General features: G+C 42.0%; 1 pseudogene across 1 annotated transcript; it reads left to right on the top strand.

Moving 5' to 3' along the window:
* Nucleotides 1-18,628: 18,628 nt before the first annotated feature.
* Nucleotides 18,629-109,511, top strand: LOC147685061 (GTPase IMAP family member 4 pseudogene; annotated as a pseudogene). The gene is made up of 3 exons (XR_015300673.1): nucleotides 18,629-18,685; nucleotides 94,256-94,295; nucleotides 107,654-109,511. The product of XR_015300673.1 is annotated as a GTPase IMAP family member 4 pseudogene (transcript).
* The last annotated feature ends 30,791 nt before the right edge of the window (nucleotides 109,512-140,302 follow it).

Here is a 140,302-nt window from a genome sequence, read left to right as displayed (position 1 = left end):
GCGCCACAGTGCCACCTCCACAATGCAGGCAGAGGACACGCAATCATTTACAAGGATATCATCAAATGCTCGACATTCATGTACAGCAACACCCCCTTTATGGAACACATGCACTTCAGACTGCAAATTGATGACTGCTTCAATCTGAAAGGCACCCTTGCATATCAACTACCAGGACCATGAACAAACTTCAGCAACCTCATCACATACTTCATCGCACCCTTCTCCATCACCTCCAAGGACTTTGTGCTACTCAGGAACTACATTTTGCACTTTGAGGACCCAACTGATCCCACCAGCTTCACAGCCTGAAAAGCATCAGGCTCACCCAGTTTGTCACAGATCCAACACTCATAGAGGATATTCTCTTTATCCTATGCGTGCCACCAGCAACAGGATCATATACCACTCTGCCTCATTCCTCATATGGACCGACCCCTCCGTCATACACTTTCAAATCACTGCACCACAAGTCTACATGCCCACCAGTACCAACCTACTCAGCCAGAACTGAAGCGAAGTTACAGAGGCAGACTGGCTCAATTCCCTCAAAACAGACCAACTCAACACTACCAATAAACTCTACAAGCACAACATCAACTTCAATGAATAGATTTATAGGTAGACATACTTCCTTGCATCCATCACGACGAACAGACAAAGAAGAACCAGCAAACAAGCCATCTGGTATACAGACAATCTCCATGAATCTCAATGCTACAGCAAGTGTAGGCGTGCAACCCTGTATATCTTTCGCTTGTCAAATTCAAATTCAAAAAAAGTTCTTTTTCGATATATACTGTAATATCATAAAAGCATACATTTGTTAAAAAAACATATATGGTAAAAAACAAACATAAGTCACAAGAAGCCAGTACATTGCCAATTTAAAAAAGACAGGGCGAATATAGGAAAATCACTTATACATATATATACAAACAGAGTAAAAAAAAATTATCCTTAAAATCTTGTACATTTTAAAAATTTCTAAAATTCATATAAACAGTTAATATATTACATCGAGTTCCTAAATGTTACCAAAAGTTTCAGAAATTTAGCTAGAGTGTAGATCACTTCCAAAGTTTCCATCCATTGTAGTCTAAAAAAAGCATTTCTACATGATCGGAGACCCCACTCCTTAAGAATTGGTTTAAGTAGGATCTTTCTTGGAACCTGATAAAACTTACAGAATAAAGTGCAATGCAGATTGGATTGAGGGGCAAGATCATCACAGGGACATGGCGACATTTCTCTTGGCCAATCATTACAATTTGGAAAAGTAATTAGACGAAAAAAATAACCCAATCTGAACCTTGAGAGGAGCATTCTGGCATAGCAATTAGTGTCACTAACAAGGTACAATTGCAGGCCCTGTTCCGTTGTAATTTGTTGATAGGCTAGCACTGATTTTTTCACTTTTTCAGTGGACCATCTTTTGTTCGCTAGATGGTCCATAGCCAATTTACGTACCACTTTCCTTGATATTGTTTCCATGCTAGATGGATTGTTATAGAACTCAGGGTGGCCAATATCGGTCAACATTTTTTCAACAGCACACAACCATTTGATTCGCTTTACACCATCGAGTTGTAGGCAGTCAGATATAACATTACGATTAAAGACTGTCTCTGTGATAAGCCATAACTTATGCCATAACAGAATAGGCTCCGTCATTATGATATCAGAGATATAGGGGAGACCCAGTTCTATGTGTATAAAATAGCTGGATATTGATTTAGGGACCCCCAGGAGATATCTGAGGAAGCAATTTTCAGTTTGTTGAATGGAAATTGCAGAATCAATCCCCCAGATACCAGAGCCATATGTGGCCATGGCAACACATTTTGCCTTATATATAACGATCAACTCCTTAACGGGTCTACCCCCAATTTTAATCGCAAAGTTCTACAGCGCTCCAATTGCTTTGAAAAATGCTAATCTTCTGGCTTTAATTGCAGTGTGGCAGGAGCATTTCCTGTAAAAAGAGATCCCAAAAGAAGGAAATTGATCTATAGTCTCTATCTTTCTGCCTTCTATAAAAATGGGACAGGGTATTTTCTTTGTTCCTTGTCGACAAGACATGGAAAAGGTTTTTGAAATATTAACCTTAAGTCCCTTTTCCCTCATAAAAAGTGTAAACTTTGAGACAGCCCTTTGTAGGCCCAGGCTGGTTTGGGACATAATCACGGCATCGTCCGCATATAATAGGATGGGGACGGGGTGGCCCTGGACTAAGGGGTAATCATATTGAAAACTCTTGAGGTGGTCGCCAATCGCATTTATATAGAGGGAGAAGAGTAGGGGGGCTAAGAGGCACCCCTGTCTCACCCCCCTCTTGATGGAAAATCTTGACAAGCACTCCCCTCGTTGTCCAAAGCGCATCCTAGCTCCTGCATCCTTATATATTTCCTTGATGAAATTAAGGATTGAAAGATCCAGGCCAAGGTTCTCTAACGTGGACCATAACTGATTGTGATCAACACAATCAAAAGCTGAACTCAAGTCAATAAAAGTTATAAGAAGGTTCCCTTTTTTGGCTTCGATGTATTTAGAAATTAAAAAATATAAATTTAGACTCTGCTCAACCGTCCCCATGCCTTGTCGGAATCCATATTGAAAGATCGATAGAATGTTGGCCTCCTCGATCCATTGTTGTAGACGTTTTAAAATAATACGGCCAGCTACCTTCATTAAGGCATCGATAAGAGAAATTGGACGGTAGCAGGATGGATCGTACCTGTCCCCCTTTTTAAATATGGGGACTACTATCGCCTCTGACCACGTTGGTATTAGTCCATGGATATTAGCACAATTCAACACAATGGTTAGTAAAGGGGCCCAGAGATCAATTTCAGCTTTGAAAACTTCAATTTGTATTGCATCCAGGCCCAGTGCCTTGCCAGATGGACTCTCTCTTATGGCCAGGCTAACCTCCTCGCAAGTAAAAACGATATCCAATGAGAGGTTTCCCAAAGAAGATCCAGTGTTATTGAAAGGTATAATATTACCCGGGGGAGATGAATTAGAGGGGTCAGAGTTACCATACAGATTTTGAAAATGGGCCACCCAGGTATCCTCGTTTATTGCTATATCTAACATCTCGTGTTGTTTTTCTCGTGCAAAAGGTGCGTTTACAGTCTTCCAAAAAGCAGTTGGGTCTTTATTTTTAGAAGAAAAAATTAAGGCTTGCCAAGCCTCGTGTTTCAAAATGTTCTCCCTGCTCTTAATCGCACCGCGATATTGGTGTCTAGCCTGGCGAATCTCCTTTGGGGATCTAGGGATGGCATGTAAGGCCTTTTTTAGGGCTTTTAGTGCAGAAGTACAATTCTTATCAAACCAGCCTCTGGGTTTATTAGGTCCTGGTTTAAACTGATGAGAAAGTAAAACTTTTAATGACTCTTGTATCTTTGAAAAAGAATCCAAGATTTTTAAAGGATCTTCTAGGGGAGATAGACTAATGTCAATCTCTGCCTTTCTTGTGGAAAATAAAGTGTCAAATAAAACCTCAGGAACCACCTTATCCCATTTGAGAGTGTAACCGTTGGTACATCCAACGGCGATAGGTTGTTGATAGATGATACTTTTTTCCTTAGTTGCCTGCTTCACTAAATGCTTATATATATTAAATGCTATTGCATAATGATCACCATAAATATCATCCAACATTTTCCATGAAGAGAGTAGGTAAGCATGTGATTTAGAAAACAAGGTGAAATCAATCACGGTGTTAGAACCTCTTCCATGGAAAGTTGGGTGGAAAGGCAGGGATGGTGACCATAAGTCGTTTACATAATCCAAGTTAAAATAAAAAAGGAAATTATTTAAAATATCCCCTGTTTTGGAATGGGTAAAGTGGTTCAGGGTGTCATCCATGGAAAATTCAAAACCACAAATTCCCTTTGGACCATACTGGCAAATATTACAATTGAAGTCGCCCAGCCAGGCGAGCATACACTCCCTGCCTATAGATTCTTTTAGTGTGACAATTGTGTGACTTAATTCGTTTAAAATTTGTTTCAAAGTTTCCAACGCCAGATTGCTGTAAAAATTAACTAAGATGAGGTTAAGAGAACTGCCCCACCCAATCACAACAATCTGATAAAATTCCATAGGAATGTGTTTCAACACAGTTAATCCACTAGCAATACTAATGTAGATGCATAAGCCACCCCTGTTTCTTCCCTGGTTACTTGCTAAAGCTGGTGCATGGACAGTCTGATACCCTAGGAGGTGAACTGGATTTAATGCCCATGTTTCCTGGAAGCATAGAATGGAATAACTGTTCACCAAGTCCAACCATGATTGGGAACCAATTTTTGTTGCAAGACCTGCCTCATTCCAATTAAGAACCAAATTAGGGGAATGAACAGGTGTAAGTGTGGGATATTTAGACACATCCCCTTTTTCCACCCAATGTTTAGTAGAACATGATTTAGGAGATAATGCCATATCATAAATATAAATATCATGGATCCCAACGTTTCCCCCCAAATTGACCTCCCGTTGTTTGTCAGGCGGGCTAGTAAATGTTCCGGGGTTAAGGTTAGCAATACTATTATGTGTCTGATTACCCCCAGAAATACAATCATTCTTCTCCTCTTGAGGAGATAAACAAAACATCCTGTCTTGCAATATCCTTGGATTCAAGAACGGAGTACCAGTCCCTAGACTCACGTTCAGATCTAGTTTTGATACACAGTGATCCCCCCTCATGTCTTGTAGAGGCTCAGACGGTCTACTCGTAGGAATAGGAGTAACAATAAAGAATTAATTTGGTGTATTACAATTGTTTGTGCACTCTCGGGTGCTTCCTACGTGAGAAACAGGTGAAATGAGTCATTCATTTACATCTAAGCCAGAGAGGGGTTCAAATAGATTATGTAGTGGGATATTCCAGTACTCATTTGGGTTTATGGGATGATGACTGTTACCAAACGAAAGGAAGAACCTATTTGGGTGTTGAGGTGGAAAAAAAGGGGGAAGATTGTTTGAATACTGTCTTGGGGCAGTAGAGTGCGACTTACGATAGGGAAAATGTTGAGAATCAAAGCTACGCAATGTTGGTGGGCAATTAGTAGGCCTGGGCGAAGCACTACACTACGCTCGCGGAGTTTGCGAAGTTTGCGCAACTTCGCACTACGCGAGCTGCACGTAGCACAGTGCGACCACGCGTAGTGCAGCGTAGCGTAGTGCAGGGCTCATTTTTTGCTTGTTCGCGGTCCTGAACTTCATGTTCGCGACCGCGAGCAAGCAAAATGACATCCCGGCGAGATTCTCAACGTGGGGAGGTAAGGTTTCTCATTGTGAGTGGTTGCGCATGCTCGCGACCGCTCTCAATGAGAAACTACCAGTTCGCGTTGAGAAAGCTGCAGCTCGAGTAATAATCTACTCGAGCAGCAGAAAACTACAGCTCGCACTGTGCAAGATACAGTTTTCAACGATTGCACAGTGCCGGATGCTTGTCCGCACTGTGCAATCATTGAAAACACATCTTGCACAGTGCGAACATGCTCGACGCAGCTCGCGTAGTGCTACGTGAAGTTCGCGTAGTGCGAAGTGCACTTCGCGTAGCTTCGCGTAGCGCTACTTCGCGAACTACGCCCACCCTTAGTAATTAGGGGGCATCATCAGAGCTTCAGGTTAAAAATAGCTCAGATTGCGAGATGATACGCTACCCTCACTTCTCCCTGGGAACCAATCACTGATGTACATGACTACTCTATGGTCCCTAAAATTTACTATCACCACATTCCCCTCAATATCTTTAGGGCAAAGACCCACCCAATTGCACCGTCTTACATATACTATATCTCCATTTAGGTGTAATGGGAGAGCTCTGTTGTTTCGCAGCCAGTAAATAACTTTATTTTTAAGACTTGTATTGGATTCTATGTTTCCTACTGGCACGACCAGGACTCCAGTCAGAATGATAACGTAGTTAGATGATTCTGGTGGTAAATCGACGTTATTTCTGAAGTTAGATTTTACTATGTTCATTTTAGTTTTAGTTGCCTTCAATAAAAGATCAGTTCTGGTAGGAAGGGCTTTCGGGGGACCTGGTTTAACCTTCTCTTTGCGTGAATCTTGCGGGGCCACCGATTTAGAAGGGTTAGTGTGAAGAGGCGTATTTTTAGATATGAGGTTGTCCACTTGTGGCCTAGATGTTTTCTGTATTGAATGTTTAATTACTGAACAGGTTTCCCTTGGGATGATTTGTTTTGGAGCTTCACTTAAATTGGAGGCTGCCAAAATACAATCCATTTTTTCCCCCAACCTTTTGACTCTCTCTATGAGTGGCAGTAGGAAAGATTTTAGAAGGCATTCAATAGCCTCCATTGTCCCTTTAGCTGACAAGGCTTCTGGAAACGAAGTTGTTTTTGTTTGGGGCCCTATTAATGCATCCTTCCCTAGCTCCTTAGGTAACTTATTTATTGAATCCACTGATGGTAAAGATATATTTGAATTTTTTTCCCCTTTTCTAACCCCTCCCTTTCTCCTTCTGTTTTTTAGGTGGAGAACGATGTACTCTCTGGGGCCTATTAGTTTGTGTCTTTTCTTTAGATACACTAACTGCTATCGGCGGTTGTGTCTCAGTAGATACTACAGCCTCTACTGGTAAATTAGATACAGGAGATGAGGCATTTATGTTAGACTGAGAGACTGCGTCTAAGACTATAGAGGAGTTTAAGTCTATTAAAGAGTTAGATGTAGTAGGTGGCCCATTTAAAGTAATGTCGTTAATTGTTTCAATGATAGGTAATGGTGATGACCTATCTTGAAAAATTAATGGTATATTTTCAGTGCTAAATAGCTCTGCGTCTACATCTACTGGCATATTATTGTATAATTGTGTAGGAGGTATATCCTTCTTCTGGGCCAAAATTGGGGGCTTATTTTTTAAAAGTTCGAAAGTTCGATGGAAAAACGGTTGTCCAATGCCCACCAAAGGCTGAGACCAGGAGCAATGTAGTCGCTAACGGAATTTGGTGCTCCCCAATGGATTAATCTCTAATTCGAAACTTCTGTACATTAACATTAAGCAGCAATCATTATTGATACGAATGACAGTCAAGGGCTAAAACTTGAAAATTTACTTAGCTGGACCATCAATCAGGTTGGCATATAAGCATATAAATCATAGTACAAAGAACTCAGTAAAATTCCATGATAAATACAGCAAAGAATTGACTGCTAAGAAAAGGAAAATGGGCCACAAAAACAGAGAAAAAGCATACCCTTTTATGGGATTTTAGAAAAAGGATTTCACACATTCAATACATATGAACGGGGTTCCAAGGATATGTACCGATGGAGAACAAGCAAGAAGAATCAATTTACTATCAAATATATTGGTAGATTCTCTCTTAATACTATAACATTAGATTCCAATGTTCTCAGAATCTATTCAGGGACATGAGTTGATAAATAGTATATAACACAGCCTGGGATAGCCAGATTGTCCTTGATTGGGTACATTACAATTAGTGAGACTGGGACAGTCTCAATATTTCACTGCAAAGCTCACAATTATTTATTTCAGCAGGGAAAACAACAGTGACAGTAATCATGGGGTAATCACAGGATCAATTCAAGATGGAAGACAGCATGATGTTGCTTATGTGAGCATAAGCTCGATTTTTAATACATTGCCCACTGCAAAAAGGAGAAAAACAGGTTCTACACAAACAGCTAGAAAGAAAATGGAGAACCAGTCACAATTCCAATGCCAGTACCACATACAAGACTGCACTGAGACGCTACCAACTTCTAAAAGAGACACCAAATAAAAAGCACTGACCAAACGCATAGAGGAGAGCTCCAGCAGCTGCAAGGAGATCTTATCAATCATCATGAATTCACCAGCTGCAACCAACATCATCCCCTATCACAGGAACTCTGCGACAAAATATCAAACTTCTTCTACAGCAAAATAGCCAGGATCTTTAGCAACTTCGAACAACATCCAGACTCTAAAGATCTCATCACCATCCTGAACATTCACTGAAGGAGACACTGCATCAATCATGCAAATGGGTAAAACCCTGGGCCTAATGGAGCAATGCCCCCACCACATCCACAACATAGGAGAACCATCAATCAGCAACACCCTCACCCACTACACCCATATCATCAACACCTCCTTTAAATACACCCCTTCCCAGAAGGCTGGAAGCACAGAGCAGTCAACTCCCTTCTCAAAAATCCATCGCCAGACCCAAGCAAGCTGAGTAACATCCGACCCATCTCCCTGCTCACATACGAAGTCAAAGTGATGGAGAAAGCCATCAAAGAGCAACTCACCAGACACCCCAAACTCTACAAACTTCTGGACCACACCCAAACAGGATTTCGGAGCAACCACATCACTAAAACAGAAATCATCACAGCCATAGACCACATCTACACCATAGTGGATTGCAAAGAAACCACAGCACTCATCACACTCAACCTCTCTACAGACTGCAATATAGTCTCCCATTGCTCCCTTGTCAGAACACAGCACGATATCGGCCTCCAAGCACTGGCCCATAACAGGATAGGCTCATTCCTCACAGTGAGAGCACAGTGAGATATGGGGAGCCCATAAAGGTTTATCTCTCAGTGTAACCCTGCTCAACACCTACGTGATTCAGCTAGTCAACATCATCAGATCCCAAGGCATCACCATCATATCCTACACTGATGAAACCCAGCTCATTCTATCTCTGGCCAACAAGTCTACCACCACCAGAACCCACCTCTCCAACTGCATGATCAATGTGGCAAACTGGATGAGAGCACACTGCCTGAAACTCAACTCCAAAACGAAGGACGTGCCGATCTTTGAGAAAAAGAATGGTTCATGTGTCTCCACATGGTGGCCATCAGGGCTTGGTCCTACACCCACACCAACTGACCTTGCCAGAAACCTAAAACAATTCTGAACTACAAGCTCAACATGACAGCACAGGTCAACCTGGTCAGCTCATCTTGCTTTCACACTTTTCACATTTACTGCAAGATATACTATGGTTACCCCAGAACACCAGATGTACTGTCATGCAAGCCCTCTTCACAAGTAGGGGTGGGCAAATTTTTCATTTTGCTGGTAGAAATGGAGGAACTTACTACTTCCGAATTACTCTTGAAACACAGAATTACTAATAGATTCCACAGCACTGTCTGTGGAATTAAATAATCAGCACTAATGATTCAACCAGAATACTCTTGAGCAAACATTTATCGCTCAGCCAGAACACTCACATGTACTGATTCCAGGGGGGTCGGTACCCAAGAGGAGGGCCCAAAGCCCCAATTACATCACAGGTTGGGCCAAATAGAACCCTCATAAGGACCTCATTTCCGCCTGATCGAAATATTGAGTTGCCAACTCCCAATACGGTATTATACTCGAATATCCAACATCATGGTGGGACGCAAGTTGCCTGCTTTACGGATAGGGTTCCTTTATGGATCCCATGGAGAGATGCCCCAAAGAATATTAGTGGGGCACTGCCCGGTTTATCTCCCCTGGTGGATTTCACCTGGCTATTTGATACTGAATCTACCCCGGTAAATAGAGGTTTCATTCTCAATTTATTTTCGGAATTAGAGTTACTAAAGCTGATAGCTAGCAAGGATATCTTAAATGTGATGATTCATGTGCATGACACTGTTCCATACTCTAGGGCAGAGGTATTCGAACTTTTCCAGGTTGAGCCCCCCCAGCTGAATTCCCCCAGATGTTGGGCCCCCCCACCACCTGACCGAAACCTCGGGAATCCGGCACACCACATGATTGACTGCAACGCGCACACCACGGGCCATATCCGGCAAACAATGCTCAACACAACAAGAGTGCCTAGCAAACTGCAGGCCTGTGAGTGGGTGTGGCGAAACGACAGAGGCATACCACACAGCTCAAAACACAATCCTCCAAGGCAAAGGAAGTCATCACAACCCTCCCCATCCATCATGTACACCTTGTCATCCACCAACTCCCCCACCATTAATTCCTTCCCTCCATCTATGCTCCATCCACATCCAAACCCCTTGAACCACTTGCAAACCCATCCACCATCCATCCCTCCATCCATCATCTCACCCATCCATCCCCTCACCCATCCATCCATCCATCCCTTCACCCAATCCATCCCCTCACCAATCCATCCACTCTTTCACCCATCCATCCACCCACTCATCCATCCAACCACTCACCCCTTCACCCAAGCTATCCTCCCACTCATCCATCCACTTCTCCATTCATCCATCCACTCCTCCATTCATCCATCCACTCTTCCACCCATCCATCAACTCCTCCACTCATCCATCCACTCCTCCTCCCATTCATCCACTCACTCATCCTTCCAACCACCCACCCTCTCACCCATCCAGCCATCCCCCCACCCACTCATCCATCCACCCAGTCACTCATCCATCCACCCACTCAACCCCTCACTCATCCATCCACCCACCCATCCATCCCTCCCGCTCTCCACCCTCCCCCCACTCATGCATGCACTCTCTCACCCATCCATCTCCATGCTCCTCTCCTCACCCATCTATGCACACACCTGCCCATCCACTCTGCCAATCATTCATCCATGTCCTCACTCATCCATCCATCCATCCTCCCCCTCTCTCTCCATTCCCCCCTCACCCAGCCACCCATCCCTCCATCCACCCTTCGCCCATCCACCCACTCATCCATCCACTCATCCATCCACTCATGAATCCATCCATTGACCTCTCACCCACCCCTTCACTCCTCCATCCATCCCCCGTCCATCCACCCTCCTCAATCATCCATCCATCCCCACATCCACCCCTTCACTCATCCATCCGTTTATTCATTCATTCACCCCTTCACCCATCAATACATCAATCCATCCATCCATCCATCACCTCTCTCATCCATCCACCCACCGACTCGTCCAGCATCCACCCCCCATCGATCCATCCACCATTTCACTGATCCATCCATCCCTCCACCCATCCATCTACCCTTCCAACCATACACACATCCATCCACTCCCATCCATCCATCCCTCCACTCATGCATCCATTCTCTCTCCCACCATCCATCCACCCCTTCACCCATCCATCCATCCCCTCACTCATCCATCCACCCCCCCACCCATCCATCCACCCTCCCACCCATACATCCACCATGTCACCCACACATCCACCATTCCACCCATCACTCCACCCATACATGCACCACTCCACCCATACATCTATTCACCCACATGGCAACATAACGGACGTCTGGTGGCCGGCTCCACCCGACATTCCTCACACATTTGAGGATTCAAATTCGAATCTGCAGACCAACATCCCTAAACACAGACACTTCGGTGCCCCACACAAAGATCCTCATGAGTTGATGACTGCAGACCAGAGCCCACCTTCCCGATTCATGGCCCAAACCCGGATTGCAACCTCTCCCTCCCTTCCCAAAATAACTGAAGGACTCCCGCCCCCACCCCCCTTGAAAGGCTGGGGCCCTGGGCTAGAGCCCACCCCGCCCGTGTTTAAAACCCTCTAGGGCAGTGGTTCCCAAACTTTTTCAACCAGCGGCTCCCTTGACATATGGCCCTTTGGCTGCGGCTCCCCACTATGTTGCGGGTGCAGTGATACATATGGAGTACTTTCATTTTTCTCTGTGAAAATTATTGGGATGAAGGTATTATAATCATAGATGTTATCCCCGGTATACTATGTCAGTAAAACCGAATGACCCACAGTGCAAAGAGATGTCAAAAAGTCACTGCTGTTAAATATGACAGAGATCTTCCGGATCAAGGAAAGGAAATTGATTTTACTTTAAATACCACTAGAATATATTAAAAGCAGCTGTCTTGCAATCAACAGGGTTTCAAAACATGCTGTGCTTTTGCATAAAGATGGCATGGAAAAACAGGCTAAATGTAGAGAAAGATGTGGTAGATAGATTTTGTAAATACAGTGCATAATGAGACAAAGAGAGACTAATTCAAAGTTAGTAAAAAAGTAGTTGATGAAAAAGGTGGGACAGGATGTGCAAAAAAATGAAGAATGCGAGGGTGGATTGTTTAAAATGATTGGGTGAATTTAAAGTCAGGATGAGTAGGGGTAGGATTATCCTAGTTCAAGGTCCTTATAAAATAGTAGGGATGAGACAATTACTTGGAATTGGAAATGCGCAGAAGGAAAATGGGAATGAGGGTGCAGTTATGAAAATGAAAGAAGATAATTGTATTAAGGTCGCATAGCTGAAGGACTATGATTGCAAGGGAGGTGTAAGGGAGGCACCAGGGTCGAACATTGTGTTGGAGATTATGGAGCAGAGAATGCTGAAGCAGTGTTCAGTGGTATGTAGAGAGTTACACCAAATGGGTGCAGCCTGACACTATGTGCTTGCTTCTCAAAGCTTTTTTTTCAGAAAAGGAACAAAGTGCTTACTATAAAATTGAGTGAAAGGGCCTGACTTTCAACGGACTTCTTGAGGAAAGCCCCTCTGCTCCTCTCGCCACATACTTTTTGCCTAAATCTCTCAATATTGTTTCAATAGTTACTAGGTAACTTAAGCCACAGAAGCTAGCACCGTCACCTCTCTGAGTGCCAGAGGTAGAGGAGTCTCAGAGCAGGTCTGCGCTCACCTCTGCAGGTAGAGAGGTAAGCCCGCTCTCGTTTTTTACCTGCATATTCAGAGAGAGTTTATTGGCGCCTCTGTCCCCGCTCTATCTGTTCTCCTCTCAAGTTCTCTGTATAGCACACTCTGCTGATCCTCACGGGACAGACACTTCAATTACATCAAAGCAGCCTGGTGTTCTTTTCACGTCTCCTGCTCCACGTGTCATCAGGGTGCCGTCTCGTGCCCCCCATCACTTCTAAATACGGTATGCCTTTATCTACAAGTCTTTTGTACACACTTTAGCCTAATTGTAGCACTATAAATTACAATACATGCTTCTGTTCTTTTACCGAAAACTATCTTGGTGTGCAACTGTTCACGGCGCCCCTGGCTTGCATTCACGGCGCACAGATTGGGAATCGCTGCTCTAGGGAAACCTTCTCTCCCTTCTGGGAAGAGCTAACTCTCCCAGGAGGGGGCCAATTCACAGCTTCAGCTGCAGTGGGAGGCAAGGGGTATCCTCTGCTAAAGCTGAAAGCGTGTCTGTTTGTTTGCTTTCGTTTTTAGCATAGGAGACTCCTTGCCTGCTCTGCAGCCGAAGCTTTCGACTCCATGAATTGGCCCCCTCCTGGGAGAATCACCCAGACAAAGGAACGGCACAAAGGGAAGATCGGAGTGGAGCGCGCGCCCCCCCTGGGATGGTGCCACGCCCCCCCAGGGGGGCGCGCCCCACAGTTTGAAGAACCCTGCTCTAGGGTTACTTTTTGTTCCCTGATAGTGGCCAACCCGGTTTTGAACAACTGTGAGTTTTTTTTAACGAGGGCTTGATGTAACACCTGCTAATGAATATGAGGAACATCAAATTGCGGGCCCTAAAAGCCAAAACCTGAAAGTTTCTAAGGCTACAAATTCAGTGGCACTAGACACATTGGGCCCCGAAATAGAGTATTCTGTGGTCAATCCTAAAGGTATAGTGGTTTCCGTGAACTGGAGGGGGCGTTTAATAAATGTTGTACCCAACGTAGCAGTTGCCCCTCAGACTCCAGACATAGAAGATGAATTCGCCCAATGAAGTTGGGTTGCAAGAGCCCTGAATAACACCCAAGTGGATGCAGTAAAGAGTGCTCCATTGAGGTAGCCTGGGTGGGCTACTCCTGTCCTGGAATATGGCTGGTCTGGGACCCAATGAAATAACATTAAATTCCTTAAAACCACAAGAAACGTGGTCTTGCAAAGAGTTTGAATGTGATGGCTATTTTGTATACTCGTGCTATGCGAAGTGATCGGAAAGGAGACATGCTAAAGGGGGGATATCTATCTTTGTTAAAAACTCCATCAATTGGAATCAGAAGGTTTCCCCCCACCCCTCAAACCTCTGTATATGCTTGAAGTTAGCATGCTTGGGAGATTCTCACACGTCCACCTCCTTTCTTTTGGCAAACTTCTATATCCCCCCTGGGAAAAAATGTGATCATCTTTTGCCTATATTTTTTCTTTTTTTCAGAATATAGCTACTAGGGAAGATTGCTCCCTATTGAAATTAGCGGGGGACTTAAATGCAAACATTTAAATTTCTGCCTCAGAGATTTATCCCAATACTGACAAAGAGGAAATTTGGCACAGTCCCAAGATTTTATTACCAAATAAAGTAAAAACAGATAAGCGGGGGTTCCTTTTGATTGATAGCGTTAGAACTCTAGATCTTGTTATCTTAAACAGGAGAGTGCCCGCCAATAAAACAGCCTATTTTACCTTTCATTCTCAACATACTCAGAGCCTTTTAGATTATGTGATTGTTTCCTACCAAATGTTTGGTGCTTGTGATAATTTTTTTGTTAGCCTGTCGATATGGAGCGACCATAGCGTAGTGGGTATAACAGTGGCCTTTGATCTACCCACACTGGACTCAGGGAATGCCAGTCCGGGCTCTGCCACTTTTAACAAAGGAAATGCTCGGTCCTTTTGGATGCAAAAAAACATTGCTGAAGTAGGGTCCATTGTGAAGATGGGGTATGTAGAAAAGCAAGGTATTACTCATTCCAACATTATATCCTTCTTTGAGGCTCAAATGAAGAAGATTTGTAATTTAAGCTCCACATCTTCTGAACCTCAAACTTATAAACAAGATATATCCCATATGATATTCTTAAAACAGGCAATTAACCATCTTGTTCGAAAACAGCACATACATTTCCTCCTTGGTCGACAGAAGGAAATCAATCGCCTCAAGCGAGTGAGAAGACACCTCATGCTCAGGGAAAAAAGATGGGAGCTTGATGCGAAGTGGATAGGGCTGAGGGAAGCTGCAAGGGCCAAGTATTTGAGAAAATACTGGCACTTGATCGCTGAATATTGCGATTCAAGGCACGGAGCTACACCAATACCGATTCCCGAAAAGGAATAGGTGGATTACATCTCTCTATTATATGGAAATAATAGTCCAGTATCTCCCATGTTGACTGATGGGGTTAAACTCGCATCTGCTGAATTTATTGAATTTGGCCCACGCCAGGAAAGGAATTGGTAAAGTATGTAAAGATTGCTAGAACCTACCCCGCACAAGGGCCGGATGGTATTCCAATTGCATTAATTAAAAAGGAGCCAGAAGTATGGGGTGATTTTCTAGAGCCACTATTTAAATATTGTTTCTTTATGAATAAAATCCCCCCTTCTTGGAAGGGGAGCATTATAGTAACCCAGTATAAAAAAGGACCAAAAACAGTGCCAACTAATTTTAGACAGATTGTCCTCCTGGATGCCTCAGGCAAATTATTTACAAAAAGCATACTATGCCATTTACAACAATGGGTTCATGATCAGGATATCCTTCCACCGGAACAAGCCGGCTTTAGAAAGAACCATGGCACCCTAGATAATATAGGGGTTGTTCAGACAATTGTGGAGAAATAGGTTTTCACCCGAGGGATGCCAGTTTATACAGCCTTTATTGATTACTACAAAGCGTTTGACAAGGTGGACTGCCAGACCCTGTGGAGAAAACTTGTCTCCCTTGGCATTCCAAATCATCTCCTGGGTCTGATTATGGAATTGCATACTGACACCTGGTGCAAGTTCTGATGGGAGGTTCGCGGGGGTTAACATGTAAAATTAGAACGTATAATGGGCTTCAGCAGGGTTGTCTATTAGCACCACTTTTATTTTCTTTGTATATCGTTGATCTCCCTGGGGCTCTGAACTCCGTGAGAGGGGATGCCCCCAAAACTGGTCGAATGTCCATTGGGTCTCTGTTGTACGCATACGATGTTGCAATATTTGATTTAACACCTATTGGCCTGCAACGCCATCTGGACATTTTAAACAAATATGCAGAGGCTCACTTTTTGAAAATAAATATTGCAAAAAGCAAGATTTTGGTTTTCTGTAAGAAGGGGCTCAGAATAAAGACATGCTTAAGATGGATGCTTGGTTTTGAAAAACTGAAACTGGTAGACGCGCATGTATATTTAGGGAAAGTTTTTCTAAAACAGGTCGAGACTTGAAGCATACTAAACATTGTGTTAGTAAAGCTGTCTCCCAGGCAAGTGCATTAAACAGATTCTATAAAACTTGCGGGAGACGCCATTTTAGCCATGTCTTATCTGTTTTCAAGGTCAAAATCCCACCCTTGTTAATATATTCTGCCGAGGTGTTGGACATGAATCATTGGCTTTCGTTTGATAAGGCAGAAGGACGGATTATGCGCCAAATTTGCAATTTAAATTCTCTGGCGGCCCCACATGTTCTGCGCCTTTAATTTGGATTAATCTCATCCTTCATTTTAGCCCAGGCATCAGTCCTTAGGTGGGGTAACTTTCTCTTCTTGAGGGAAGAGGGTACTTCTAGGGCAGCCCTGAGAACAGAAATCGTTTGCACTCTAAAAGAACAATCAACAGTTTTTAGGTCTTTTTGATGTGCAAATGATAGTTTCAGTCTTAGTTTAACTCCCGCTTCGCCAATGCCTAAATCTGGTTTGAAACAGTTATTAAAAAAATGTATATCCCCTATCAGTTTGGAGAGAGACGCTGCTTTAAGTAAATCCAGGCCAAGTAACGTGGCAGTCAGTGGGAGCGCTTTGGGGAATAAACCACAGCCTTATTTAACTTGGAATATCCCTCACAGGATTAGAAGGCTGATACTCCTACTGAGATTCAATCTGCTGCCTTTAAGAGATGTTACTGGCATCGGGGATAAAACACCTAGAGAGAAGAGAATTTGTGAATTGTGCCAGTTGCAAATCCAAGATCTAAATCATGTCCTATTTGTATGTTCAAAGCTGCAAAGTGCCAGTATTTATTAGATTTAATATTCACTCCGCTCAGGTCGCACGTTCTTTGATCTTGTCCCCTCCGAATAAAATGGTTTGTTTTAAGATATACCAATTTTTTAGAACATTATTGCCTATTTATTAGAACTTTGTCCAACAGTAGTACTCTTGTTACGATTTAATATCAATTGGTTGGCTATCTAATGGTTTCATGTATTCATAGCATCATTTGCACATTTCTTAGTGTGTTTGATATAAGAATTTGTATAGGTCGGTTATGTGAATGTTTTATGCATTATAGCATTATTTGTAATTTCAGTATGTCTGATATAATTTTATGGTAATGTATAAGGAAGGAATTTTGATTTGTATGTAATGTTTGTCTTTTTAAATTGTTGGTGTGTTTTTGAGGACCTCCGTAGGAGTTCGAAAACAAAATAAATAAATAAATTATTTGAATTAAAAAACATGTACTGTGCAGTATATGCAGGATGCACATTGCACAGGGGAACTAAAGGGGAAGCTCTACAGGATACATTTAATAAATTTCAAAGAGAAGCAAACATCATTTTTGGCCTCGTTGGGACTGAAATCATCCTTTAAAAATAGATTCTATATATTAAAATGCAAAATACAATTGTAATGAGAGTTATTGCTGTGCTACAATCACAAAAGGCAGTGATACCAAACTCGCATTCACATATCCATGTTTACTTGTTCAATATTGCTTACATCTTTTACAAAAACTTTTCAAAAGTAATACTATTATACATTAAATGCAAAACATTTTGATGAAAAACATATTGAAGAAAACATTAAAATGCAGGTGAGCATTGGGACCAAGATGACAGACAATAGACTATTATTGAAAGGCAACAAAGAATTGCCATCTCTAGGTAAAAACACCAAATAATAATAAACTAGCTCAATAGTGCACAAATCAATTGCATACAACTATAACTCTAGTGCTCATCTACAACCAAATTTCGAATTCTCTGTTGTTTCATCTTACTTGGTGGAGATCTGAGAAGGTGCGCTTCATTTTGTTCCGTGGTACAAAAAGATTTTGTCCCAGTGGAAATCAAATGAATCAGAAAAATCGATAAAGAATATTAATCAATAAAATCTAATCAAAGTCAAACACCACCATTAATTCCTTCCAAGCAATGGGTCTACTTTAATTGAATCATAATATTTGAATAAATAAATACATACAATAGAAAACACATCCTAAATGGATATATTCTTTAAAAACAGGTGTACAGAGCAGTGAAGTGATAGGTGTATAGGAAGGATTGTGAAAAAGGACAGTGGTGCATACATATATAAATCAATCAGATAATTGTAAACGATCCCAACAGTGTTACTGTCCAATCATTAGATGTCAAGTCATAACATATTTACAGATAAACATTCTCTGTCATATATGTTTGACATAAAAATGCAGAAGTGTCAATGTTTCTACCCCTAAACGGAACAGCCAATTTCACGCATTGTGGCGGGATCTTCATCAGGACAAAGGTGAGGGTGGGGAGGGGTTTTGCCACCAGTAGAGACAGCTCTAGTGCTTCAGACTGTATTTGAGAAAGGCTGGGCTCGTAGGCTCTCAGACTTCTTAAAGATGATCAGGGTATTCAAAAAGTAAGGGCCCAGGTTGATGAGTAACTTGTGCCTCCCGGCTGCTGGCAAGAACGATGATCAGCTAACACTCTGCAGGGCTGTGATTGGCTTTGGGAAGGGGAGGGAGGCTGCCTGCTTCCTGTTCCTGCAGAGGCAGGAATGCAGGAACCAGAGCTGGAGCTGAGAAAGTGCACAACCCGAGAAAGGTAAGTTTTAATTATTATTATTTTTTTATTAATATTTTACCCCCACCCTCACCACGTGACCCCCCTTCCCTCGCGACCGTTTGCCCGTCCCTTACCCCACCCCGTGCAAATCCCACGCCCGCCCACCCTTCTGTGAGTCATGCTGGCCGGGACTGGATGTGAGGTGCAGCAGACAGCTTAACCTCTCTCCACCAGATGCCAGTCAGTCCCCTGCTCCCTGCTGGCTATGCCCTTTCCAGTGCTCAGTTTGAATAAGCTGGTGGAGAGGCTCTATTTGTCCTCGCAAGAAGACAGCGTGCATTTAGTTGAAACATGAAAACCAAATTCCTAATGCTGCTACTGCCTGCTCTCATCCTCAGCAACAACTTGACTTGTGTCTTCATTAATAATGCACAGTTCTTTCCAGAGCGGCTTTCATATTAATATTCAGTCCCTGAGAGGCACCCAGAACACAGTATCTCACCCTGAGATCTTTGCATTTGGCTGCGCTTATCTTTTCTACAGCAGCAACTTCCTTGCTTGTTCATTGCTCAGCGCTACTCAAGAATAAACATCTTGCAGGATTTTCTGTTCATTGTAAAAATGATATCTTGTATTAGCCTTTATTGCATGCATGTCCTTGGCCTAACGTTATAGTCTACCTTGCATTGATCTGGCATCTGCTGCTTTACTGCAGAAAGCTAACATTGGGCGATCGGTTTTGCTCTGCTACACATATACAGTTTTTCCCACTTCAGTTCTTTCAAAGACTGGGTCATGATTGGTTAAACAAGCACAAGAACATTTTTCGTTTGACATCTTACATTAATAGTTGACGACAAGGGAATATGCCGTTAAGGATCGTCACTTTGCGTTCACAGAACTCAGCGAAATCTTGCAGAGTTTTTCAGTAGCTCCATCGAATTCCGCAGAGTGGAACTCCGCGAGCTCCACCCAGGCCTACTTAAGAGTGTCAATTTAAGTCGAAGTCTGGTCTTTTATTTTCATTTATTGTTTCACTTTGCACAGCACCGGGTGTATAAGCCTCCTTTTTCTTTTTGTGCACGGGGCCAATTCCTGACCCTGTTTTATTAGCAGAACCTTGCCGCCTGCTTGGTTGCACAACTTAAAAGGTAACGCCATAGTCCAAGTACTTCACTATAGATAGCATCATGGTGCCTCTTTTTTTAATTCTTTTTGATTAATAAACGTGGTGCTTGAAGCATTAACATGCGCATTAATTCTTCCTTCATTTTACGCTAGTAGAGGTGAATGCAATTATTTACACAGCTGCAATGAGTGTTTGGGGTCTGCGTTTAGTATTCCATACCCATTTCACGTTCACATTTTACTTATCTGCATAATGTGGGAAGTTCCACACACCCGGCCACCCTCTTCTAAATCTCTTTTTTAATATATGTATAAAAACATTTTTTATCACTAAACATTTGCTGTGACTGTCAGACTATTTTTTGTTTTAGTTAGGGATACCTTCCAGGATTAACACCAAGGAAAAAGAAACAACAGAGAATTCAAAATGTTGTTGTAGACCTGCACTAGAGTTAAAATTTTGCACAATTGATTTGTGCACTATTTGAGCTGGTCTAATATTATTTGGCGTTCTTACCTAGAGACAGCAATTCTTTGTGGTCTTTCAATAATGGTGTATTGTCCATCATTCTGGTTCTAGTGCTCACCTGCATTTAAATGTTTTTCTTTTATATGATTTCTTTAACATTTTTTGCCTTTGGTTTATAATAGTAATACATTTGAAAAGTCATTGTAAAATGTGCAAGCAATATTGAACAAGTAAACATGAATATGTGAACTTGAGTTTGGTGTCATTGCCTTTCCTGATTGTAGTACAACAATGCCTCTCATTATGATTGTATTTTGCAATTGAATATATAGGATCCATTCTTAAAAGGTGATATCAGTCCCAACTAGGCCACAAAGTATAAGTTTGACTCTCTTTGAAATTTAGTATATTTATCCTGCTAGAGCTTCTCCCTTTTGTTCTCTTATTTAGTTGTGTAGCCCAGGCTCTTGAGCACTGTAATGGCTCCCCACCTACTTTCTGTTTCTCATTGCACATTATACAGGGAGTGGCTGTAATGATGACGTAACCGCAGATCATATGACATTCAAAACAGCCTCCTCCCGCGAGCCCCTAGTTTGAAAGATCATGACAGAAGGAAAGGAAGCTCCAAGCTCTGGCTGCTCTGTGGTAGGTAGGTGCTTGTCCCGTACCAGATTGAATGGGGTGGAGGCCGAGGTGGCAGCAGGGCAGCCCTCGACATCCCCTTCGTCAAAGGGTGGGGAGGATCGTACACTGGCCAGCTGCCGGAACCTGTCCAGCAGCCTTAGCATCTCAGCTTCCAAAGAGACTCTGAGCGGAATCGCCTCCAAATCTGTGTGCTAGTTATTCTCAAAGGGAGCATCATAGGAATGACCATGGAGGACGATGGTAAGGAGCTGCATTACATTTGAGGTATCTCCCTGGGTAATTTTTTCCAAGTAGCATCATAATTAACATTACCACAAAACATTCTAAATTGAAGCATGCTTAGTTTTCTAAAAATGCCCAGAATTCTTCTCCCCAGGAACAGAGGCAGAACTGGAAAGCGTAACCAGCATTGTTAACTTATAATGCAGGTCCGGCCAGGGGGGCAGATACAGAGTGTCTTTGGATAAGTACTAAGCTCACAATCAAGCCTCTCGCTGATGCTAAGTTTCCTTGGGTGCAGCTGTAAAAAATTGTATAAATATATATAAATAGTGTGGGGTCATGGACAAATGTTGTCAGACTACTTGTGCTGGTGACCCTGTAAAAAAAAAGTGGGGGACAAAGACAATACAGACACACATGAAACATAAAACACACTCTCTAGAGGATTTGACCTGTAGTGCCCCTAGGACATAACTTCTAGTGTGGAATATCAAAAATAATACGGAGGGTAAAAAAAGCATACTTTCTTATTCTTGGTTCAATGCCTCATGAGCCTCTAAGCGTCTTTTACTCGCGCATGCGCAGGAAGGATTGTGCTTCGCGCATGTGCTCCCGGGTTTTTGGTAGCACAGAGTATCGACGTGTATCAACAGAACAAGTGTAACGCCCTAGTGGGGACAATGCCTAACAGGTGCTTGTTGGTTGTTGAAGCACATTAATACACCAAGTACATTCGAAACAAGTTTGCAAACAATATACATAAGACTTGGTTGTTGCTGGGTGAGAACCATAATAATAATCATGGGGGAATAAACATATGTGGAAATAAACATATGTGAGGGGGCAATGGTCATGAAAATCAGAACAGGAGAGAATATGCTTATTCGTTTTGGGACCAAGAGGTGATGTGCATAATATCACATAATCACCTCAACCTGCACCCTTTTAACAGTACCTGCCCGGGGCCTCATTAAAATGTATTTGACTTACCCCACGAGCCAGGCACTTTTTAACCATTCACTCACTTAAATTGCTCCACCACATACTCACACAACCCTCACATGCACCACACATAGTTTTTGTGATCAGTGCTCCCGCGTAGTCGTAGGTCGCAGCACGCCGCAACCCGTAGAGGGGTGTGAGGACCCCAATGATGAAGCATGACACCAAGGGTCCTTTTGGTGTGTGAGGGGTATTTTAAAAACACTATGTGCTTCCTACCATGGTAGGGAACACATCACCCTAACAAGTGGATTCTTGTTGTTTATTTAAAGTGTCAGGGAGAACGAATCCACTCTTTTTCTCTCTCTCCACCCTTTGTTATTTACCGTACAAATCGCACCTGACATCCTTTTTGAGGGTTTTTCAGCCTAAGTAGTCATGGGCCGAACTCCACAGAAGCTTGCAAAATTTATATGTAACTCTACAGAATTCCAAGGAGTAAAACTCTGCGATTTCTACCCACCCCTTATCATCACAAGCAGACTAGAATACAGCAATGCACTTTATGACAGGATCTCAAAACATTCTCCTACACTGACTGGAAACTATCTAGAACGCCGCAGAGACTCATCCTCAGCCTTCCATGGCATACCTACATCTCACGACACCTTAGAGAGCTCCACTGGCTCCCAATCAAAAAACATAGCCAATTTAAACTCTGTATGCTTGCATATTAGGCACTGTACACCATCGGGCTAACATACCTGAATAACCGCCTACACTCCCATCAACCCTCAAGACAGCTATGCACAGCCCCACCCTCACTTTCACATACCTCCCACAGTCACAAACGCAGATGGGGAGGTCCAGCATGCTTCAATTCATCAGGTCCTCCTCCTCATTTCTTGAATTCTGTAAGAAGGTGAAGACCTGGCTCCTTGAATTATTCTGTGAGTACTGACTCCCAACATCCTCTGCCTTGCAAATAACATAACATAACATAACATAAAGGAACATAACTGTGAGGATTCTGGTGCATTATATGGTCTGGTTGTGTTACCTCACCATGTAATACACTTACAAAAACTGTCTTGGGTGCAGATATCCTGGATAATTGTATTAAGTGTTTTGAGCTGCATTGGGGTGTGGATGCCTAGAGGTTCTGGCATGTTTGAGCTGGTCATCAAGAGCAACATTGAACTCACCTCCCTAGATTAGTGCTTGGGGCTAGAGCTTGAACTCAGTTTCCACATCCTAGAAAAAACTCTGCATCAACTGTGTTTGGGCCATAAATGACTGTGAAGGTTACTGGTTGCTGGTATAATAACCCAGCTAGAATGACATATTGCCCTTTTCTATCAATGAGGGATTGTGTATGCTGCCAAGGGTGCCCCTTGCGAAGCAGGACAACAATGTCTCTGGCTTAGTTAGAGTAGGATGAAGTGTACATTTCCCGGCACCATTGGGATCGCAGTCCTGAGCCTGTCAAGCTTGCTAAATGGGTCCCCCACAGGAAACATATGTCAACTCTGTGCCTGATTAGGTAAGCATGGACCAATTCAATTTCAATTTATTTTATTATGTTTTGGCTCTCAAAAGAGGGCCACATAAAATACATAATACAAATTGCAGACATAGGATAAGATACAATAAAATATCAAAAGACAGTTTACGAAAATTAACAACAGACAAGAATAATCAACAACAGACACCTCCATATCTCATTAATAAATAGCTAAAAAACCTTTAAAAAAGTTAAAAATACAGAAGCAAAACATTTCATTTGAGGGGAAATACAAGGCCTGCAAGAAAATATTTACATCAGAAATGCCGAGTTGAAGACATATTGGCTTTAACCATTTCAACCGTAATGGGCGCAGTACGGGACATAAATACAACACATGAGTTCGATCCTGAACACTCATATTACATAGGTTACATATCGGAGAAGATCCATACCATTTGGATAAAAGGAGATTTAAAGGTAATAAATCATATCTTAGGAGAAAACATAGTCTTCGAGCTCCATGTGGAATATTCCATGTGACATATGGTTGGGCAAGCTTCATAGAATAAGAATTAAGAAGGAGATCACAACCCCTCTTTTCTTGTAGTACATTCTTATCAAATTTAAAGCAGAGTTCCCACGAAGCCTGTTTCAGCAAGGTTTTTAGCTGAGTCGGGGAATGTATAAATAGAGTACTTTCATCCAACTCTAAGAGTGTCACAGCTTTTCTAAAATTCCCAACTATTTGAGAGAACTCTTTAAAGCTGCCCAACAATTCTCCTTTAAGAAGAGCTCTCAACGATCCCGGTTCTCCTCGGGCCAAACATGCCACCCATCTTACCAAAGCGCATAATCCCTGAATCCAACTACTCCTAAGGCCGAAATCAAGCCTACATGCGGCCACCGAGCAAGCTGTGTTAAGGGTAGATAAGGATCTTAATAGTTTTCCTTCAACTGTGTGGCAGAAACCCCAATGTTTCAGCTCTACAAGTTCTATTCCATATAAAAGCGTAGCAGGAATTTTTGCCCTAAACACCTCAAGTAAACAAGCAAAATGTCTTTTCCCTGTGGCTAGGTAAAGGGAACTCAGACCTTTGCCATGTGCAAGGGCTTTACGCGAGCTATGATCAATATGGGGCTTCTCGCTCAGATTGGCCGAAATTATTTTACCTAAAAAAGTATAGGATCTAACTACCTCTAATTTCTGGCCACCTATAGACCATCCAAAATTTTCTGATCTGCATTTCTTTTTTCCTGAAATGCACATAATTTTACTTTTGGGTGTATTTATCTTCATAAAATGGGACTCAGCAAATGAATGTAGAGCCTGCAGACGATTTGCCAAACCTTTAGGTGTTAAGTCTAAGATGAGGATGTCGTCTGCATTCAGCAAACTGGAAATAGGAAACCCCCCCACAACCGGGGCAATGCCCGCACAAGCAGACAGGGAAGCAGGGAGATCTGCAATGTACAGGGAGAACAATAATGCGGCCAGAAGGCAACCCTGTTTAAGTCCATTCAAAGATGGAATTAATTGAGAAATACCCCTTTCCCCACCTTGGAGCACACGACACCAGGTATCCGTATAAAGAGCACGTACGAGATCCAGTAAGTGGGATGGCAAACCCAGTGCTGCTAATTTTCTCCACAGCGTACGACGATCTACTTTGTCGAACGCTGTGGAGAAATCGATAAAAGCAGCAAACACCACCCCCCCTCGAACGTGTATGTATTTGTCCGAAATCACCTGGAAGGCGGTGAGATTATCTAATGTACCGTGCCCCCTATGGAAGCCAGTTTGTTCCAATGGTAAGATATTATTTTCTTCAACCCATTCATTAAGTAATGTTAAGATACACTTTGCAAAAACTTTTCCGATTGAGTCAAGGAGAGCTATCAAACGGTAATTCATAGGGTTGTCCCTAACTCCCATCTTAAATAGTGGGACCAGTATGCTTCCCCTCCAAGAAGCAGGCACCCTTTTAGAGACGAAACAGGATCTGAACAATGGAAACAGTATCTTACTCCATAAGGACGGATCCTGCTTCAAAACCGATATGGGTAACTCATCAGGTCCCATTGCTCCCGAGGAGCACATGTTCTTAATGGCCATTTCTATAGTTTTCTCTGAAGGGAAGTCAATAGGACCCTCAACTGCTTGGACAGACCCACTATCCTCAACCAATGTGTCATTCCCAGCATATAGCTTCGAAATAAAAGAGGTCCATACCTCTTCAGAGATGGGAATGGGAAGAGGGGTAGTTCTAACTCCACATCCCTTGCCAACTATAGACCAAAATTCTCTAGCCTTACCATGCACAACGGCTTCCCTTAAGCTTATCCATAAAGAGTCTTCTTTCTCTTTTTTAAGTTTCATTCTCAATCTGCTTCTCCTTCTTTTTAGCATCGATATTTTATTTTCTAAATCACGAGATCTACGTAGAAATTGCTCCCGTACTAATTTATTTATTTCCTTATTTAGGGGGAGCATTACACTAGGATATAAAAACTTTTTCCTAGGAAAACTAGTCTTTTTTGCACCAAGGTAATCTTCCTCATACATTTTTCAAAGTGCATGATTTCGGAACCCAGCCAATCACTTAATTTTAATATAGTTTCACAAAGAATATCCTGCACACCCTTCATGGCACTTGGATTCCAAAAACATCTACCCGAGGATTTATGGAAATTAACACCTTTGTTATTAAATGACCAGGTATCAGAGGGAGGAGGTTGTAAAGAGATACTTAAAATGATCATATTATGGTCGCTCAAAGCTGTTGGGGATACCATTAGATCCTGTACAAGCGGGAAAATACTATAATCAGAAATCACATAGTCTAGTATTGAGTTGCTAGAAGAGAACCTATGAGTAAATTTCGCGGAGTGTCAGAGGGGAATCTCCCATTTAAAATAAGCCCCTCGACTGCAGACAGTTCTTCCAACAACATCTTCCCTCTTTTGTTAGTTTTTATTTTATCTGGGAAGAGAGATTGTGGGATGAGATAAGCCTCTTATTTAGATTTATTTCTAAATAAATTTAAACTAGAATTAGAAATTTTACAGTTCAAATCCCCGACAAGTATTACTTCAGGTGGGGGATATACCTCTTTAATCTGTTTAATATAAAGAAACACTTGCTTCAATAAAGTATTAAAACATTCTTCGGGAGGAATATAAGCATTAATAATTACAACAGAAAATGTATTGCCGGTGCTAGAGAGACTAACTATTGTTATTGCTTGGAAGAGATTACTTGAATCAATATAATGTGAAAATCTCCACTGCAATTTATTAGACAAAAGACAAGCAATTCCCCCTTCAGCGTGTCCTTTCTTAGAGGGGGAGGCCGCAGCCTCAAGCACATAGTAGTCTTTCCCTGCACATATGTTATTAACGCACCATGTTTCTTGAATGCAGATCACGTTAGCCTCCAGAGAAAATAAGAACTCTAGTTTCTCTGGGCTATTATGTATCCCGGCTCCATTCCAGGAAATGATTTTCAATTTATTGTTAAAGATGTTGAAACAATTTGGGATTGTCTATGATTTTATTAGACAAGGCACTAGGAAGCCAATTCCACTGTTGATTATCCTCTAAAGGAAAAGAATTCTGAATTAGCGGGGGAGGCAATACCTGGGAAACCGAACGTTTTCCTTTTGAAACCTTTTGTAAGCATGGACCAGACGTGCCTTTCTGTGATCATTAAGGCCCCGTGTATTCCATGTGACACACGTGGTAGTGGTCATGGTTATCTCTGGGGTGCGGAGCTGAGGCTGTATTGGCCCCATGACCTATTAGGTAAGCTGTCAAGAAATGTGTGATCAGTGATCTGTGGCTGAGTACCTGGAATTAAAACAAAACAAAATACAAGCAAATATGTAAATTAAACACCTCACCCCCAGCTCACTCTAACCCACGAACTTGGTTGAGAATCCCCATCTCTCTAATTTCCCCTTCAATTTAATAACATGAATGGAAATCATCCCTCTAAGCAGAGGGTAACCAGGTGAACACCCCTGCCGTGCACAGTTGTGTGGCTGAGCGTACAATATCACAGGGCTCTATTGTATATGTTGCTAACAATTGGTTCCCATTGAGCATAGGATATTGAACAAGCATTTATAAAGGTGAGACAAAAACCTGGGCACACATATTAATATCAACAGTTGATAAAAAATTCTTTGGTAGTAAATGTTGTCGACACCAGTGGTTTTCTTAAAGATTTTTTTATGTGAAGATGTTCATAGGAAAAACAACACCAGCCGACACGTGTTTCGTCAACAGGTCAGTGCCTCTGACTCCAGGGCTTGGGAGGCGTGGAGGAGGGATCGATGGTCCGGTGATAATTCCAACCCGGAGTGTGGGTAAAATTGTAACAGCGGTATCGTCGGGTATGGAATAGTCTGGCGGGCGGGTACGTCTGTGAAACTAAGGGAGCCTGAAAAAGCAGAACTCCCCACGTGCTCGTCTCATCGGAAGGAAGGAATTATAAAGGTGCATCTCGACATGGCCGCAAGATGGGTAGTAGGACATTGAAACAGTAAAGTAGAACCAGCAAAAAGTGAAGACCAATATAAGCAAATCACAATCTATCAGGTTATTAGTCATTATCAGTCATTGTATTCTAGAAGACTGCATGTGGTGAGTACCAGAGCAAGCACAGACCTCTGGTTGCATGCTCAGTGAACTTCAGGACAGATTGAGCATCGGTGAAAAAAAATGCTGTTTGACCTGCCAATTAATTCACAATTTGGCTCGGTAGATTAAGGAATATGTAATTTCCACTTTCTGAAGAATCCATTTGACAGGCAAGAAAACAGGTCAGGCAGTCTGCACCGACACTGTAAAATCAGGAGAGAAGGATAGGTTGTTTGCTTGATAATAAATGGAACCCCGTACTTGAGCGAATCACAGGACCACGTCATCATCCCAGTAGTTCAGAAGGCGTGAGAGTATGGAACAAGCAGGTGCTCACAGAAGTGGCCGTAGTCCCGGTGAACGGTGGGCACATTAAAAAATTAAGACCATGGACAGTCCATCCTCAAGCAGTTCATGCAACATAGTTTCCACTTAATCTTAAGTTTTGGAGAAAGCTGTGAACTCCTGGACCCCTGTGATCTGAAGATCATTGCACCGGGAGACGGGTTCAAGGTCATTGTTTTTTGCCTTTATGAGTTTGAGTACCTTATCTATTCTCAAAAGTTGCTTTTTGGAGCCCGCCTGTGCTTCATCTGCGTCAAATACCCGATTCATCTAGATGGTCTAGTCAAGAGTCAGGCTTGTCTATGCTCTGTTTAACTTGGTCGTAACAGCGAGTGAGGATATCTAGTTTTGCATCTGCAGTCTTCAGGCTTATCTTTACATCCACCAGGAGATTTTTTATGTTACTGCCTTGTCGACTGTCCTCAGCTCGCTCTGGATAGGCCTCGGACCGCTATTTATGGTCTACCTGTCAATGTGGGTGCCTACTCTCAAACTGGTGCTTTAATTGCTTGGTGTTGTGTTTCCCCATTACTTAGGACTGCAGCATTAGTGACCGGTGTGCTATCCTGGCAACGTGAAATGGTAGTCCTGATACACCTCAACATCAATCAGGGTAGGCAGGGTGGTCCTGTACCCAAATGTCCACTGTAGTGTTTCTGGCACCCGCCACACCCTGGCATGCTCTTCCAACTGGGGGCACCAGCAGACTCCGATTCCAGGCCCGGCGACAAGATCCACATGAACCAGAGGGCCCTCAGCAGCATCAAATTTGCCTTTTCTATGGATATTCAAAACCTTGTTCTATTTGTGCAGTTGACACTGCCCTGGCAAAGCTGAGGGTGCAAGTAGCAGGGGGTGTCAAACAGTCAATTTAGGTGCCCCTGGGGGCAGCCCAGGAACCCGCACATCAGTCGGGTCAATGAATGTTCTTAGCGCCCAATAGCCGCCATCACCAATGTGAGTTTTACAGCGGGGTTCCTAAACAACATGCCCTGCCAATCAGTGCATGACAACAAACCCCGATCTCCTGCACCATATAGAGACGTTGCAGTCACAGGCAGAAAGGGGGACGAGTAGCAATGTAGGCTGGCAGCTGGATGACCCATTGGTTACAACAGCATCATCTGCTCCGTATATAGTGACTCATGCTTGGCACCTGTGGTGACATAGGGGCTAATATAGTGTCACTGTCTCCAGCCCTACAGATCCACGGTCTGTAGGTCAACTGCGGCCCAATCGGCCAAACCTACCTCCAGGAGGAAAGATAGAATTTGCCCTCCCAGGCATGGGTACAGTCAGTTGTCTACTTTCGCCAGCCAGGGCTGCATGCCCATCTTCTCCAGCTTTAAGTATCTTCTTCCTCTTCACCTCAGATGTGCCACTCCTCTGTCCCATCTGGGCCTCACACTGCGGCCTGCCAGCAGAAGTCACAGCCCCAGGGAACCGGATACATTTCCAGGTCCCTTCAGGATATAAAGTCCACCAGCCAATGGCAAGTAGAGTGTGTTGCAGCCTCAGTGGGCTCAATCAGGGGCACAAAACCTCCAACCTGGTGGTGATGCAAGGTCGTAGCTTAACCCTGCAGCACAGGCCATGCCATGATGTCAGCAGGTCTCCATCAGCTCCTGTTCAAAGCATCTCAAAGGGGCCAGTAGCAGCTGTCAAATTGTACCACAGGATGTGCCACAACTGGGGGTCTCTGTTATGGGCAGTCAGTCGAGTAGGCAGCCTGTTGATTATCAGATTATGGGCTCGGCCGGCGGAGCCTCTCTAGATAGCAGCCATCTTGCAGCCTGGTTAAACTCCACCCCCTCTTTTGATAGATTTGTTACCTTGAAGTACTAGTTTCATTAGTCCGATTCAGAAGTTAACAGGGCTAGAATGCCAGTCTCTAACTCTGAATTTTACCAGTCAAGGGGCTACTCACTTTTCCACAGTAAAACAGCAATTTGGAGGTTTTGCTGTTAGGACATATACAAGTCAAGTCCCACTTTATAAATTACTGCTCCCAGCCTTAGGACTCAGTAGGACTTCCTTAGGGGAGACTATATTTATATATTCATAAGGAAGTCCTATTGAGCCCTAAGAATCTCTGATAAGAATTCGCTGGTAATTGGCATCAAAGTGGTGGCTTCACAATAATGTTGTATCACACAGTTACTCTTACAGGCCATATGTATGCAGCAGTGCAGCATCTTGCGGTGCTCATCTGCCTCACACTTGCTCTTTTCTCACTTTGGAAGGGCTGGACATGCACACCACAGCGGTGACACATTTACAATACATTTCCTTCTAGTTCAGCCTAGGGCTGCTGGGTTCAAACGTCTCACATTCCATCTCCCAGAAAGTCAGTGCGTGCATCCTACCCTTTGCGTTATGTGAGCAGACATCTAATAGACTGAGATATATATTGTCAAGAGGGAGTGAGGTTTAAATGGCAATTTCGAATTAGCAGTTTTAAACTGCCCTTCCAGGCTGCAGTGGCAGACTGGAAGCCATTTTGTAATCTGTCACGCTCAGGTCAGCACAAGCAGTGCTGTAGCCCTGGGTGGACACTCCAACCTATAAGCCTTCCGTATCTTTGGTACCCTGTACTAGGGACCTGGAAATAAGTCAGCGTATGCCAAATGGGGGTAGCCTATTTAGCACACACTTTGTAAAGGTTTCGACCTGTGGCACTAAGGTCTGGTTTTCAGGCCACAGTGCATTCACAGACTTGAAAAACCAGCAGCATCAGTCCAAAACATTGGGAATGATCATGCAAAAAGAGCATTTCCTTACACGGCCCCCTTTTAGAGGAAAGTTGATGAGCAACTAAACATTTCCTGGTAGTGCTCATCATCTAAGTGGCAGAACCTTAAAAGACCATCTGCATTGGAATGGTGAGTCCCACATCTGTGTTCCAATATGAAGTCCATACCCTGCTGGGAAATGTACCCCCTCAACAATTTGGGGTTCTCGCCTCTGATCAACATTAGTCATCTGAGATGTCTGTGGTCAGTTTGAACTCAGAAGTAAGCCCCAAACAGGTACGGTCTCAGCTTCTTTAGGGACCAAGCCACATCAAGGGCTTACCTTTCAATTGAACTGCATTGCTATTCTCTTGGGAGAAAATGCCTACTAATATTTGTTTTTATTGATTTATTTCGGTATGCAAATACCATAAAAGCAATAAAAACATACAGTTTATGAAAAATATTATACACTCTATTAGTACATAGTGCCATGAACCAGATACAATAGTTAATTTGTAGGTTAAAGCAAGGATTACATTGAAACACAATAGTTAATTTGACAAGTTAAAACAAGGATTAAATTGAGACAGAAAGCCTTCTGTTACGAATCAACCAAGCCCATTTCAAAAATTTTGACACAGCACATACAATCACGGGGGATGTGTCAGTCATTAAAATGCGCATTGCAACTATACATTGGCGTATGCCCAGCAATCTACAAAGTGGTTTAACCCCTTCCATGCGGCCGCAATTCCCCTGGTGTGCTGTAAACAACACGAACAGGGGCGGGCTGTGACGAATCCCAGCCGTCATCAGCACACGAGCACCGTAGTGCATGACGGCTGGGGTTCGTCATCAGCATGGAAGGGGTTAAGCCAACGGATTTGCGGGGCACGATAATCCGGGCATTCAAAGAAAATATGAACAACTGATTCTACACAAGTTGGGCATGATGCACAAAAAGGTGAAAATTGCTGAGGCCCCTTCCAACAGGCTACTACCTCCCCTACTGGTAAGGTCCCCACACGGAACTTAAAATACAGAGTGCGATCAAACGGGATGGTAATAATGTCTAGATAGGGTTTGTATGCCACCACATCCTTAATTCTCACAAAGGCTGCTGCTGAGTTTGGATGGCATGAGTCTTGGTGTAATTTCGCAGTGACCCAATTCCAATACAACTTTTTAATGGTGGCCTTAGGTGGGACAGATTTTGTAGACCAAGCGCCAGGTAACCCTATCTCTGTTAATAATATTTTGACATCCCTCAACCACTTGATCCTAGACCACCCTGCGGTATCCATGACCTCCGACAGAGCTCCCGCGTAGGTGGCCAATTCTCGCACCCTCCACAACCTTGTCCAAAGAAGCAATGGGCGAAGTTTGGCTTGGTCCCCAATAGGTCTACAGCCTAGATCCAATAGCACTGGCACAGTTGGAGTGCTTTGTGGCAAAGCCATGAGATCTTTCAAAAACTTGTTCTCTGATCTGACTATTGGATCCAAGTTGCAGGTACCCCACAACTCTGCCCCATATAAGGCGGCACTGACCCCTCTCGCTTTATATATGTCCACTCCTGGGGCGATGGGTTTACAAGTTGAGGAGCGTTGTTTCTTTAAAAGTGCTCCTCCTACCCTTTTGTGTCCCAATAGCATTTTAGAAATTTGAGTTTTCCAGGATAGAGAGTCGTTAAGGCGAATACCCAAATAGTCAAACTCAGACACTCTCCCTAGTGGCTCTGAGTTTAGGGTCGGGGGTCTACCAAGTTTTCTGGGGGGGTTCATAACCAGGAATTTAGTTTTGTCGGTATTAATTACCAACCCTCTCGATAAGCAGAACTCCTGGAAGCTATTTAAAAGATTTTGAAGACCCATAGGGGACTTTGAGATGAGGAGAGTGTCGTCCGCAAAAAGCAGGGTGGGGATCCGTTTACCCGCCAAGGAGGGAGCGTCAGAGGAAGTGCCAAGCAGATGTTCAACCACTCCGTTTACATAAAGTGAAAACAGAGTGGGCGCCACCTGTTTGAGGTGAGCTTATCTGACGTCTGACACTAGCAGGGAGAGTGGGCCAGGTGTTTCAGATTGGCCAGCAGAGATTCCTGGGAGATGGAGTCCCCGCGCTTGCTCGCAGCCCTGCACTGCCCCTGGACACCCCGGTAGAGTTTACCAGTTCCGGCAAAGTCCTTCTCCTCGATGCGGGACCCGCGAAGCGGGTACCGCGAGTTGCAGTGTTCAAGGTCCAAAATCACGGGATATAGCTCCAAGGGACACAGAGCAGCCCAGCAGGAAGGTTCGCATCTCAACGAGAGAACAAGGGATCCCTTACATTTGTTACTGTGCTAACAAATGTAAGTGAAGGAAGAATCACAAGAGAGCATGAGCGACATGAGCCTGCATAGTCTGTGGAGTGAGGAACAGTAGGGAGGTGACTAGCAGCCAGTTGCAGGAGACACAGGAGGAAGCTGGTGGTAGGTAGTAGGCAGCGGCAGTGCAATGGCAGCTGGTTTGTAAGAGTTTTAGAGTGCACACTCCTCATGTTGCACAGAGGTGGCTGGTGTTAAGCTAGTTTGGCTCGACATTTAGAAGACCCTGCACACCCACTTGCTCACCTGGTTGTCTGGTTTTCCCTCCTGCTTGCCTTTGCTTATCCATTCACCTGATAAAAGTAACTCCTGCAGCCCCTTCACAATACCTCCATGCAACCATGCCCTCCCAGCCTACCTTGCATTGCCCACATAGGTTTATCTCAGTTGGAGAGGAGAGGATTAAACAAAAGGGGGAGCTCATGTCCTCAGTATGGTTTTACTGACAGCTTTGATTTGGCAAACCCATTCAGCAACACTCTCACAGCCATGCAAGGAACCCTGACTGAGTAAGCTGCCTGGTCAGTCTCTCAGATGCTAAATCCCCATGACAAATAACTAAGTAAAAATGGTGCTAAAGCTGTTAGTACCCAAGAAAGGCAGCTCCCTCCCCTCCCTTCTCCTTCTTCAACCTCCCCATGTGTCGCCATTCTCAGCAGCGCAATCTCATACCAGGTCGAATATACACATCAAACCCCCTCTGAACTAAAGTCCCAAAGAACGGACAATGAGGAACACTAAACAAAGAGCAAAACTAAGAGCCCAGTTCGCCCAGCCTATCCAGATAGACTCAATAAAATGTAAAAGGTGCTGGGGTCCTCTCAATTTACATCATCTACTCTATTATCTTCCTGCAGATACACTGCAACTGCATACACCTGAGGTTAAACCTAAGTTAGGAAGGAGCATTCTGAAGAAAGCAGCCACCACTAAAATTACTGTTTTACAGCTGCTATACAACCCTCAATTTGCACACAGTCCAGGATTGAACCTTCCTTCTTGCCAACACCTACTTCTCCCTCGCAACCTAAGGTTGCATATGAAGACTGCTCTTTTCTTAGCATTTTCGATAGGCCTCGGAGGCGCCAGAAAGTTGCCCTAGATCAAGATGTGCCCCTGCCTTAGCTACAGCTCCAACCTAAAATAGAATTACATACTATCTTCACAAAAAAGCCTTGCCCATATGGCTAAATGGCGTAAAGCCTTGAAAGTTGGCCAGTAAGAGCATTAATAGGCCATAAAGGACACTTAGTTCAAATACTTCTGATTCAGACAATTAATACAACCTCTTCTTCCATTTGTCGAATCCAGGGTTTAGGGAGATTTCTAAGAAACCTGAAAATGATCTTAAGCAGCTTAGCACTATTCTGTAGCCTTCTATGTCAGTTTCAGTATCAGAGTGGATCCTGGAGTCAAACTTAGAAAATCCCTGAGCGGTAGCAGCCAAGGTCCTAATCAACAGCAACACATTATCTCTAATCCTTTGCCAGAAACATTGCCCACTCTTCACTTTTACTATTACTGCCATAGCTGTAGTACATAGGAATCAATATCCTGAGGACTCCCATGTTCCTTTTAGTCATACATTCTACTCTTCAGTATCTATGGATGTAAAAAATCACCAATCTAATGTATCTGGAACGGATGCACCTAGCTTACCTCTTGACCTCCTCCAAAAAGATGCAACTAATTGTTCCTTTGAATTTGATTTATTGGAACCTGTAGACCTCTGCAGTTCACAGGGAATATTTTCTTGATTGCACCCAGCTTGAAGGGTACAGAAAACATCTTGGTCCCGTGGTCTGCATCTGATGAATGTCAACCATCTTTTCAAGGGCAGAATAACTCCTGTTTGAACATCTCAGAAGCACTACCTGCCAACCCATTGTCGCCATTATGAGAACTATGCGCCTCACTTTAAACATCCTGGCAGGGGCCCTGAAAACCCAGTCTTCCAAAATGGAAACACAAATTTAAATTATGTTGGGAATAGCAACCAATGTTGCAGCAGTTGATGTAAGAATGTGCTATGGAACTCGCGGAGTTGGATTCTCTTAGGAAAAGAAAAACCACCACAATAACCCTGCAATTGCTCAGCAATACTAGATAAATTAGGAGAATCCCCAGCAATAATGGATTCAAGTATCATGGATTGTAAGAAGCCACTTCATGTGGAGTCCAGGATCTCTCTAGACCAACAATATAGTCTGCCCCGTCTAGCTCTTTTCCTGCCCAGGACTCAGGGAGCACATCTGACTTTCAATGAAGAAGCTATGACTACTAACAAGGTTTGAGGAGCCAGAGGCAAAAACTGCTCAAAATCCAAGAGAGAAAAATTGTGCTTAAGCCCACCTATATTCTATAAAAAAAAACATGTTTAAAATACTCCAAAAAACCATGAGGTGCAAAACATATTGAGCAGCTGCGGAACAGCACTCATCTCAGGCAGCTTGTGAGATCCTGTAACAGAAACTGAAATCAAATCTGAACCTAATATAGACGAGCAAAATTATCAATCCACGCAGGCTCCTGACTCCAATAACAGATACAGCAGGAATCCCACCCAGCAGCTCCAATGCAATCCTGACTGCATAAGTATACCCACATCTGGGACTTCCTGAAAGGCCCAAGAGGATTGCCTCCACAGCCTATTCTCCCTTTTAATTTAGTAAACTTTACAGGCTCAACGACTCAAGAGAAGACTTAGGCTAAGCTTAGGGACCCTAAAATAATCACTACAACCCAAGCCAACCCACTGGCAGCTATTCCATATGTCACCTTGAGCTTGAGCCTATTCCTGACCCTTCAACCACCTGAAGTGTATCAGAGCAAAATGTAGAAGGAGATAAACACTTAGTAGGACCCGGCTGGTATTAGGCTACACTCCAAAGCAAGTGGCCTTAATTACATATTAAGCCAAGCAGATGATGTAAATGAATTAAATGTGTTGCACCAGCAGCCTTCCTTAGTGGCTCTGAGCCTCCCAGAATCTTACAGTGCCTACCACAAGTACCACAATTATTGTTATGGGTAGACTATACCTCCAGCTGAGCCATCCACTCCTCAAGGCACGATGGATAGGCAAAATTCCAATCTGGAGTTCACATTTTCTTGTACTCAATTGTATACGAGCAGAAACAATATACTTCAGTGTACTCCAATCTATTGTTCAAGAGACCCTCATGATCCTAAAAAGAGGAAACTATTTTAAGAATGAGCCAGGCATGGCATGGTCTAGATAAAGTATAATTTCATTACATACTTCATGTAAGGTTCATCACTGGAACAATGCAGGATGCCCCAGAGCAGCAACTATATCCTGTTGGGCAAACAGGGCCACTGCGGATGCAATCCTAGCAAAAGAAGCATGACTGTCACAATGGGTAATCCTTAATTCCAAAGGTATGGCTGAGCAGTCCCCAAGCTTCTTAGAATCTCTGCCAGATAATTGTATGATAGTGGAAAGAATGACAACTAGAAAGACTCCTCAGGACCGCTTTTGACCCATATAATCTGGATCTAAGGAACTAAATAAAGAATGATGCCAGGCAGCAGCCAGGTATGCAGTTTGTTAATACAGTTCTTTCTAACATGACTTAAGTTTTGCCTGATCCCCCAGGTGATCATATAACCTGATACCAGCAGCAGCTGGCATATGTGCAAGGAATAGCACAGGTTAACACAAATATTCTCTTATAGGATATGTTTACAGTTCCCTGCTCGCAAAGCTCACAGGGGAGCCTTTTCAGTGAAAACTTTGTAGGCCTGCCTTTGTAGGCCTATGACTCACTCTCTACTACTCTCTACTACTCACTCAACTACTCACTCTCTGCTACTCAGTCTCTACTACTCACTCTCTACTACTCTCTCTACTACTCACTCTCTACTACTCACTCTCTACTGCTCTCTATTACTCACTTTCTACTTCTCACTCTCTACTACTCTACTACTCTCTACTACTTTCTCTACTACTCACCCTCTACTTCACTCTACTACTCTCTACCACTCACTCGCTACTACTCTACTATTCACTTTCTACTACTCTCTACTACTCTCTCTCTACTACTCAATCCACTACTCTCTACTATTCACTCTCTACTACTCTCTCTACTCTTCTCTCTACTACTCACTCTCTGCTACTCTCTATTACTCACTCTCTACTACTCACTCTCCACTACTCACTCTCTACTACTCACTCACTACTACTCACTCTACTACTCACTCTCTACTACTCTACTACTCTTTACTACTCTCTCTACTACTCACTCTCTACTACTCTGTCCACTTTTCACTCTCTACTACTCTCTACTACTCACTCTCTACTACACACTCTCTACTACTTGCTCTCTACTAGTCACTCTCTACTACTCTCTACTACTCACAGTACTACTCACTCTCCACTACTCACTCAACTACTCACTCTCAACTACTCACTCTCTACTACACCACTACTCTCTACTACTCTCTATACTATTCACTGTCTACTATTTTCTACTACTTACCCTCTACTACTCTCTACTGCTCACTCTCTACTACTCACTCTACTACTCACTCTATTACTCACTCACTACTACTCACTCTCTACTACTCTCTACTACTCACTCTCTACTACTTTCTCTCTACTTCTCTCTACTACTCACTCTAATACTCACTCTCTACTGCTCTCTCTCTGCTACTCTCTCTCTACTACTCACTCTCTACTACTCTCTAGTACTCACTCTTTACTACTCACTCTCCACTACTCACTCAACTACTCACTCTCAACTACTCACTCTCTACTACACCACTACTCTCTACTACTCTCTATACTATTCACTGTCTACTATTTTCTACTACTTACCCTCTACTACTCTCTACTGCTCACTCTCTACTACTCACTCTACTACTCACTCTATTACTCACTCACTACTACTCACTCTCTACTACTCTCTACTACTCACTCTCTACTACTTTCTCTCTACTTCTCTCTACTACTCACTCTAATACTCACTCTCTACTGCTCTCTCTCTGCTACTCTCTCTCTACTACTCACTCTCTACTACTCTCTAGTACTCACTCTTTACTACTCACTCTCTACTATTCACTCTCTACCACTCATTCTACTACTCACTCTCTACTACTCTCTACAACTCACTCTCTTCTGCTCACTCTCTACTACTCTTTACTACTCACTCTCTACTACTCACTCTCAAAGACTCATGCTACTACTCTCTACTACTATCTACCACTCACTCTCTACTACTCTACTACTCACTCTCTACCACTCTTTCTCTACTACTCACTCTCTACTACTCACTCTACTACTCACTCTACTACTCACTCTCTACTACTCACTCTCTACTACTCTTTACTACTCACTCTACTACTCTCTCGTTGCTACTCACTCTCTACTTCTCACTCTCTACTACTCACTCTCTACTACTACCCTCTGCTACTCACTCTCTACTATTCTCTACTACTGTCTCTCTGCTACTCACTCTACTACGCACTCTCTACTACTCTACTACTCACTCTCTACTACTCTCTATTACTAATTCTACTACTCACTCTCTACTACTTTCTACTACTCTCTATTACTCACTCTCTACTCTCTGTTACTCACTCTCTACTCTCTACCTTTCTACCTCTCTCTTCCTCTCTCTCTCTACTACTCTCTACCTCTCTACCTATACCTCTCTACCTCTAACTCTCTACCTCTGCACCTCTACCTCCACATCTCTAGCCTCTCTACATCTCTCTACACGCACACATATGCACACATATATGCATTTGTATATATATATATATATATATATATATATATATATATATATATATATATAGTCACTGAAAAAACCATAGGTTTCACACCAGTTATAGTTAGCTGGAAATTTTACTGACATAAAACCAATGAAATTCCACGTTATAGTTAGTTGGACTCACTATAACTTGCGCGTGTAATGCACTGCTGATGACATCACATATTACAATACTCATGACATGGTCAGTGACATCACTCATGACATCGCTGATGACACCATCCAGTGAATGTGTGTCTGTCTGAAAAATAAATATGTTTTATATATGTATATGTAAAAGTCGATGGAAGAATAAATGTTTAAATTATTGTCTTAATAATGTTTTTTTTTTTTAAAATGATTGGTTAACTGGCTTATTAAGTGTATCTTAGTGAATACATATATTAGCGAGTAATGTTTAAATATTTAAATATATGTATCAGTGTTTCACTTTGTGTATAAGTGGCTGCATGGGTTGGTGAGTAGCTACATGTGTGTGTATATGGGTTATTATATGTTTTTTGGTAACAGTATGAGCGTCTGTATGGTTTGGTGAGGGTGTTACTTAGCACATAGATGCATCAAGGACTGACTCACTGTATGTTTTTTGAAAACAGCATAGGTGCAGGACTGTATGAGTGGATGAATGTGTATATGTGTGTATTAGTGATTGAATGCCTGTCTCACTAGTGTCTTTATCAGTAACAAGATATATTTTAATCTAGTATATGTAAGTATTGATGTATATAAGTCAGTATATGTGTGAGTGAGAAATTCTAAGAGTTCCTGTTTAAATAAGTCTGTGTTTCTATAAGTGATTGTTTAAGAGAGTAAATATGTGTAAGTTTCCTTAGAAGTAAGGTGGTAGTGTGTGTATATCTCTATATGCAAATAAATGGATGTTTATTAGTTTATTTGCATGTGTGAGTATGTGTGTGAGTAACTTTTTGATGACTGTCGGTGTGTAACAGGATGTATAGGGGTATCACTATATATGATGAGTGAGTATATGTATGAGTGACTATATAAAACTGTTGGTGAATGTGTGAATGTGTACATAGATGGTGGAATTACTGAATTGGTTGTTGTAACTGGTATGGGTATATCCACTTTTTTGAAAATGTTAGTTTCTATTTTTGAATATGTGTTTCAAGGGTTACTTTACAGTGAAAGGAGGTCTGTCACTCTGTCACAAGGATGGTGTCATCAGTGATGTCATGAGTGATGTCACTGACCATGTCATGAGTGATGTAATATGTGATGTCATCAGCAGTGCATTACACGCGCAAGTTATAGTGAGTCCAACTAACTATAACGGGGAATTTCATTAGTTTTATGTCAGTAAAATTTCCAGCTAACTATAACTTGTGTGAAACCTATGGTTTTATCAGTGAATTTCTTAGGTTTTTTAAATGCTAATTCCTAACTATAACTGGTGTGAAACCTCTGTTTTCTTCAGTGAATTTCATAGTTTTTTTTATGCTAATTCCTAAATATAACTGGTGTGAAACCTTTGTTTTTTTCTGTGAATTTCATAGGTTTTTTAACTGCTAATTTTTTACTTTTTATAGGGCTTCATACCTATGTACTTTTTAGTGAATTTCTAAGGTTATTTTTTCGCAAATGTCTTTAGCTGAGAAAGGTATGTTTTTCTAAAAATGAACCCTATATTGTATATTAAGATAATATTTTTGTTTAAAAATAGTATTTTTTTTTCATATTTGACCCTGGTGCGCTCCCGGTGCGTGTACCGGGCGCTTACCCGCGGAAAATTCAAAATTCTTTTTTTTTTTAGCCTTTATGAGCCTCCTAAGCCCCCCTCAGAAAACCTAGAGGGTCAGGAAGTGTCTACCGTGCCACCGTCTACCTATATTACCTACTGGCGGTCGCCAGTGGGTAGTTATAGTTAGGATTTTTTTTAATGTTAAATCTCAAAATTCTATTTGGAATAACTTTGGCACCGGTTGACGAATCTGCCTGAAAATTTCCTGAAAATGGCCTCGTCGAGCTCCGGTTCTTCCTTGAAAGTTTGGGGGGATACGTCAAGCGGGGGCCGAGATAAAAGGGGGGTCCCAAAACGCGTTTTCCCCATGTTAATTTCCATAGGGCGGTCGATTTCACTTTTAGCTCGAAAGGCTGAATGGATTTCCATCAAACTTGGCAAAATTGTAGGGACTGGTAGCCCGATGTGCCTTTGCTATGTCTCAAGAAATGTGCTCCAGTGGATTTTGAGTAATTTAGATTCAAAAAAATATATATATCTATAGGCGCTCTCCGGTGCGCGCACCGGAGAGCGCTCCTGGTGCGACACGCGACTTGCGCTCAGAAAGCTGATTGGCTCTTGGGTGTCTGTAAACATTCTAAACAGTCTGGAGCGGCCGCCATCTTGTGTCTCGGTAAAATCGAGACACAAGGGGTTTGAAAAAAAAAGGGGCAAATGACCATAAGGGGGAAGAGTAGACCCCCTCTGACCCCCTAGGTTTGATGTGGGGGCTAAAATAGGGTCCTGCGGGGCAGTACATTTTTTTTTTTTTCGTTTTGCGCGGGGGAAGCGCATGGTACGCGCACCGGGGAGCGAAGCACGGGGAAAATCCAGGACCATATTTATGAAGGCCTTGCGCTGCCAGTTTTGCGCCGCCTGTGCGTCAATTTTTGTGACGCACCAGCGGTGTAAAAAAATGCGCATTGTTACGCTATATTTAAAAAGTGACGCATCTATCTAGATGCGTCACTTTTTAAATATAGTGCAACGAGGCACATTTTTTTACACTGCTGGTGCGATGCGTCACTTTTCTGTGCGCACTCCTTATGACATTCCAGATGTGTCATATTTAATGTATGACGAATCATGTTGCAAGGAGTTACAGATACGTCAGTATTTCTGACATATCTGTAAACATAAAAGTGACGCGAGGCAGGTGCAAGATTTTGACGCAACAGCATCCTAAAAGTGATGCAGAGAAATCTCATAGATTTCAGTACGTCGTTATTACCAAGCTTTTTGCGGGGGAATGCCCCCTCTGCATGCATTATACCTGACGCAGATATAATGTGGCGCAGAGTTTTAAAAAGTGACCCATGTACCTAGATGCGTCACTTTTTAAAAATAGGGTCAGGTATAATGCATGCAGAGGGGGTGTTCCCCTGCAAAAAGCTTGGTAATAACGACGCAGTGAAATCTTTGAGATTTCACTGCGTCACTTTTAGGATGCTGTTGCGTCAAAATCTTGCGCCTGCTTCACAGCAGACCTTTCACATGGTGCTTTTTCCATGTGAAAGGACACATTACTGGAGTTGCGTCACTTTTCTGACGCACTCCAGCAATGCGTTACTTGGAATGTCATAAGGAGTGCGCACAGAAAAGTGACGCATCGCACAAGTGGTGTAAAAAAATGCGCCTTGTTGCGCTATATTTAAAAAGTGACGCATCTAGGAAGATGGGTCACTTTTTAAAATCCTGCGCCACATTATATCTGCGTCAGGTATAATGCATGCAGAGGGGGTGTTCCCCCGCAAAAAGCTTTGTAATAGCGACGCAGTGAAATTTTTGAGATTTCACTGCGTCACTTTTAGGATGCTGTTGCGTCAAAATCTTGCGCCTGCTTCACAGCAGACCTTTCACATGGTGCTTTTTCCATGTGAAAGGACACATTACTGGAGTTGCGTCACTTTTGTGACGCACTCCAGCAATGCGTTACTTTTGTGTTTACAGATACGTCAGAAATACTGACATATCTGTAACTCCTTGCGACATGATTCCTCATACATTAAATATGACATATCTGGAATGTCATAAGGAGTGCGCACAGAAAAGTGACGCATTGTACCAGTGGTGTAAAAAAATGCGCCTCGTTGCGCTATATTTAAAAAGTGACGCATCTAGGTAGATGGGTCACTTTTTAAAATCCTGCGCCACATTATATCTGCGTCAGGTATAATGCATGCAGAGGGGGTGTTCCCCCGCAAAAAGCTTTGTAATAGCGATGCAGTGAAATCTTTGAGATTTCACTGCGTCACTTTTAGGATGCTGTTGCGTCAAAATCTTGCGCCTGCTTCACAGCAGACCTTTCACATGGTGCTTTTTCCATGTGAAAGGACACATTACTGGAGTTGCGTCACTTTTGTGACGCACTCCAGCAATGCGTTACTTTTGTGTTTACAGATACGTCAGAGATACTGACATATCTGTAACTCCTTGCGAATTGATAAGTCATAAATTAAATATGACATATCTGGAATGTCATAAGGAGTGCGCACAGAAAAGTGACGCATCGTACCAGTGGTGTAAAAAAATGCGCCTCGTTGCGCTATATTTAAAAAGTGACGCATCTAGGTAGATGGGTCACTTTTTAAAATCCTGCGCCACATTATATCTGCGTCAGGTATAATGCATGCAGAGGGGGTGTTCCCCCGCAAAAAGCTTTGTAATAGCGACGCAGTGAAATCTTTGAGATTTCACTGCGTCACTTTTAGGATGCTGTTGCGTCAAAATCTTGCGCCTGCTTCACATCAGACCTTTCACATGGTGCTTTTTCCATGTGAAAGGACACATTACTGGAGTTGCGTCACTTTTGTGACGCACTCCAGCAATGCGTTACTTTTGTGTTTACAGATACGTCAGAAATACTGACATATCTGTAACTCCTTGCGAATTGATTAGTCATATATTAAATATGACATATCTGGAATGTCATAAGGAGTGCGTCCAGAAAAGTGACGCATCGCTGTTTTCACGTAGCGATGCGTCACTTTTCAGAAATGAGGCCTCCAGTTTATTCACTGTGTCACCTCTACGACCCTTTATTGCGTCAATACGTCCCTTTTGCATACATTACACCTGACGTAGGAATAATGTGGCACAGGGGTTTACAAAGTGATGTATTTACCAAGGAACACCACTTTGTAAATATGAATAAATAAGGTGCATTTTTTATTGGAATGTTGTGTCACAAAAAGTGATGCTTTGGTGGCGTTAAAGTGACGCTTGGCTTCATAAATGAGGCCTTCTACTTTCAACTCCAGCAATGCATCTTTTCTTACCCTTCCACACCCCTCCTTTTCAACATTTTCTTTGAATATCAACATTCCCCATATTCATTCTTCTTCTCATAACTTTCTTTTCTAACACTCACCTTCTTTCAGTCCTCCTACTTCACTTCTTTTTTCCTCTCATACCTTTCTGTTTTTTCTTACTCATTCTCCTTTCAATTATCAATGCACTATATTTCACTTACTCTTCATTTTTTTAAGAATATAGCTCTTTGATGAGAATTGGAGGTAGTTCTGAAAAGAACTTTTGGTTTTCTTCTTTTAACTAAAGAGGAACAAAAACAGGGAATGGAAACTGCTCAACAGGAGCAAAAAGAACAAAAGAAATTAGGGGTGGAAAGGGCAGCGATGATTTTCTAAAGCTCGAACCATGAGCTGGACACTTTGTTCTCCAAAGGTAAGTAGTTGATTGCAGTATCTGCATCTGAGGACACCATGGTTAAAAGCAGGTTGTATGTTTGGCACCTGCTCCTGCGATTGCCCTCTCCCAGAAGAAGTTGCTCCTCCGGTTGATATAGAGGCCCCATCTCTGGGAACCTCTTGTGCCAGAGCCCTGACACTTTCCCGGGCAAAATTCTGGGGTTGCCTCCTCTCCACATGTCGGATCATTGTAAAGTTCCCAAAAGAGTACTTTTTTTGGGGGTCACCCCGTGAAAGGACCTGTTTGCAGATCCTGCACTCCACTTTTGGTGCATTCACCTTCTTCTGGTCAGCTGGAATCTTAAAAAATTTCCATATGAAATGTTCCTTCACCTTTGGGGTAGGAGGCTCTTCATTGATGAACTCAGGTTCATCCTCACTGCTGGATTCTCTGGCAGCCATGGTAAATCACGAAAGATCCAGGTGCAAAAAACAGGTCTTTCAGTCACAAAAGTGAAAGAAGAAGTGAAGAAAATGGGTGGGGATTTCATTCATTGTAAAAAAAACTGTTAGCAACCAATGAAAAGTGTTATTTTAGAGTCACATGACCCGACGCGTTTACGCTGCGCGCTCTGGAGCACTTCCGGGTGCGTTTACGCAGCGCGATCGTAGGCGCTTCCGGGGCGCAAACGTGGCGCGATCGTAGGCGCTTCTGGGTGCTTTTACGCGGCGCAAACGTAGGCGCTTCCGAGGGCACTTACGTTGCGCGCCGAAGTGACGTCATCAAACTTTTACAGAAATGCATAATCATTTTCCTTATAAAAAAAAACTGATTTTATTTGTATGGTACGAAATGTTTTGCATTATTATTAACTTTCCATTCATATTTTTTTTCACGAACGACAGTAGCGCTCAGGGTGCGCTTTCAGGTGAGCTCACCGGAAAGCTTACCGGAGAGCTTAGCTGAAAGCTTCCCTGAGCGCGCACCCACAGCGCAAAAAAAAAAATTATATAAAAAAAAAATGAATACTTACAAAAAAACAGCAAATTGTAAAAACAAAAAAAAGGTTAGAAACTCGATATAGAAAGGAATTAGCATTTAAAAAACCTATGAAATTCACTGAAAAAACCATAGGTTTCACACCAGTTATAGTTAGGAATTAGCATTTAAAAAACCTATTAAATTCACTGAAAAAACCATAGGTTTCACACCAGTTATAGTTAGCTGGAAATTGTACTGATATAAAACCATTGAAATTCCCACGTTATAGTTAGTCGGACTCACTATAACTTGCGCGTGCAATGCACTGCTGATGACATCACATATTACATCACTCATGACATGGTCAGTGACATCACTCATGACATCACTGATGACACCATCCTTGTGACACAGTGACAGACCTCCTTTCACTGTAAAGTAACCTTTGAAACACATATTCAAAAATAGAAACTAACATTAACAAAAAAGTGGATATACCCATACCAGTTACAACAACCAATACAGTAATTTCACCATCTATATACAAATTCACACATTCACCAACAGTTTTATGTATTCACTCATACATATACTCACTCATCATATGTAGTCATACCCCTATTCATCCTGTTACACACCGACAGTCATCAAAAAGTTGCTCACACATATACTCACACATGCAAATAAACTAATAAACATCCATTTATTTGCATATACACACACATGTAGCTACTCACCAACCCATGCAGCCACTTATACACAAAGTAAAACACTGATACATATATTTAAATATTTAAACATTACTCGCTAATATATGTATTCACTAAGATACACTTAATAAGTCAGTTAACCAACCAAATTCTTTTAAAAAACATCCATTTAGACACTTATTTAAACATTTATTCTTCCATCGACCTTAACATATACATATATAAAATATATTTATTTTTCAGAAAGACACACATTCACTGGACGATGTCATCAGTGATGTCATGAGTCATGTCACTGACCATGTCATGAGTGATGTAATATGTGATGTCATCAGCAGTGCATTGCACGCGCAAGTTATAGTGAGTCCGACTAACTATAACGTGGGAATTTCAATGGTTTTATATCAGTAACATTTCCAGCTAACTATAACTGGTGTGAAACCTATGGTTTTTTCAGTGAATTTAATTGGTTTTTTAAATGCTAAATCCTAACTATAACTGGTGTGAAACCTATGGTTTTTTCAGTGAATATATATATATATATATATATATATATGTGTGTGTGTGTGTATATGTATATACATACATATATAAACATATATATAATCTGCATATCTATATAAATACAAATATAAATGCATGCATACATATACATATATGCATACATATGCATGTTATGTACATGACAGTTTGAAAAACACTAATAAAAGCATAGCTAAAAAGCCACCTAATTACAAACAGAATTGCTTTAACTTAAACGAGGGCGAGACCTATTGCATTTTCAATGCTTATTTACTTTGGCTCCATCAAGAGGGCATTCAGATGTGTCACATATTTGCCATAAATTCTGAACGTTAGCACTCTAGTTGCTCATTAGATCACTGTAGTAAAGCTACTGCTCACCAGGAAAGTCTGCTGCTGGTATGCAAAGTGCATGTTTCAGTCTGCATGTTAGAATTTTTTTAATCCATTCAGTGCTGCGCGAATTCTGCTGCAGTGCTGAAGGTTCTAAAGAACCTATGGACTCATGACGGAACGGTTCCGTCATGAGCACAGGCCAACCGACGCTCATGATGGAACCGTTCCGTCATGAGCACCGAAGGGGTTAATGAAATAGATGAGGATTTGAGAAGTCCAAATGTGCCCTAATTTTTCTTTCTGCAGCACTAATCATAATTTCTATGGCACAATGAACACCCTCATTTTGTTCCTTTGTAAATTAAATGTTGTAAGTGTTATCACTTTATTCCAATCAAGATGGCTTCAGGTATTCCATACTTTTGTCATAAATAAGACTGTTTGCGCTCTAGTTGTTCTTTAGAGCACTCTGGGACATTTTGTCATTGGGCTATACTTGGGCTACATCTGGGCGATATTTGTGCTACATTTAGACTCTTTTGTCTCTGGCAGCCATCTTGGGAGACTTATTTGTTATGAAGTTTCCTAATTTCCTCATTTACTACAGTTTCCTCAGTAGGAAATACTTTCAGTGTTTTACTTTGGATCCATCAAGAAGTCATTCAGATGTGTCACACATTTGCCATAAATTCTGAATGTTAGCACTCTAGTTGTTCATTAGATCACTGTAGTAAAGCTACTGCTCACCAGGGAAGTATGCTGCTGGCATTGAAAGTACATGTTTCAGTCTGCATGTCAGAATTTTTTTGATGAAATAGAAGAGGATTTGAGAAGTCAGTTAACATGTGCCCTTATTCTTTCTGCAGCACTAATCATACTTTCTATGGCAAAATGAACCCCCTCATTTTGTTCAATTCAATTCAATTCAAAGAATCTTTATTCAGTGATTAAAAAACACCATAAAAGCACACACATATTTACATGAAATAAAAAAGTCATTAAACATTTTCAAGATCCTTCTACAAAATGATACTATTAACATAAAACACAGGCAGGGAAAAAATTGTGACACTATTAAGATTATAAAATCAGAGACATTTCATTCCTCTCCCCTAGTTAGTCTTAACCGTACCGCTACCTTAATAAAATTCAATATACAGCACAAAGTTAAGGGGTCCGATGCTTTTTGTAAAAAGACTAATGCCTCCCTGGCGTGTTCCTGTTTGGCTTTTTTTAAAATATTTACAAGAAATCTGCGCCTGGGCATTGTAAAATATGGACAGAGTAAGACAAAGTGAAGGGAATCCTGCGGAAACCTGTTGTCGCAGCCGCAGGGTCCCTTCTGCTCAATTTGTGATGTGAAACCTGCTGGTTATGCCAACATAAATGGGAGTAAATTCAGTCTGAAATGGCACATCAGGAATCTATCCTGCGCGTTATGCAAAAGGTACAGATAGGGCTCCATACCCTCCATGCTCTTCACCAGATTATGGGCCCTCACTGTCTTTTTAACCCCTTCGGCCTCAGCTCTGCAAAGGCTTTTCCGCTCTAGGAAAATTTTCCCTACTTGTGTCTTGTGCTGGGCTACAATTGTTGCGGGGTTAGTGAAGAGATTCCCAAAGCCTAGTTCCTCTAGAGTGTTCTTTACGTAATTGAGCCAGGGAATGTGCATACATTTGTCCCTCTCTAAACAGTCCGATAGAATTTCTCTGCTGAGAGACGCGTCAGGATTAACCCAGATTTTTAGCCAGGCCACAATTGGCCTGAGTTTTACCAAATCATCTAGGTATGGCCTCCCTAATTCCCTGTGTGCTACAAATCCCGCAGTGCTTGGGGGTGTCCTCAGAATGGATTTCAGATATTTATTTTCTTCCCGTTGAATTCTTGTAGTGTTAGCAAAGCCCCATACTTCTGCCCCGTAGATTACTTTGGAGCCTGATACAGAGCTGTACAAGTTCATCACCTGTTCCGGGCTCCATCTGCCTAGCCTCCTGCCATAGCTAGCTATTGCCCCATTAGAGGCAATCATTTTATTACAACGTTCCTCCACCAAAGAGTTAAACTGTAAGGTGCCATCAAAGGTTACGCCAAGGTAAGGAAACGTTTTGACCTCTTCTACTACGTGACTTTCTATTGTATAAGTAAATTTAGGGGAAGTTTTTTTACCCGCCAGAAGCACGTACGATTTACCCAGGTTAACAGAGAGATCTAGGGCGCTCATGAACTTAACGAATCCGTCGATCAAGATTTGTAAGCTCCTGGGTGTACGCCCAATCAGGACCGCGTCATCTGCATAAAGCAGAACAGGAATGTGACGCGACCCCACCCTTGGGCAATCTGCCTTTAAACCTAACAAAAACTGTTCCAAATTATTAATATAAAGGGAGAACAAAAAAGGGGCGAGAATGCATCCTTGCCGGACTCCACTCTTACAAGGAAAAGAGTCAGTCAGTCCCCCCTCCCTGTTAAATCGAACCTTAGCCGTGGTGTCACTATGCTAATTCCCTCAGTATATTAATTAAGCCGCACTCGATCCCCATGCTTGACATCATGTCCCACAGTTTCTCCCTATTAACGTGATCAAATGCCGCTGCCAAATCCATGAATCCCAAGTAGATCGATTCATCGCTGGCCAGGGTATATTTGGCAGTCAGCATATAAAGGTTCAGGCATTGATCACTAGTGGACCTTCCTGTCCTAAATCCGTATTGAGTGTCCGAGAAGGTGTTATTTTCTTCGGTCCACTCGGACAGTCTGTTAAGGATCGCCCTACCCAAGAGTTTGGCCGATACATCGATCAGGGAGATAGGGCGATAGCACTTGGGATCGTCCCTATTGCCCTTCTTAAAGATCGGCACAATGATCGCTTTAGACCAGGACGGTGGGAGACCACAAATAATTGCAGTATTTATAACCCTGGTCATTAAAGGGGCCCATAGTTCTGTGCTACTCAGGAACAGATCAGGGGGAATTCCGTCAGGGCCCGGGGCTTTGTTTTTAGTCAGGCCCTCTATCCCAGCAGTGATCTCCTTGATAGTAAATATCACCGATGACGCCTGAGTTAAGGTTGCGGGTGGCTCTGCAGGAGTGCCAGGCTCATGGTTATACAAACCCCTGTAATGGGTAACCCACTGTTCAGGGAGGATGTTAGACCCTAACTCCGGAGTATCGTTTTCCTGGAAGGTTGGTTTGTTAATAATTCTCCAGAAACCCGCAAGATCCTTTCTTTCCCCTGCTTCTCTTAATTCTGCCCACGCTTCTGCCTGCAGGGCGAGTTTCCTCCTCTTAGTCTCTTTTTTATATGTTTCCCTACACAGCTTAATTTTTTGGGGCTCCCTTGGTTTGGATTTAAGGCAGCTTTTCAGCTCCCTCAGTGCTTTGGAGCAGTCTTTATCAAACCATCGAGGGTTATCATGGTTCCTTATGGGCACACTAGTTTTAAGCAGGCCATCGATCAGATTAACAATCTGATCGAATGCTTCCAATAACCTTGTTCCTTGGACTTCTGTATCTAAACAGTCATTAATGGCAGATTTGCCAGCGTCCACCAAGGCCTTATAAAACTTTTCCCCATCTATTTTGGACCACTTCAGCCTCCTACCTTGATCTGTTACCCTCTCCGTGATTGTGCGATGGTCTCTAGTTCTTGAACCCGCCCTATACATCAGCTCCAAAACAAGGGGGTTATGGTCGCTAAAACTGCTCCATTCTATCCCTACACTAATTATCTTGTTTAGCAGGGATCTTGAGGCCAGGATGTAATCTATGACGGATGAGCACCCTCTACCCTTGAATGTAGGTGGGAGTGTGCCATCCTTCTGTGTGCCTATTATGTTAATAGTATGCTCAAGATCATACTTGAGCCGGAGCATACTAAAGGCTGACCCTGTCGGCGTGTGGGAAAAATGCGGCCCCTTCTCCATGGGGCATTGGGACCAGTCTGTGTTTATTTGGACCAGTGCCAGACAAAGGTGGCAATTAAAGTCTCCCATGACCAGCAACGCATTTGACTGCCCCTTTTTATGGATTGTTATTTCTTGGCCCAACCTATGATCCAATTCAGCCACTAGTGAGGTATGGTTTCCCGCTGCCTCATTATTATAGATGTTAAAGACTGTAAATCTTAACCCCTTCCCGGAGAACCGAACTGCCTGAATCCCATGGGAGTTCCAATCTGGGGAGGACCAGCTACCTGGAAGATCTAAATCTATGTAAATGGATAATCCACCCATGGCTCTCCCTGATCTAGATTTTTGAGCAGGTACAAAAAAACACTTATACCCCTGTAAGTGATAATTGTTCTCCGGGACCCATGTCTCCTGCACACAGATTACATGAAATTTCCTAATGTAATCAAGCCACTCTTTATTATCAAATTTGCCTGCCAATCCTGCTGTATTCCAAGAGATCAATCTCAGTGCCTCACCGCTCCGCCCTAGTCCCCCATAAGACCTCATTTGTGTCCCTCGCTCAGGATCTTTTGTAACCAGGCCATGACCCCCTCCTATGCGTTCTGTATCTATAGCCCCACGTCCATCTAGCAAAGACCTCCTGTCACGACTCGGAGGTATTTGCTGAGCCAGGGGACATTGCACCTCCATCTCCTCAGACAAAGCTCCCTTTTCCTCGTCTCCCAGTTGGACATTATCCATTTGTCAATCCACCCCCTCAAGACCATTCAAGCAGTTAAACCGGTTGAAAGTATGAAAGGGTTGGTCTGGGCGACTGGGTAGTGGCCTGGGGTTAAGTTCCTGATGTCTCCCCCTCCGACCAACCCTCTCCCAGTTATCATAGTTTTGGAACGGGTGTATAGGAGCATGGATGGGGGGAAAGAAGAAAGACACCTGAAGGGTTTGAATGGTAGATTCCCGAGATCTATTCTTTCCTTGGCATATGTGCGAGACAGTTCCAACGTCCCTGAAGCTCACCAGTATACAATCCCCTATTATGGATTTATATGTTCTTCCAACCCATGGCACCCTTCTGACCATTATTATTTCATTGTTTAGATGTACCGGGAGGGGTCTATTTATATTTAGCCACTTGATGACCCTGCTTTTTAGGGAACAAAAATCCTCGATTTCACCTACTTCAAGTGGAGGGACACCCGCCATAAATACAGTGAAGTCATTTGCCTCTGGTGGTAAATTAGGCCTGCGTGGCCTGGGGGGAAGATCCATTAGGGGAGTCGGTGCAGCGCTGAGCAGGAATTCCAGGTTACCTAGCGGGACAACAGAAAGGGGGACATTAGCTATATTATTTCCTGTATCTATTGTCTGGACAGGGGCCAAGCCATCTTGTGCAGTAGGTTTGGAGTGTAATCCATCTGCAAGGCTCACAGACGATGTGGGTGGTTTTAATGACCTCCCAAAATCAGAATGAGGGAGTTTGGGTTTATTTTTGCCCTGGGCACCCTTCGACTTTCTCCTGCGTTTGTTTGGGGGGGGCCCATGTACTCCTTGTGCAGTGGCTGGCTTAGGCTTAGCTTTCCTCGCTTTCGGGGCTGGGGGAGGTTGCGAGATTAGGTCGATGATCATCCTACTCGGGCTTGAACTGATGGCTGGGGGTGGACTCATGGATGAAGCTGAGGGGGTGTTCGTGCATTCCCTCAACAGGAGTGGGACGTCCTCTATTGGGGTCAGCTCTTCGCTAGGCGTTGTGGGATTTTCTCCAAGGGGTCTATTTTTTAGGTTATCTATAGAGCGTCTCCGCTCTGCCCTTAGCCGGCTTAAAGTGCTCTCCTTGTCCCCATCCCCCACTGCCCGGGGAAAGTAGTTCTCTAAAGTCCTATTCTTGGCTCCTCCCTGCTTCATAGGGGTGCCCTCCCTTGCCGGAGACGGCATAACAGCGAATGTTTGATGGTAATCGATCAGTGGCTGTATCGACGAATTAGACCAGAGTTCAGATAACCAAAGCAAGAGGGCAGGCCCAGCCCGGCCTCCTTTGGCCCCGGACGGCCACAGACGGTCCCGCCCTTGTCCCGGGCTTCTCCCGGCGCCCTCCCGCGCGCTCCCGCGCAGCGGGTAAAGCTACTCCTAATGAAGGAAGGAGGTGTTCAGGGGGCGGGGCAAGCAGGGAGAGCGTCCAGGTGCAGGAGATGATGTCAGCGCAGGGACTCCTGGGCAATGGAGTCCCTGATCCTCACCTGGCGCTCGCAGCCCTGCTCTCCGCAGTTCAAGGAGTTCCCAGTCCCAGCAAGCAAGCAACACGATGCGCCCAAGCCCACGGGCGAAGCGGGACCCGCGAGGTATGGCAGTGGAAAAAGCAGCCCCAGCAGAAAGGACCTCGCACAGTCAGAGCTCACGCTCGGCAGTCAGCAAATGTCTCCCTCATTTTGTTACTTTTTAAATTAAATGTTTAAAGTGTTACCAGTATATTCCAATCATGTGCCATACTTTTGTCATAAGTAAGGCTGTTAAAGCTCTAGTCGTTCTTTAGAACACTCTGGGAAGCTGCATGAGAATACAAAGGAATCAACTGACAGTCACTGCCTTTGTTGGATGTACATGTTTTGCTGAGAATGTCAGACTTCATTCTCACATTACTGAGAAAGATAATGTGAATTTACAGAAAATATGCTCTCAGTTTAACTTATAGATCACCTTCCAAACCTCTGTGGGATAAGCATGAGAAAATAGTTTTCTCTCAAACATGAATCATTATATCCCAGCAGAAGGATTTTTCAAACGGTAAAATCACCTTAGAACACACCACAATTCCTAAAATGAGTATGGTACCATCAACAAATGATTTATAATGTAACTAATGTCATAAAACCTTCTATTAACTGTAATGCTTTTTAATGAAGTGCTATCATGTATATTGGTCCCAAGATGGCTGCCAACATTTCTTGGATGAAGTGCTGACAGCCAATCTGATATCAGAATTAGATGTGTCGTTAGGCTCCACCCAGATATATATGTATTTTTTCCCTTATATCTGAAAAAATACTGAAAAGATTTACACCATTTAACAAAAAGGCACGAGTCTGAACCAAGGACTACCTCTTTGCCAAATTTGGTGTAATTACGTTCAGCAGTTCGGGCTGTAGCTGTGACTAAATGTTCCTATGGGAAGTTGCATGTTCAAAACACGTTTTGGGACCCGCCTTTTTTCTCAGCCCCCGAGACTTTCAGGATAGGAGCGCCCCACCAGTTTTGAAACGTTCGCAAAGATTTGTCGACCGGCCTCAAAGTTATTCCAAATAGAATGTTGCGGATTTCCTATGGAAAATAGGGCCAAATTATAAATACCTACTGGTGAGCGTCAGTAGGTAATATGTATATATATATGTATGTATGTATCAGGTTCAGGTTTCCACAGTAAGAATAGGGTTGGAATGGCCCATGCTTATTACACCACGATGTGGTCAGCTATGCATGTAAAATTGATGCATTAACCCCTTCCATGCTCATGCATGAATGGTTCCTTCATGAGCACAAGTTCTAGTGTGATAATGACGGAACCAGTCCGTCATGAACATATGCTCAGGAAATCCCTCTGCTGCAGACAGCAGAGTTATTTCCCTTTTTTTGCCTGGGGAGGTGGGGAAGAGCTTTCTAATCCTCCCCAGTCCTATTTTTGATTTTCATTGCAATGACGATCGCGCATGGCGTGCTATCGCCATTGCAACGAAAACAAAACTGAAACTTAGTTTCAGTTTCTCAGTTTCGGTGCTTGTGGGGCTATCTCAGCCCCCGAGCAGTGAAAAAGATGAGAGAGGTATTGTTTTAAAGGGGTGAATCTCCCCTTTCCAATAGTACCCATCCCTAGTGGATACCTGTTTGGGGATCACACCAGAAGGGTGATCCCTTAGCAGGGATCTACCCACTAGCACCAGGGAGGGGGGAGCGGCCCCTTGGGCAAGGGCCTTTGCTCCCCCTAATTGTTTGTTGACAACAGTAGTCCCATCTGCCCCCGGGGATTTATTTTGTTTTATTGATGTTGGGGTGGGGGCTGCCCACAAAGGGCATGGCAATGTCCCCACCAGTGAAATGTCAGTCTTTCTGCCCCCCCTGGGGGCAGTTGGAGGCAGTAGGCCCCAATCTGCCCCGTGGGGGCAGAAAGGCCACTAGAAACCAGGGATTATTTTTTTACTGATGGTGGGGCGGGGGCTACCCAAAAAGGGCATGGCAATGCCCCCCAGAGAAATGTAAGTCTTTTCTTCCTTCCTGGGGGAAGATGTGGGTAGCAGCCCCATCTGCCCCCCAGGGGGGCGGAAAGCCCACTATAAACCAGGAATTATTTTTTTTGTATTGACGTTGGGGTGGGGGCTACCCAAAAAGGGCATGGCAATGCCCCCTCAGAAAAAAATTATGTTTTTTCTTCCTCCCTGGTGGGCAGATGCGGGCAGCAGCCCAATCTGCCCCCCGAGGGGGGGCAGAAAGCCCATTAGGAACCAGAGATTTTTTTTATTGATCTTGGGGGGGGGGGCTGCCCACAAAGGGCATGGCAATGCCCCCCCAGTGAAATGTCAGTCTTTCAGCCCCCCTGGGGCAGGTGGAGACAGTAGGCCCCAATCTGCCCCCCGGTGCGGAAAGCCCACTAGACACCAGAGATTATTTTTTTTATTGGGGTTGGGGCTACCAAACAAGGGCATGGAAATGCCCCTCCAGAGAAATGTAAGTCTTTCCTCCCTCCCTTGGGGGCAGATGGGGCCCCCATCCAGGGGGGCAGAAAGCCCACTAGGAACCACTAGAATGCCCCTCCAGAGAAATGTAAGTATTTTCTCCCTCCCTTTGCAGGGGATTCTGGTTAAGAAAAAGTTGGGGGATCCACGCAAGCATATAATCCCCCGGCAGTCTAGCCTACAGAAATGTGTGGGTTGGTAGGTTTCCCTAGCTGGCCGCCGAGCACTGGGCCAAAAACCAAGGTGACCCCCCTTGCAAAACCAGGTCGTTTTGTGATAGACAATTTTGATGTCGCCTCAATACGTTTTGGGCCCTTGCCTGTTGCAGGGTACTTGGGCCTCCCACATGAGTGAGGCACCATTGTTATCGAGAGACCTGGGGGAATGCTGAGTGGTAGGAAATTTGTGTCAGCCCGGTGATGCCACAACTTTCCCATAAAAACATGTGTGGAAAACGTCATGTGATGTTTTCAGCTAAATTTGAGGTTTGCAGTGGATTCTGGGTAAGAAAATATTGGGGGATCCATGCAAGCCATACCTCCCTGGGATCCTCCGGTTGTTTAGTTTTCAGAAATGTATGTGTTTGGTAGGTTTCCCTAGCTGGCCGCCGAGCACGGGGGAAAAAAATCTAGGTAACCCCCCTTGCAAAACCATGTCGTTTTGTGATAGGCAATTTTGATGTTTCCTCAATACATTTTGGGCCCTTGCCTGTTGCGGGTAGTTGGGCCTCCCACATGAGTGAGGCAGCATTTTTATCGAGAGACCTGGGGGAATTCTGGGTATTAGGAAATTTGTGTCAGCCCGGTGATGCCACAACTTTACCCCACAAAAATGTGTGGAAAAAGTCATGTTTTCAGCAGAATTTGAGGTTTGCAGGGTATCATGGGTAAGAAAAAATTGGGGTATCCATGCAAGCCATACCTCCCTATAATGCCCTGGGTGTCTAGTTTTCATAAAAGTGTGGGTTTGGTAGGTTTACCTTGTTGGCTGCCAGGCACAGGACCAAAAACCCAGGTGACCCCACTTGCAAAACCAGGTTGTTTTGTGATAAAATTGGGGGATCCACGCAAGTCATACCTCCCTATTATCCCCCGGGTGTCTAGTTTTAGGAAATGTATAGGTTTTCTAGGTTTCCCTAGGTGCGGAAGAGCTAGGGTTCAATCACCATGCACTGAAGCACTTTAGTCAATATTGATGTGTATCAATTATGTTTGATAGTTATTTGACCTATTTACAATATTTGAAGAAAACATGCACTTGAAGTTGTAAAACTTTATAACATCATGATAATAAGATGTATGTGTATTGGTATGTTGACTGACAATTCTCTGTGTTTTATACCATTTGCATCATAAAATTGAATTGTAATAAGTAATATGGTAGTACTAAACTGAATTGACAAATTGAAAGGTAAATACATCTGACTTACACAAGTGGTGTGTCATCATGGCTGGCGAATTGAGTACCAAATGTATGCTTACTGCAGTCTATTTGTTCATATTGTATCATTTTCTTCAAGACTCTTGAAACTTCACAACAAGCTTCTCCAGATAGCTTGTGGTATTCCAATTTGTTTTCATGCTCTACTAGTAGCATTAGTAAATTATGTAAAGTAATTCCTTTAATGTTGTGTGCTGCCAACCCAGTTGGAGCAGTGACAACACAAGACAAATTCAACTAAGTTGTTTTCTGTAGATAACTTGTAATTACTTTAATAAAAAAAAAACTTCCTGTTCCAGCTTGTCCACTCACGTACATTCGGATAGGTTGAAATGACGTGCATGAGCACTCTTTCTTTTCATGAAGGAATCCATGGTCAATCTGTTGTCTCACTTGCTCATATATTTGTTTTTGCTCAACATTTACTTGTTGTTCCAAGTTTGCTAAGTTTGTTACATCTTCTTGAGCTTGATACATTGCTGTTATCACCTCATTCATGGCGATTGATGCTTTTTTTTCAACAATTAGTTGTCCTAGCAGATCTTGACTCCGTGCAGCAGAACTTTGACTGTCTTGAGAACTGTCTCTAGCAATCTCAGCTACAATTGTAGCTTCTTGATCAATTTCATTGTTCAACATTTTCAAATAATTTGCAAAAAGCACTGCATTGTTTGCTATCTTTACAAGCATTAAAGAAAACTTCATAGCTCTGGAAATCTCCAAGTAATTCCATTTCTGAACGCCATGGTTTGAACAGTTGCAAAAGGGCTAAATAGTAAAATTCCCTTTTATCAGCAGTGTCGCAACTCAGCTTCCTGTGATTAATTAAATTTCTTTTCATTTGTTTCACCAAACATCCTTTGGAACCAATGACTCCATATTTTCCATCATTGATGTTCTCTGTAGTATTTCGTTTAAAAGTGTAGTTTTGCAGCACTTCATAGAGGCACATGTTTTCAAGATGTTGACTTCTGTTTGGGTAATATGTGCCCAACACATTCATTTTCAAAATATCTGTACTTTCTGGTTCTTTTGCTGCTAAATATTCAATTTCTTGTACAGATTTCAGTACTCGATTTTGCATTGCTGCAAGGCCTAGACTTACATAAAGGATTCTTCTGGATTTGGAGTATAAACTTGCTGATGATATCCGACCTGAGCATTCATATGCTCCAATTTCTCGATGCAATAACATCTTCAAACTGAAACTGTATAATTTCTTACTGAGAGTCTTCACGTGAGAAATCTCTTCCCACATTTCTTTCATCTCTGTCTTTTCTGATTTTGTAATATAAGATGTTGCATATCAAGCAACAGCAATTGAATTGTCCGCAACATATTGAATATCCATGTTAGCATTCCACATGGACAAAATAACTGGGTTGTAGTCATTTATGTATTTTGACTCTTCATTTCTTCTTAAGTTGTAGGTATTTTTTGGGGACTTTCTTGTGATAGTATATCGCAAAGATGACATAAAACTGTTCACTCTTCCTTTTGTTATTATAGGCCGTGGAAATCCAAAACGACATTTGGTGTAGAACTTCTCCTTAGATTTGTACTTTCGTCAACAGTATTTTCCACATCAGTGGCTTTGGAATCGTAACACTTGTGCTCTTAAGTTGTTTTCTTCTGTGCTTTTGGGTACACCAAATGTTGGATATTGTTCAGTGAAACTCAAAGCAGTATCATCCTCATCTCTTCCAAATTTGGGAGCGTCCTTAATCCATAACAGCATATGTATATGAGGAGCACCTCTTGCTTGATACTCCTATCTCCAAAAGAGATCCACAACTTCTCCAAGAGGAGGATTTTTTTATTGCAGATAAAAGACATCATAGTCTCAAATATATGATTGAAATACCTGCAGACATTGACAGGATCTAAAGAGCACAATTTGCCAGGTGTTTTGTGTTGAATGTTTTTTATATTTGAATTTGCCTCTTGAGGAAATTCTAGTAAATCATCCCAAGTGTACTCAGCACAGCTCAGGGTAAGGAACCATGTTGGAGTCCCTAAGTTCCGTAGCATACATTTCAGTTCTCCATGACGATGGTACCAATATTCATTAGTCCCATGCTGACATGCCATCAAGTGAATGAGCTGAGATTCTAGATGATCATCTCTCTGGTGCACTTTATCCATAAAATCTTTTGCGGATACATTCCACTTTTTAGAATATGATTCACTGCATATGAAAGTTCAGACAAGTCACTTTCAAACAAAAGATGAAATATATAAGTGATACATTGTCGAAATCTTGGATCTTCTTCATATAATCTTGTTGTCCGATATTCAGATGCAGGAATCTGCACAGGACGTTCATTGTATCGTCCCCCTTTTACAGTTGGGAACAACTGTGGAAAACAATGAGCTTCCAAGCTCTCTTCCCATAGTGTTTCCCATCACCTATTTTGAATGAAGTGGATGCACACTGTATTTTCATAGATTTCTTCACATCTTAACATATCCACTTTTTCAATTTGTCCACTTGACCTTTCACAATCCTCTGCTAAAATTATTTCTTCTTCTCCTATATAAACATTCTTATAGTATGTATTGTTTTTTATCAAATACAATGTTGCCTTTTGCACTTTCCTAACATCCACTGACTCCTGCCAGATTTTTTTATTCTTAGTCGGCACACCATTAACAAGAATAACTTGTGGTTCACTTTCTACACTTTCTACACCAATAGTTTCAATATTTTTCTTTAAATCTAACGGTAAAAACACAAGTTACTTTTAATCCTCTTTGTAAATCTGTAGGAGGTAATTTACCTGTTTTAGGCTCCATACGAACAATAGCCGGAAACTGGTGTACACATTGAATGAGAATAGACTCATAGGTATTGAGATCTGTCAGTTCGGGAGGAATAGCAACAAACTCTAAATTATTATGCACAGCTCTAGCAGGCATTCCATTCTCATCTAATTTGTTTTAACAATATTTTCAAATACGCTGATCAGAACTCAAATCAAAATAATTCTCTACCACCAAACAAGTTGCAAATTCCTTCCACGTATCATTATTTTCTTTTTCACTTTTAAAATACAGATTAACACTCCTAGTCTGATTTTTGTAGTGAGTTCAGCGACAACAAATACAAGAAAAATTTGGCCTTTCACCTGAAATCACCTTAAATTTTGTAATTTCATTTTCAATTTTTTTTGTACAACTATGTTCAACATTCTCTGCAACATTTTCTTCTATTAATGTCTGAGTTTCTTCACTCTCTTCTTTCGGACCAAAGTAACAAAACTCAATATCATCACAAAACTTTTTCACATCTGATACTGACCCACGTAAAAGAACACTATTCAACTCATTTAACTTATGTGCTGGACTTTTAGCATAATACAACCTTCTCACTAACTTCCGCATTTGAGTATGATGTACTGCCAACATCCTGAAATGGTGAAAAACACTTTGACATACTTTCCTAGAAAGACAAGCCAGAGAATGACATTGCAAACCTGTGTGTTTTCTCACTCTGCAAGGGTCTAGTCCTTGCAACACCTCCATCTTTTGTTTCACACTTTTTTTACAATATGCTTGTAAGAAATTGCGTAATTTATCAATAGATTCTTGTTGTATAGTACAAATACTACTACAATCCCAAGTGTACACTGGGGCCTTAAAACATCTGCCGAGAACTTCATCAGCTATCACTTCTTCTGAATTTCTAGAAACAATTTTCTCTTTCTCAATTGGACAACCATGTTTTACCTCATAAGCTCGACCACTGGTGTCAAGTGCATGCAACAAATTATTTCTCTGTAAGTAACTCTCTTCATTAAAAAAAGGCTGTGAACTTCAACTCTGTTTTCATTGCCCTACCAAAATATCACAAAAATTACTTCTGTTAATTACTCTTTTCCTCTTACTTTTGGACCTCATTAAATGGATTGGTTTATCTAGTGATCGAACTCTCTTCAATACTAAAATGAAAAGTTTCCTCTTTACTTCAAAAGCCTTTTCAACAATGGATTCAATATGCTTCTTCTTTTTATAAAATTGTGTTCTCTTTCTATATTTCTTTGTGTCTTTCAGTAAATTATGGACAACTCTTTTGTAAAATAATTTTTGGCGGATTTCTTCATATTGATTTTCTCTTCTTTTACTATAAGTTGTATCCTTTGTTTTTACATTGCCTTTTTTGACTGTCCTATTCTTTGCACAGTTTTTTGTGCTTGGAACATTTTCACTACTTTGCACATTTGCATTATTTTTCTCAATCTGGTAATACTTTTTATAAAATTCTTTGTGGTCTTACCAGAAATGTTTCTTTTTTAGCCACATTATGTTGATCTTCCAATACTTGTGGTTGAGTTTTTTCAAGTAAATATCGTTTTTCTGATTCTTTCTTCTTCTTTCTTTCTGCGGCATGTTAACTTTATTGTAACGATGATAAACAGTATCTGTTAAAAATACACATAAATAAGTATTTATTAATAACTTTAAAAAATTATAAATTTTTATTACTATTCAAACACATTTCATAAAAATTCTGACTAAAAAACTGTAGGCCTGAAGCACAACTGTGAAGGTGATAAGAGCACTACATACATAATGCATAGCAGTTTGAAGCACTCCATAACACTAGAACTTGAAGCACTGTTTGAAGACATACATATTTATTAAAAGATCACAATACTATAACGAAAGACACTGAGTGAATTCATAATTGGTTCACTTTTACTTTAGTAAATAGATTACTACATGGTACATGAACAGTCACTATGGTTTTGCAACAGTACAGATTTAGAATTTACAGTAGTGCAGTGTTGTTTCTCTAGTGTAGGGAGACGTGCTGAGGTAATGTTGTAGGATAGTGCAGTGGTATTTTAGTAGTGTAGGATGTCGTGCTGGCATAGATTTAAGGTTCAGGGTACAATAACAGTGTTTCATTAGTGTAGGGGTCGTGCTAGAGTTTAGGGTACTACAGTGGTGATTCAGTAGTGTAGGTGGTTGTACTGTGGGTAGATTTAGGGTTTAGGGTAGTACAGTGGTCTTTCTGTAGTGTAGGGGGTCCTGCTGGGACAGTGTTCTAGAATAGTTCTGTGGTGTTTATATAGTGTATGGGGTCATGCTAGGGATGGTGTTTTAGGATTTAAGATAGTGCAGTGGTGTTTGTGTAGTGTAGGGGGTCATGCTGGGGTAGTGCAATGGTGTTTGAGTAGTGTAGGTGGTCGTGCTGGGGTACTGTTCTAGGGTAGTGCAGTGGTGTTTATGTAGTGTATGGGGTCATAATAGGGATAGTGTTTTAGAATAGTGCAGGCGTGTTTGGGTAGTGTAGGAGGTTGTGGTGGGATAGATCTAATGTTTAGGGTAGTGTAATGGTGTTTGAGTAGTGTACAGGGTCATCCTGGGTAGTGTTTTAGTGTTTGGGGTAGTACAGCAGTGTTTATATAGTGTAGGGGGTCATACTAGGGGTAGATTTAGAGTTTAGAGTAGTGCACTGGTCTTTCTGTAGTATAGAGGGCCATGCTGTGGTAGTGTTTTAGGGTAGTGCACAAGTGTTTCAGTAGTGTAGGGGGTCATGCTGGTATAGATTTAATGTTTAGAGTAGTGCAATGGTGTTTGGAGAGTGTAGTGGGTCGTGCTGTTATAGTGTTTTAGAGTTTAGGATAGTGGATTGATAAATGAGTAGTATAGGAGATCAAGCTAGGGTAGTGTTCTAGGGTACTGCAGTGGTGTTTATGTAGTGTACAGGGTCATAGTAGGGATTGCGTTTTAGGCTTTAAAGTAGTGCAGTGGGGTTTATGTAGTTTAGGGGGTCATGGTAGGGTAGTGTTCTAGGAAATAAGGTGGTGTTTGGGTAGTGTAGGAGGTTGTGCTGGAGTAGATTTTAGGTTTAGGGTAGTAAAATGGTGAATGGATTGTGTAGGTGGAGCTAGATTAAGGGATTACAGTAGTGCAGTGATGCTTGGGTAGTGTAGGAAATCATACTGGGGGAGTGTCACTGCAAGAGTGCATGTACTTGTTTGTCTGCAAAAACATCAAGCATGCATATATTTCAGAACTGCATTTTACTATTAATACTAAACTCATTTTGGAAATACATAACCAGTGACTATTTTCTAATTGTACCAAAATGTGAGAACCCAATACGTTTTTAACCAATTACATGTCAGAAAACATATGAACTACCAAAATGTTTCTCTCAGAGTGATTCCTAAATGCACAGACTCACTGTGTGATTCTAGACAAATAACAATGGTTCTTATAAATACAGTAGTGTGATACTATAGTGGTGTTTGGATAGTGTAAGGGGTCCTGTTGTGATAGATTTAAGCTTTAGAGTAGTACAATGATAATTGGGTAGTATAGGGAGTCATACTGGGGCACTGTTCTAGCATAGTGCAGTGGTGTTTATGTACCACAGGAGATCATGCTAGGGCTTGCATTTTAGGCTTTAAGGTAGTGCAGTGGTATTTCTGTAGTGTAGGGGGTTGTGGTAGGGTAGTGTTCTAGGAAATAAAATGGTGTTCGGGTAGCATAGGAGGTTGTACTGAGGTATATTTAAGGTTAAGGGTAGTAAAGTGGTGAATATGTAGTATAGGTGGTCAGGCTGCAGGTAGATTAAGGGTTTACAGTAGTGCAGTGGTGTTTGGGTAGTGTAGGAAATCATACTGGGGGTAGTGTCACTTCAAGACTACATGTACATGTACCAATGACTATTTTCTAATTCTACCAAAATGTGAGAACACAATACGTTTTTAACCAATTACATGCCGGGAAACACATGAACTACCAGAATGCTTCTCTCAGAGAGATTCCTAAATACACAGGAGACTCACTTTGCGATTCTAGACAAACAACACTATCCCTTCTATTTTACCATAACACATTTTATAGTGTACAATAAGTACTGCATTTTAACGTAGAAACTTCACTCATTTTACAAATACATAAAAAATAACTGGTTTCTAATTCTACCAAAACATTAGAACAGCATAGTTACCTGTGTGCAAACACATAAAAGAAACAATGCTATCTCGGAATGCGTTCTAAATGCACACACACTCACAAGAAAATAATAGAGAAAAAAAAGTATTCCCTACACATTACTCTAATTAAAATCAAAATGCCCCACATACATTCCCTCACAAATTAATAACTCACCATTCCAATGGTTTTGTAGAATAAAAAGTATGTCAGTCACACAGCAGTTTTTCTTATTCAGAATTTCTGTTTTCAACACCTCTCACCAGAACCATAGAATGGCAGAGTTTCCCTCTCATTTTCAACACATATAGACCTTCACATCAAATTACATTGCTTCCCACATTAATTCTAAACCAAACACACATTTTATTGGTTAGACATTTCAATCCTTTTCAAATGATATAAATGTAAACCCTACTGTCAATCTGCCTTCTGCTTGTTACCATAGAAACAGTTCATGGAACACTTAACTGAGCACACAGGTGAAAAGTTCATCACACAATGTTGCTAATCAAAACAGCAAGTGTGCTTGACGTTTCAATATACCAGCTTATCAGTTTTTGTTAACCAACAAGAATCAAGCTTTTAAAAAACAGAAACATGCACCCTAGTTTTCTGTGTAGAATGTTGTCAAACAACCAATCATTTCTTTTTTTTTTCAACACTGCATCTTATTCACCATTTTAGAAAAATGTTAGTTTTCAAACTGCCATTTCATTTACAGAGACCATCTAAGTGCATCCAGACCTCCTTTCAAGATGCTTAGACTGTGGATTGTGGGACACAGCTATATTTTCTGGAGCCAAAGGTATGCAGAACACAAAGGAAATTACAACGACCTAGGTTTACCAAATGTAGACATTAAATGGATTGGACAGAGAGGGTTAAAGTGGCACCAATTGTTGCCATTGGTGAAATCCTTTTTGCATCTCCAACACCCTGACCTCATAATTGCGAACTGTGGTGGCAATGACCTAGGCACTTTGACTGGGGTAGGTCTGTAAATGCTTATGAAGGACACCTTTGGAGAATTTATGTCACTTTTCCCCTAAACTGCCTTTGTCTATTCTAACATGTGCCAAAGGCAGAAATGGAACTGGTCCAATCAATTTTGTCCACAGATTGAGAAAACTAGGAAACATGTGAATAAATCTGTTTCTGCTTTTCTCCAAGACTATAGAATAGGGTCCTTATACCACAACAATCTGCGTTTCAATATGCAAGGCATCTATAGGAGAGATGGTGTACATTTTACAGATGAAGGGAACAGAGTCTTCCTCTTGAACCTTAGACTCTCCATCGGTACTTACTTGTAGGTACTAAAATCTCTCAATAAACACAAGGTCTCTTTGTAGAGCCATCTAACAACTAAACACATTAGCTTGATGAATACCTAAAAAATGTATACCTTAAAAAATATTTTTAATTGGAGTTGTGCACCCTACAAGTTATAAGTCGTGCTTCCAACGTGTGCACACCAGGGGCCGGACTAAGCGCCGTGCTGGGTGCGCGACTCCAAATTTTACCTTTAAAAAAATTTGCCCCTATCAGGAATTTTCATTATCTCAGGGGGACCCCATCTCCCAGGGGCTTATATAATACATTGGAGACCGTGGGGGGAGCCTCAATGCCCCAATGGTTCCAGCCGGCTCCCCGCATCCTTCGGGAGCCAGCATTACTTTTCCCTAATGGAGAGCAGCTAACATGCTGCTCCCCTTGAGGAAAAGCAATCTGCTTTGGGCACCACGGGACCCTGCAGGAGCCGCCCTGGGGGGTGGCGGTCCTCAGGGCCATCTTGGTCTACAGGAGGGGGGCCGTGTGGCCCCCCCTCCCACACATTAAAAAAGCCCCGGAGGGTGGTGTTCCCCGGGCCAGGGGTGCCTCATAGCCCCCTCAATTAATGTTTTGAAGCCCCGGGTCTGGCGATCCACAGAACTGGGGGGTCTTAAGACCCCTCCATCCTTTTTAACAAGCCCCAGGGATAAGGGGTCCTCTGGGCTGTGGGGGGGGGCCCGTGAGCCCCCCAAATATATTAACTTAGAGCCCGGGGTGACGTTCCCCGGGCAGTGTGCGGGGGATTGAGACCCCCACACAATTTTTTTTAAATGCCCCCGGGATTTGGCCTCCCGGAGGGTGATAACCTTTAAACCACAGGAACCCGCGCTTCGTTTTTTTTTTCGGCAGCGAAATGCGCAGATCCTACATGTATCCAGCGATAGTTTTAAAAAATATATATATATTTTTTGCCCTAGATGTCCTTGTGCGACCCATTGAGCTGGCCTAGGGGGTCAGGGTGTGTCCACCATGCCCCCTTTTCACGGTTTGCACACACATTTCACAGACTTCTTCCCCCTCGCTTCTACCGAGGCACAAAATGGCTGCCAACAGTTCCTGGTTTTGAATGTTTACAACAGCTTGACAGCCAATTAGCATTGAGCACGTGATCGGGACTGTGCGCTTATCCTACGATGCCAATCCTCGCACAATCTGCGGAACCACCACGCCCATAGATATATAAATGAATATAACCGTAATTTTCTCAGGAACTACTGAACGGATTGCCACCAAATAAGCAAAAGGCACAAGTCAGAACTGAGGACTACCCCTCTGCCAAATTTGATGTAATTCCATTAGGCCTTTCAAGCTGTAGCCGTGGCTAAAGATCCTTTGGGAAATTGCATGACGAAAACACGCTTTGGGACCCCCCTTTTTTCTCGGCCTCTGCTTCACCAATCACCCCTAAACTTTCAGGGATGGAGAGGAACTGAGCTGGCCAAAAGTTTGGGAAATTTCAAGAACATTCATCAATCGACGGCAAAGTTATTTCCAATCGAATGTTGCAGTTTTCCTATGCATAATAGGTCCTAACTATAACTATCTACTGGCGACCTATTATCGATAGGAAAACCACTACATTCTATTGCCAATAACTTTGGCGGCGATTGATGAATGTTCTCAAAATTTTCTAAACTTTTGGCCTGCTCAGTTCCACTCCTTTCTTGAAAGTTTGGGGGTGAATGGTCAATTGGGGGTCGAGAAAAAAGTGGGGTCCCAAAATGTGATTTCCCCATGCAATTTCCCATAGGACCTTTAGACATGGTACATCCCGAACGGCTGAATGGAATTACACCAAATTTGGCAGAGAGGTAGTCATCAGTTCCGACTTGTACCTTTTGCTTATCTGGTGTCAATCTGTACAGTAGGTTCTGAGAAAATTAGGGTTAAAGTCATTTATATATCTATGGGCGCGATGGATTCGCAGATTGTACGAGTATTGTCATTGTAGCATAAGGGCACCATCCCGATCACCTGCTCAGTTATAATTGGCTGTCAAATGGTTGTACACATTCGAAACCAGGAACTGTTGGCAGCCATTTTGTGCCCCAGTAGAAGCGAGGGTGAAGAAGTCTGTGAAATATGTGTTAAAAACGTGAACAGGGGCAGGGTAGACACTCCCTGACCCCCTAGGCCTGCTCAGGGGGTCTCATAAGGACCCTTAGGGAAAAAAGGACACATTTTTTTTACAAACAAAATTGCTGGATGCGCGTAGGATCCGTGCATTTTGCTGCTGAAAAAAATGAAGCATGTATTTTTAAGATATATATCAAGCCTCTGTGTATAGATGTTTGGTGGCTCTAACAAGAGCCCTTGTGTTTATTGAGAGATTTTAAAACTTACAAGTAAGTACCGATGCAGAGTCTAAAGTTCATAAGGAAGACTCTGTTCCCTTCATCTTTAAAATGTACACTTTCTCTTCTAAAGATGCCATGCATATTGAAACTCTAGATTGTTGTGGTATATAGACCCCATTCTATAGCCTTGGAGAAAAGCAGAAACATATGTATTTACATGTTTCCTAGCTTTCTCAATCTGTGGACACAATTGATTGGACTAGTTGCAATTCTGCCTTTGGCATATGTTAGAATAGTTAAAGGCAGTTTTGGGGAAAAGTGAAATTAAAACAGAAAATAAATAATTGGTTGTTTGACAACATTCTACACAGAATACCACGGTGCATGTTTCTGTTTTTTGAAAGCATGATTCTTATTGGATATCAGAACGTGATTGAAAATAACATTACGCAGGATAAGGTTGTATAATGAGAAGTCGAGCACACCTGCTGTTTTATTTATCAACTTTGTGTGATGAACTTTTGCGTTCTTTGGGAGACAGAATTGCTTTTTTGCATGGGTAGATGTCAATTTGTATGTGGAAATGCAATCTGCTTTGGATTTTGAAAGTGAGAATAGATTTCACTGTTCTGTCTTTCAAAATGCAAACTAAGTATGCTATGGGAGGGCGGGAGTCGTGAGAGTCCAGCACTGTCAAAGCAAACAGCTGTATACCGGGGTAGGCGACCAGGTACACTGCAGGAACCGGTTGTGGTAGTTCCTAGGGCCGTCAAGGGGTCAAGGCGGAGGGCCATGTAGTCTGCCTCTCGTAATACACAAATTCCCTGGGGTGGTGATTTCCGGAGCTTGAGGGGGGTCATTGAGGCCCACATATTTGTAATTTTGTAGGGGGGGTTGTAAATCTGGTACACAGTGTATTGTTTTACTTTGCTTTCCTTTCTGTCATGTAGAGGATCCTGGGTAAATACAACGGTTTTTGTGCAGCCAGTAACTTTTAACCCTACCCCCAAACGGCTTTCTACCTGTTATCATAGTAACAGTTCATGGAACACTTACGTGAGCACAGAGGTTAGAAGTTCACCACACTATGTTGCCAATGGTGTTGTAGTTTTAAAACTTTTGAATTATAACCATTAGTTGTAGCTATAGAATCTGGTAAAGATCTGGTAAAGAGTTAGCCTCAGAATTATACTTCAAATTATAAATATAATTTCTATTGAGGACTGCTACCCCCACAAAAAAAAGACGTATGTAAATTGTTTAATTAACTTTTATTAAAACAATAAATAACTGGAAATATAACTAAATGATAAAAATACAATTAATAACTATAACCATAACTTTAACAAAACAATATAATAAACAACATATATTATGAACTCCAATAGAAGTACTGTAGTTAATCTGCAAAACAAAAAAGAAAATTATTGTTTAAAATTATATCGATCTGACTAAATGAGGTCAAACATTACAAGTCAAAGTAACACTTGATGATATTTACTGGTTTTGTAATGTGTGCAGTGTGACTGATAGATTTCACTTATCTTATAGGCTTGTACTCAAATGGTGTCTGTATAGAAGTGCCTACTGCGTCATATTTATATTACAGATGAACAGGCCTTTAAAATGATTCACAGAAGAGACAGAATTAGGTGAGAGATCAAGTCATTATGCAGTACAATATTTTTTAGGGCTTATTTGCAAAACTCTTGTGCCAATTTTGTGTTACTTTTCTTATGCTGAAAGTGACGCAAAAGTGACGCAAGAGGTTTGTAAATAAGCTATTGTATTTCTAATGCATTTAATCGGAGGTATTGTATATCTAGGCTGCAATTCTTACTTTGTGTAAACACTGTGAATAGTAGAGTTCACAAATTCAACTCAGCTTTGGTTCTACACGTCAGAGTAGACAGCAGCATCCATAACTTTAAAAAAGAAAGAGAAATTATGTGAGAGAGAGAAAGATAGAGAAAACAACATTAAAACTGTGAGAGCGAGAAAGTTATAGATGGAGCAGATTTACAAACCCAGCCTCCACCACCGATGGACCTTCCTGCCCATTGTTACCACTTCGTTTGCTATGCCTTATCAACGAAATCTCTTCACTTGACCTTGGATGTACTCGCTCTCAAAACACTTCCACTGGCCATTGTACATGGAGACTTTGGTACACCCTTTTTATCCATTTTTGCACTTTGAGATATAGCGTCCTACCTCTGTTCTTCATCTCCTACTTTCTCCTTTCAAATTCTCTTGTAAAGAGCTTATCAAGCCTTGAAGAGAAAATGTAAGAAGGCTGGGAAACTACTTTATATGTGAGTTATGTATGGCATCCTAATACACAATCATGTAATTTCATTCTTACTACCTTTGTGTAATGCACTTCAGTTGCAGTGTTCATTCTTATCTGGCTGTGTGCGTTACGACAATTAAAGGGAGCATTTTTCTGCATATGTTTAATAAAGCATTTGGCACAATGCTTAGTGACACCATATTTATTGAATGTTTTGAAATTAATTTCCACAAGTCTTAAAAAAGGTGAATGCAAGAAAAGTTACTTGCCGCATATGCAAGACTGCTTTCAAGAGGAGACCCCAATAAAAAGTACTGGTGTGGAACTGCAAGTATGCGAAAGCACTTGCAGACTAAAAATCCTGTCAACTTTGCAAGGGAAGAGTTAAGGAGATTGAGAGAGGCTCCTCCTGCTTCATGAGAAGGCCCAAGTACCAGTGGAGCACCACCGTCAACCTCTACTGCACAGCCTAATATTCGTCCCCAATTTGGAACCCTTTAAGAGAAAAAGTAAGAAGGTTGGGAGCTCTGTATGCCAACCTAATAACTAATTATCCATTAGTTATACAGAGATGAACCCTGTATCAGGCCCATCCGTACAAGTGTGAATTGGAGATTATCTGCCACCAAAAACCCCTCAAGTACTTATATCCGTTACTTTTTAACTTCGTCGACTAGTCATATTTAGAGTATTTACCTTAACGTTATCCGTTAAAAATGTGTGAATCTTTCAGGCTTCACACAACTAGTTCATGCCATATTTGAGACATCGGTGTTATGAGCTGGAACAGGAGAATACACTTTCTTCAATCTCTGCAATTTGCTGCTGACTTATGTAACATTCTGCAAACTGAAAAAAAGAGTTAAAAATGTATCTGTTGTACATTTGTCCAAGGATGATTTTAATGTACATAAAAACAATTGTTTTCAATAGGATTGGGGATGAAAAGCAATCATCAGGGGTTTTATTTGGCCAGAAAAATAGGAAATAGCATTGCATTATACAAATATTAGGCCGAGATTGGTCACTCACTTCATTCACAAACTCCTGGCCTTGATCTGATAGAACCCTTTTTGGACTTCCATGATCTAGAAATTGAGAAATAAACATAAAGAAAAATTGTAAGACACATTTTCAAATAAAGAAATTCAAAACAACATTTTCACTTTGTATCTGAAGTGCAGGTTGAAAACGTGTAACCAATATTTAAATGAGAAACATATGGGTTTCAGAAATAAACGTCTATAAGACCATCACAATGGAGATTTATAGTTTATAAAAATATTTATAGAAGCAAGAAAAATTATAACTCATACATTGTTCAATTTCAAATGACATATTTGGCCAATAAAATCAGGACTTGCTTTTTTTTCTTTTTGTCGATATCAGAATACCCAATAATTCAACCAAAATATGAGAACAGAACAGTTATCTGTCTGCACACATGAAATTCACACATTTTTATCTCAGAATGATTTTCTATCATGAAATGTTGAAGTCAAACCTGATAATTAGATTAGGTCCATTGCAATTTTCGGCTGATAACACATGGAGAGCAGTCAGTGGATCTGGTGTGTCGAGTTGTTCATCAACACGTGGTATAGTGCATGGGCGGGAATAAAGAGCTTGTGGCGACCAGAGCGTCCCATGGTTCAGACATCTGTATAATAGGATAGAACAGGGGACAAATCAAGTTTAAGGTTATTAAAAAACTTGTAGAGCTACTAAAATACAATATTGACCAATCGATTACATGTGCATTTCATGGGGAGGAAGCAGCACGTGGCGCACTACTTAAAAAAATTAAAGGCGGCAGGATTAAGCGATTTGCCCAGAAACAGCAGCCACCAAGGTAAGTTAATCGACATACAAGAGCTGAAAACCTTGTTAAACTACACTATTGCCGAAAACATTACTTTTGAAATGCATGGGGCACGTGACGCACTACTTACATGAGAAAAACAACATCGCATTAACTTGAACATCACGTAGCACACTGCTGCAGGTGCGGCAACGTAGCGCTTGGCAAATTAAAGAAATATGGCAGAAACAAAGTGATTTGCACAGAACAAAGGATATAAAATCGAGTTTAACGTTATTAAAAAACATGGAGAGCATGCTAAAATACAACATTGACCAATCGATTACATGTGCAGTGCATGGGGAGGAAGCAAAACGTTGCGCACCACTTAAAAAATGAAAGGTGGCAGGATTAACTGATTTGCCAAGAAATATCGCCTACCAAGGCAAGATATTTGAGGTATAAGAGCTGGAAACCGTGCTAAAATACACTATTGCCGAGAACATTACTTTTGCAATGCATGGGGCACGTGACGCAGTACTTACACTAGAAAAACGACATTGCATTAAGTTGAACATTACGTGGCACACTGCTGCAGGAACGGCCACGTGGTGCTTGGCAAATTAAAGAAACGCAGCAGGATTAAGGGCCAGATGTAGGTAGGCATTTACCGGTCGGTAACGGCCGAATTCGGCCGTTACAGACCGGTAAATGCAATTTGAGATGTAGGGCCCTGTATTTTACAGAATCGGTAAATTTACCGATCGGTAAATTTACCGATTCTGTAAAATACCGAATCGGTATTTTTTCCGATTCGGTAAAATTGATATGTAGGTGGGACTCTTCTGAGTCCCACAAGCATTACAGAATCGGTATTTTACCATCAAATACTATTTGATGGTAAAATACCGATTCTGGTGTGCATGCACATGTGTGCATGCACACCTGTGCCATATGACAGGCAGACCTGCCCTTAGGGCAGGTATGCCTGCCACATGGCCCCCGAACCTTTTTTGGGGGTGCTAGAGGGTGTCAAAGTGACACCCCCTGCACCCTTGTCAGAATCGGTATTTACCGATTCGGTAAAAGGAACATCTGGATGTTCCTACATATCCTCCCCTCAGATTTACCGATTTTTAATTACCAAATCGGTAAAATTCGGTAATTAAAAATCGGTAAATCTCATTTACCTACATCTGGCCCTAAGTGATTTGCACATAACAAAGGATAAGAAATCAAGTTTAACGTTATTAAAAACATGGAGAGCGTGCTAAAATACAACATTGACCAATCGATTACATGTGCAGTGCATTGGGAGGAAGCAGCACGTGGCGCACTACTTAAAAAAATATATGCAGCAGGATTAAGTGATTTGCCCAGAAACATCGCCTACAAAGGCAAGATATTTGAGGTATAAGAGCTGGAAAGCATGCTAAAAGACACTATTGCCGAAAACATTACTTTTGCAATACATGGGGCACATGATGCAGTACTTACACAAGAAAAATTACATTGCATTAACTTGAACGTGAACAGCACGTAGCACACTGCTGCGGGAATGGCCTTGTGACGCTTGGAAAATTAAAGAAACGCAGCAGGATTAAGTGATTTGCACAGAACAAAATATAAGAAATCAAGTTTAACTTTCTTAAAAAACATGGAGAGCGTGCTAAAATACAACATTGACCAATGGTTTACATGTGTAGTGCATAGAGAGGAAGCAGCACGTGGCGCACTACTTAAAAAACTTATATGCAGCAGGATTAAGTGATTTGGCCAGAAACATCGCCTACCAAGGCAAGATATTTGAGGTATAAGAGGTGGAAACCGTGCTAAAATACACTATTGCTGAAAACATTCCTTTTGCAATGCATGGAGCACGTGATGTACTACTTACATGAGAAAAATGACATTGCATTCACTTGAACAGCACATAGCACACTGCTGCGGGAACGACCACATGGCGCTTGGCAAATTAAACAAACGCACCAGGATTAAGTGATTTGCACAGAAACAAAGGATAGCAAATCAAAAGTAACGTTATTAAAAAACATGAAGACGTGCTAAAATACAACATTGGTCAAATGATTATATGTGCAGTGCATGGGGAGGAAGCAGCACTACTTAAAAAATTATATGCGGCAGGATTAAGTGATTTGCCCAGAAACATCCCCTACCAAGGCATGATATTTAAGGTATAAGAGCTGGAAACCGTGCAAAAATACACTATTGCCAAAAACATTACTTTTGCCATGCATGGGGCACTTGACGCACTACTTACAAGAGAAAAACTACATCGCATTAACTTTAACAGTACTTTAAATTAATTTAATTACTCTTTAAAAAGTGCTCACTTATGAAGAAGTGGATACGAACACTATCAATGGCTGTGACTGCGGAATAGGAATAGTTCAAGAAGGTTGACAGGTTATAAATGCTTTGCAGAAGGATGATTGGTTGAGAATGATGTCATTGGGTGTGAGAGCTGTGATTGGGCATGTTGTAATTGAGCATGCACAAATAAAATGAAATACGTTAGGAGTACATAGCCAGACAGTGGGACGTATTGTGCGCATGCGTAACATTAACACGCATGTGCTACCACAAACATGCATGTGCAATGTGAAGGCAACTCCTAGGAGGTACATACATAGTTGGAGTTCGGATGTCGATAGAACACCGGCTTTCGCAGGAGGCGGGGCGCCGGTGGGACAGTGGGGGAATTGGAGACCCTCCTACGGTCCTCAATGGTGACGGCCAAAATAAATAAAAGAAAAATGCCGTCTCCAGGGAATGGGGTCCACGGGGCCTTAAAGTGGCTTCAGGAGGGGGGCTATGCAGCTCTCCTCCAAAAATAATAATATATAATTAGCCATGCCCCAGGGGCCGGAATTGTCACAGGAGTGGGGCCACGCGGCCCCTTTCCCATAACAAAATTGAATATGTATACTCCGTAAATTATCATCGTATCATAAGCGCACCCTTCTGATCACACGCTGAAGGCTAATTGGCTGTCAAGTGGTTGTCATCATTCGAAACTAGAAACTGTTGGCAGCCATTTTATGTCTTGGTACAAGGGACGCTGAAGAAGCGTGTGAAATATGTGTTTAAAAAGTGAAAAAGGGGAAGGTAGACACACTCTGATCCTCTAGGTCTGCTCAGCGGGCCCCACAAGGACCCACAGGGCCTCTAATTCTTTTGGGGGGGTAAAATCCTGGGGTGCGCGTATGATCCGCGCATTCTAGCGATATTAAAAAAAAGAAAAAGACGTGGGCTTCTGCGCGTCTTTGGTAATTTGCATTCTTTCAACTGTTTAGAGGAGATTCAGCAGGGCTGGATCCAGGATCCACCACTGAGTAAGAAAAGGTAACGATAACACTATTTACCTGCTAAGTGAATTTTCTTTCATAGGCTAACATTGACTGGTTTCACTTGCAAATTCTTCTAAGTGTGGAGTTTTGGAACATTAAAATATTCACCTATATTCATCCGAACAACGAATTCCAATTTACTCACCTGTTATCCGGAGAGAATCCAGTGCTGCATCACAATGTAATGCAATTTAAAAAATAAAATAACAACAAATAAAGAGTTTAAAAAAATTAGTAAATCAGTATAAAAAAAATAAGAATAAATATATTCAAAAAATGTTATTTACAAAGCCTTTAAAACTCACTGAAAAAATCATAGGTTTCAGACATGTTATAGTTTGGAATTAGCATTTAAAAAACCTCAGAAAATCACTGAAAAAAACACAGATTTCAGGGGTGTTTTTCCCGGCCGAGGAGGTGCTGTGGGGCGTAAGAAAATGCCGCCTAAAACACTTACGAAGATATCTACACATAGCGTCAAAGCCGGGAATCAACCTGCTGTGGCGGAAGCGCTGGAGAACGCCGGTGGGGGTGAAAGTAATGCAGCCGGTGGAGGTGAGAGTACCCAGTCTACTTCCCTTATCAGTGTACAGAAAGGTGCTGTCTCGTCAGTTAAAAGTGTTGCAGCCCCGCGTTTGCCACAGCAAGGCACACAAAATTTGTTGACAATGTTTGAGCACCAGACCTCGAAAAATATGGGAGTCCAACCAGCTTAATCAGAAGTAGCAACATCAATTACATCAACTACATCAGTTATAGCAGCTTCGGACTATATCGTGCCGGATGGTAGTGGTGTCCCGGTAGCTGTACCCAGCGAACTTGTTGTTCCTAGCTCATTAGGCACCCCTACAGGTATAGACTCTCAGGCTAGGTCTGACCAGGATAATGCTATGCTCTTAGAAGTAATGGAAAATCAGTCTAGCCTGAATTCAAGCTTGAGGCGTGATGAGAACTGTATTATGGGGGATGGAGTTTGTCACAGAATTGCTGGTATAACTAAACAGAGCTTGATTTGCAGTAAGGACAATTTGACAATTGATACAGAGACCGATTTGGCCGTTTTTTCCGAAGGTGCGCAGAGTACAAGGCCAACACACGAGACTGGTGAAAAATTCTATTCTATGTCAGATCCATCCTCTGATGAGAGTGCAAATGTTAGTCGAGATTGGGTGGATGATAGCGAAGATAGTACCTCAACGGAGAATTTAAGATTAGGTGTAGCTTCACCAAGTCCCAGCATTGCAATTGTCAATAAACGAAGAAGAGAGCTTTGCAGTTACAGGGCATCAAAGTTGATGGGGCAACAGAATTGGATAAGGATGGGGTCACACCCGGTACGGATAAAGTGGCTTTGGACAAGGAAAAATCTACTCCCCAGGAGATCACTTTGGCCACTATCTATGACACAATGATGAGTCATAGAGCAGAGAGTAAAGCAGAGAATTTACGCACTCAAGCTACCTGCTGTAATGTCAAGAATGCTCTTCGACGGGCAATTAAAACATGTGCGGAAAAAGCTGATAGAGTTACGGAAACTGAGGCCAGAATTTCGGTACTGGAAGATGAGGCTGTTGCTCAGAAGTCAGAGTTAGAGCTCGTCAAAGCCCATCGGGATGATCTCAGTCACAAATTAACAGAGTTAGAAAATCATAGCCGAAGAAATAATCTACTTTTTTGGGGGTACCCGAACACAAGGAGGGTTCTGAGATATGGAAGTTTGTAGCTGAACTATTGCAAGAAGCTTTTCCTGAGCTGACAACATGGGATTGGTCAAGGGAAATTCAAAGGGCGCACCGTTTCCCTTTTAAAAAGAAATAACCACGTTTAGGAGAAGAGGACCTTCCAAGGGCAATTCTAGTCTGCTTTAATAATTTTCTAGCGCGGGAAGATATTTTTTTGCGAGCACGACCTGACAAGAAAGCTCTCGCTAAGGACTGCAGTTTCTTTGTTAGACCAGACTTTTGTCAGGCTACTATGTCTAAACGATGGCATCTGCGCCAATTGATATCCGAATTTCAACGAAAGGGGGCAGTGGTGTATTTGCAGAACCAGGCTAAACTCAAAGTCATGTTTAAGGGGCAAACAAAATTCTTTCTGTCTGAAGTTAAGGCCAAAGAATATCTTGAGGGTATAAAATAGAGCAAGGGGTGGGGAAATTGTTGAAATAGTTTATTTCCGGGTTTGTGTTTCTCTTTCTGTTGGTTCTTTTTCCACCCTTTATGGTATTTAAACTTATCTTCATATTTCTCTTTTTAGAGAGACCCGGAGGGGGGGGGACACGGCATTCCATATTCTACAGGGACTGAAGGACTCTGGGCCTCATGTGTTGGGTAGGGTGCTAGAGGGGGAGGGTGGGAGTGGGGGGGATGGCTCGTGTTTGAGGGGTAGGTGGTGGGTGGGTGAAAAGTCAGCAGCAGAACAAAAGCATGTGGTTGTAAATGATGCAAGGAGGAGTAATGTCCGCCCTGAGAGTTCCGTAGTCTAATTGGCGGAGGTAGCCGTATGTGAGTTGGTTAAGTTGTTTTTTGATGATAATGGATAGGAAAATTAAAATTTGTACGCTGAACATATGTGGTCTCAACAATTTTTTTTTTAAACGGCAGGTATTGGTGAAAATTGTGCAAATATTACATATTGACAAGATGTTTACAAGAGACCCATGTTGCCTGGGCTAATAGGGGATATTTGAAGAATTTGGGTATGGAGTTGGCATTATGTTCTAAACAAACAGGGGTGAAAAGAGGGGTAGGTATGTTGATAAAACGAGGAGTAGGCAACTGTATTAAGGCAGCAGCAGACAGATGGTGTCGCTGGGCTATTGGAGAGTTTAAGATCGGGCAACATACATTTACTTTCTGCAATATCTATGGTCCTAATTTGGATGATGCCGAATTATTGGATTTTATTAATGTTGAAATAGACCAATGGCCACAACCTGTGGTAATGTGCGGTGATTTCAATATAAATATTGGTGCTGGTTTCAATGTCCGATCAACCCGTGTTTATACAGGCAGAAAGAAGTTAATGTATTCTGCATTACGGGGCTTAATGATAGAACATGGCCTGCATGATGTCTGGAACGTATTGCTCCCTGAGAATCCCAGTTTTACCTTTTTTTCTGGTCCACATTCCAAATTTGTTTGATTAGACTATTTCTTTATTGCTGCAGCTCTGTTATCTAAAGTTAATATCTCGATTCAGCCCAAATTGGTCTCTGACCATAATCCAGTGGTTTTAGAGCAGGTTCTGGACTCATGGTTTCAATTAGGCCCACGACCCTGGACTTTTGAAAGGAAATTATTACCTGATGAGGAGTATTGTCAATTCATGTGTAAGATTATTCAGGAATTCTTTATTACCAATAAAGGTACGGCCTCACAGGAGATTGTGTGGGACACGTTCAAATCAGTTGTTAGAGGAGAAACCCTTAGCTTCTCCAAATTTAAACGTAGGAAGTACTTGAGTAAGCATCAACAAGATTTTGTAAGGGTCACTATTGCTGAACGCAATTTAGCTGATTCAATACGCCTTGGTTTGGAGTCAGCTCTAGTTTAAAAGGCTTAACAGGATCTTACTATCGCTAGATCGTCTGCATATGCCAATATTTCTGATCAGATTGCCGAAAAATGTACAAAGCACAAAGAAGAGGCATATGAATTTGGTGAAAATACCGGTAGAATATTGGCAAAGAGGCTAAGAGAGAGGGTAGTTTATAATGACAAAACCCCAAAAAATTATGGATTTACAAAGGGCTATGTAGGAAACCAAGGCGGGTGTTCTTGAGGCGTTTCAAGGATTTTACCAAACATTAAATAGTAATCCGGGGCTTGGAACGGTGCTTGGAATGGGTGCTGAGGATGAGCAGGAGTATCTCTGTGAGCTGGCTTCTGAGACACTGCCAGATCACTGTAAAACAATATTATCTATCCCTCTGGATTGCACTGAGGTAGAATCAGCACTTCTAGGTTTGGCACAGGGTAAGGCTATGGGCCCCGATAGCATCCCTTTAGAATTTTATTGCACGTTTTGGAACGTATTAAAGATTGAATTGGTGGAAGTATGTCAACAGGCTTTTCTAGGCAAGGCACCAGATTCATGGTCTAAAGCAACGATTGTAGTTTCACAAAAAGAAAGAGAAAAAAGAAACAGAAATGGGTTCATATAGGCCAATTTTGATACTGAATACAGTCAGTAGAATTTATTCTAAAACTCTGGCTAACAGGATGAGTGACCTGATTCCAGGGGTAAGTCTCAGTAAGGCATCATGGGTTTATTCAGCGCAGAGACACCACTGACCATATTAAAAGGATTGTCTCCATACTGGACTGGTCACAGAGTAGTAAATCTCCTGTTGGCGTGGCCCTGTTGGATGCCGAAAAGGCATTCAACAGGGTCTCGTGGCGGTTCCTGTGGGCAGTCTTTGCCTGGAAGGGATTTCCATCAGAGTTTACTACAGCTATACAATCTTTGAATTCTCATCCATCAGCCGTAATTCGTGTAAGTGGGGATGTTTCTGGTGAGGTTGTGATAGCAAGGAGGACGAGACAAGGTTGTCCCTGTTCCCCCTTGCTGTTCGCTTTATATATTAATCCCTTTATAGCTACCTTAGAGAGAGATAGACTAATAAAACCCGTACAGATAAACACCGGATCCTTCAAAGTATTTGCATACGCAGATGATATCGCTATGGTAATGTTAAATATTGATGATGCTTTACCCCGTATAATCGAGGATGCAGGAGTTTTCGGGAAGTTTTCTGCTTACAAACTAAACGTTACTAAAACTCAATTGATTCACTCACAGACAGGGACCCCTGAAAATATGACCTTCGAGACCGAGGCAATTTATCTCGGTATTAAGATCACATCGAAGGTCGAGGATATTATCTCTATAAATCTTGATCCCATTATTGTCTCATCTAATAAAACATTAGAAAGGATTAACAACCTACATCTTTCACTTTTCGGCCTAAAAATGCTTATTTTCCCTACATTTTTGTATGTGTTCCGTGCCATCCCATTCTTAATACCTACAGTTTTTTTTTCTCGAATTGAGAGAATGTGCTCAAGGTTTCTCTGGGGCAATCACCGTGCCAGACGAGCGTTGAAAAGGTGAATTTTACCTAGAGAGAGAGGAGGGTGGGCGGTCCCTGATTTCCAACTATACCATTGGATTGCTATATTGCAACATATGGGGGTGCTAATTCTGCCTGGAGATCCAACACCAGATTTTGCTGCCCCCTCAATTTATGAAATGCTTTTGGTATCAGAAGAAAAGCAGTGCTTAAATCGAACAATTGAGCCAAGCTATTATAAAAAAACTAAATGTAAGGCTGTTACTGCTGCGTATGTAATATGGAGGAAAACAAAGAAGAAATTAGGTATAGGCCCGAATTTGAGTGCCTATACCCCCCTTCAAAATTGTTCTTTGCTACCTGAGAATTTTGGTGATCATGTAATGGCAAGATGGCATAATCTGTGTATTCGTCACCTTGGGGATTTATTTCAGGGGACTCATTTTGTTTCATTTGAATTTCTACAGAAGAATCATAATTTAGCTCAAAGGGATTTTTTTAAATATCTTCAGGTCTGCAGTTTTTGCAAACAGAAATTAAATAAGAAGGCGATTATACTAAATAAAATTGAGATTATTGAAGCACTTAGACTAAGGTTTAAAATGGGTTTCCTTTATCAATTATTCATGGCTAAAATGGAGGATGATCTAGAAGCTTGTGAGCTAAAATGGATTAATAAAGGGATGGAGGGGGTTAACCTTACAAGAAGTATTGAGCTTGCGACTAATGTTTTTTTTTACGGACCCTTAAAGAGTCAGCATTTTATGTCAATTTTTGGATTATATTATAGACCTGGAAAATTGGCCAAATGGAATTCTGGTAGGGGGACTAGTTGTAATCGGTGTGGTTTGTATGCGGCCGATGCCCCTCACATGTTTTACTCCTGTCTTAAGCTTTCTAAATTTATTAAGGACGTTGAGCTTTTTATTACAGTTAGTCAGGGCATCCCAATACAGGTATCACCAACGTTGGTGATGTTCAGGTGTCAAGAAAATGTATCGAATGATTGGTAGCCCGCTGAGCAGGGATTTGTATTTATCGGTATGGCCATCTTTCGTTTATGTATCACCTCTCAATGGCTGGATGGTGCATCGCCAACCTTTATTAACTGGCAAACTAGACTGCTTTCCACATATCATCTTGAGATGGCATTATACAGAACCAAGAGTATTAGAAGGAAAGTACTGGGGAGTAAATTGTGGCATCTCATTGCAATGTGGATAGGCTCGCAATCTGAAGTAAACTATCAATATAAATTAATGTACTTTATGATCTTTCCTCCTATAGGAACAAAATGCTATGTATTAATGTAATAGCGATGAATGCTTTTTAGCTGCATTTATTTTGTACAATTGTTTTGTAACCTAACTACATCTTGAAGATCTTTTCTGTTTTTATGATTGATTTATCATGTGCCTGTCTGCTGACATAAATTTCATTAAAAAAAAGCATTTAAAAAACCTTTGAAATTCACAGAAAAAGACATATGTTTCAGACATGTTATAGCTAGGAATTAGCATTTAAAAAACCTCAGAAATTCACTGAAAAAAACACAGGTTTCAGGGGTGTTATAGTTAGTTGGACATTTCACTCGTACTAGTGAATGATAAAATGTATCAGATTGTCACATGGATGATGTCATCAGTGATGTCATCAGTGACGTCACTGACCATGTCATGAATGATATAGTATGTGACATCATCAGCAGTGGATTGCGGGCGCGTGAGAAATAGTTAGTACAACTAACTATAACGGGGGAATTTCAATTGTTTTGTATGAGTGAAATGTCCAACAAACTATAACACCCCTGTATATATATATTCAAATTACCTACTGGCGGTCACCAGTAGGTAGCTATGGTTAGGACCTAGTTTCCATAGGAAAAGCATTTTCTGACTTGAGTTTAACTTTGGGGTAGTTTGATCAATCTTCCAAAAATTGTCAAGGTAGGTACTGTGTGTCATGGAAAGTTTAGGGGTGATCTGTGTCATGGGGTCCACAAAATTGGGGCACGAAATAAGGGTGCATTCATAATGTTAAGTCAGTTTCAGTTTTTTAACGTCTTTATTGCGAATTGTTATTCATAAAAGACACACATACAAAACAAACAGTACAAAATAATTTAACAGAATCGTAAAATATCAAAGCAATACTAACAAGCAAATAAAGAATAACAATAATTAGTTAGTTAAAAATTCCCAATTAAACATACGTTTATAGACGTCAAGAAGGAAAAATTACTAGAAATATAAAAAGAAAAACTTACAAATATACATTTGTATATGAAAGAAAACTGGACATCAATTCTGGACAGACCCTAGTATAATGCAAAAGCATACTATTCAAAATTATTCAAGACGATAAATTTCGAACTGACTTGCTCCTGATTAGCCAAGCCCATCCAAGAAATTTAGCCATTCCAATGGATAGCCATTCAGCAGTATTTGTTCTCAGAATGTACAAAGCTTCGCTACTCACTCGGGTATTAAGTCTGGAGCATACTGGTTTCAACCATTTACATCGTGGGTCACTGTAAGCAGTACATACAAATAAAAAGTGACCTAATGTTTCTCTGCAAACGGTACAACAGGGGCAAAGGGATGATTCTGTCTTCTGCCAACCATTAGTAAAAGCCCTCAATGGAAGTGTTCCTACACGAAACTGATGGTATAATTTTCTATCTAATGTTTTAGGAATAACATCCCAATAGTTCTCTATGTGAGGGACTATTTTATGAAGCAGAAACTGACCTGTCAAGTTCTGTTTCTCCGTTAGAACAACATGTTCTACTTTTACCGTTGACCAGAAAAGTAGCTTGAAGTCTTTTTTTGTAGGGAAAGTATTAGAACCTGGCTCAGACCAGAGCAAAGGAAGACCCATTTTGATCAGAGCGGTCTTAATTTGCTTAAACCACGGTATATCACCGGCCCCCTGCTGCATTCTCACATCCTGTATTTCTCGGGCAAACATGGCAAGTTCTGGAGTAGACCATATGCGCCTCCATAGAGCTACCATCCTGTAGAGGGCTTGAAGTTTGATGGAATACAAGCCCATATCCATTAATAATGGTAGGACTGGTGTTGAAGGGGGCAGGCTGACAAGGTTACGAAGGAATTTGCTCTGAATCCTATCTAAGACAGACAGGTCCACATAGCCCCAAATATCGGCCCCATATAAAATAGCTGAACTAATTTTGGCACTATAGATTTTAAGAGCCGGTAAAACTCTTTTAGTGAGAGAGCATCGCTGCTCCTTCACTAAACAACCGGACAAGCGAGCAAATTTCAAACTGAGCGCAGCCACTTGTTCTTTCCATCTTAATCTATAGTCTATTGAAACACCAAGGTATGTCATAGCTTCAACCTGCTCCAAACTAGACCCATTCATGGTAACATACCCCCTCTTCGGTTTATTTTTTGTCAAGACCATGAACTTAGTTTTATTGATGTTAATTTCCAGGTCATTCTCATTACAGAAGTCCACAAATTTATTTATAGCCACTTGCAGACCCTTCTGTGTTTTAGCCAGTATAGGTGTGTCGTCATCAAATATTAAAAGAGGGAATTTAGTCCCACCCAAAGAAGGGGCATCAGTCGGAGTGTCTGTGAGAAATTTCACCACCTGGTTAATAAAGAGTATAAACAGGGTAGGAGCCAGGACACAGCCCTGCCTCACTCCACGTGTCACGGGGAAGGTGTCTGTGACCTGACCCTGCCGCCCCCATCTAACTCTGGCAAAATTTCCCTCATGCATCCTGATTGTGAGATCAAGGAGTGCGGCAGGCACACCCATCCTTCTCAGGGCTGACCACATCTTTGCTCTTGGGACCAAATCAAATGCTGATTTGAGGTCCACAAATGCAGCATATATCGTGCCACCTCTCAGGAATACGGTTTTCCAGAAAATCATGACAAATCTTAATATCTGGTCAACTGTGCTAGTGTATTCCCTAAAACCCGCCTGCATAGGAGACAGAATGTCAACTTCAGACATCCATGAGTGAATTTTTCCTAACAACATTCGAGCTACAACCTTTTGAAGGGCATCAATAAGACTGATGGGTCTATAGTTCCCTGCATCAGTTCTGTCCCCTTTTTTATACACGGGCAGAATCTCTGCCCCTTTCCATGAGATGGGAATCTCAGTCCCTCTAGCTATTGCATTTGCCAAAAGCGTTATATACGGGACCCAATGCAATTGATCATACTTAAAAAGGTCCGCAGGGATACAGTCCATACCTGGGGCTTTACCGTTCTGCACTTGATTTAGGGCGGTGATCGCTTCTGATTTAGTAAAGACAATGTGATCATGAGATGGCACAGGAAACTGTACGCTGGCATCTTCCCTATTGTTAAGGGAGATCCGTTCCGCGACACTAAACTGTGCCTCAAAATGCTTGACCCATTGCTCAACTGGAACATAATTAACAGGAACATGCATATTACCCGTCCCACCCCATTTAACAACCTCCCAGAATTTTTGTTGGTTGGATGAGGTGCTTGCCTGGTATAAATCCAACCAACGCTGGTCATCCCATCTGGTTTTTGCCTCTTTAAGTACTTTCCTGTAGTTTGCCCTGGCCAACCTTATATCCCTGGCTATTTTTGATTTAATAGCAGATAACAAAGAGCTATGGGCGGCACGACAAGACTTGTCGTACCACTTAGACTTAGATTGCACTATTATCCTTCCTTTAACTGGTTCAATAAAAAAAGATTTAATTTTATTAAAAAGAGACTCGTGAATCATCCCAATTTGATCAGGTGAGATTCCTTCATCAAATAAGGGTACTATCAGGTTTGTTGCAGTTATGACCTCATCGGCAACTTTATTGATAATAGAGGGGTTATCTAGTAGCCTGGCCCATCTTACCCTTCTGCAATCATTCGTAAGACCAGCATCTGCAGTATAGATGCTGGTTGCAGGATCCAAAAACAAACCCTCCTGCAATAATAGTTTTACGGCCAGGGGATTGTGATCGCTTTCAGATCTCGTGACCACCGCCATATCCTCCAATAATTTCCAGTATTCTAATCTTAACAAGAAATAGTCAATGCGACTCGAGTGCAGGGAATTATCAAATGTAACCATTCCCATTGTGTCTGATTTGGTCCTGCCATTTGCTGCACGCAAATTCCAATCAAGGCACAGACCTAACCACTGCATAGCAGCCTCAGTAACTTTTTTAACTGGTGGAATAGTTAAATGAGGGATATTCCATAACTGGTCAATCTCCCCATAACCCCCATCAACAAGGCTAGGAAAAGGTTCAAAAGAACAATTAAAATCACCTGCCACCATAACACATTTATCTCTACTAATACTATTCAATACAGAATCCAGTTCAGCTATCACACTCGCGGGCTTCCCTCCTGGTAGCCCTCTTGCATAAATATTAATAAGGAAAAAAACCTGTTTATTTACACCACATAATTTCAGGGCTAGAACATCATTACTCACAGTGGGGAGGTCTGTAATCGTAAAGGCTAAAGATTGTTTTATCCAGATGACCAGGCCACCCGACGGACGTCCCTTCAGTCCTTTGCAGGCTGGTTTATAATAGTTAAGATAGCCAACTCGATAGATAGGCTCTGTTGACCAACTTTCCTGCAGAACAATTATATCGTGTAAATCTATAAAGGAACACCATTCAGCCTCTGACATTTTCCCCCTCAATCCCGCTACATTCCATGATAAAACTGTCAGAATATGAGGTGGTTTCTCTCCCATAGATACCATTGGACTCATAGTTTCTACTATATTCAAAGGGCTAGGTGTACAGTTAGGGTGTATATCCCTTTCTACCTCCCTCTGTATTACATTGATGGACCCTAAAGCAATCTCCAATTCAGGGGTTTTCAAATTAATTAGGGGCTGGGTTACTACAACTTCAGGTACCCCAATATCTAAAGATTCAGCATCTTGTCAATCTACACCTTCTAGCCCTGACAATGGTGCAAACCGATTTACAAGGCGAGGATAAAACATTGGGTAGATCGGAGTTTCAGGTTGAAATCTGCCTCTAAACCTATCCCTTCTTTTGTGGTGAATTGGAGATTGGGGTCTAGTAGCGTATAAGGTAGGATAAAAATAATGCAGTGATAGTGTTTGCACATCTCCAACCCTTCCAAATCTTGCTTCCCTACTGATAAATTCAGTTACCCATGGTTCTCTAAAACTAATAACCACACAGTCACCCTCAAGGTCTTTTTTCTCAAAGCCTACCCAGTCCACCCTCCTTACATTAAGGATTTCAGGTTTTAAATCGGGGGGAAGCGGACGGTTTTTATTAAGCCAAAATATGACCTTATTGTAAAGATCCTTGTGTGTTTCTCTCGTGCCACTACTAAGGGGAGCCACACCAGTTAAAATAATAGTATACGGCACTGATTCCGGGGGGAGATTCACACACTGCTTCCTTGGGATAAATTTGGGGTGATGACTTAAAGCCTTATTCTGTGTAGAAGTTGGGTTTCTCTGATTCTGCGGGTTTACAGCAGACTTTGGCCCAGTTGAGTTCTCCATGGTTACTTTTTTGGGAACTGGTACTGTTTTATTTTGTGCTGATTTGGAAATAGATAACCCCGCTTTGGAGGTATTTTTGCTGTTATTACCATGATTATTATTGGTCCCTATATTATTATTGGCCATAGTAATAGGCAAATTAGTGGGAGGGGCGAGGGGATTCGATCCTTTTGGTACTAAGCCAGCAAGGATTTTATTCGATGACACTATATTATCTTTAACCAATTTGTCTAAGGCATCCATTTTATCGTTTAACAATCTAGTCCTTTCGAAAAGTGGTAAAAGAAGTGATTTGAGTAGTAACTCAGTCCTGGCCAGGAAAATTTCTTCTGAGATACTAATTGTAGGATTACATTCCTCAGGATGGACAGTCAGATTAGTATTAGGTGGCTGTGAGGGAGATGAAATAAAGTTTCCCGCACCCTCAGTTTGTACATCTATGTCAGGTGAATCTACCCTTTTACGCTTCCCACGGTTATGGGAAGATGTATGTTGTGAACTAAAAGTGGAATCCATATGTTCAGTACTGACATTAAGATTAGGCGAATCTGAAAGGCCAGCTTTCTCACTAACCAGGTCTAAAACAGTAGTCCCACCATTCGATAGGTTGCCTTGTGCAGTGTTAAATACACTTTCTTGGTTTGTCCCCACTACCTCCACAGAATAGTTATCGGGAGCAGTTAACAATAACGACTCCGCATTAATATCGTTACTATTTGTAGTCAACAATGTAAGTGGGACAGGGGGGACGTCCGCGCTACTTTTACCAAGAGAGGAACGTTTGCCCGTAATAATATCAAGCGAAAGACGCTTTTCAACCAAGGCTATCTCCTTTTCCAAAACGGCAGTAGAACGTGTGAAAAATTGATCAATAGTCCCTGTAAAAGTGCCATTTGAAGTGGAAACCTGAACCTGTCTTTCTTTACCCGACCTTAGGGGCATGTTTGTAAAGAGATTCACAAGAGTCTAAGATTTCACGGGTCTCAGTAAACAATTAATGAATATACATGATATATACCTCAAGATAAAAAATACCAAATATTAAAACCAAATAGAAACCACAGTTTAGGAAAGAATAAATGTTAGATGGGTGGCCCTGCCCGGCCTCCTGCGGCCCCGGACGGCCACAGACGGTCCCGCCCTTGTCCCGGGCTTCTCCCGCGCGCTCTCCCGCGCTGCGGGAGTAGTATTGGATTAATGTAGAAAGAGGTGGAAGGGGTGGGAGGGGTCGGGGAGAGCGGCCCAGGTGTTGGTCCTCCGGGCTGGCAGGCGCTCCTGGGAGTTGAAGTCCCTCCTGAGCGCACGCCGCTCGCAGCCCCGTCAGTAAACTCCCCCAGCTGACCCTCCAATCTCCAAGCTGCAGAAGTTCACACAGCGCGATGCGGGGCCCGCGGAGCGGGTTCCGCGAGCTGTGGGATAACAGGCAAGACAAGTAAGTCCCCGGCAGAGTGCTCTCTAATCAGCAAAGCGTCATAATGTTAAGTCCTATAGGAAACGTTTGCCACAGCTACAGCCCTTACATCAAATTTGGCAGGAAGGTAGATGTTGGATCAAGGAAGTGCCTTCTGCTTATTTGGTGTAAATCCATTCAGAAGTTGTTGAGAAATTTAAGCTGAAAATTATAGACATGTTTCTGGCAGTGAAGCCTCCGTGAACAAAGGCGAGCTCATGCAAGAAAATTCACTACTCTGATTGGCTGCCAACACTTCAACCAGTAAGTGTTGGCAGCCATCTTGGGATTCAGCTTCACTGAGACCCAAACCCCCCCTGAAAATAAAGACACAACTACAGGGCAGGAATACCCTGACACCCAAGCCATGGTCGTGGGGTCTGCCTAGGACTCCGCCATGGTATAAAAGCCTTTAAAAAAAAAATTGCAGACAAATAGGTATATTCACAAATTTGCAGGAATTGTTTTTTTAAAGCAAGCGCTGGCTATTACGCTTGCTATAAAATAACCTCCGGGTGGGCCAGGTCCGGGGGCATAGAATAAATATATGAGGGGCGCATGGGGCCCCAATCCTAGGGCTTATCAATGCCCCATGGACCACCACCCCCAAGCTGTATTATCATTATGAATGCGGGGAGCCCTATGGACCTGGCTCAGCCCCGGGGACCACCACCTCCTGAGGTCTATTGCCTTTTATGTGGGAGGTCATCACGGAGCCCTCTGCCCCAGTGACCACTACATCCCCTGGGCTAGTTTACACAATATGGGGCCTTTAAGGACCCCCCTCCTGTCCTGGGGACCGCCACCTGCTCTGAGCTGATTTCAATAGTATGGGGGGCCTTGCGTATGCCTCTGTCCCCGGGACTTTATTAACAGGAGGGGGGACGATAGGGTTTTATTCCAGGGGCAGCATACATGCCCATGACAATGTACAAAGAAGAGGGTATGCAGTTCCTAAGGGCGTGGAGATACACAGAGTCAGAAGTACACTACGTTCTGTGGACAGGGTTCAGATGTATACCCTGCAATAGGAGGCAAGAGGGGGAAGCCCCTCTACAGAACTAGGGCCCTCACACAACCATCCAGCTAGGTGTCATGCTTCATCATATGGGCCTGCTCCTCGTTGGGCTGGCGCTGCAATGCCCGACGGGCACCCAATATGGGGCTCTTTAATGGAGATCTTTTGTTCCTGCTGTTTGGTGCAGTTGGGGGTGAGGGGCCTAGTGGTGTAGATGTTGTGCAAGTGAAGAAAAAAGCTAGTTAAAACAATGTCGTTATTCCTCGAACTGACTGTATTCCAGAAGGTAAACTGCCTGATTAAAAATATATGGAGCAGCGGATATCTAGGAGCTATGTGTCTAGAAGTCTATGCCCTACTCTCAATAGGTCGACATGTGTCTTGCCTTTTCTGGGGATTGTGCAACTAGTTAGCATGGAAGAGTCTGGTTCGTTATTGGAATTAACCAGACAAATTGCTCCACCAACTAAATGTGGTCCCCGGGACTGTCACCTCCTCACGGCACATGCATATTAAAAAAAAAGTAGGGAGGACTGCCACCTCCCCAGGGCTAAAATAAATAATGATGCATGGGGGCTCCAGACCCCCCTTGCACCCCGGGGGAACCACCAGCTCCCAGGGGCACAAACACACTAATGAAGGGGGCCTGTTGGGGACCCTAGCCCCGGGGATCACCACCTTCCCTGGGTAGATTTGAAGAAGGGAGGGGGACCACACAGCTCTCTGATGGCCCTGGGGACTGACACCCCCCCCCGGGCCAGCTTCAGCAATGTCCTGGTGTACCTACTCCTGGGACATTGCAGTTTGCTAAGGCATGGCGGGAGCACTACTCCTGCTATGCCATAGCAGACAGTGCTCTGCTTTGAGCAAGAGAGAGAATTTAGCTATTGCTTGCTCAAAGCGGAGCTCTTTGCTTTTTGCAGAGACCTGTATGTCAGCAGCTCCCTGGGTGTGAAAAGCAATGCCATCTCCCGCAGGAGGCGGGAGCTGGCTGGGACCACAGGAGCCTTCTGGCTCCCCCCCATGGTGAGCAACAAGGTGGCATGCCCCGGGTGATGGAGTCCCTGGGCCGAAAATGGCCTGGGACGGAGTCCACTTTGCCCCCCTCTCTTTTAACAATTTTTTTTGGGAGAAATTGCCATGTCCCCAGGTTTGGGATCCCAAGGTCGAAATCAGGGTGTAAGTGAGGGGGTCAGAGATTCGGTGGATTTTGTCATTAGTGATGTCAGCAGTGATGTCATCAGTAATGTCATTTGAGATGTCATCAGTAATGTCACTGACTATGTCATGAGTGGTGTAATATGTGAGGTCATAAGCAGTGCATTGCGGCGGTGTGAGTTATTGTTATCTAACTGCTTAATTTCCCTTGTTTTGTTAGATTGAAATGTCAGCCTAACTATAATGTCACTGTAACCTTTGTTTTTTTCAGTACATTTCTTTTTTTTTTTCCCAAATATTTTATTATTTTCACCTGGTATTAAGCTACAAAAACATTCAATTATTATTTCAGATTAAACAAGTTTGTCACATACAGACATGATCTGCTCCCAAAAAGAAAAGAAAAAATGGAAAACAAAAATTAGAAAAAGATAATCATTAATGTACTTAAGTCAAGACTTAATGTTAATTCAATTCAATTGTAGTTTCCCCCATATTTTCTCATATTTCTGCAATGATTTGACGCCTCTAAGTTCTGCCAACGTACGTTCCATGGTGTTGATTTCATTAACTAAATACCACCATTTCAAGGCGTTAGGTGGGTTAGGACTGACCCAAGCTCTAGCTAGAGTTAATTTAGCGCAGGATAATAGGATAGATAATAATACGGGATGTGGTTGATTTGTAGTATATAAACCTAATATTACCATAGGGGCTGTTATTGATGTGCTGGTAACGTTTTTTATAACTAAAATTTTCCCCACTTCTTCCCAGAACTTCTCAAGTTTTGGACATGTGAAAAGCATATGTGTTAGATCTGCTGCATATTCGTCACATTTTGGACACTTGGTTTTTTCACCCAGATTATTATTTGAGGCCCATTTAGAAATCTTTTCTGGTGTGTAGTATAGCATATATATGGTTCTATATTGCTGTAGACGTAAACTAGAGGATCTTACATAGTGGTGAATGTTAGTATACGCATTGGTTATCTGTTTTCCTGTTATATTAGTTCCTAGTTTCACATTCCATTTGCTTGCTATTATTTCGTTATCATTCGTTCTTAAATCTGTCAATATTTTATATGCCAAACTGATTATTGATTTCTCCTTTTTTGAGTTTAGGATATCCCAGATACCCCCGCTCGATAAGACTTTAATTTTGTTCTTCCGCACTAGAAAATCGTAAATTTGCCTATATTTAAACTCGTGTGTGTCTAATAATCCATATATTTGTTTTAAGGTGCGGAAATCCATCATGCCTTGAGTGGTATATAAGTCCCCTAGTACCTCGATTCCTTTCGATTGCCATCTTCGGGATTCCCCGTCACTAAATATGTTAGATAATCCAGGATTATGCCATAATGTTAGTTGGGTGTGATATATGTTGCTTTTACAATGTATTTGTATATCTTTCCATATCTTTACTAGGTCCCGTACTGTCTTAAATTTAACCCTTTTGTAGAAGTTCGGGTCTGTAATACGAAGTAGAAACTGTTTAGAATCTTCTTTTAAAAGTAAATGGTGGTAAAAAAGCAGATTCTCTGGGTCTAATAAGGATCTAATACACCTTATAAATGAGGCCCAAAAATAAAGTTTTAAATCAGGAAAATTGAGACCGCCTGATCCAATTTGGTTTTTTAACATCTTTAGCGATCTCCTAGCTCTCCTATAACCCCAGATAAAGTTGCAAAAAGCGCTGTCTAATTGTTTGAAAAAAAGCCTATTTTGTGCCATAGGAATTGATCTGAATAGATATAAGTATTTGGGTATAATTTTCATTTTTATTAGATTTATTCTGCCGATTAAGTTTAATGGAAGTCGGTGCCATTTTTTTAGATTCGAGGTGGTAGTTTTCATTAATTTATTATAATTAATCTTGTTTATCTCTTTGATATTTGAGGTGATTTGTACTCCTAAATATGTCGCAGTCTTACAAATTTCAGGCATTATTTGGAGGGGAACAAAGTTAGCTATTATTTGAGTTTTGTGAGTGTTTAGTTTGTAGCCAGATACATTGCCAAATTTGGATGCTTCTATATTAATTGTTTTCAAAGAATCGATAACCTCAGTAGTATAGACGGCTATGTCGTCCGCGTATGCGGTTATTTTTAAGCTCTGCCTATCTGTTTTGAAAGGTGTAATCTCTGGTTGATTATCCAATGCCTTTAAAAAAGGTTCTAATGATAAGGCAAATAATAAAGGAGATAAGGGGCACCCTTGACGGGTGCCTCTCCGAATTGTGAAGTAGTTTGACGTGAGGCCGCAATAGCTGATATATGCAGACGGATTATCATAAAGTGCCTGGGTCCCATTTAAAAAGTTTCCGTTGAACCCCATATATCCCATTGTATGCCATAAATAATCCCACCCCACCCGATCAAATGCTTTTTCAGCGTCGAGCATTATCATTGCTAAGGGAGTGGACTCTACTTCTGCTATGTCGAAAGCTGTTATTGCCGTGTTTACGTGAGCTGATGTGTCCCTCCCTGTCACAAATCCGTGTTGTTGTGTACTTACTATTTTAGGCATTAGCGGTGCTAGTCTTCTTGCTAAGCATTTTGCGAATATCTTTGCGTCGGCATTAATTAAAGATATAGGTCTGTATGAACCCATCTCCTCTTTGGGTTTACCTTTTTTGTGGAAGAAGATAATTTTCGCCTTATTCCAAGAGCTCGGAGCGGACCCTGTTCTACTTATATGGTTGATTACTTCTAAGAGAAGGGGTGTTAGCTCTTCCATACATGTTTTATACAATTCCAGAGGAATAGTCACTGACTATGTCATGAGTGGTGTAATATGTGAGGTCATAAGCAGTGCATTGCGGCGGTGTGAGTTATTGTTATCTAACTGCTTAATTTCCCTTGTTTTGTTAGATTGAAATGTCAGCCTAACTATAATGTCACTGTAACCTTTGTTTTTTTCAGTACATTTCTAAGGTTTTTTAAATTCTATTTCCTAACTATAACGACCCTGTAACCTTTGGTGTTTTTTCTGTGATTTTCTAAGGTTTTTTAAATGCTAATTCCTAAATATAATGTCCCTGTAACATTTGTTTTTAGTTAATATATAAATATGTATGTTTATAGATAGATAGATAGATAGATAGATAGATAGATAGATAGATAGATAGATAGATAGATAGATGGAAGATGGAAAGGTACACTGATAATGCTCAATGAGTCAAGGAAAATCTATCTGTAGAATGCAGGTTTAATGCTTTCTGTCTTAGTGGGCAAATAAGGTACCAAAATTTCCATTCAACCAATAAGAGGGTGTGAGTATTACAAAGATGCAAAATTGAACATGTGAACTGGGTTGGTGGAGACCTTTTTTTAACGAATGCGGTACATTACCAGTGATAAACATGTAACTTTTCTTGCTTTTCTAATAATATGGACATTTTTCACAAACTGAGCTATTTATCTCAATGACAAAACAAGAAAACATATGTTTTCCATATATGTTCAACAGAGTCCTTAAACATTATCTGACTATGCATAACCAGTACATTTTCTTTTGATCTATTACAGCCAAACTATTCTGAAAAGGATGGAAATATAAATGTCTCTGGTAAGTAAAAGAGATTCACAACACTATTTATTTTATTTAGTTGACAGTTGTAAGGTAAGTGGATTGAGATGTTTTCCATGCTTTACGAAGGACACTTTTTGATACTAAATACCTTAAAGGAGGTACTGCAAAATATTATTCATATGCCAATACAAACATGTTTCAGAAGAAAAGGCAGCTAGTGTATTACCAGGTGCAGAGGGCAGCCGCTGACAACACCCTGAAACTCTATATGGAGCATTAAGTGTAGGGGTGTCATTCCTCAGGCTGGTGTGAAAATATATTTTGAAGGGAACATCTCCTCTACAAACACTAACCTCTGCCTCCCCCAGTCATGTCACCTGCATTCAATTTACACATCCAATCGATACAGGGATAAATCTACTCAAATTGGCATCAGCTTCTGGCTGGTCATACTGTAAACCATGTCGCTGGGTGAAGAGGGAAATTTATTTAGATCTATAATGTGCATGGTGACCAAGAAAAGGCAGTATTAGACACATTTTTATATTTCTTATTAAGCCTGTTTAATGATTGATTAAAGAATATTATAATACTTGACTGATTGATGCTAAAAAGGTGTGAGCACTTTGAAATCAAATGTTTTGGGTGGAAACGTGGCAGTATTTTTTCATTTGTGCTCGGAATTTTTTCACCCACTGATAAAGGATCACTTAGGAGAAAATCACTACATGTACGTCAGATATTAGATGCGTAGCTCCTGACATTAGATCTGGAATGCACTCACCAACAGGCCTACGACTGGATTAGAATCAAACAATCCCATTGAAAATATATCACAGGGCTTAACTTCTGCCGTTTATTACCATGATAAACACAGATGTAAAATGGGCATCCAGTAAAAAGTGCTACCACTGAGTGAACTACTCATCGAGTTCAAAGTTTGTGCACTGTTCCAGATTTTGGACCACTGAAACAGGCTACAGCTAAGATTGCTCATTTGTCTCCATTGAGCAGTTCACAAACATGGATTTGGGAATTTCCTAGCACATTTGCATACCTTTTCACATTTCGAAAATCGTGGTGCAAACTCTTGTAGGATACATGATTTGCTAACGGCCTGGAATTCCATTATATGAAAAACAGTACTGGGAGGAAGATCGTGATGAGTATATGTGTATCGTCAAGGAAGTCCAGTCACCTGTCAATTCTTCTTCTGTCTCCTTGGTACATTTATATCCTGTTTTATTTGGTAATGAGTGATGGACTTAGGCAGGGCGGAAAATTTACTCCGCTCATGGAGTTCGTAGAATTCAAGAACTCCGCATGCAGCATGGAATTCCTGATACATTTAATCTTCCGCCGAGAGGTGGAGTTTTTTCTGTTCGCACACGCAAGACTTGTTAGTGCAGCTTCTGGCTCTTGTTTCATGATGTTGACAAGTGACCGCGACTGCATCTGGAACAGATTCTCAACTCGAGAAACAGCTAACTCTACTCTATAAGGCGTTTTCAAGTTAGTAGTCCATTACAATGAACCATTCCAGTTGATTTTTTGTGCAAGAATGCTCCCAGAGACTCCAACTTCTCCTTCTTGAGGAAAAGATTGATGGTCCGAAGATCTAAAATCGGCCTTAATCCTTTGTTCTTCTTTGGAATCAGAAAGTAGCTGGAATAACAGCCACTGCCTAATTCTAAAACTGGGACCCACTCTATAGTCCCCTTGGCCAGGAAAGTTGTAACTTCCTCCTGGAGTAATTTTAAATGATCCTCCCCACCTGTTCTTGAAGTGGCAGAATGGGAGGAGGAACAGAAAGGAAAGGCAGAGAATAGCCCTCCTGAATTCATGTGCAAGAATCACTTGTCCAATGTTATGGACCTCCAGTGGGGGAGATGATGGATTCTCCCTCCCTCTGGAGGGGTGTGGTCTTGCAGCTTCAGACTAGGAGTGCTTGGAGGATGGGACTGCTGAGGGCAGGGTGGCTAAAGACTTCTGGTGTCCTTTCTTAGGAAGGAATGAAACGTGTTTGCGTCCCCGCACAACTTGGGAAGTCTGCATAGACCGATGGCTGGGATAGGGCTGAAGCAGCTGGACACCACTTCCGTTTCCTCAAAAGGGGTGAAAGCTAGACTGGCCATGAGGTGTAGAGGCTAAAGGATGTTGCCATAGCATGAGAGCCCTTCAACCGCTCTAGGGCGAAGCCTGCCTTGTCTCCAAAAAGACGTGATGCATCTAACAACATGTCCATAAAATTAGCTTGGACATTGCCAGAGAAGCCAGATTTTCAATGTAATTGTTCTGCCCAGCGAATCAGTTGTGTCAAGTCCACACCTTATGGGGAATTTTGCGGCATCTCTCCCATCCTTACCTGCCTGGGAGAGCACAGCCCGGGCCTCCTCTGGCATTTGTGGCAGCACTTGCACAACATTCCGGAATTTTACATATCACGGACCTCTGCTAAACTCACAGAGTATTTAGGTATCTCTGTGGAATGCCACCCACCTATAATATATATATATATATATATATATATATATATATATATTACCTACTGGCGGTCGCCAGTAGGTATATATAGTTAAGGATTTTTTCTCTATGGGATTTTTGAAAATTCTATGTCTAATAACTTTGGCGTTTGTGGACGGAATTGGCTGAAATTTTCAGGAAAATGGAACATTTTGTTTCTGAGCAGCCCCTGACAATTTGGGGGGGTTTCATCAAGGGGGGGCCGAGAAAAAAGGGGGGTCCCAAAACGCATTTTTCCCATGTTAATTTCCATAGGGCGGTTGGCCTCACTTTTAGCTCGAACGGCTGAATGGATTTGCACGAAACTTGGCAAAATTGTAGGGACTGTTAGCCTGATGTGCCTTTGCTATGTCTCAATATATGTGCTCCAGTGGATTTTGAGTAATTTAGGTTCAAAAAAATATATATATCTGGGCGGAGCCTAACCACACATCTGATCTGATTGGCTGTCAGCACTTCATCCAAGAAGTGTTGGCAGCCATCTTGGGACCAATATACATGATAGCACCTCATTAAAAAGCATTGTAGTTAATAGAGGGTTTTAGGACTTTAGTTACATTATAAATCATTTGTTGATGGTACCATACTCGTTTTAGGAATTGTGGTGGGTTCTAAGGTGATTTTACCATGTGAAAAAACCTTCTGCTGTGATATCATGAATATTGTTTGAAAGAAAACTAATATCTCATGATTTTCCCACAGTGGTTTGGAAGGGGATCTATAAGCTAAACTGAAAGCATATTTTCTGTAAATTCACATTATCTTTCTCAGTCATGTGAAAATGAAGTCTGACATTCTCAGTAAAACATGTACATCCAACAAGGACAGAGACTGTCAGTTGATTCCTTTGTGTTCTACTGCAGCCTCCTAGAGTGTTCTAAAGAACAACTAGAGCGCTAACAGTCCTACTTATTACAAAGGTATGGCACACCTGAAGCCATCTTGATTGGAATAAAGTGGTAACTCTTAAAACATTTAATTTAAAAAGAAACAACATGAGGGGGTATATTTTGCCATAGAAAGTATGATTAGTGCTGCAGAATGAAAAATTAGGGCACATTTTGAGTGACTTCTCAAATCCTTTTCTATTTCATTAAAACATTCTGACATGCAGTCTCCCAAAATGGCCACCAGAGACAAAAGAGCCCAAATGTAGCCCAAATATCACCCAGATGTAGCCCAAGTATAGCCCAATGACAGAATGTCCCAGAGTGTTCTAAAGAACAACTAGAGCGCTAACAGTCCTACTTATTACAAAGGTATGGCACACCTGAAGCCATCTTGATTGGAATAAAGTGGTAACTCTTAAAACATTTAATTTAAAAAGAAACAACATGAGGGGGTATATTTTGCCATAGAAAGTATGATTAGTGCTGCAGAATGAAAAATTAGGGCACATTTTGAGTGACTTCTCAAATCCTTTTCTATTTCATTAAAACATTCTGACATGCAGTCTCCCAAAATGGCCACCAGAGACAAAAGAGCCCAAATGTAGCCCAAATATCACCCAGATGTAGCCCAAGTATAGCCCAATGACAGAATGTCCCAGAGTGTTCTAAAGAACAACTAGAGCGCTAACAGTCCTACTTATTACAAAGGTATAGCACACCTGGAGCCATCGTGATGGGAATAAAGTGGTAACTCTTAAGACATTTAATTTAAAAAGGAACAAAATGAGGGGGTATATTATGCAATAGAAGGTATTATTAGTGCTGCAGAAAGAAAAATTAGGGCACATTTTGAGTGACTTTTCAAATCCTCTTCTATTTCATTAAAAAATTCTGACATGCAGTCTCCCAAAATGGCCACCAGAGACAAAAGAGCCCAAATGTAGCCCAAATATCACCCAGATGTAGCCCAAGTATAGCCCAATGACAGAATGTCCCAGAGTGTTCTAAAGAACAACTAGAGCGCTAACAGTCCTACTTATTACAAAGGTATGGCACACCTGAAGCCATCTTGATTGGAATAAAGTGGTAACTCTTAAAACATTTAATTTAAAAAGGAACAAAATGAGGGGGTATATTTTGCCATATGAATTATGATTAGTGCTGCAGAAAGAAAAATTAGGGCACATTTTGAGTGACTTCTCAAACCCTCTTCAATTTCATTAAAAAATTCTGACATAGTCTCGCAAGATGGCCACCAGAGACAAAAGAGCCTAAATGTAGCCCAAATATCACCCAGATGTACCCCAAGTATAGCCCAATGACAGAATGTCCCAGAGTGTTCTAAAGAACAACTAGAGCGCTAACAGTCTTACTTATGACAAAAGTATGGCACACCAGAAGCCATCTTGATTGGAATGAAGTGGTAAGTCTGAAGACACTCAATTTAAAAAGGAACAACATGAGGGGGTTAATTTTGCCATAGAAAGTATGATTAGTGCTTCAGAAAGAAAAATTAGGGATCATTTTGAGTGACTTCTCAAATCCTCTTCTATTTCATTAAAAAAATTCTGACATGCAGACTGAAACATGCACTTTGAATACCAGCAGCAGACGTCCCTGGTGAGCAGTAGCTTTACTACAGTGATCTAATGTGCAACTAGAGTGCTAACATTCAGAATTTATGGCAAATGTGTGACACATCTGAATGCCTTCTTGATGGAACCAAAGTAAACAAGCATTGAAAATGCAATAGATCTCGCCCTCGTTTAAGTTAAAGCCATTCTGTTTGTAATGAGGTGGCTTTTTAGCTTTGCTTTTATTAGTGTTTTTTCAACTTTCATGTAAATAACGCACCGTTTTCACCAAATCGACTTTGCCCAATCACACCCTTCCCTTCGGCCAACAAATCCCAAAAATTCGGCACACCTGCCGATCCACTCTCCCTACAGCTCACCCAAGCCCCGTCCCTCTAGCGCAACTGGAACACCCCAAATTCACCTTCTCCATGCGCACCAAAAACTCCCATTGAATAACATGACAATTCGCTACTCCGCACAAAAATTGCTCTTTAAAGCACTTCCACTGCTCCGATCCGCTTCAAACTTGGCTGGAAACTAGTTCCAGCGATTCCCTAACATCTCACCAAAAATCAGCCCAATCCATCCACTGGAACGGGGACGAATTTCAACCCGAATACGCGCCACCCACAAACACAAAAAAAGCCATAAAACGGCCAAATCTCGACCAAAAACCGCCAAAATCCCTCAAAACCTTGCCAACACCAATACGCACGAAACTGAACCGGCCCCTCAGCCCTAGGCTCCGGGAACCCTACTTAATTGACCCAAAAGCCCTAAAAAAGCAACATAATACACACGAAAACGCCCTAACAACCCTAAAATGCATATAAGTATATGTATGCATGCATTTATGTTTGTATTTATATAGATATACAGATGATATATGTTTATATATGTATGTATATATATATATTCACTGAAAAAACCATAGGCTATAGACCATATATAGTTAGGAATTAGCATTTACAAAACCTTGAAAATTCACTGAAAAAACCCTAGGTTATAGACCATATATAGTTAGGAATTAGCATTTACAAAACCTTGAAAATTCACTGAAAAAACCATAGGTTATAGACCATATATAGTTAGGAATTCGCATTTACAAAACCTTATTTTACTCACACAAAACCATTGAAATTCCATATATAGTTAGTTGCACTAACTATATATCGCGCACCCGCAATCCACTGCTGATGATGTCACATATTACATCATTCATGACATGGTCAGTGACATCACTGATGACATCACTGATGACATCTCAAATGACATCACTGATGACATCACTGATGACAACATCCAGTGACTGTATGTTTCTGTAAAGTTAAAATATGTCTTACATATTGAAGAATGAGTGGATGTATAAGTGTCTGGATGAAGGATTTAGTAGGTGCATGACTGACTGTATGAGTGAGTGATTAAATGTGTCTCACTGAGTGCATGGGTTAGTGACTAAACTGTCTTAATTTGTGCATCATTATGTCTGTTGTTCTGTAAACTGTTGCATGTGTTGATAAGTAGCTATATGAGTAACTATATGGGTTATTGATTGGTTGCCCAAGTATTTGTATGGGAGACTGAGTGTGTGTGTGGGTGGCTGGGAGGTGTATGACTCTGTGCATAGATGTGTGAGCAGTTGATTCACTAGATGTATGGTTTCAAAAGTGCATGTGGAAACAGCTGTATGGGCGGTTGACTGTGTGCATGAGTGTATTGGTGAGTGAATGGATATCTCAGTGCTACATGTCAAAGCAAGTACATATGTAAAACAAAGTACATGTGAGAGTTGACATATATAAATAACTGTGCATAAGAGCCAGTGAATGTGTGAGTGGCTGTATGGATCATTGTGAACTTGTATCAGGGATTGTATAAGAGAGTTAATATGTGTTAGTATATGTTTGAATAAGTAAAGTTTGTATAACTGTATAGTTGAGGAAATGGAGGTGTGATTGATTCTTTGATTGACTGACTAGGTGTGTGAGTAACTCCATGGATGAGTGACAGTCTGTGAGTGTCTGTTTACACTGATTGTATCTAAGGTTATATTAGAGTCTGAAGAGGTTCATCGTATTATCACATGAATGATATCATCAGTGATGTGATCAGTAATGTCAAATGAGATGTCATCAGTGATGTCATCAGTGATGTCATTTGAGATGTCATCAGTGATGTCATTTGAGATGTCATCAGTGATGTCATCAGTGATGTCACTGACCATGTCATGAATGATGTAATATGTGACATCATCAGCAGTGGATTGCGGGTGCGCGATATATAGTTAGTGCAACTAACTATATATGGAATTTCAATGGTTTTGTGTGAGTAAAATAAGGTTTTGTAAATGCGAATTCCTAACTATATATGGTCTATAACCTATGGTTTTTCAGTGAATATATATATATATATATATATATATATATATATATATATATATATATATACAGGAAGCAAGTGAATAAATTAAATGCTGAAATCGTAACTGAATCTGCAGTGTCGGTGTCCGGTTTTTGAAGGACAACTGGTGATTGTTTTGGATATATCTGTACATATATATCCTCAACGTGCCTGCTCTCACATCAAAACAGGCTCCAACACGCTCTGGCTTACTTGGACTGACTTTATTTTGGATACAGGTAATGTGTTACGACTGCCTCCAGGGTCATTGTCAAAACCATAAGTCGCCATTTAGTTTCTTTTTCTACTAGCAGCAAGGTCTCAAACTCATTAAAGCGACTGTGCAACATCATTTGTTAAAGTGACATTCTCAGTTTTTCTGCTTTCATTTTTAAAGTGACTTGTGCAATATTTTAACCCATCACCTGGCTTATCCAGCAATTCAACCCTCAATAGTATCACAGTATGTGATTGTAAAGTGCAATTAAAGATTAAAAAAGCCTTATTATCTATTGATAATCATGGCAATAATCATATAGCTCCAATGTGCACATTTTGCAGATTTTGCCCTTACATACAAATCACAATGTTTCATTTAAAATGGCTATAAAGATTTACATCCCTTTAATACCATCTTGAGGCAGAGTTTTCGAGAACTAGGGGGCATATTAGCAAGAACCTCGTTAGAATTATCTCCGTTTTAGCGGCAGGAAATTGCCACTGAAACGTTGATAATAGGCTTTCTAATATGCGTTATAGAATTCCAATAGAAGCCCAGGTTAGATGTCCTGCACATCTAACCTGGGCTTCTATTGGAATTCTATAACGCATATTAGCAAGCCCATTAACTCCGTTTTAGCGGCAGTTCCCTGTCCCTAAAACTGCGATAATTCTAATGAGGTTCTTACTAATATGCCCCTACATTTACTCCATCGCGTGCGGAACACTACAAACTCTGCAAACGGAGCGTAGTTCATCGCCCATGTCTATATAAAAGGTGAGTAGGACTTTGCATGAAAAAGAACGTTCACCTACTGGAATGGTATTAACTGTAGGCACAGTATGCACAGGCTGAGGTGCAGCACAATTATATTAATAATAATGAACATAAACATCATAATCTGAATAGGAATAGAAAGAGACAAACATTTCTGAATGAGGATTGTGTGGCGATGGTGGCATTTAAAAATAGCACATATGAAAAACAATTCTGGCTGTGTTGTTCATCCAAAGAAAAATAAGACTTTTGCCCTTGTCCCATTTCCTTCTCCTACCCTGATCAATACCCACCAAAAACAAGGCTTCCAAATAATTTAGAAAATGCCAGCCAACTCATTTCATGATATAATTGTGAGCAGACTAAAATAAGCGGCACACATGCCACAATGTGCCCTTTACCAGTACAGTTGCCAAGTAAATAAATGTTGGTGTTCCTTACCAGTACACTCTCCAAGTAAAAGAATCTTGGTGTTGACATTGCAGTACTTCACGGAGTATGGGATTCACATTATTGTAAAATAATCACAAGTAACTCCCTCCTTCATAAAGAAGATACCTTGTTTGCACAGCTCCTTATTAAATCTCCACCATTAATCCTTCTGCCATTGACACATTCGTCAGTCATCAGCATTAGCAGGTAGCACGTTTTGCTCTTCCGAAACCCGCTGCACCAGATTCCTTCTCTGTTATGTTATGTTATGGTAAAATATTTCTTTAGCGCAACGTACACCGGATAGGTTTCTTGGCGCTTTGGAGACAGCACTCTATGTTACTGGAAAGAAAGTCAGGTAGAAAAGGCCTGACGAAACAGTCATGTTTTCAGCTCTTTTCTAAACTGGAGATGAGAGTGAGTGGAACGTAATGAAAGAGGAAGGGAATTCCATGTTTGGGGGGCCAGTGTGGAAAATCTGGTTCCGCCATGTTTAAGGCGCTTGTATCTCGGGGTGATCAGAAGATGTTGACAAGATAAGCGAAGAGTACGGGAGGGGGTATATTTCCTTATCTTTTTAGAAATGAACTTAGGACCTTCCCCTAGTAGTGCCTTGTGTGCAATACAGCCTAACTTAAAGACGCTGCACTGTTCTACAGGGAGCCAGTGCAGCTGTTTAAGTAATGGCTTTACATGCTGACGGGCCGGGAGCTGGAAAATGAGTCTAGCCGCATGGTTCTGTATTAATTGAAGGCGTTGTAGTTGGTATGCCGGGATTCCTACATAGAGTGAGTTGGCGCAGTCGAGTCGCGAGATGATGAGAGCGAGGATGACCAGAGTCAAGGCCTCAGTTGAGAGGAATCGTTTTTTTTTTTCCCGTAGCATGAGAAAGCAGACTGAGACCGCTGAGCTGATCTGGGATTTCATCGACAGGTCCTTGCTAATCTTAATCCCTAGGCTTTTTGCTGAGGATGCAGGTTGAGGCGGAGGGCCCAGGGATTGGGCCCAGAAATTGGTGTTCCAGGGGTTCATCGCTCCACCTGTCAGAATTAGCTCTGTTTTGTCTGGGTTCAATTTTAATTGACTGGTGTTCATCCACTTACTGATGTAAGTCATTATGGCCTGCAGATTAAGTTCAGAATGTCTCGTGGGTTGGATGTTAAAGATTAATTGCAGGTTCTCTGCGAAATTGAACACCAGGACAGCCATGTCCTTCAGTGCCGTGATCAAAGGCTGCATGTACAGGTTGAACAGGAGGGGGGATAGCGAGGAGCCTTGTGGGACACCACAGGTGAGGCGGCCTTTTTTAGAGCAAAAGTTACCCAGGCGGACAGATTGATATCTGTCCGTCAAGAAAAACTGTAACCAGCTTAGGGCCTGGCCCCCAATGCCCGCGCTGCTGACATGGTCGATCAGGATGTTATGATCGACCGTGTCAAATGCAGCAGACAGATCCAGGAGGATCAGGGCTTGGGGAAAATCAAGGTCAGCTCCAGTACGTAGCTCGTCCATGATGGTCAAGATGACAGTTTCGGTCCAGTGGGCCGGCCTAAAAAAAGCCTGATGGGGGTCCAAATAGCAAGCGCCCTCGAGAAAAGAGCTCATACAACCTGCCCCGTGCGCCTCCAAGATTTTACTAAGATAGGGTAGAAGGGATATGGGGCGATAGTTGCTCAACACTAGAGGGTTGGCACCAGGTTTCTTTAGAATGGCAAGGATCTCAGCATTTTTGAAGGAGTCAGGGACTGTGCCGATAAGAAGTGAGGTATTCAAGAGAGATAGGGGGGTCGGGGCAAGCACTAAAAGCTTCTCGTAGTATGTGGGGTGGGCTGCTATCAAGAGGAGAGCTAGATTTAACTTTGAGCAGCAGATTAGAGAAGGTTTCAGGGGTGATAGGAGGGAAGCAGTTGAAAGAGGATGGGTGGTGACAGGGAGGAGCGGGAGAGGTAGGTGAATTTGAGGCTGGGATGCTGGCTTTTATCATGTCGATCTTTTCAAAGAAGTAGTGATTTAGTGAGTCGCAGAGTTCCTGAGAGTGCACGGGTTGCGCCGAAACCCTCTCAAGGTCTGTTAATTCATCTACAATTGAGAAGATTTCGCAAGTGTTATTGGCAGAATTAAAAAATGTTTTCGTTATAAACTCCGTTTTACAAGAGATAATAGTAGATTTGTATTCCAAGAGCCAAATAGGTTAGTTTTAGCTCCTGTTCGTAATTCCTTCTCCATTTACGCTCAGCTTGTCGGAGAGTTAATTTAAGTTTTTTTAAGGTAGGGGAAAACCATAATTGGGCATTACGTGGTCTGCGGGTTTTGATGTTTTTAAAGGGGGCGACTTTGTCACTGGCCGCATCCAGCCAGGTGGTGAGATTTTTGGACTGAGTGCTGAGAGGAGATTCGAATGTCGAAGGAGCTCTGCATGACCCCAGTTTCTGGCTGACATGCAGCTGGGTTTAGTAGTTGGGGCCACCACGGTGTGCGAGATCAAACAGTTTATTAAACTGTGGTCTGACCAGGTACAGGGCTGAATTAAAGTTTCTGTAATATCTAAATTTAATGTCCATATTTGGTCTAAGATATGGCCTTTATTGTGCGTAGCTGCATTTACGTGCTGTGTGCAATTTAGGCACGTCAGAATTTCTGTGAGTTCTTGGGAGGATGAACTCTCTTTTATATCGCCCGGCCAGTAATTAAAATCACCGACTATCAGTACTCTTGAATGATTGATCACCATTTTGGCAATTAGGTCGCCAAAGTCCCGTGGAAAAGAAGGCAGGTATAGAGGTGGTCGATAGAAGACTATACAGGCAAGGGAGGAGGATTGGGCTTCTATTTTAATTGTAAGGATTTCTGTGTGCGCTATTTGAGTGGTGGTCAGCATGGTAAATTGAAGCTTTTTGTGAATTATGGCAGCTACTCCACCGCCCACTTTGCCTGTATCCCTATCAAGGTGGAGCAAGTAATAAGGTTCGGGAATAGCAGCCAAGATGTCCGGGGAGGAATCAGGGGAGAGCCATGTTTCAGTTAAAAACAGAATATCCGGCTTGTGTGTATCGATTAGGGAAAATAGCTCTAGCTGATGTTTTCCCAGAGAGCGAGTATTGAGGTAAAAAACAGATAGGTCATGTTCCCTGTTCATAAGAGGCGTAGGCTCTGCTGCCGTTTTGATGGATAGGGTGGTGGCAATGGGTATTCCGGTGTGAGGCTGTGGGGGCATCGATGTGGAAGAGCTAGATAATAGGTATAGGAGTCCCTGCTGCTCTAAGGAATGGAGTAGGGCCGGGTCTATCCCCAGAGCGGGCTGCAGAGATTTCAGCCTGTCAGCTGAGTAAGTTAAAGGTCGGGCATGGTGGCTGGCCCCTAGCCCCGGTCTGTCCCGGACGGGCGCAGACGTTCTTGCCTTAGGTGCGCCTTCGACGCGCAGTCGGCGCGCCTGCTGCGCCCGTCCGCTGCGCGACGGCAAAAACATCCGGTTTTATGGGGAGAAAAGCTGCTTGCCACTAGATCGCGTTCTCGCGCCCCAGCCGGAAGTGTCAAAAGAGTTAGGGATAGGTGAAGAACTCCCTCCACATCAAACGAGCGAGGCTCGCGGTGGACCGGGGAGGTTAGGAGAAATCCCAAGAGTGGGTGAGTAACCAGATGAATGCGCAGCTAGCTCTGCCGTCTGGATACCGTGACACAAATTAAAATTGCAATTTGCAAATATTTTAAAATGACAATACAGGAGTGCCTAAATCGCACTGTCTGTAAGCTAGGAAGCCTACCAGCAAGTAGAGCCCGTCCGCTGCGCCACGGCAAACACATCCGGTTTTATGGGGAGAGAAGCGGCTTGCCACTAGACCGCGTTCTCGCGCCCCAGCCGGAAGTGTCAAAAGAGTTAGGCATAGGTGAAGAACTCCCTCCACCTCAAACGAGCGAGGCTCGCGGTGGACCGGGGAGGTTAGGAGAAATCCCAGGAGTGGGGTGAGTCACCAGATGAATGCGCAGCTAGTGCTGCAGTCCGGATACCGGGACACAAATTCAAATTGCAATTTGCAAATATTTTAAAATGCTGCTTGCTCTGCTTGCTTCTCCTCCATCAGGTTGCTGAACGTTTACCTGTGCATGCAGTGAATGTATTTTCCAATGAAGTGGGTGCAAACTCGATTTCACACACAGCTCAAATTACCTCTTACCAGAGTACGTGTCTACAATGTTTTTTACACCTCTTGCTGTGCCTCTAAAACGCATCTCCTGTCACTCGTTTTCACAGTGGACATACTTTTCAGGCCTCACACTGTCTCAATGTCTCACATAGTGTCTCTTCGAGAAGAATCTGTGCAAATATGGTGGCCATTACAACAAGATCTGCCCTCTGTGTTAGTGGTTGCACTTGAATTGTCCGGTATTGCAATACAGCGAAGAATTCACAATCTCCACATTGCAGATCTCCAGAGATTTCAATGCAGCATTATGCAAATTTTTGTAAAATGTGTGCTAGTTTCAAAATTCCAAAAGTGCTACTACAATATCTGAAGTTAAAATGTCCATATACAGTTTATGCTTTCACAATTGTATACATTTGTTATTTCTTAACAGATCAAACAGTTATCCACCTAAATGGTGTGGAATCAGAAGTGAGACTGGTCCTTGTGGGAATATCTGGAGCTGGCAAAAGCACATCGGCTAATACCATTATAGGTCAACAAAAGTTTAATTCAAGAGCCTTTTCAGGGACAGAGAAGACATATATGAAAGAGACAATTAACTGGAGAGGGATGAATGTAGTAGTTATTGACACCCCAGGCATCTTTGATATGGAATGTTCTCCTGAACAGGTTATTCAAGAGGCCAGAACATGTTTCAGCTTCTCTCCTTCAGGTGCCCACGCCATTGTGCTGGTGGTGAGGATCGGCCGATTTACAGAGGAAGAGAAGAAGACCATTCAGAGAATCCAAGATACTTTTGGAGATCGGGCAGCGAGGTACATGGTGGTCTTGTTCACAAGAAAAGATGACTTGGAAGATGTGCCCATACAAGAATATGTTGGAACTTCAGACAGCGCAGAACTGAAGGGTCTCATTCAGAAATGTGCAAACCGGTACTGTGCCTTTAACAACAGAGCCTCCCCAGAAGAACGAAAGGCACAGGCCACTGAGCTTCTCACCATGATTGAGAGGATGGTGAAGCAGAACAACTGGACCTGCTACACAAGTCAGATGTATGACCAAGCTGAGAAGATCCACTTGGAGAAACTAGAGGAGCGACGAAGACAAAATCGAAACCCACTTGAGATAGCGCAAGAAAAACTAAAGCAACAGTTTGAGGAGAAGTTAAAGAAGTTGCAGGAAGAGGCTAATATTAGGGAAGAGGAACTAATGAAAGGTTATTTAAATAAGAACAACACTAAACAATTTAATCATTGAAGATGGAAAGAAGATATTGACTAGAGAGGAGATCTAGAAATCACGGTTCAAATGAGTGAACCACTTACAGTGAAAGGAGAAAAACAAAGACAATCGTTTGAAGAGATGTTCAAGAAGAATTCAGGAATGAACAGTACAAATTAAGTATTCATTAAATATCGAAGTTAGAATAGGCATTACACTACGTGGTCTCAGATTCTGGTGAGTCACCACCATACAGAAAAATAATCACGATGAAAGTAATTTATTGAACAGTTATGACGGAATTATAATATTTTAAAAGTACAGGTAAATACCGTCAGTGGATAAGAAATCGCCTGCTTTTAATGGCATATACAAATGGAGCACACTGATAGTTTTATCAACTAATTTTTATACTAGTCATGTTGTAGTGTACTGCACACTTCAAGTACTCTCGATCTCACTGTCATACATCAATGGTGCATATTGAATCTTTTTTATCAGCCATTTTTATACTAGCTACGTAAGCACTGCATTGCATTGTTATTATGTGTACCAACAGTTTTATTGGTGAACAACAATGATTTGTATTTGTAGTTCTGTAACGTTAAAATGTTTTTAAGTAACTGTGTAAAAATAAACAAACTTGAAACACAGAGGACAATGAAGCCAGACTATCACGCAAAAGCATAAAACATCGACTGCAATTGGAAACTAATCTGTGTTCTGAAAAGCATCCAACAGCACTATTCAGCAGCACAGCAAATGAGCAAAGACATTTTAAAGGAGAATTCCTAATAATGTGAAAACGTCTGCCAACTCTCAGACAGAATTGGCTGGACACAGAAGCAGAGCATTAAAAAATAAAATAGTGATTTAATGATCACAAACAGAAATGGTGCAGTGAAAGGCTATGTTTGGTGCAAAATGAATTTTCCTAAAATTATAGTGCAAAATGTATTATTTTAAATTCATTGTAGCCATAGACAAGATTTGTATACATACTCAATACAGCTTGGATAATTTGGAGAAAATGCATTTCGTTTGATTACCTTTCCAATTGAATGTAGTCTCTATTCTGACAACTGTTTTGTTTCTTAAAGTCTTTTAAACAATCCTGACTGTATATCTTTTTTTTACATGATTCCATGGGGAACAATAACTATAATGGAATTACTTTTCTGTGCCTGCCTACTTAAAATTACATGCATAATGTCATACTGAACCGTATTTACATGCTCCACTTCTCACTTATTTTCTATGTTACTTTATCAATGGGTGCAACAGTATTCTACCACGACATTGTGGGCCAGGTTTATCAACGAAATGCAGAAAATCAACTTGCTGTGGTGCGCTGCAATGTGTGAAAGGGAGAGGGGCAGTAATGCACCATATTTATCAATGTATAGCACACTCCTGCTATCTGCCTGCACTGGTGCACAATCTGCTGCCTAGCGCCAACGCAGTCACCCTTGCGCCATTCTGCAAGTCTGCCTGTGTTACAGGCAGGGTTTTTTTGTGCATGAAGGGAAACCTTCCTGCACATAAACAATCGTCTTAAGCGTTTTCCTCTTTCTAACTGTGCTGCAGAATGCAGCATACTTAGAAAGAGAAATCTATGAAGAGAAATAAATATATTTTGCCTCATTGTGCCTCACCTGGGAAGACGCATCATTTTGATGCATTCCCAGGTTTAATAGGGTGGGTAAATATGGAAATGTGCCAAAATCTATGGGTGGCTGAGTGCGAACAGCCATGCTCTATCCATGGAATGCCTTCCCAAGGCAGAGAAATGGACGGCAGCAACTTACCTGCCTTGTGTTACTCCAGATTTACCAAGCGATGTAGGGCCACGCAAGATGGCCTTATGTTGCTTGATACATCTGCTTTTTGGACTACGTTGCCCTAGCGACACTCTGCGTGATGCAAGGGCAATGCAATTCCCTGATAAATCTCACCCTGATTATTTAATATCACCCTGCAGTTGCATTGAGTGCAGGGTATCAACTACCTTTATAATGTTAAAGATTATATATAGTAAATATAGAGGCATATTTATATGAAGATAGCACAGAGCGGTGCACAAGTAATTTTGCTGCACCAAGCTTTGTCATTTGCAGAATGCAAGGATGCAGATATTAACAAGAATACAGCGCATCCCTATGCTCACCCCTGCGCCGGCGCTAAAAAAGCTGCCTAGCTCCAACTCAGGCATTCTTGCACCATTATGTAATGGTGCCTGCATTGCAGGGATGATTGTGTTTGTGCAGGACGGGACACCTTCCTGCACAAAAACAATCATTAATGGCCTTTTGCTTCTTGTATGTGTGCTGCAGAACGCAGCACACATAGTAAGAGCCGAAAACAAGGAGAAATAAAAGTATTTCTCCTTGTTGTGCTACATTATACCTCCTTTTGAAAAGCAGTAGTTTTTGGTTCTCCCTCAGATTTACAGATCCATGTAAATTTGGAGCAGTGTCAAACAGCCATGGGTGTTGCTAGGAACACCCACAGCAACACCCATTGAATGCCCCTTTGCCACAGAAAACGGTGGGCCCATATTCACAAGGCTGTGTTAAGCCACGCAGAATGGCTTAGTGTAGCAATTGTAAATATCATCTTGCATAGAGCACCACTGGAGCATCAAAAAATGAAATGCACTCGTAATGCTATGGGCTTGTGAATATGCCCCAAAGTTTTACTATCCTTATCTCCAAATCTAGGTACTGTTGTGTAGTTCCTATAAACCAATATAGAATCTGCACGTTTAGACAACATATACTGTAGGATTGGAGTGAGACTGATTCTGGAAACCCCTACTAAATATGTCAGCCTGTATACCAGCTAGCTCACAGTGCCACTAGAAATCCCTCCTACCAAGAAAAGAATAGTTCTTGGCAACTATCGAACATGACAACACTGATCCCCCTGGATCGTGGAAACAGTGTACTACTTTTTGCTCAGTCACTCGTGCTCACGTCATCTCAGAGATATACACAGAATAAACGGTGAGGACGTTTTTCAATCAGCATTTATTGAATCAGCATCATTCTACTGTAACATAGGTGTGCTGAAACAACCACTAGACAGTAACAGATATAAATGATTATAAGCACTTTTTTTGTTTAAGAGATTTTTATTAAACTTTTGCAAAAGAAAAACAATAGACAAATCATATTCAGATTGCAGCAATAACATGTGAACATCAATCAGAAAACATATGAAGTTATTGAAATGTAAAAGGTAAAGGGGGGAAGAAAAGAGGAAAAGGCAAGGGGGATAGAAAATAAAAAAAGCAGGAGAAAGAAGAAAAGAGAAGAAGGGGGAAAGAATTAAAACCCTATGGGGATAGGAATGAGCCGATCAACTAGGAGATTTGGAAGAGAGATAGGTAGTAAAAGAAGCCAAAGGAGATCAGATTTGATTTTCAGGGGGACAGAGGAAGAAGAAGCAATAACAATTCTATGTTCATCACAAATGAAATTCCACCATGTATGTACAGAAATTTTAGAATTATCCTTCCAACAAGCTAGAATAACTTTAAAGGCGAGAATGATAAAAAGGTCCAGTAATTTAGCAGAAGAAGAAACAATGTCAATATCAGTAGAAAGAGAACCTAAGAAAACATTTAAGAGTGTGAATGGGGTGGTGCAGTGAAACAATGACATGCAAATATTCCAAACCTCCTTCCAGAAGGATAAAACATAGGAGCAGTCAAATAACTGATGTTTAAGTGTACCTAAATCTTTAGAACAGGACCAACATAGTGGGGAGGATAAGGGAGCAAACTTGGTAATACTAACAGGAGTAACAACAACTCTATGATATATGAAAAACAGGGATTGAGTAATAAGAGCGGCAACAGATACTTTGAACAATTTGGACCATAAACGATCACATAGCTGAATAGGAAGGGAAACAGCAAGATCAGCTTCCCAAGCAGTCTCTGTATGAGATTTAGGGAGATCCGTAACACTTGATACCAGGATTGTATAAACAAGAGCAGCCTTTGGTTGTTGAATAGTGAATAAGTGGTAAAGTTGTGTGGTAGGAGTATAAGGGGGAAAAACATCAGGTAGGGAGAGAGAGGATAAGTGTGATTTAATGGCGGATGTGATGATGATATATTCAGGGAGTAACGTGGAAGGCAAATGGTATAGTGTTTTTAGCGCCTCGAAAGGAATTGTGGAGTTATCAGTGAAAAATTGATGTACAAACAGAATATCCTTTTTCTTCCAATATTTGAAGTAGAACGATTTGCCTTTGTACTTAAGAAACTTGTTATACCACACAACAGAAGATAAGAAACACTGAAAGGGAGAAAGGTTGGAGGAGAAAGTATCATAAAGCAGTGTTTGGGAGTATTTTAAAATGGGGTATTTGGCTAGAAAAGAGCAGTTTGACATTATGTTGGAATGAAAAATCTTTTAGAAGTGAACGTTCCAGAGAAACTCAACTAGGCACAGGATTATCAGAAAAATCATAGGCTAATGAAAAGGATTGTTTAATCAAAAAGGCTGAATGGTACATTCTAAAATTGGGAAAACAGACTCCACCATCATTTTTAGGACGAGATAGCTTGTATAGGGCAATACGAGGATGTTTGTTGTTCCATAAGAATTTGGTACATAGGGAATTAATACGAGAAAAATAAGAAATAGGAATTTTAAAAGGGAGCATGGAGACGGTATAAAGGACATGAGGAGTAATCATCATTTTAATCGTATCTAATCTACCTGACCAGGATAAAAATAAGGGGGACCAGAGTTGGAGGAGGGCTTGAATTTTCTTAGCAAGGGAGTCAAAAGTAAATTTGATTGTATCAGCCAATGAAGTGGAAATCGATATTCCAAGGTATTTATTTTGGTAGGGCACCAAGCAAATTCAGTATTATTAAACATATGTTGATAGCACACAGGATTCAATGGCAAAACCTCAGTTTTAGATAAATTAAGTTTATAACCAGAGACAGATGAATACAACCGCACTTCCTCTAAAAAGTGTGGTAGGGAGTTGATGGGATCAGCCATATAGACCAAAACATCGTCCGCATACGCAGATAATTTAATGCCAGTGGATGAGAGTTTGAAGCCAGCAATGCTAGAATTGGAGCGAATCCGTACTAGAAAGGGTTCAAGACATAAAATAAATAATAAAGGGGAGAGAGGACATCCTTGTCTTGTGCCCCTAGACAAAGAAAAAAACCTAGAAAATTGATTATTAACAAAAATACTGGCACAGGGAGAAGAATACAGGAGTTTAACCAATGAAATGAAAGATGGACCAAAACCAAACCATTGGAGGGTATGAAATATAAACTGCCAGTTTATACGGTCAAAAGGATCCAGAAGCTTTAGCCGCTGTAATTAAGGAGTTAAAGAGTTGCAGTAATTTTGGTGCAAAAAAAGTATGAAAGGTGGAATAAAATTCATTAGGTAGGCCATCAGGACCGGGCGCCTTAGCTTTTTTAAGGAAGTTTATGGCCGGAGTGATTTCCTAGAGGGTGATGTCCTTTTCCAGAAGGGCTGACTTATTAGGAAGGGATGGGGGACTGGGGAGACCATCAAAGAAGGAAGACAAAGATTCATCAGTTGGGTGTGTGTCATCAGTGTACAAGGATTGATAATAGTTATGAAACACTTCTGCAATATCCTCGTCAGATGAGACTAATTTGTTGATAGAATCATTAAAAATAGGGCCAACAGTTTTACGTTCTGATTTAATTTTTACATAATTTGCCAGCATTTTCCCCGCCTTATTCTGACCTCCAAGAAATTTGGATTTAATTTTAAGAAGGGTATTACATGCCTCATTAGTCATTAGTGATAGACAAAGAAAAAAACCTAGAAAATTGATTATTAACAAAAATACTGGCACAGGGAGAAGAATACAGGAGTTTAACCAATGAAATGAAAGATGGACCAAAACCAAACCATTGGAGGGTATGAAATATAAACTGCCAGTTTATACGGTCAAAAGGATCCAGAAGCTTTAGCAGCTGTAATTAAGGAGTTAAAGAGTTGCAGTAATTTTGGTGCAAAAAAAGTATGAAAGGTGGAATAAAATTCATTAGGTAGGCCATCAGGACCAGGCGCCTTAGCTTTTTTAAGGAAGTTTATGGCCGGAGTGATTTCCTAGAGGGTGATGTCCTTTTCCAGAAGGGCTGACTTATTAGGAAGGGATGGGGGACTGGGGAGACCATCAAAGAAGGAAGACAAAGATTCATCAGTTGGGTGTGTGTCATCAGTGTACAAGGATTGATAATAGTTATGAAACACTTCTGCAATATCCTCGTCAGATAAGACTAATTTGTTGATAGAATCATTAAAAATAGGGCCAACAGTTTTACGTTCTGATTTAATTTTTACATAATTTGCCAGCATTTTCCCCGCCTTATTCTGACCTCCAAGAAATTTGGATTTAATTTTAAGAAGGGTATTACATGCCTCATTAGTCATTAGTGATAACTCTATTAAGGTCTGTTTTAGCCAGGATTAAGTCCTAAAGGGCAGAGGAGGATTTAGAGGATAAATAAACATGTTCAAGTTTTTTAATTTTTTGGAGTTGTTCTTCATACTTTTGCCTATTGAGTTTCTTTTTCTTGGCTACATAAGATATAGTAAAGGCCCTGAGGGCAGCCTTAAAAGCATCCCAATTATTAGAGATAGAAGTGTCAGAAGGGTTATTAAATAAGAAGAATTCATCAAAAAAATTGAACTTCTTTCATTAAAACAGTGTCGGACAGGAGAAAAGCATTACATTTCCAGCGATTAAATTTAGAGGAGATGAGGGAGAGGTCAAGGGTGGTGTAAACAGGAGCGTGATCAGATATAAATATGGAGCCAATTGTCGATTTTTGGATAGATGGAAGTAGGGATTTACTAACCATAATGTAATCAATTCTTGAGTGGGTGCGGTGCACATTCGAGTAGAACGTATATTCTAACAAGTCAGGATTATACATTTTCCATGAATCATAAAAAGGACGAACAGCAATGGCAGATTGGAAATTCTTATGAGTCTTGTTAGGTTGAAATTTGGAAGAGGAGAGTCTATCTGAGAAAGGGTCTAACCATTGGTTAAAATCACCAGCAATTACAATATCAGGACAATAAATAGAGGAAATAAGAATATTAATCTTTTTCCAGAACTGGGGGTCAGGTCTTACTGGGCCGTAAATGTTAAGCAGGACCAGATTCTTGTTCTGGATGACAACCTTAGCCATTGCCCATCGTCCTTCATCATCATTCTGAGGGGAAACAATTTGTACATTTAAAGTTTTATGAAATAAAATAGCTACCCCCCCTTTTTTATTAACAGTAGGTGAAAACACAAGCTGACTCACCCAATGTCGTTTCAGCTTAATAGATTCAACATCTGAACAATGTGTTTCCTGGAGAAAAACAACTTGTGAATTAAGTTTCGATAGATGAGACAATACCTTCTGACGCTTAACGGGGTTACCAAGACCTCTGACATTCCACGAGACAAAGTTACACATCTTGGTAAGGAGGGAGGATGGGCGACAAATGGAGATGACACACTTCAAGGAGATAACTACAAAAAGAGAGATAGCAAACAAATAAATCGCATGAAGAGGAAACATCAACCATAATCATATTTCTGAAGTATACTGCAACTAGAATCGGAACAAACAACCACAGAGACTGCAATTGATGAAGGAAAGACTGTTCAAGATGAGAGTACCAGAGACAGAGAACGAGCAAACAATAAACACAAATAGGGAGAGAGCAAGAGAGAGAAAAGGAAGAGAAGGAACAGGAAAAGAGAGAAAAGATAAAAGCAAGCAGATGAAGGCATAGAAACCTGATCTGATAAGCGCAGAACAACCGAAACATCAGGGAAGAAGATACGCCAGAGAGGGAACATACCCCCACAAGCTGCCACGGAGAGGACATAATACACAACATAAGATGTAGAAACAGAACCTCAAGAAGAGAAGCATTGAGTATAAGACGACGGTGTAAAGAAATGAAAGTGAAGCCAAAGAGAGCAACAGTGAAGAGCAGAAAGGGAAGAATAATTAGTTAACAGTATCCATGTTGGATGGAGAGACACTCTGCAAATACGAGTGGAGTTTTTGTGGATCATCAAAAGAGCGGGTACGACCATTGTGGGTGATTTTGCAAAAACAAAGATGGAGAATACCGTATTGAATATTCAACTGTCTCATAAGTGGACGAAGATTCAAAAATTCCTTGCGTCTGGCATTCGTGCTGACGAGAGATCTTGGAAAATAAAGATGTTGTGACCAGACCATTGAAGTCGACGTTTGAGTCTGGCAGCCTTCAAGACAGACATCAGTTCTGTGAACTCAAGAAACAGCATCCTAATGCCACGTGGTTTGGTTGCATTAGAGTTCAAACGACCTAGACGATGGGCTCTCTGAATGTTGAGAGGATGAGATGAAGGATGAAGGTCCAAAAGATCTTGAAGGAATTTCCATATAAAAGCCACCACGTCAGGACATTCCACATTTTCCGGAATACCATAAACGCGTAGATTATTCCTACAATTACGATTTTCGAGATCCTCGGTATGTAGTTTCAGTTTGTGGATTTCCTGCTCCAGCATAGGTATCTTGACAGAGACATCCTGGATAGCACTTACACGTTGTTCGAAATTCAGCACTTTACCCTCCATAATGACCCATCGATCCTCAATCTGTTGAAGCTTCTCATTGGTGGCGGTCATGAATGGTTGAAACCCTCTAACCTCCTCTAAAATAGAGTCCAGTACTGGATTTGGGGAAGACTGGCTAGGGGAAGGCGGGTCTTTTTTAGGTCTTTTAGGATTAGCACCTGTATTAGATAGCTTGGAGGTTGATGAGTCTTGCGACATGTTGTTAGCGTAAGGAAGTGCGCAAGGGAAGGCAACACTAGACACTAACAGGCACTCACTATATATAACAAGCAAAATGCCTATACTGTCTACGTGACCCTTGATGTAGCAAAACGAACAGCAGCTGTAGATATATTAAAAACAAGCACGTTGGTAATAGAAAATAAAGTACATGTACGCAAGTGGACGATGTAACCTTCGATTTTGGTTAAAAGATAGAGATCCCGCAGAGATATCCAGCAAAAATGAAGGAAAAATCTCAGAGAGCGTCTAGAGTGATGCAACACAGGTTAAAGGATAAAAATAATGAGGCATGCTTCACTTCAGGACTCAATTGAGGGAGGAGAGGCCAAAAAACAGCATATTACACTGCGCATCATGAAACCTAAAATGGCGGCCATGAATCCTAACACAGGCAAGAGGAGACAGGCATAATCTTAAAAAGCAACACACAGGCTAGATCGCAGGCGAATCCCCAGAGTCATTGAAGGTTGATGAAGCCAACTTGTGTATGGGATGAGGTATTAATTACAGCAGCAGTGCGGAGTACATTAAAGGTTTAGAAACCGCCATGAAGAGAGAAACACGGACTCGGCAATCCAAAATGGCGGCCACCCGAAGCGGAAGACTGAAGCAAAATTACTGTTTCGTAAAAGCTTTGAAAAACGGCATAACCAGGACTTCCAGCGGTCTCCTCTTGATTAGGACACCTTCCGCCGCTCCCCCATGCCCATTAAACCTCCAAATAGTTGATTAATGAGACTCTACGGCATTCGGGGAATTTGTCCTTCGCGGAGCCTATGGGAAAGCCGTCCTCGCTCTCCGGCGCGCAAGCCATGCCCCCCAATGATTATAAGCACTAACAGAGTAAAAGGATGGTAGATTTCTACCATTGTGCTAAAACAATGTATACAGGCAAGTCTATAATGTACATGACAGTAAAGTGCGTACTCCTATGATGACACCCTAACTAGACGTACCTAAGTGAACCTAGCATGTATGTGAGTGTGAAGCCAAGAATCCCTCTAGGATAAAGTCACCCCCATTACCTGAAGTGAGAGACTGTGGGACCCTGTCTTGGTCTTGAGATGGATACCCTTCAAGCCATGTCAGAGCACTGCGAACTGGAGTGTATGCGTGCAGGAGCCTTAGGATCTCATGTCAGTGTGTCGGCTTGGAAGTCTTTTTCTACTCTGACTATCTCAGCAATATATGGTGTATATATAAACAATGTTCTACCCCCTGGGGATATACCTTGCTGTGTGATATCTGACTAGGATTACAGAAGGAATTACCCTTATACATAGTTATCATGCAGGAGATGGTAGGCCTGCTGCCCTGGTTGATTCCAAGAATCCTCATGCATAATGAATGGGGCTTAATCTTAATGGAGAAAACCCCATGTCCTCTTTGGACATTCCCTTAACTAGGTAAAAGGTCAGTACTAAACACTGTAATGCAGTGTAATGGTAGGAAGAATATAGGTGAAAATTGAGGTGACTACCTGAACTTATATTGGAGTACCTATATGGAACATAACACCCACTCTTCATCCGACTGGATGACATACTAAAAAATTCTACATACTGCTAAACATGGTACGCAACTATTAATAAGTCCATAAAAAGTAGTACGCAAAAGTGTAAATTTTTCCTTAAAAAGCTAAAATGAAAATAGCGCATGCAATAGAAGTCTGTACTAAATACGTTTATATATATAGTCCGAACAATGAGAGACTGAAAGCCATGCAGCTTAGCAAAAAAAGTGCTATTTGTTTAAAATTCCAAATGTGGTTGTTTTTTTGAAAAGGGCAAATTTTCCCAGAACAAGATGAGCCAACGAGGCCAAATGTTTATGTGTACTGGCTAGGAGATGCAACATTACTGATGCCTGCAATCGAAGATGACGGTCCCTGCAACACCTCACAGACCAGGTCAATCGAGCTCAGATTTTACTCCATATTCACCATAGCCATTGCTGTGAATGTACTAGTGTCATCAAAGGCCTGAGAATCTGTTGAGGAGCCGGTATCCTTCCCGTCAGCAGCTAAAGCATCCTGTGGTGGCTCTAAGATTGCAGACATCAACATCATAATACTCTGAGGACACTGCAGAACATGGGCCGTTATTGGGTCCAGTAAAGTATCGACGTCCGGTGGCGCAATTGTTGGAAGTGTTAGACAGAGATCCAACACGCATTCTTGTCCACATAACAGGCATTGGAGGACAGGCAGAATACAGTTGATCCAGACTGGTCTAAGTAACAAGAACCAAGACTCGCTCAGTTCTCTAAGACAAGGTGTGTCCAGATGGAGTACCATGCGATCACGGCATCAGCGCTCCAGGATCATGCGTTCCATCGCCTTGGTGACTGGGACGTCCATTGCGTAGCAGAAAATAGATTATCAGGCTACCTGCTATTAGAAACAAGATCAGCATAAACACTTCAAAAATGCTTCAGAATATGGAGTGTATAAAGTTAGGAACAACTCGGAGGACTGTCTGAAAGGTGCTTAACAGTCCAGAAACTATGGTCTTAAATAGGTGGACAATACCCGTCGTATCAGACAGGTTAAAGATATTTTACAGAACTATTGAACGCACTGTTCCCTCGAGAACATTGTCTCTCCAGAGCACTCTATGTTGTGTTCAATGATTTGTTCGAAACATGTAAATAAAGTTCGATGTATGCTTTTATTTGTTCATTTCTAGTTCATCACATGACTATTCTCATGGTCTTTTAACATGTGGCCCGGTGGCCCAATGCATTTCGGGCTTTAGCCCTTCCTCAGGGGCCGTGCAAATTTCTGTAAAGTAACCAAGTACAGTTTCAAAAGAAAAATAATTTCCATGTATTATTCATGCAACTTTATACATATTACAACATATGTGGTCATGCAAAAGGCAGAAGGGATGGAGTCATCAGTGTGAATCATAGTAAATCTGCTTACAAGGAAAGAAAGGGTTGTGGGTGAGTTTATATCATGCACGAAATTTTGTGAAAACGAAATTTTGTAAACATTCTCATGGTATCTATCCTGTTGTGGGTAAAGGTGAAATTCGTGTGGGTTTCGAAGTGCTTAACACCCGCGTAAGTGCATGCATGCGCTGATAATGAGATAATCAAACCTGTTTGTGACACTGTATCAGGGTACTTTCACAATAATAGACGAACCTACAAAACAGAGTAAAGTATGTTAGTACACTTGTATACGCGGTAGCGGGGTTGCTACGTTGTATCCATAGTGTTACCTAATTCTTCGAGAAGGTTACAGGGCTTACCGAAAGGCTGGTGATCTCGGCGTGTTCCGTGTTCGTCAGTTCAAAAGCGTTAAACACTGACTGTGTGCCGCCTTGTAAATAAATGTACCGGGTCACCAAGTTTGTAATGGGTGTTCCGATAGGTGGGCGTTTGATCACGTGTCGAGACGCGAGTGATCTGTGTAATGATAGGTGGACTTGTGGTCACGTGTCAAAACAAAAGAAAGTCCGTGTGAACTTAAAAGTGGATGTGCAGAGTGTCGGTTTCGATAGTTTCTGTTATTTAATGATATATCGTGTGAAATAGTAACAGGAAGATGTAATCACAGGTGACACTTAATGGTGAAATAGAATGTGCAGGGACGGTAACAGCATAGTATGATTATGTATTAACGAAATATAAAACAGTAAAATAAAACATTAAAAGTAATTGTATGCAGTTAACTTTCATATTCCATAGGATATCGGATCAATTCAATAGTCTATAAATAGCAACTAAATTCCAAACATTCATTTAACCCTCTTGGAGCTGTCGAAGATAATCTATTTATCCAATAAAGTTCTCTCCTTAAGAGATGTTGTTCATTGTCTCTTCCTGGTAGTACGGGTACTGTTTCCAAAATGCAAAACTTGAGTTGGCTGGGATTATGTTGATGGTCATTGAAATGTACAGCGACTGTGGATTTTGTTGATTTTACTCTGATATTACTACGATGTTCTGTTAGTCGAGTTTTGATTTTCCTAGATGTTTTACCCACATAGGGGAGTCCACAGGGGCATTTCAACATGTAGACCAGATTGGTACTGTCGCAGGTACCATTCACTCTAAGTTTGATTTTCATGCCACTCGATGGATGATTGATTTCATTCCCTTTGATGATTGAATTACAATTCCCGCAGTTGTGGCAGTACAACTCATAAGTAAACAGTTAAAAACAATCCAAGCAATTCATTTCATGTAACATATAAGAGACACAACCTACAGTACAAGGTAGAAAAAGGAGAGCAACGGGCACTATGAGCATGATCAATATTAGGTGTGTATTAAAAACATAAATTACTATATTGATTAAAAAATACCTAAAACATTCACAGCATAATTAACTATCCATACTTTTCCTGAAGGAGATGGCTTTTTAAAAAAAGTTACAGACAAATAAAGTGCAATCACAGTTCAGTAATTGGTGGTAGTAAAGTGCAGGTTTGATTTGTGCAAAATTCATTTTTTGAGGCACGGTTTAAGATATAGTTTCCGTGGTATAGTGTAATAAGGGCAAATAAAAAGAAAGTGTGCCAGGTCTTGAGGAGACTTCCCGTCGCAGCCACAAGCTGGCAACACTTCACCCCGTTGAGCCCCACTTGGAACCGCCAGTAGGAGATGAAATAGGTCAAAACGGAACCTTATTAGCAGAAAACGTTCGTAGCCAGTCATAGGCCATGACAGATAAGGTTCCATTCGTGGGCAGGTTTTAAGTAGTAGGTGTTTCCTGACACTGACCGTCTGTATCTCAACCTCTTCTCTGTCTGTACATCTTAGTAATAATATGGCATTTTTTACCAAGATAACGTCGGGTTTTGTGATCAAGTTGGGAGCAAAAAACAACTCAGGTCGGCCAATTGCCGTCAAACAGTCCTTTATATACTTCAACCACGGGACTTTAAACCTCCCATCTTGTGTTAAGGCTTCTTTCAATATAGCGTGAGTGAGCGGAATCTCGGTATTGAGCCAACAATTCAGCCAGCACAGAACCAGGTTTACTGCTATTCTATCACTTAAGTGGGGAACCCCCAACTCCTCGTGTACAGAAAAATTCCCGATACCCCTTGGCAGCCTCAGTATCTTTTTCATGACATTATTTTCTGTAACCTCTAGGTCCTTTATCTTGCAGTAGCCCCAGAGCTCGCTTCCATAGCAGGCGACGGCGACACTTTTTGCCTGATATAATTTGAGCAAAGCGGCCGTTGGGCAGTTCACGATTTTTTTTGCAAAGCCAAGTATGGCCGCATTTACCCGTGTTGCTTCGCCCTTCTTTTTGGAAACTGCGGGGCCCCAGGATAGTTTATGATCTTGTGTTGATCTGGTGTTGTCTTTTTGTTGGTCATACATATCCTGAGAGGAGGCAATGCGTTTTACGCGTATTAGTTGAGAGAATGGAAGATGATTTTTTAATGAAGGTTGATGGAAGCTCTGATAATGTAATAGATTGTTTTTATCAGTTGGTTTCTGGAATACGGTGGTGTGTATTTTATCTTGTTCTTTGATTATCAAAACATCTAAAAAGGACAGCTGTTTGTCATTGATATTGTGTGTGAATTGGATTCGGTCGTTGATGCTGTTAAGTTCCTGAATGGCTGACACCAATTGATTATTTGATCCTTTCCAGAGTATAAAAATGTCATCGATGTATCTTTTGTACAGTATGAGATTATCTTTCCATATTTGGTTGGTTAAGATGTGTTCTGTTTCAAAATGATTCATGAAAATGTTAGCATATGCCGGGGCGGCACAATTTCCCATGGAAGTACCGTTACACTGAGCAAAGAATTCACTTTTCCATTCAAAGTAACTGTGAAATATTGTGAAATGCATTAGTTCCATGATTAGTAATTTCAAGTCTTCTTCCATTTCACTGTTGAGTAAAATATTCTCCAATGCTGTTAAGCCCAAGTCGTGGGGAATTGAGGTGTATAATGACTTCACATCAATACTTGTTAGGATCATCTCAGATGTAAATGAGGTCTTGTGTGCTTCCAAGATATTTAAAAAGTGGGTGGTATCTTTTATGTAAGTCGGGATTTGTTGTACTAGTGGTTGCAGATGTTTATCGATGAATTTTCCTACGGGTTCATGGATGGAGTTGATTTTGGAAACGATTGGACGAAATGGAGGAACTGTAGGGTGTTTGTGTATTTTTGGAATCATGTAGATGTAGGGTATGGATGGATTCTGTTTGATCAAGTAATCTTTTTCTTTGTTTCCGATGGTTCCTGAATCAATGGCTTTGCTGATGATTGTCGTAAGAATGTTCTTGTATTCTTTTGTTGGATCTCCCCTCAATCTCATATATGTGTTTTCATCTTTGACATGATCATCGACGTTTCTGTCGTAAAAAACCGTATCCATGATTATAAGGGCGCCTCCCTTATCGGTCTGTCGTATTGTTATGTTTTTGTTTTCTGCCAAACTTTGAATGGCCTGCCTCTCTTTCTGTGTGATATTGTTTTTTTTTTTATCTAGGTGCCTTGAAGATCTTCATGATGTCTTGGTTGACCACTTTTTCAAATGCGTCAAGAACCTTGTGACTCACCGGTGGTATAAATTGGCTAGGATTCCTGAGTCCCATCAGTTTATCCGGTTCTGTGTCTGGTCCCGTGATTGGTCTTTCTACTACGTTGGTAAAAAAGTGTCTCAAACGTAAGTTCCTTAGGAATTTGTAAACACAGATCTGTGTTTCTAGTACGTTGGAATGATAAGTCGGCACGAAAGATGTGCCCTTTTGTAAATTTTGCAATTGGAACTTCGTGATGTTGTGGCTGGAAATATTGATGACTAAGTTCTGTGACTCCTGGTGTTTTGTGCTACACTTTCTGATGATTGACCTCTTCCTGCTCCTGCTTCTCACCCTCCTGGTTCTTTTGGGCGTCCATGGCCTCTCTCTAAAAGAGAAGTTGTGACGATTAAAGAAGTAGCGGCGGTTGAAGAAGTGGTCTTTTGTTGTCCGCTGGTATACGATGTTTGGGTTTCCTCTCTTGGTCTTTGAGTGTTTCTTGATGACATAGGGACTCTCCTGTTTGATTGGGAATCATCTGATGCTGTTTCATCTGATGATTTGTATTGAGATTTTTGTTGGCGTCGACGGACATATATGTCTGCCCTATTGTAAACCTCTCCTGTACGATAATCAGTAGTGTCTCTTTTCAACTTTCTGATTTTGCGATCATTGATCTCCTTCGTATAAACATCCAATTGTGTATTGATGTCCGTGATCACTTGGTCCCATTCTTCCTTAGATAACATAGTGTTCAATTCATCTTTGAGTAATGCCGTTTCTTTATTAAGATCTTCAATGAGTTTTGCGAGTTCTTCTATGATTAGTAATATGAGGTCTAGAGAACACTTATTAAGTATTGCGAACCGTTTCTCTGTGAACCGTGCGTTGTTCTTGCACAAGGTTGATTTTAGTGATATCCCTAGGCCTCGTGGAATTCGCTGTGCATTGTGGTATTTTATTAGGGTGCTGGCATAAACCCGTTGATTGACGATACGTTTAGACATGTATAAGAGTTGTTTAATGTTGGCTTGTGTTGAACTTGTACATTATTTCACAGTTACTTTGAATGGAAAAATTAATTCTTTGCTCAGTGTAACGGTACTTCCATGGGAAATTGTGCCGCCCGGCATATGCTAACATTTTCATGAATCATTTTGAAACAAAACACATCTTAACCAACCAAATATGGAAAGACAATCTCATACTGTACAAAAGATACATCGATGACATTTTTATACTCTGGAACGGATCAAATAATCAATTGGTGTCAGCCATTCAGGAACTTAACAGCATCAACGACCGAATCCAATTCACACACAATTATAATGACAAACAGCTGTCCTTTTTAGATGTTTTGATCATCAAAGAACAAGATAAAATACACACCACCGTATTCCAGAAACCAACTGATGAAAACAATCTATTACATTATCAGAGCTTCCATCAACCATCATTAAAAAATCATCTTCCATTCTCTCAACTAATACGCGTAAAACGCATTGCCTCCTCTCAGGATATGTACGACCAACAAAAAGACAACACCATCAAAAAATTTAAGGATCGTGGATACCCAGAAGCCACGTTGGAACTTGCTGTAGACAGAATAAAATCAATGAATAGACAACAACTATTAACACCGTCTAGCTAAAGGGAAGAGCGGAGATCAGTGTTTATCTCCAAATATTCCACAAGAGGCCACAACATCAAAAGAGTCATTTTAAAACATTGGCCGTTATTGGCCCTTGAAGAGGATTTCAATGGCATTTTTTCATCAAATCCCAGGTTTGCTTATGAAAGAACTAGAAACCTAAAGGAACTGTTGAAGCACAAACCTACAGATTCTCCAAAAACATATAAAGGCACTCTGGCCTGCCACAACTGCGGGAATTGTAATTCAATCATCAAAGGGAATGAAATCAATCATCCAACGAGTGGAATGAAAATCAAACTTAGAGTGAATGGTACCTGCGACAGTACCAATCTGGTCTACATGTTGAAATGCCCCTGTGGACTCCCCTATGTGGGTAAAACATCTAGGAAAATCCAAACTCGACTAACAGAACATCGTAGTAATATCAGAGTAAAATCAACAAAATCCACAGTCGCTGTACATTTCAATGACCATCAACATAATCCCAGTCAACTCAAGTTTTGCATTTTGGAAACAGTACCCGTACTACCAGGAAGAGTCAATGAACAACATCTCTTAAGGAGAGAACTTTATTGGATAAATAGATTATCTTTGACAGCTCCAAGAGGGTTAAATGAATGTTTGGAATTTAGTTGCTATTTATAGACTATTGAATTGATCCGATATCCTATGGAATATGAAAGTTAACTGCATACAAATATTTTTACTGTTTTTTTTACTGTTTTATATTTCGTTAATACATAATTATACTATGCTTTTACCGTCCCTGCACATTCCATTTCACCATTAAGTGTCACCTGTGATTACATCTTCCTGTTACTATTTCACACGATATATCATTAACTAACAGAAACTATCGAAACCGACACTCTGCACGTCCACTTTTAAGTTCACACTGACTTTCTTTTGTTTTGACACGTGACCACAAGTCCACCTATCATTACACAGATCACTCGTGTCTCGACACGTGATCAAACGCCCACCTATTGGAACACCCATTACAAACTTGGCGACCCGGTACATTTATTTACAAGGCGGTACACAGTCAGCTTTTAACGCTTTTGAACTGACGAACGCGGAACACTCCGAGATCACCAGCCTTTCGGTAAGCCCTGTAACCTTCTCGAAGAATTAGGTAACACTATGGATACAACGTAGCAACCCCGCTACCGCGTATACAAGTGTACTAACATACTTTACTCCGTTTTGTAGGTTCGTCTATTATTGTGAAAGTACCCTGATACAGTGTCACAAACAGGTTTGATTATCTCATTATCAGCGCATGCATGCACTTACGCGGGTGTTAATCATTTCGAAACCCACACGAGTTTCACCTTTACCCACAAATGGATAGATACCATGGGAATGTTTACAAAATTTCATTTTCACAAAATTTTGTGCATGATATAAAGTCACCCACAACCCTTTCTTTCCTTGTAAGCAGATTTACTATGATTCACACTGATGACTCCATCCCTTCTGCCTTTTGCATGACCACATATGTTGTAATATGTATAAAGTTGCATAAATAATACATGGAAATGATTTTTCTTTTGAAACTGTACTTGGTTACTTTACAGAAATTTACACGGCCCCTGAGGAAGGGCTAAAGCCCGAAATGCATTGAACCACTGGGCCACATGTTAAAAGACCATGAGAATAATCATGTGATGAACTAGAAATGAACAAATAAAAGCATACATCGAACTTTATTTACATGTTTCGAACAAATCATTGAACACACCATAGAGTGCTCTGGAGAGACGCTGTTCTCGAGGGAACAGTTCGTTCAATAGTTCTGTTCCAAAACCCCAAGTACGGGGGGTTCAACTCCACGGGCACCACCCACCCATATTGACTTTTGACCAAATTTACAAAAGATTGGAAGTGTGTATCCTACCAACCGTTTGGACCAGAAAGATATGTTACAAACATTTTAAAGAGGGGCCCCTAGGGAATGTTTAAAGACCACGTACAATCACAGTCCCCATATGAACTGTAAATACACAAACAAGTGATTGTAGGTCTGAGAAAAGGAAAAACTATTAAATTAGGCCTGACATTCAAAGAAAGACAACAATGCACAAAAGAAAAATCAATCAAGTGCCCAAGGATATCTCCACATTTGTGAAGGTACCCATCAGTTTTCGATTGGTTCCGCCCTGTTCATCATACCAAGGAGAGTGATCCTACAACCACTTGATGTTGAAAATAGCGGTTGCCCTAGTGTGTTGTTAGGTATAAGGCTGTTAACCGTGAAAACTGAATAAAAAGCAGTGCATATAAATGATGATAGTAGTGGTGTGAAACGTGAAGGGATATATAATTGGAGAAAAAGGAGAGAAAAAACTTTATTGAATATCTCCTAATGTTCCAAAGCTAAAAAAGTGTGCAAAGATATAGTAGAAAAACAAATGTCTACTATTAGTGATCTTATGAGGTCAACATGTTTCTGCAGACTATGGACCCGCCTGGGTGCCCGGCTGCATTCTTCAGGACCGTTATCTTGCTACTGCTTGTGCCCTCAAAAGATTAAAAGTGGAGGTGTCTTTGGATGCAATAATATGAAAAAATTGTTACATTACCTACTTGCAAATTAACCTGATGTCCCCTTGACTGGTTCATGTCCTCCTTGCTAAAAAAGAAAACGACAAACAGGCATAACATTATATTAGATAGAGAAAATTTAAGGCTCAAGACCATGTTTGTTTTTAGAGCACATAATTGGTATGTGTGCTACATATTCCCATTGAGTGAACATTAGTTTCCACTCCCAGAACAACCCCAGCTTACCTTAGTGGTAGGAGGTACGCTCTACGCCTCACCTGGCCACGGCTCAGGCAAGTGGAGCCCTGCGCTACAAAAATAAAGAAACATATACATACACAGATAAATCAAGCCCAAGTCGTTGTCGGTCAATAAAGTTTTTAACGTCAACAATGTATACACCCAGTCTGTAGTTTTCAGAAAGGGAAGATTTTCTTATGTGATCAATTTACTCTACTCCATTCATTCAAAATTGATGTTGATTTATATCTCCAGAGCTTATTATGTAAAAAACGCGCATATAAGCTTAACAGCTAACACCTAATGCCGAAAGTGCTCTCACTCTCGCTCTCGCCCATTGCCTTAAGCACAGGTGGAGAAAATACTATTTGTTTTGTTTGCCACCACATTGCCCAGGGAAGCGCTCACATTTTACAGAGATAGTCTGGGATAGTTTGTATCGCGCCCAGCCCTGACCCCGGGACCGATATTAATATGCACCCCGCCTGGGGTTACAGCTCAGTAGCCTCTGTCCTTGTATCAAGAGCTTTGTGTCAAGAACCGCTTACCTTTCCGTCGGTACTCCCGGCGTCCTCTGTGCCGTTTGGGGAGGTACAGCTGTACAGGTAGGCGCCATTTTTATGATACCGAAGTCCCGGCACCACCACGCCTGGCGTTTACGATAGTCACGTGTTCTATTTTGGGGTTGATGGGTGATGTAGTTTATGTCCCCCCGCCTCCTGATGTTGCACTATTTTCTTAGTACCGGGATCGTGGTAACAATAGGTGCCAATTTTTTGATGCCTAAATCCTGGCGTCATCACGCCTGATGTTATGCGATGCACATGTTGCTAAACGGAGCCGATGGAAGATGTAGTTTATGCCCCCTACCTACTGGTGCTACGCTATTTCGTAGTAAACTCAAGAGCTTATTATACAAAAAAAGCGCGCATATAGGCTTAACAGCTAAGACCTAATGCCGAAAGTGTTCTCACTCTCGCTCTCACCCATTGTCTTAAGCACAGGTGGAGAAAATACTATTTGCCCAGGGAAGCGCTCCCATTTTACAGAGATAGTCTGATAGTTTGTATCGCACACAGCCTAGACCCCGGGACCGATATTAATATGCGCCCGCCTGGGGTTACAGATCAGTAGCCTCTGTCTTTGTATCGAGAGCCTTGTGTCAAGGACCACTTACCTTTCCGTCGCTACTCCCGGCATCCTCTGTGCCGTTTGGGGAGGTACCGCGGTACAGGTAGGCACCATTTTAATGATACCAAAGTCCCGGCGTCACCACGCGTGGCGTTTACGGTAGTCACGTGTTCCATATTGGGGTTGATGGGAGATGTAGTTTATGTCCCTCCGCCTCCTGATGTTGCGGGATCGTGGTAACAATGGGTGCCAATTTTTGATGGCAAAATCCCGGCATCATCACGCCTGACGTTATGCGATTCACGTGTTGCTAAACGGGGCCGATGGAAGATGTAGTTTATGCCCCCTACCTACTGGTGCTACACTACTTCGCAGTAAACTCAACGGGGCAGATATCCCCTGATTTACCATTAAATATAGCCATTCGTTCTGTGGGCTATAATTATGGAGTGTAATTCTCAAGTCTGTGCATATACTATATTCCTTTGTATGATAGATATTATTCAGATGATGTGACTCTCATTTCTTAGACAGATTACGCACGTCATAAAGATATTCACGGAATATCTTCGTTTAAACCCCTCTTGTCAGTTTTGAGTTTAAAGACCCATTTTTATTCGATTTGAAACAGAAACCTGCTAGTATCCACAACATGAGATGGAATCACTGGCTTTTCAATCACTGTCCATGTAAAATCTGTGGGACCATGACCTACCTCTAAAAAGTGGGTGGTCAGCCGAGTTGCTTGTTTTCTGCACCTAATGGTGCTTTTATGCCTTTCATGGCAAGCTCCATTCTGGATTATACAATAGTAACACTAACTTTGCTAAATTTATTAAAAAACTTCCAAATAATCTGTTCCTTAGATGGTGACCACTCCATGCAACACCTTATGCTGACCACAACCAGGTACTCACAAGCACCCATGATAGCAGGTAATATTTCAACTATCAATCTAAAGCGTTTAAAGTGGACTAGTGAATCACTCCTTCAAATAGCGCAGGACGCCAAGAAATTATTCCAAACGATCACCAACGAGAATATCCTGTGCTCAGATATTTGGACGGATTACTTAAAAAGAAGATCTCTCCGAAAAACAATACCAGATTTAATAAAACTATACTTTCATTGAGGAAACATCTGCAAAAACTAACACGTTGAGAACATGACCATAGGATGGATCCAAGTATCTGGCAAGCAGTCTGGATTACAAGGAAACATTATAAGAAATTGATTTGGACAGAAAAACAAAACCAAGCAAATAACTTCTGGACTAAACTGCTGTACAATGTAAAAAAAACAGACTCCAGGGCCTTCTGGTCACAAATCAATTTTTTAAACCGAACAGCTCAAACAATAAGCATGACATGCATTACTGAAACTGTATGGTCCTAACACATAGTCGACACATTTTCAATCAAGTCATCGACACATTTAATAACAACTACAATATCTGCAATCGATATGCCCGGAATAGTGGAGTAGGAAGATATCATCGCTGTCCAGCCAAACAACACGATCGACCATCATGAATGTATGGAACAACTGTTGCAGCAAGATGAGGGGTTTCTCATTTTACAAATAATCAAGAAAAGCAGGCAAGACAGTGCACCAGGTCCAAACGGCATCCCGCAGGCCATTTACAAACAGGACCCTTGGTACTGGGCCAGCAAATTCAATCTCCTGTTCCGATCAATCAACAACACCGGCCGAATCCCAGATAGCTAGAGGGGAGCTATCATAAATCCAATCTACAAAGTTGGAGATCCCAAAGATCCAAATAACTATTGCCTGATAGCCCTCATTGATGCTGAAGCAAAATACTATGCATCACTTGTACTAGCTGATCTAGTTCAATGGTCTGAAACAAACAACAAAATACCACGGAATCAGACGGGTTTTCGTCGCGGTACGAGAACTATGGCAAATGCTATGGCACTGTGCTTGATTGCAGAAAAAAGTCTACAAAACCACCTGGAACTTTACACATGCTTCGTGGACTTCAAGGCGGCATTCAACCGTGTCAGCAGGCAAATACTTTGGGCTAAACTAAAGCATCAGGGCCTGCCGGACTCAATCCTTGCGCCCATCATCGACCTGTATACCAATACCTGATGCAGGTAAAAATCGATAATGGGCAGCGGTTAACCCGGAAGATCAGCACCGTTGATGGCCTAAAACAAGGCTGTGTATTGGCCCCTTATCTCTTCAATCTGTTAATGGCAGACCTGTCAGTAAGCCTAGACCAGATTAATACCCATCCTCCTCGGCTAGGCAACCTCCGTGTAACACATCTATCCTATGCCGACGATGTGGTGTTATTAAGTCAGACGAGAATATGCTTACAACGTCTATTGCAAGAACTGACCAGATACACCAAACTGAATCAACTTGAAATAAATAGAAAGAAAACCAAGATTATGGTTATAACGCCACACCATAAACCACCACCAATCTTGCTAATAGATAACGTCAAACTGGAGGTGGTGGATAGCTATAAGTATCTGGGGATACAACTAGACAAGCACCTTAATTTCTCAGTACACTTTAAAGACATTGAAAAAAAGGGCTCCGCTCTATTACATGCTTTCATCAATTTAGCGAACGAGCTTAAAGGCATATTGGTCTCCCCTTTGCTAACCACAATGAAAGCAAAGTTACTGCCTACAATAGCATACGGGAGGTTACTGCATCACGCTAAAAGTGCAACACTTATTGACAAAATACAAACCAAAGTTTAAAAACGTGTATTTGTCCTACCAAATAACGCATCACCGGCACAAGTAAGACTTGAATTTGGGTTGCAATCGCAAGTGCTCTTGAAAAAGTATGAGACCATCAAATTTTGGTATGACGTCTGGAGGAACCAGGAAAATAAAATCTACCGTGCCATGTGGAAAGCAATCCAAAAGAGTCCGAACTCCGAGTACGCAAAGTACTTAAGACTTCCATTAGAAACAACCGAGTTGGAAACTCTCTGGGACTCTAAGCTACCAGTACCATCATTCAAACAGGTGGTTAAGAAGACGGCCAAAAGGCACTCGCTCCATAACGATAAGTTAATTTTCAGTCATCGAACCCACGCCTGGATGACCGTTAATTCATATAAAAAGCCTGTACCAGCAGCCTATTTAGACCTTGCCTTCTCGTCATTTATTAAGCGCAAATATCTCAATTTAAGGTTAGGTTACCTTCCAACAAATGCAGATCAACCGAAATGGAGGCCCCAAGAATATTGGAAAGGGGCGACCATTCGGTCCCCCCGAACGTATGGCGGAGTACCACGATCCCCCCGGGAAGCCATCTTGGGCGGGAGGCGAGTCTCGGCTGGTATGCCCGAAGCGGCGTAGCCAGGGTGCGCTTTTTCCCGCCCTGGAGTGGGCTGGCCTAGACACCGACGCGGCCGGCCACGCCCTTTGGGGCAGGCAGGGGCGGGTTTACGCCCGCCCTGAAGACGGATAAAAGGAGGAACAAGCCAAGAAAGCATCCTCTTGTTCCTGTGCTCTGAAGCTGCACCTCCTCGCTACACGTGAGCTCGAGACGGAACGAAGAGCCAATTTTGAGCGTGGTAATCTTTCTTTTTTGTCTTACAGATACTCTGTCTGAGAATGCCTAAGAAAGTCGGAAAGCGAGTTACTACCGATCAGATGCTCCGTATGCTCATGAAAGAAGTAACCGATCTGAAGAAGCAGATGGCGGCTAAAGACGGGGAAGGGGGACCGAAACGACCTTTGGCGGGAGCAGCTCCCGGAGGAAAAGGCAAGAGGCCCAGAAGGGGGGCATCTGGGGGGGACATCCCGGTTCCCGATACCCCACTCGAGGAGCCAACTCCGGTGCCGAAGGAGGGGAATCCGATTCCTGTGGTGGTCACTCCCGTGTCCGGTGAGGACATGCCGCCTGAGTTAGCAGCACAATTGGCAGCGTGGTTGGGGAAAGATTGTGAGGGCGCCACGGCTGACGACGCACGGGTGTTGATGAAGCAACTGCGGGAATCTAGGGAGGCGGCGAAGGCACCATCGCCAGTTACCCCGCTGTCTCTGGCGGTGGATAAAGCAACAGGAGCAGGTCCAGCGGCGAATGCAGCTTCTGGTTCAGGTAAGCGGCCATTGCCGATTGCGAGGGAGGAGTCTGCACCTTCACGAAGGGAAAAGTTGGGTCAGCATGTCCCTCTGGCAATTAAGGAAAAGATGTGGGCGGACGAGTATGTGAACATTTTTTCGTTGCTTACCGACCATTATGAGATGGAGCATGTTAAGAGCCAAAAGGAGCTCATGCATCCGAGTGTTTGGCGCGCAAAGATGGCCGCCTTTAAGGTTGACGAAAACATTGGCACTTGGGGCAGGGCATGGGGAATCTTTACCTCCATCATGGGCGAACGTAGGCCCGAGTTGCTGACCGAATTGCCTATTTATCAGTCACGGATCATGGAATATTATGGATCATATGGGGGCAATCAGTGGTTCTGTTACGATAATATTTTTAGAAAAGCGAAAGAACATGACAAAAACTTGACTTGGGATTGTTACGACTCTGTTTCATGGTCAAAAATGGAGAGTACTGGTATGTTGAAGTTACCATTGGTAGGGAGTAGCGGGGGTGAATCCTCCCGCCAGTATGCTGGGTCATCTTTTCGATCAAATACAGGTAATGACTACCACTCGTAGCCGAACGGCAACGCAGGTAAAAGGGGGATTTGTTGGAACTTTAACAGGGGTAAATGTACGAGGCCCCAGGGCTCATGCAAGTTTAGACATGAATGTGGAGGGTGTGGGCAGCCATCCCATCCTGAGTCCATGTGCAGAGCCAAAACGGGTGATAACGGCGGTAGGGGAGGCGCCAAACAGGTCTGAAATAGTCCGAGGGGCGCCTTTACCTACTCCGATTGATACCATGGCAATGATTCCTTGGCTCAGCGAATACCCGGATCATGTTTCCGCTGGGGTGTTGCGGAACGGGTTTTCATATGGTTTCCGCATCCCAGTAGGGGATTTTCAGGGTGTAGCAAAATGCAAAAACCAACTGTCGGTCTTGCAACATACGACCGTGGTACAGGAGAAGATTGTGAAGGAGGTTACTCGAGGGCGAGTCGCCGGTCCATTTGATGAGCCACCATGTGCTAACTTTGTTTGTTCCCCTTTGGGGGTGGTCCCTAAGAAGGACCCGGGTGAGTTCCGACTGATACATAATCTATCAGCCCCACGTGGTCTTTCCGTGAATGATGCGATAGACCCGGAAGTGTGTTCGGTGCGGTACGCATCTTTCGATGAGGCCGTCGCCATGTTGAATCGCCTAGGGCCCGGTGCGCTGATGGCAAAATCAGATATTGAGTCAGCGTTCCGGTTGCTCCCGGTACACCCAGACGATCAGCGTCTCTTTGGTTTCATGTTTCAGGGTCACTATTCCATGGATAGATGTATGCCGATGGGATGTTCTATATCTTGTGCCTATTTTGAAAAGTTCAGTTGTTTTCTGCAATGGGTCTTCACAAAGAGGACGGGTTTTCAACATGTCATGCATTATCTCGATGACTTTTTGTTTCTGGGGGCGGCCAGGGATCCGGAATGTGGACAGGCCTTGAATGAATTTTGTGTCTTAATGAAGCATTTTGGTGTGCCACTGGCACCAGGTAAGACTGTGGGTCCCTCGACTTGCCTCGAGTTCCTGGGGATCGAGCTCGATTCAGAGGAAGGTTGTTTTCGATTACCAAGAGAAAAGGTGTTAAGATTCAGGGCTTCCCTGGAAACGTGTATTAGTGAGTCTAAAGTCAGATTGCATCAATTACAACAATTGGTGGGCCAGCTGAATTTTGCCCTGAGAGTAATGCCGATGGCCCGCCCCTTTTCCCGCTCGATCGCTCAAGCCATGGTCGGACTGAAGGAGGGTCATCATCGCACGAGGCTATCGGCAGAGGTTCGCCAGGACATGCGCATTTGGTTGGCATTTCTGGCGGAGTTCAATGGTCGAATTGTCTGGAATAAACCGGCGGTGTCCTCCGATGAGCTGGGGCTGTGGACAGATTCGGCTGGGAGCATTGGTTTTGGTGCCATATTCGGCACACAATGGTCGGCTCAGAAATGGCCGTTATGGTGGCATGAGTGTGGGCTGACAAGTAACATTGCCTTTCTTGAACTTTTTCCCATTCTGGTGGCCCTAAAAACTAGGCCTGAGGGATTCAGAGATCACTCTGTGGTGTTTTGGTCTGATAACATGACCGTGGTTGAGTGTATCAATAGCCAGGCAGCACGTTGCAAATGGATTCTGAGATTGCTCAAGGAAATTGTGTTATTGTGTATGCAATTGAACGTGCTATTTAGGGCGAGACATGTACCGGGGGTAATGAATCAAGCGGCTGATGCGCTTTCTCGTTTTCGTATGCAGGCCTTCTGGGGTTTTCTGCCCACAGCGGACCCGGTGGCGGCACCCTTTCCCGAAGCTCTCTGGTCTCTCGGTGCCCCGAACTACAGAACCTCGTGGGAGAGAGTTTAGCACCCAGGACAAGGAAGGCATATGAAGGGGCGTTCCGATCCTATTGGGCCTTTTTGGGGACTGCTAGGGGAGAGCTTTGGGGTCAGGAAGAGCTAGTAGTAAAATTTCTGCTGTCTTTACATCAGGCAGGCAAATCAGTGGCTACGGCCCAGAGGCATCGGGCCGCCATTTCCTTTATGGCAAGGGCTCATGGGATCCAGGACCCGACTGCGTCTTTTGTTGTGCAAAAAGCGCTACGTGGGTGGCAACGCCTTGAGGGTCGCAGAGTAGATGAAAGGCGCCCGATAGGTCTGGATAGGTTGGCTCTGTTGTTATCTGTACTTCCTGCAACGTGTTCATCCCAGTACGAATCAGTGTTATTCCGAGCCGCTTTTATACTAGCATTCCATGGGGCTATGCGGGTGAGCGAACTAGTGGCAAAGAACAAGCAGGATACCATGGGGGGACTGTGCCGGGAACACGTTCAGGTCAAGGGGGAGACAATGACTGTCTCGTTTGTCAGGTCCAAGACCGATCAGGGTGCGATTGGGGACGGAATAATCATACAAAGGATTCCCGGGTCTTCCATGTGCCCTGTGATGTGCGTAGAGGAATATTTAACGCAAAGGGTGGCATCATGGGGGGGGACCTTGTTGAGACACGCTGACGCCACCCCACTGACGAGGTTTCAGTTTCAGCGGGTGCTTGCGATGTCGATTTCGGCCGCGGGCTTGAACCCCGGCGAGTTTGGGACCCATTCCTTTCGGATAGGGGCTGCTACGGAGGCTACAGCCAGGGGTCTGAATGTTGAACAAGTAAAACGTGTGGGACGTTGGTCCTCAAACTGTTATAAGAGGTATGTGCGGTTGCACATGTTGTGAAGCTGTAATGATGTACTCACGCTTCTTGTTTTTGTTTGGTTTTCAGTTGCGCAAGCCTACGAGGCGGGGCGGACTGTGCAGTCGACCCGACACCGGGGGGCCAGCGGTCAGACATCACCGGCTGTGAAAAAGGAGGTGTGGGTCGTGGGCCACTCATACGTGAGGCATGCCGGGGACGTATTCAAAGCAGGTGACATGATTCACGTGGCTGGGGAATACGGGTACAGTGTGTCCTTCTACGGAAAGGACGGGCTCTGTATTGACCAGTTTCGATCATTTTTTGAGGGTCTGTTAGGGCGGACGAGGTCACCGCCGTCTGTAGTCATAGTACATCTTGGGGGCAATGATTTGGTGACCACTGGTAGACGACTTCTTCTTGAGGCAATGCTTTCCACGGTAAGTTGGTTGGCAAGAAGAGTTCCAGGGTGCACAATTGCATGGTCCCATATGATCCCACGGAAAGTGTGGCGGGGGGCTATTTCGGTTCCTGCTCTGAACCATTCAGTAAGGAAAATTAATAATAAAGTGAGTAGATTGTTCCGTTCAAGTACACTGCATTCTATTTCGCATGGTTGTATTAAAGGGGACAGTATGTATTTGGAGGATGGTGTTCATTTATCCCGGATGGGGAACGAATTACTCATAGGAGACCTGATAGCTTGGCTAAAGACTTTATGACATGACCTTTAGGCAGGAGTGTTGTGGGGGGGTCCGGATAGCCGGTCAACTATCCGGCCTGTGGCGGTAAGGTCATGATCGGTGAGCAGTAATTGGAAGATCCCTATGGGTGGGCGTCACCCATTACGGATGGGAGCGCTCGAGGGAGGTGGCCATTGGCCCCTCAACGGGGAGGCGGTCCCTTCTAAGGATGGGCCGCTGAAAGGAAAGGAAAGGCGGTCAAGGCCCCTTCCTGGGTAGGAGGGGCTACAGCCCCCTCCTGGGGAATTTCCCGGGGCCTGGACATCTGCGACGGCAGATGTGGTAAGTTGTGTGGGGTTTGGGAGGGGGTCTACGCTACCTTCTAGATACCTCACACGAGTCCTCGGACGACCTTTAAATGGCGTCGAGTTTATTGGGGCCCCCGTCAAGTCAAGGGAAATTGGTAAATGCACTTGAGGTACACCTCTGTGCGGTCGCCCCTCACAAGTGGGGGGGATATGTCTGGTTTAGGGATCTTGACACCGGTTACGACCTTGCCGTTGGCCCTTAAACGTTAGGATGTACAATTTCAAGTTTCATATTTTAATAAATACGGCCGGGAGGGTCACTCCCTCCCGTCTTCCAAAAGTTCAGAACCGTTTCCGGTATCCCATTCTTGGGGATTGTGTTGAGAGGGGGTGGCGGGTATCTCAGCCATAAAAGAATGTGAACTTTGTGGTGAATAGAAACAAGATCTCATCTATTTGATTTGCATCTGTTAAGCCATGAAACAAGATCGTCGGTGCTGGCTAAAAGCCAAGTTCAATGAACATGGAGTACGCACCTGTCGGTCTGCGATTGTCCAAATTTTTTGTTCAGTGGACCCAGAATTAATCTGCAGAACAGTCAAATTCATCACTAATTTTGAGAAAAAGCAAGGCCTACTGGCAAAGACCTGACTTTGATATAAGAACTCCTCTTAATATGGCTGAGCTAGGGCCCCCAACAAGCCTATATTTAAGCAAGTTATATTTGATTTTATAGATTCTATATCTCATATTGCAGTGTTATTGTCCTGCTTTTTATACATTATGGAATTTTATATATTGTAATGGTTTTAATTAACTAAACAATAAAGAATTTACTTCCTGATATTTGATGGGTACCTTCACAAATGTGGAGATATCCTTGGGCACTTGATTGATTTTTCTTTTGTGCATTATTGTCTTTCTTTGACAGTCAGGCATAATTTTTAGGTTTTTCCTTTTCTCAGACCTACAATCACTTTTTTGTGTTTTTAAAGATACGTTACATAATTTCTGTGAAATGGAAAGGGCAGTTTGTTCGTATCAGTGCCTGTATCTCAACCGAGGACATCACAACCTAGTGATCCTAAGTTTCTCTGGTGGAGGTTAAGGGCACGGTTTGTTGTAAATGCATGGCTTTCATTTGGCTCAGAGTATCAAACCGTATAAAGGAAACATACAACAAATGCCATAACGGCGCCTCCCTGACTGTATGGGTCAGTGGAAACAATACTTGCATACAGCAAGTAATCCTGGAGCTTACAGTGATAAGATATGCGATGCCTGGGAGCATTCGACAACAACCTTGATCGTTCAGCATCAAGTAACTCCCAATCGAAAGCAACTTGAACACCGGATTAATCATTGCAGCTGGGGAAACTTTCAAGTGGCATGATAAGTTAGAGACTGAACCATTAGAGGCTCTGTGAAGCATTATATCCTGGCATATGAGAGATCCAATTAAGGAATCCTTGCAGTTGGTACCGCTAAGAAATACTTCTGTTTCTCCATTCCTACATTGAAATCTGCATGGCAGTTCCCAAGATTCCTTGATGAATTCCCTGCCCATCACTTCATATTTGCCTGCTGTTGTTCTAGGCAATGCAGAAACTGGAAAGTAGTGACCGGTAGTTTTATATGGCCATGGATTAACCATTCTGTGGATGGTGACTCTGCCACAGTAAAATGTAACTTGTCCAGTTTTTCAATACGCAGCATTGTATATTTTGCTCCCCTTTGTGCCATTGTTATCAGTTTGTCTATTAGATTATATGCAGAAAAGAGTGAAGAACTGTTGATAAGTAGCCATAGCACATAAACAGCGCGCAATGTTTGCAGCGTCCAGCTTAATAAGATAATAGAATGTAGTTGTGATTGTCTGTGCTGTAGTATGGACAAGTCTTGTTCTAGTATATCTAAAGCAGAAGATGCAATGTTGCCCAGTGAATAAATCCTGGACGTTAATGTAGTCAGACCGTTCCATTATCAACTATCGCTAATGCTTTTTCTAGTTTAATCTGATCTATTTCATGAAGTCTCTCTGCAGCTTCTTGTTAAGAGATTTTCCAGATTTCATTATAGACAGCATAATAGAACCGCTTCTGACGTGGCTGTCAGGGACCTAGTAAGAAATCCCTTAAATCCACCTCATCTGAGATTAAGGATAAGTGCTGTTTCACCAGGAACAGTGTTGAGAATTTTAGCCAATCGAGGCACAACTTCCCAACACTGTATGATGTTACTACCCCCGCATGTTCTCTTTGTACATATGATGGGTCTGGCCTATGGATACTAAACCCTTCCGTGACACCCTTGAATCTTGATTGAGATCTATTTGTATCTGTGAGCCAAAATAACCATCCTTTCCAATTGAGGTCTGAAGTATTGTACTGTAAGATGTGATCTATTGTATCCACCCCACTTGATGTAAAATTGATGTGTGAAGGTGTTAAAAAGCAGTGTGTTCAAATCCTTGTTCTTGGCTAGTCCAAGACAAGAAGTCTGTTCTGCAGTTTCATTAAGAAATATCATTTGTTGTGGAATGAGGAATGCTCTAGATAGTGCTTCTGTTCCATGAACCTGCCATTCCTTAGAACCCCATACTGAT

Source organism: Lissotriton vulgaris, chromosome 10 (genome assembly GCF_964263255.1).
Source record: "Lissotriton vulgaris chromosome 10, aLisVul1.2, whole genome shotgun sequence".
Lineage (NCBI taxonomy): Eukaryota > Metazoa > Chordata > Amphibia > Caudata > Salamandridae > Lissotriton > Lissotriton vulgaris.
The sequence above is the reverse complement of the archived record's forward strand: the minus strand, read 5'-3'. Positions and strand labels throughout refer to the sequence as shown.